Source organism: Nesoenas mayeri (genome assembly GCF_963082525.1).
Source record: "Nesoenas mayeri genome assembly, chromosome: 1".
NCBI classification, from domain to species: Eukaryota; Metazoa; Chordata; class Aves; order Columbiformes; family Columbidae; genus Nesoenas; species Nesoenas mayeri.
Genome location: NC_137541.1, coordinates 23,473,831 through 23,618,009, shown reverse-complemented (window position 1 = coordinate 23,618,009; position 144,179 = coordinate 23,473,831). Strand labels below are relative to the sequence as shown.

General features: G+C 39.4%; 1 protein-coding gene across 1 annotated transcript; it reads right to left on the bottom strand.

The window, feature by feature from the left end:
• Positions 1–55,469: 55,469 nt before the first annotated feature.
• Positions 55,470–119,160, bottom strand: POT1 (protection of telomeres 1; the record flags this gene model as incomplete). The annotated part of the gene is made up of 20 exons (XM_080358844.1): positions 119,092–119,160; positions 109,599–109,726; positions 105,926–105,998; positions 104,385–104,473; positions 101,950–102,060; positions 100,303–100,350; positions 99,039–99,153; positions 86,890–87,020; positions 80,536–80,826; positions 76,616–76,771; positions 70,240–70,397; positions 69,613–69,701; positions 68,521–68,565; positions 67,929–68,085; positions 64,969–65,174; positions 62,361–62,496; positions 59,697–59,791; positions 58,209–58,300; positions 56,556–56,661; positions 55,470–55,582 (listed from the first exon to the last, which is right to left on the bottom strand). Exons 2-20 carry the CDS (start codon positions 109,719–109,721, stop codon positions 55,470–55,472), a joined length of 2,334 nt encoding a protein of 777 aa, XP_080214970.1. The 5' UTR covers positions 109,722–109,726; positions 119,092–119,160.
• Between the last annotated feature and the right edge of the window lie 25,019 nt (positions 119,161–144,179).

The window sequence follows — 144,179 nt, the reverse complement described above, 5'->3', positions numbered from 1 at the left end:
GTGTATCTTTCATCTAGGATTTCTGCAGTTCTATCAAAAAAGCAATCACGTTTCCTTGGCACGACATGTTCTTTATGAACCCATGCTGCTTATTGCTTATCGTTCCATTATCCTTTGAAGGTTTAGAGGAGTGTTTTGGAGTTGGTTGTTCTTTTTTTTTCCCCTGTTTATTTTAATTTTCCCCTCAGCAATTGTTCTCTTCTTTCACATTACAGAATATGCTTGAAATTAGACTCCTTGCTTAATAAACCACTCTTCTTCCCTTTATTGATGTTTGAGGCTATACTTGCTATGCTATATGACTTTTCAGAAATAATTTTTGAGGGCTTAGTATTTTCAGTGTGTACTCAGGGATGCCTTTAACCTGGACTAATTGTCTGGAAACATCTGTTTTTCTTGCTTGTGTGATATCAATAGAAATTTTTAATGTTTTCTGTCAAACATTCTGCTTTCAGTAAGAATGAATAATAAATACATGTATCTGGGAACCATGAGTTTTGCCTGCCTCTATCCTATCAAAGTAGCCCCACTTCTAGACTATGTTTGCATTTATTTTATATCTTTTAACAATTCCCTTTGGTATCATTAACTTGTTCTTGGCTTTATCCTGAAAGCCATTGAGCATTGCAACCATGGTCTAATGAAACTGTACGAATATATTTACTTTTCATTGCTGAAGTCACAATACTGCTTTTTTTGGGGAATATTCATGCATTCAGGTTAAGCATAAATTTTTATGCTTTGCTTTTGCTTATACAAGTCACCTTCTATGGTTCTTCTTTTCCCTGAATACTAGCCTATTCTGTATATTTTGTTTCCTTTCTTCTTCATAAGTAAATACATCACCCTGGGGAGAACAGTTATTTAAAACTACATGATGTATTTCATACACATTCCTCTTTTCATATAATCTTTGTTCTCAGTTAAGCACAGAGTGTGTTCAAGTTGATGAGAATATTCCAATTCACGGCAATTAATTTGGATCACACCCTTAGTTGTCAAATCTCATATTTTGTTTTACTTTGGGATCCTCTTTTCTATTTTTTTTTGTTTTGTTTTGGTTTGGTTTGGTTTTTTTGTTGTTTTGCTTTTTTATTTTATTATTTTTCCTCTCTCCCATTTCTATATCCCATGGTAAACTGATAGCTTCTAAAGGTTAGCAATGAATAGGAAGATCTATTAGCTGCCTCTCATCAGCTGAAACATTATTTTTTGTGCATTTTCGTGTTATGTCCTCATAAGGGACATATCTGTTACCTCTTTTAGATGTAGCTTGTTTTTTCCATATTAGCATAATTTTCCATATTTGTTTAAAGATTGAAATTCTTGCCTTCTATAGCATTGTTCAAATTTGCCAGCATCTCTTAATGAGGACACAGTGTAAAGTCACTGGACATGTCAGCAGGCTGTTGAGCAGAAGAAGCAGTGAGGGATGCCAGCTCTTCTGTCGCTGGTCTTCTGATTACTGATGTCCTGGACCACATGAGGCTTCTGAGGGCGTTGGTAAAAGCTGCTTGTGGTCATGTTGTATTAGGCTGTGCTTTTTCTACCTAAATAGCATCAATACTCACATCTGTTTAGGTGGAAACCTCAGCTTGCTGCATGAGCTAGTACATTCTTCCCTTAAAATCATCGGTGAATGCCCTAATTAAGCAAGCACTGTTGTTACCAGAATGTCTCTGTCACATGAAATATCATCAGGAGGCACTTTTTAGCTGTGGCCATTAATAAATTCCAGGATGCTTTTTACAAGACTGAGGATATCTTGACATTGAAAGTGTGGTCATTTCCCATACCAGAAGTGTCTTCACTTGAGTGGTGTGTGAATGACTTAAACAGTGGGAAAAATTTTTGGCTGTGTCTGGTTTTTGCTAATCAGGTCAACAAAGATACAGGGGCAGAGTTACAAGTAAATTGCCTTTTAGCTACTTGGATTCTGAAGGTTCTAAAAACCGCTTTGGGGTTCAGGGATGCTCACAGAAATAGTGCTCTGGACAGTTATCTGCAGCTTTCTTTCCTCCTGAGGGGTGTCATGGAGCCAGCCTAGATGATGTTTGGCAATCAGCAATTTTCTTAAATCAGGAAAGTCTCACTTGCTTTGTTTTAGCTGCTTTTTAATATGCATACTTCATAACATAAAGAGACAAGAAAAAGGCCAAGGATTCAGTTTGGTTTCTGTAAAAGAACTTTAGAAATGCATTATTGACCTCTGAAAGAACTGAATTATGTAGGAGCCTGAAAAACAGAGAAAGCTACATGTTTTCCAGAGGGAAAATATATTCCTGGCTGGAAGAGATGTTTAATATTGTTTTAACAAATAATAATTAAAAATCCACCAAATAATCTATAATCTCTTTTTAAATAACTATTATTTGAAAGAAAGCTAATGACATTTATTTTTCTCTTTCTGTTTATACTTGCAGGCTGTAAATTAAGAATTATTATAGTCTAATTCCTAAAATTAATGTTATCTGTTTTGATATGCTTTTTTTTTTTTTCCTCTTAGCAGCCACTGTCAAACTCTATTTCATTTGGGTGCTGGTAAAATGTTAGCTTACTGTAGAGTGACACATATGCATTTTATGTGAAACACATAAGCCTGGCTGAATTGTATCTCACTGTGAGCTACCATTTCTGTCATATCCCTTCCAACATTACAACGGTAAGGGACAGCAGGAGTGATTTATGTGAAGAATTTAAGAAATATATTTAATTACTATTTTAAAACGAAAAGACTGTGATTTTATGTGTGTGAAGATGCCTTGTTCTGTTTTTGAGACTGAGCCTCTCTGAAAAGCACTCATAAGTTTAGCTCAGGTCACCCACTTGAGCATGGCTTAAAATGAGGGGCTGCTCTTTCTAATCACTTGCAGGAAAGGTGCTGGCTAGAGCCAGGAAGCAGAGCACAAGCCAAGCTGCCAGCTTGTTAGTGCAAGAATCCTGCCTTCATTGAAGCCTTTGAATTAATGACTTCAGACAGACAGATGTGAGACTCAGAGGCCATGTGTGGGGGAAGGAGTTTCTCATCAGAGGGCCCTGGAGTGTTCTTGGTGGTGAGAGTATCTTTATTCCCTGAAAAATACAGGGTGGTGACTGAGCAACTGTGAGGGAAGGCTGGCAAAATGGAAGGAAAAATACAAATATAGCAAGTATCTTTGCACTGGGAAGTAATGCACAGCAGCTTCTTTGAATCCATCCAAGAAAATGCCATGCTTTCTTTATGTTCACTGTATCAATCTTAAACTGAGTTCCCAACATCTGAATACAGTAATAATACCAATGCATCGTTGCTAATGGAAGTGATCTGAGTTTCCCATGAGCCATCACTGCAGCAGAACTGAATTCTTTGGGGTAGAAGATTTTATAAAACACTAGATCTGTCATAGTAAATCCATCAAGATTATCCCCTGCACACTAGCTTTTCTGCTATGCTATCAAAAATAAATAATATTAAATAAAATCTCAACATCTTCATCAAGCACTTATAAATTAGGGAATACTCTCTGAGGCACAAGTCACTGTATGTGCATTTTACAATAAAATATTTATATATTCTGTGATGTCTGTATAGTACAAGAGAGTATAATCTTGAACTGCATTTAGAATGCAATTGCGCACATAGAAGACCAAATAGAAACGTTACATGTTATTTCATAGAGTGCTTATAAAATTATTATGGGAATATAAAAATGTATAACTAATATCCTGTAATAGATTTTGTACAGATCACATAGTCCAATTTAATATTAATTACATTTTTATGATGCTGTATGTTGTAAATGCATATGTACAGTTCCACACAAACACAAGCACTGTCATACACTTACTAAAGTGTATGTGTCACACTTTCTATTTTGTGTTGTATGTTAATGTTAAAACCAAGAAGGTAGAGGCATATTTTCAGTCAAAATTCATAACACTGGGAATGGATAAACAGGAACAGATGTGTTGTAGAAGGGATTTTATTCTGGAGGGCTGTGAGAATTAAGCTATCCAGCTGACTTCATATTTAAAGGTAGAAACTTTCAACAGTGGGTGGTGTATGAGCACAGAGGCACACCATTTTAGAGCTCAGTGTGTATTCTTAAATATAGCCAAAGTAAAGCCCAGTGAAAGATTTAGAAATAATAGGCAGCAGCTGATGCAAAAAAATTCCTGGGTGGACATAATGTGTCGCAATAACCCATCACATTGAGATAATATACAGCTGGAATAATGCCCTATCAAAAGTCCTGTGATGGGGTCTTGGAATAATGCAACTGAAGAAAAATAATAAGACAGGCTCTGTTAGCACATGCAGTGTGGTGATAGGCTGGGGACTTTTGAGTACCCTCTTGAGGTGTTTGACCTCTGCCAAGAACACGGATCTTCTCAGGTTTGGGAATGAATAACTACTGATGCATTCAGTTAACAGTATCTTTCAAAATTTCCCATGGCACAAGCCCTGCAGCTACAGGACCAGAAAAATGTATCTTGCATCATCAGCATAATGGTAATATTCTGTCCTCTGTTTAGTATTGATCTCACCAAGAGGCTTCATATTTACAGCATGGGAAATGGGAAAGGAAGAGAGCCTTGAAGGGTGCCACATTTCAAATTCCCTTACCCTGACACATAATTACCCAGCAGAGCCAGTTATCTCCCATTTTTTAGACAGCTGGAAAAAGAAGGATGCTGTTATGAGTAAGACCTTGGGAGACAGAAGCTCAGTACTGGGATCTGAAGAGCTCTTTTAGTTAAATGCTTCAACTGGCCGCTATTTGGTACCACTAATTTACAAGAGGATCACTATTTCTCATCTTCTAATTGCCTTGATATTTCTAGGCCCGTGGGGACATGACTAGGTTGTAGCAAAACACCTATAAAGTGAAAAACACACAACATTCCAATGCTATTTGGACCTGTATGCACTTCCAAGCTGCAACTGATGAACAGCGAAAAATACTACTGAGGAACAGCTTCAGAAACACCAGACATTTCCTCTCATTGCTAGAATGAAACATTATGGATTAGAAAGATTATTTATTTAAAAATTGCAGGAAAATCTAAACAATACTAAACTTTTGAATGGACAGAACAGGTAATGACACCTATAATTAATGCTACCCTTTTATTTAATTCCAGAGTTTTTCCGTTTGCCTAGAAATTGGCAAGACAGAGTAGGATTATTTGCTTTGGGCTGAATTTTTAGGCTATTTTCTTGGAAAGTTTCTGGGTAGAGTATTAAAGAAACAACATATTGTTTTGATGACTATGAAATGCTGACACCTGTTTCCTTTGGAAGCTTCAAGCAGAAGCTTGAAATGTCTTGCAGAAGAACAGAGAAAAAGGAGGTTCCCTTTCCTTATTTCCCTGAAATGTTATTCCACTTCAGCTGTTTTTTCTCTCTGCAAGATGCCTGGTACACACCCTGTTTTCACTGCAGATGCTCCAGCGCTCTGACCAAGCCTACATATGCCAGTACCAGTGTCTGTGCACTGAACATTCACCATCCCAAGGGAATAGTACCAAATCTGACTTGGTAATTGCTCATCCCAATTGCTGGTGCTATGGACATGTATCTGACTGCAGACACAGTGAGCAAAAAGAAGGAAATTCCTTCTTCCAGCATTCACAGAATCACAGAATCACAGAATGCTAGGGATTGGAAGGGGACCTCAAAAGATCATCTAGTCCAATCCCCATGCTGGAGCAGGAACACTTAGATGAGGCTACACAGGAATGTGTCCAGGTAGGTTTTGAATGTCTCCAGAGTAGGAGACTCCACAACCCCCCTGGGCAGCCTGTTCCAGTGTTCTGTTACCCTTACTGAGAAGAAGTTTCTTCTCAAATTTAAGTGGAACATCTTGTGTTCCAGTTTGAACCCATTGCCCCTTGTCCTATCATTGGTTGTCACCAAGAAGAGCCTGGCTCCATCCTCATGACACTCACCCTTTATATATTTGTAAACATTAATGAAGTCACCTCTCAGTCTCCTCTTCTCCAAGCTAAAGAGACCCAGCTGCCTCAGCCTTTCCTCATAAGGGAGATGCTCCACTCCTTTAATCATCTTTGTTGGCCTGTGCTGGACTCTCTCCAGCAGTTCCCTGTCCTTCTTGAATTGAGGGGCCCAGAACTGGACACAATATTCCAGATGTGGTCTCAGCAGGGCAGAGTAGAGGGGAAGGAGAACCTCTCTGGACCTACTAACCACCACTCTTATAATACACCCCAGGATGCTACTGGCCTTCTTGGCCACAAGGGCACAGTGCTGGCTCATGGTCATCCTGCTGTCCACCAGGATGCCCAGGTCCCTTTCCCGTACGCTGCTCTCTAATATGTAATTTCCCAACCTATACTAGAACCTGGGGTTGTTCCTGCCCAGATACAAGACTCTACGCTTTCCCTTGTTACATTTCATTAAATTTTTCCTCGCCCAACTCTCCAGCCTGTCCAGGTTTCGCTGGATGGCAGCACAGCCTTCTGGCGTGTCAGCCACTCCTCCCAGCTTGGTGTCATCAGTAAACTTGCTGATAGTACACTCTATTCCCTCATCCAAATCATTTATGAATATATTGAATAATATAGGCCCCAGTACTGACCCTTGAGGCACTCCACTAGATACAGGCCTCCAGCTGGACTCCGCCCCATTGACCACAACTCCCTGGCTTCTTCCCTGCAGCCAGTTCACAGCTCACCTCACTACTCGGTCATCCAGACCACACTCAATCAGTTTAGATGTAAGGATGCTGTGGGAGACTGTGTCAAATGCCTTACTGAAGTCAAGGTAGACCGCATCCACCTTGTTATGTCCTCATAAAAGTCAATGAGGTTGGTCAAGCATGACTTCCCCTTGGTGAACCCATGTTGACTGCCCCTAATGATCCTCTTATCCCTGATACACCTTGAGATGGCACCAAGGATAAGTCATTCCATCAGTTTCCCAGGGATGGAGGTGAGGCTGACTGGTCTATAGTTACCCGGGTTCTCCTTCTTGCCCTTTTTTGAAGACTGGAGCGACATTTGCTTTTCTCCAGTCCTCAGGTACCTCTCCCATTTCCCAAGACTTGGCAAAGATGATGGAAAGCGGTCCAGCAATGACCTCAGCCAGCTCCCTCAGCACCCACGGGTGCATTCCATCCAGACTCATGGATTTATGGATGTCCAGATTGCCTAATTGCTCCCTAACCCAGTCCTCATTAACCAAGGCAAACTCCTCCATTGTCCTGCCTTCCTCTGGGGCCTCAGGGGTATGGGGCTACTCAGGACAGCCTCCAGCAGAGTAGACAAAGAAGGCATTCTGTAACTCTGCCTTCTCTGTATCTTCTGTCACCAGCACACCCACCTCATTCATCAGTGGGCCTACATTGCCTCTGGTGTTAGTTTTATCTGCCAAGTATTTGAAAAAGCTCTTTCTGTTGTCCTTGACCCCTCTCACCAGGTTTTATTCTAAGGAGGCCTTAGCATTCCTAGTTGCCTCCCTACACCCTCTGACAACAGCCTTATATTCTTCCCAAGTGGCCAGCCCCTCCTTCCATGATCTATAAACCGTCCTCTTCCACTTGAGCTTACCCAGCAGCTCCCTGTTTAACCACGCAGGTCTCCTGGCTCCCTTCCTTGACTTCCTACGTGTCGGGATGCTCTGATCTTGTGCCTAGTATAAGCAGTCCCTGAACACTAACTGTCTTGGGCCCTTTTACCTTCAAGCAGCCTGTCCCATGAGATTTCCCCTAGCAATTGCTTGAAAAGGCCAAAGTTTGCCTTGCTGAAGTCCAGGGTTGCAATTCTACTTGCTATCCTATTCCTGCCACAGGAGATCCTGAACTCCACCATTTCATGGTCGCTGCAACCAAGGCAGCCCTCAACCTTTACCACTTCAACCAGACCCTCCTTGTTAGTGAGGATGAGGTCCAGCAGTGCGCCTCTCCTAGTCAGCTCCTCCACCCTTTGCATCAGAAAGTTACCGTCAAGGCACTGGAGGAACCTCCTAGACTGTGGCTGGCTGAGTAGTCCTTCCAGCAAACATCAGGGAAGTTAAAATCCCCCATAACAACCAGGGCCTGTGACTGTGAGGCTGCTCTCAGCTGTCTGTAGAAGGCCTCATCAACTTTCTCACCCTGATCTGTGGCCTATAATAGACACCCACAATAGTATCAACCCCGCCAGCCTGCCCCCTAATTTTCACCCATAGACTCTCAACTCGCTACTCAGTCGCCCCTGGACAGTACTCAATACATTGTAGTTGCTCTCTCACATAAAGAGCAACTCCACCACCACGCCTGGCTGGCCTGTCTTTCCTGAAAAGGACATAGCCATCCATGAGCACATTCCAGTCATGTTTTCTGTCCCACCATGTCTCCGTAATTGCCACTAGGTCATAACCTCCTGCGGGAACACAGGTTTCTAACTCCTCCTGCTTATTCCCCATGCTGCACACATTGGTGTACAGGCATTTCAGAGATTGAACTGAGCACACCGATCTCACCCTAGGGGTATGGGAGGCCTCCCAGCCTTCAGGAACTCTAGAGTGCTGCCCCACTGATACAAGCCCAGCTACCACCCCATCCCCCTTCAAATCTAGTTTAAAGCTCTCCAAATGAGCCCTGCTAATTCCTGTCCCATCATCCTTTTGCCCCTGTGAGATAAACCTTTCCTACATAACACTCTTTGGACTGGTGTCTTGTAAAACCAGCTGTTATCAAAGAATCCAAAGCCCTGCCTGTAGCACCAGTCTTGTAGCCAATTTTTTACAGACTGAATTTTTCTATTCCATTCCATATCATCACCCAAAACTGGAAGTAGGGAAGAGAAAATCACTTGAGCCCCAGACTCTTTTACCATCCATCCCAAGGCCTTGAAATCTTTTTTCATTCACCTCAGACTGCGAGATGCAGCTTCCCCACCTGTTTGGAAGGTCAGCAGTGGGTAGTAATCCACTGGGTGCACCAGACTGGAGAGCGTCCAGGCGATGTCCCTGATCTGGGCTCCAGGTAGACTGCACACTTCCCTACGATGAGGGTCAACTCTGCAGACTGGGCCCTCCTTCCCTCTCAGAAAGGAATTGCCTACTACAGTTACCCTTCTTTCTTTCTTATCTGAGGTGGTCTTGAGACGCGGGGTCAACTGCCTATTACAGAGGGGCACCTGGGGAAGCAAATCAGGTAGGGAGAGGGGTAGCCCACTGCCCCAAACTGGAACTAGCTTCCAACCCTTGTCCTCTTTTCGGTCCCCTACCTCTGCCCGACAGCAACAAGGCAGAGGCTCCCTGAGGTCTTCTCCCTCTGCCTGACAGGGCAAGAGGTCCATCACCTTTTGGGGGATTTCTCCCTGGAGCCTCCCTAAGTAGAATGACAGGGAGTTACTCCACCACTCGATCTCCTTTTCACACTCCCTGATGGACCCTGATGTCTGCTTTAGTACAGTAGGAATAAGTCCTTCCTCCGCTAACTAGAATGGGATCTTATCAATTATTTCACATGCAAAGCTGCAATAGAGCTCTGTAAATTGGGAGGAGCTGAATACCCAGTTTGGTGTCTGGAGTTGGAGTGGGTGGCCTCAGCACCTCTGGCTGCTTCTCAAAACCTACTACTCTATCGTATGTCAATGGTGGCTAGTTGAGTCCTCAGCCTAGATCTCCAGGAGTCAGCTGGCATGTGCCACGGGAAAGAGCGATGTTTTGTTTGCAGAGCCTCGTGGAGCGGGCTATGGCTGTCCCTGTCCAAACGTGACTCAGGTGCCTTTGGAATATCCTGGGAGAAATGGAAGGGCTTGGGGAGATTCTTATGAAAAGCTCATGTGCTGTCAGCTGTTGTGTGTCACCAGACTGAGGAAAAACATCTATTTTTTGTAAGCAATCGCTCACGCTTCCATGCCAATGCCGTATTTAGGTCATACTTCAGGCGACCATGCTCTCTTGTGAAGCTGGAAGTCCTGCACACAAGCTTTCCTGTCCCTGGTGCAGAATGGTAAGAGAGCATGAGTGCTCGGGAGGGCTGAATGGGCTGTTGAGGAGGGACAGACAGGGCAGGTGAGGTTAGGGGAGTCGCAGGGAATGTAAGGGAGAGGTTTGACTTGGCAGCCCTTAGGGTTAGGGGTGATGTAGTTGAGAGCCTGTGAGTGAGGATTAGGGGCTGGAAAACAGAGGAAGTTCATTGTGGGTGACTACTATGAATCAGCCATCCAGGATGATAGCACTGGTGAGTTCTTGCCTAGGAAATGAGGAGAAATGTCTGGCAATGCAATGGGCATGGAACATCCTGGGACTCGTGCACACAGACTTGTGACCCAAAGCAGCTTGGCAAAGCTGCTGGCAAAGAGCGTGGCACAAAAGGTCCTGGGATCCCGGTGGACGGCAAGTTGAGCAGGAGCCAGCGAGGTGGCCTTGGCCCAAGGCGGCAGCCAGTGGTGCCCTGGGCTGCACGTGGCAAAGCCTTGCCAGCCGCTGGAGGGAGGGGACCCTTCCCCTCTGCTCGGTGCTGCTGTGCCCAGGGCCGGGCTCCCAGGGCGAGAGAGACATGGGCATAGTGGGGAGAGCCCCCAGTGCCCCTCCCCCACCACTGCGCTCAGAATGTTGGGCTGTGTTGACCTGGCGCTGTCCCGGCAACGCTTCTGTGCCAACTCGGAGTGCCAGGGGTAAGAGCCAAGCTCTTGCCCTGCACCACTGGGACGGCACTGGGGCGCTTTTGCTGGACTCTGTCCATCTCTTTGGCCAACACCTTGCGCCCCACAAGCGTGCCCTACTGTTGGTTTCGTCCCGATGGGCCAGGTGAATTGCTGCCGCGGCTCCAGGTAGGCTCCCCCCACACACGGCTCGGGGACACCCCAGAACAGCCGGACCTTGCAGCAGCCGATTTTCTCATGCCCGACGCCCTCTGCTCCGCAGGGACGAGCCTGAGCCCGAGCCCCAGCACCCACGCACGCCCAACGGTGGAAGTGGCCAGTTGGCTGGTGAGTTTGGAGAAGACTAGGGCAGGACGGCCCTTCCCTCCTCCTCTTGCGGACGGGCACTCAGGCTGCACTGGGGCTGCTGCTGCCCTTCCCGCAGGGCACGTCTGTCCCCGTCACTCTGCGGCAGGAGAGACCTGAGCCCTCGGGATCCCTCGTTGCCAAAGGACACTTCTCCCGTGCGCTCCAGGTCCCAGGAGTGCTGGCCAGACGCTTCTGCTCCACCTCTCTTTGCTCTCTTCTCCTCGGCAGATGGTGGCGCCCGCAGCAGGAGGAGGAGGTGGCTGCCCTGGCACTTTGTGCGGCCGGGCACCTCGGCGGCTGCAGAGGCACCGGGGCCGTCGGGCTCTGCCCGCACGGGGCTTCTCTTTGGCCGGCCCCTGGCGGATCTCTGCAGCCAGGACGGCATGCTGCCCCAGCCCATGCAGGTAAGCGAGCCTGGCCAGCTGGTCCCCATCCTGCTGGCTCCTCTGGAGAGGCGCTGTCCCCATGGCAGGCATCCCAGAGGAGTCCTGGGGACAAAGCGCGCTCCTCTCCACGTCACCCAACTCCAGCCAGCCCTCTGTTCAGCCCCATCCACACTCACTCCTGCCCCTGAGGAAGCCTGGCCTCTCCCAGGGCATGTCTCCAGCCCAGCAACATCCTCCTCTCTCCCCTGCAGGACCTGCTGGCTCTGCTGCAGGAACAGGGGCCATCCACGGAGGGGATCTTCCGGCTGGCGGCCAGCGAGCGTGCCTCCCGGGAGATCAGGGAGGCCCTGGACAGCGGGACCGAGGTCCACCTGGCAAGCCAGCCGGTGCACATCCTGGCCGTCATCTTGAAGGTGAGCCCTGCTGACCTGCAGTCCGGCAGCTCCCGGCTCTGGCGCTGCTGACGGGCACCTGCCCTGGCAGGAGCCCAAAGGCAGGAGCTGCTCGGCACCCAGCGTGCTGGGGATGCTGCCCGCGCTCCCGGCAGCAGCGCTCACAGCCTGACGTGCAGCCCTTGGCATTGCAGGACTTCCTGCGCAAGATCCCCTCCAAGCTCCTCGTGGCGGAGCTCTACCAGCAGTGGATGGCCGCCTTGCAGAAGAGCAGCAGCGAGGAGAGGCTGGTGGGGCTGAAAGAGTAAGTGTGGCCAGCAGCCTGGCTGCTGCGCAGGGACTGGCAGAGCCCGGCACTCGCCTACAAAGCCACAGCCTGCCTGAAAAAGATGCAGGCCTTGGGGCTGGCTCCTTGTGCAAAGGGACTGTGGCCAGAAGGGCAGGCAGGGAGGGAGGTGGCAGTATCCCAGGGAAGGCAGCGCTTCTGCTGTAGAGCCGGCTTGGCCAAGGAGCCTTCCCTGGGGTGGGCTTGGCTGACATCCGCATGGGACACCTGTCTTGACAACGCCTACTTCATCTCTGAACGTTGCGTTGCTGTTCCCGCAGGGTGGCCCGCAAGTTACCCGAGGCCAACCTCCTCCTCCTCAACACCTTGCTGCGGCTGCTGCAGAACATCAGCAGCAACGCCACCGTCAGCAAGATGTCAGCCAGCAACCTGGCCATCTGCGTGGGGCCCAACCTCCTCGGCCCGCCAGAGGAGGACACGCTCCCTCTGGACATGCTGGTGCAGGTGACCGCCAAGGTACGCTGCGTTTCCCAGCTCGCTGCAGCCTTCCAGGCCCACGCCAGCTTTGCTCTTCAGAGGTTCCTGGCTGCCTCCTATCTTCAGCCAGTGCTGGCAGGGGAGCTGCTGGGAAGAGCAGCCGCACAGCTGCAGCTTTCTGTGCGCAAGGCAGGACGAGGAGTGGGAAGGGCTGTTGGAGCCATTTGCAGCCAGCGCGTTGGAAACCAATGGTTTGCTGTGTGCAGGTCACCCAGCTGGTAGAGTTCCTCATCAACCACCGGGAGGAACTCTTTGAGGCCGAGGAGGAGCGGGAGAAGGAGGAAGAGGGGGCCGGGCTCGCCGCTGAAGGGGCCGAGGAGTCGCCGGCAGCAGGAGCAGAGGCGGAAAGTGCCGAGGTAGGTGAGGTCCACAAACAGCGTGAGAGAACGCCTCCCCCCTCAGACGGCGGGATTGCCGCTGCAGGGACCAGCAAGTTCATCCACCAACCTGCAGCTTTGCACAAGTGCAGAGTGAGGCTGACGCAGATTGGCCATCACACTTTGTGCAGTGGCCCCAGCAGAAGTGGCACAGCTGGGCTGAGCAAAGCCACCCAAGGGCTCTGCCTTTTAGAGCTGAGCTGGAAAACGGGCAGGGGGCAGGTGGCATCTTCTGCGTTTCCATTGCAGGTGCCTGACGTCGCTGCAGCAAGCGAAGGCAAGAGTAGCTCCTCTGGGCACAGCAGGTAACATGAGCTAGCTGCGATTTAGAGTAGAATTGATTCCTGTTTGTCATGGCTTTACCTGCCTAACAATCCTTCTGGATGGAAAGCTTGCCAGGCTCTTTGCGGGAGGGGGGAAACCCTTCCCCCCGGAAGAGAAAACTCCCACGCGAAGAGGAGAGCGATGCGCAGCCCAGCAAGCGCAGGAGGAGCCTGGAGCCAGAGAGCTCAGGAGCGGGCGACTGAGCCAAGCCAGGTGGGGCGAGAGGAACAAGGAGCCCTGGTGTGTGAAAGAGCCTGCTCTCCCTCTTTCCAATAGTCACGCTGCTCTGAGTCTAGGAAATATTTCTGTGGTGCCCAGAGACGGCCCCAGAGAGGAAGCATTCCCCTTCCCTTGGGAGAAGGGGGATGTCTGGAGGCAAAGAGCACTCCAGCATTGGCAGCTTTCATTTGGCACTTAGAATCCTAGAATCAAAGAAGAGTTTGGGTTGGAAGGGACCTTCCAAGGTCACCTAATCCAACCCCCCTGCAATCAGCAGGGACCTCTTCAATGAGATCAGGTTACTCAGAGCCCCGTCCAGCCTGGCCCTGAATGTTTCCAGGGATGGGGCATCTACCACCTCTCTGGGCAACCCATGCCAGTATTTCACCGCGCTCATTGTCAAACAGTTCTTCCTCTTGCCTTTGTCTTTGTGCTTGTCTTGGTCTTTGTCTTGGTTCCTCCTTCCTTTACTCTGGTTCGGTTTTACTCTCTGTTCTTACGGCAGCTGTACCCAGGCCTGGCCCTTGAAGCATAGATATGTACGGCAGTCGCGTCAAAAGCCCCTGTGTCCGCTCAAGCCTCCCCAAACTCGCACCATCTAAATCATTCATAGCAGACCATCAAAGCCTAATACCCAGCCCTAAGGAATCCTGCAGAGGAGAACTGTGGATGGGGATTGCCTATCCCGGCAAAGCACGAGTTGCTTGTTCTCCTCTCAGCCTTGTACTTAATGCCTGTCTTTCCCCCCCCTCTTTCTCAAGGCAGGTTGAAGAGGAAGTCGCCTTCGTGTTACCGCCCTCGTGTTGGCTCGGTCGGACAGTCCAGAGTTTGTTTTAGTTAGTTTGTTGGTTAGCAAGTTAGTTAGTTTGTTAGTTAGTTTGTTGGTTGGTTTGTTACTTAGCAGGTTAGTTAGTTTGTTGGTTGGTTTGTTACTTAGCAAGTTAGTTAGTTAGTTAGTTAGTTAGTTAGTTAGTTAGTTAGTTAGTTAGTTAGTTTCTAGTGTAGGTAGCTGTGTACTGAGTGCACTTTGTTTTCACATACTGGTTTGCAAGTTTCCAAAATTTTCCCATAGGTTTTTGAGCCAGTAGGGCAAGAGAGTTTGTTTGTTTGTTTGTTTGCGAGTTAGTTAGTAAGTTCAATATTTTGTTTGTCTGTTAGTTTCTAGTGTAGGTAGCTGTGTACTGAGTGCACTTCTGTTTCACATACGGGTTTGCAAGTTTCCAAAATTTTCCCACAGGCTTTTGAGCCGATAGGGCCAGAGAGTTGGTGAGTCAGGTCGGTAGGTAGGCAGGTACATTTGGCTGAACTGCACAAGCTCCCAACAAATGTATGGAGGACACCCCTGCTGACAACAACGTCTGCGGCTGCACAAGATGAGGGCCTGTCTGAAGGAGCTGCAAGAATCAACTGCCAAGCAAGAAAACCTGGCGACCCAGCGACTGAGGCAGGATCCAGCTGTGCGAGCCTCACTCCTGCTGAGCAGGGTGTCCGGCGCGGATGTGAGCCCTGGCTGCAGCTGCGAGGGGACCGTGGCCCCGCGAGGTGCCAAAGGAAGAAGACTTGCTGCTGCGTCAGGGCAGGACTTACCTGTTGTGGTTGTTCTCGCACTGCACAGTCCAATGCGACGTTCTGCTCACTCAGACAAAGCTCAGTTAAAACAAAGGAATGTATCACTTCAGCCAGTTGCGAGTTACCGATTTCCAGTTATTCCTCATTTCTACCTCCCCTTTTGTTTGATACATTCCAGAAAGTTTCTGTAACTAAAGATTTTGCAAGTTTCAGAGAGGTTTTAGAATGAACCACCTTGATTCTGCCACTTGAACTGTTACAGACTTAATGTTGAACTTGGAGATGTTCATCAATACCTTCCCTCCTTTCCACCTGAAGTTAATAACAGTAAAATAAACCTGAGAATGCCAAGAAGATGCTTCCTGTGTTGCTTTCTTTTGAAATTTAATCAACATCTTTATAAAAGAAAAAATTATCATGGAGTGTTCTATATATTGCTATGAATAACTAAACGTTGTGGTATTCTAATCAGCTATAGTGGTGGTCTTGTGGTTTTTGTGAATTTCTAAAACTGTGTCTATGAACATGTAATTCTGGCAGGAAAGCTGTGACTGTCTGTAACTGCAGAAAAGATGGAGTACGGGCAGCAAGAAAGGCCCAATGAAGCCTCTGTAAACAGGGAGGCAGTCACTAGCTGGTCTTAATGTAACGGTTTCCACGAGATGGCTTTGCAAGAGACCGTGTCTCTTTGTTACTGAATTACAAGACACTTGCTGCATATGCCCGCAGGGTAGTGCCGCTGTTTTTTCTGCTGTTATTAATAAATACCAGTTCTTGCTCTTGAATACCTGTTTGGCAGCCTTCTAGAGCAGCCCAGTCGATCCAGATGAGCTGCTCCAGCCTCAGGCTCTTATGTCCTGTCACAGCTCAGATGTTGCGACTGGAGAAATGTTTGTGACATTGTGAGAACATGAAGGGTCTTCCTTTGGAGAAAACCTAAAATTTAGCTCTTGGTTTTGAAATTCAAATTTGATAATGCAAAATCCAAGGTATTTAATACCTGTGGTTAGGTATGACATCCACTGAGGAATCCTGCTCTTGACTGAGGACTTCAAAAAAATCTGGCTAAAACCTTAAGAATTGCATGGCAAGGACGAGTTTCTATTCTTTCTGAGAAGACATGTTCTACTGTGGTTTGAGTGGAGAGCTGGGGCTTTGTTTCCTTTTCTCCCCCATTCTTTCTCTGTGGACTTCTGAGGGTCACTAGATATGTTTGTGCCACCTTTCCACACTCGTGAACTGAGACTAGTATTGTTTCCCTATTTTAAGGGTAAATATGTAGGACTGACATTACCTCAGATAGTAACTGGTTTAGCCCAAAGCCTGATGTGCGTTAGACACCAAGAGCAGAAACCTCATTCCAAAGGCTCCTGTCACTGCCCTTTGGCTTCTACCCAGTTGCACACGCTGCAAAAGGCACATGTTGAGCTGCAACGATTTCCTCTAAGGACACAGGTAATAAAATGGCCATTCTAAAGTGACTCTCACCCAGTTCTTCTTGGCACATTTCCTCCATGCAGTGAAAGGGTGACCCTTGCCATCAACCTTTGTGAAGTCGCACTCTTCTTTAAGTGGTTGAAACACAGCTCTGGGGCAAGCAGGGCCCTAAATCGCTCCTCTGTGACACTTCTTTCCCTGCCTCCCTGCCTCCCGGCCTCCCTGCCTCCCCTCCTCCCTTCTAGAAAATGGAACACAACAGCCTGGGTTTGGATTTTGGGCTTCTCCTGACTTTGCTCTGTAGATTTGGAGCCAAAGAGACAAGAAGACTGGCCCGAGGAGGCAGAAGGACAGCTTTCTTGTCTCTGCCAAGTGTCTAAGGCACCCCAGGAAGAGTGGGAAGTGGGTAGGATGTCACTGCAACCCCCTGGCTTGCACTCTTCTGATCTGTTCTGTTTCTTGGAGTTTCTCCTCGATGTTTTAGAGGCTGGGGTCTGAAAGACAGTACCAACCACCACCTTTTAGCCAGGTATTCTGTGAAGAACAAAGTCGGTGTGAAAAAGCTGGAGTTAGGGAAAAAAGACATAGGATGGAGTTCTACGGAAACTCCACCTCTGGACTCTGTCACCAGGGTGCATCCTCTTTCTCCCTGTCCCCTAACAAGAGAGAGCCTTTCCGCCTGCGCCACTGCTCGGGCTGGAGGAAACGTGCTCTCCTCATCCTCATGGCAGTGGCAACAGGAGACGTGCGGCAAGAGCGTGGGACCGACTGTAGATGGCACGGGTACGGGCGTGAAGCATCCCGGGAAACATCCGCACTTTGGGACTTGTGATCCAAAGCAGCTTGACCGGGCTTCTGGAAAGCAACGTGGCAGAATATGTCCTGGGGGTCCTGGTGCACACCAAGTTGACCAGGAACCAGCAAGGTGAGCTGACTTACATGCAACATACACCCTAGCAGCTAAAAAATGCCTTTGCCAAAAACCGGTATTATGTTCTTCCCCTAATATGCTCCACAAATCCAGCCCGGGCCCTTTAGTAGGTGACCAATGTCGAGAAGATGAAGCTGTGTATCCTGTGTACATCCTTTCAAAAGAAGGCATTTTAAATTCTGACCATCTTCGAATATGTCTTGCTCAGATGACGTGACAAATACTTCTACACAGTTGCACGTGCTGCAGAAGGCACGCGCTGAGCTGCAGGAGTTTCCGCTAAGGACACAGGTAACAATATGGCCATTTGAAGGCATTTCCTGCAGGCTGGAGGAAACGGGTAGCAAGCACTGAGGTGCTTTCCGTATTTAAATGTTTAAATTAGTGTTTCTTGAAGTTTGCCAAATGGAGACGGTTAGAACAAGACACAGTAAAAAGTAAACAACAACAACAAAGCGCGTTCCTTAGCCCCCATATTTGCTCTTCACTGCACAAGCTACCCAAAGCGTGCGGAGAATGCTCCCACTAGGTCTCAGCTACGGGGATACAGGACACCAACCTCCTTGGCGGAAGAGGTAATAAAATGGGCATTTGAAGGCATTTCCTGCACGGTGGAGAAAACAGGTAGCAAGCACTGAGATGAACTCCATCTCTCATGAAGACACACGGAAATGGGTGAGGCATTCGACCCTCCTGAAATGCTGCTGCTTTATGCCCTTCTTACTGCATTAGAAGGAACGTGCACGCGGAGCTGCATCACTCAAGCCAGCTGCGCGCTTTTCCCGGCTTGCTTGGTCAGGTAGTCTGGAACGGTGACAGACCTATTGCGTGTGAACTGTATCACAATCCCGTCACTTCTCAGCATGACAGTTCTCAGGAGCCACTTGCTTTGAGCCCTATAAAAGCCAAAACGAACCAAACCTGGAGAAGACATCAAAGCAGAAGTCCTGAAGAACCTCCAAAGTCAACTTAGAGAGGTTTTCGTGGAAGAAAAGAAACAGTGAGACGCAGGCGGTGAACAGTCTGTAATGCAGCTTACAGAAATATGATGGTTACCTAGAGAAACCTTGTATTCCATGGGCAGTTTTGTTGTATCAAAATGTATTTACTAGAGGGAGACATGCTTCATGATAGAATGAAAAGACGTAATCTGAAAGGTGACGTGACAAAGCGAGATTCTTCATCCTAAACTGTGCTGGTGCTCAACAGCACACAAAGAGCGGTCGCTGGCTTGGCGCTTTTGAAATTACTTCAGTGGGAAACTGGCAGGGCACGATGCATTAGCTGCGGTCAGGCGCTTTGCTGTGGGCTCAACCTGTTGCTTTCAGCATGTTGGTTGACCAGACGCTGCCTGTGAAACTCACTCAGGTATTCAACGGAAAGCAGGAGCGATGGGTGGACCTATGTATTTGCTGTTTCATGACTACTTTAAAAACGTCTCTTCACTTTGGCCGATGTCTTGTAGTATTTAGAGATGTTATATATTAATACATTTTCTTCAATAAAGGAGTGTTTCTTTGCAGGAAACAGACATGAGACACATCCTTTCTTCAAAGGTCAAAAGCTTGTTTCACTAAGTCCATTGTGTTTTTTGAAACTTGCCAAATGGAGATGGCTAGAACAAGACACAGTAAAAAAAATAAACAAGAACAACAACATCAAAGCGCGTTCCTTAGCCCCCAGTATTTGCTCTTAACTGCACGAGCTACCAAAAATGTGCGGAGAATGCTCCCACTGGGTCTCAGCTATGGGGATACAGGACACAAACCTCCTCGGCGGAAGAGGGAACGGCAGCCAGGGTGGGGTTCGGTTCACTGCGACTTGGCTGTCTGTGTTGGGATGTGGTTTCCACAAAGCCGTTAGAGTGAGTGGGCAGCAAGGGCTTCATGACAGAGCCTCTCCCTGGGCATGGTTTGGGAATGATCTGAGATTCTAGAGAGGATGTTCTCTGACCTCCAGCTGTCCCCTCAGAAGGGCCAGGCTATCCCTAGGTCCTGCATCACATCTGCTGATCCCCAGGTGCTGGTTTCGTTACAGCATCTGAAATGGCATTAAGTTGCCTGCGCGTAGGAAATCCAACTGAGGCCTTAGTTGATACACTCTCTTAAGTCTAAAGGTGTCCTAAAGACGTCTGCTTTAGGACAGTAGGAATAAGTCCTTCCTCCACTAACTAGAATGGGATCTTGGCATTATTTCACATGCAAAGCTGCAATAGAGCTCTGTAAATTGGGAGGAGCTGAATGCCCAATTTGGCGTCTGGTGTTGGAGTGGGTGGCCTCAGCACCTCTGGCTGCTTCTCAAAACCTACTACTCTATCGTATGTCAAAGGTGGCTAGTGGAGTTCCCAGCCTAGATCTCCAGGAGTCAGCTGGCATGTGCCACGGGAGAGAGCGATGTTTTGTTTGCAGAGCCTCATGGAGCGGGCTATGGCTGTCCCTGTCCAAACGTGACTCAGGTGCCTTTGGAATATCCGGGGAGAAATGGAAGGGCTTGGGGAGATTCTTATGAAAAGCTCATGTGCTGTCAGCTGTTGTGTGTCACCAGACTGAGGAAAAACATCTATTTTTTGTAAGCAACCGCTCACGCTTCCATGCCAATGCCATATTTACGTCACACTTCAGGCGACCATGCTCTCTTGTGAAGCTGGAACTCCTGCACACAAGCTTTCCTGTCCCTGGTGCAGAATGGAAAGAAAGAATGAGTGCTCGGGGGGGGCTGAACGGGCTGTTGAGGAGGGACAGACAGGGCAGGTGAGGTCGGGGGAGTCGCAGGGTATGTAAGGGAGAGGTTTGACTTGGCAGCCCTTAGGGTTAGGATGATGTAGTTGAGAGCCTGTGAGTGAGGATTAGGGGCTGGAAAACAAAGAAGGTTCATTGTGGGTGTCTATTAGCAATCAGCCAGCCAGGATGATAGCACTGGTGAGTTCTTGCCTAGAAATGAGGAGAAACGTCTGGCAATGCTACGAGCATGAAACATCCTGGGACACGTGCACCCAGACTTGTGACCCAAAGCAGCTTGGCAAAGCTGCTGGCAAAGAGCGTGGCACAAAAGGTCCTGGGCTCCCGGTGGACAGCAAGTTGAGCAGGAGCCAGCGAGGTGGCCTTGGCCCAAGGCGGCAGCCAGTGGTGCCGTGGGCTGCACGTGGCAAAGCCTTGCCAGCAGCTGGAGGGAGGGGACTCTTCCCCTCTGCTCGGCGCTGCTGAGGCCAGGCCTGAAGTGCTGTGCCCAGGGCCGGGCTCCCAGGGCGAGAGAGACATGGGCATAGTGGGGAGAGAGCCCCCAGTGCCCCTCCCCCACCACTGCGCTCAGAATGTTGGGCTGTGTTGACCTGGCGCTGTCCCGGCAACGCTTCTGTGCCAACTCGGAGTGCCAGGGGTAAGAGCCAAGCTCTTGCCCTGCACCACTGGGACGGCACTGGGGCGCTTTTGCTGGACTCTGTCCATCTCTTTGGCCAACACCTTGCGCCCCACAAGCGTGCCCTACTGTTGGTTTCGTCCCGATGGGCCAGGTGAATTGCTGCCGCGGCTCCAGGTAGGCTCCCCCCACGCACGGCTCCGGGACACCCCAGAACAGCCGGACCGTGCAGCAGCCGATTTTCTCATGCCCGACGCCCTCTGCTCCGCAGGGACGAGCCTGAGCCCGAGCCCCAGCACCCACGCACGCCCAACGGTGGAAGTGGCCAGTTGGCTGGTGAGTTTGGAGAAGACTAGGGCAGGACGGCCCTTCCCTCCTCCTCTTGCGGACGGGCACTCAGGCTGCACTGGGGCTGCTGCTGCCCTTCCCGCAGGGCACGTCTGTCCCCGTCACTCTGCGGCAGGAGAGACCTGAGCCCTCGGGATCCCTCGTTGCCAAAGGACACTTCTCCCGTGCGCTCCAGGGCCCAGGAGCGCTGGCCAGGCGCTTCTGCTCCACCTCTCTTTGCTCTCTTCTCCTCGGCAGATGGTGGCGCCCGCAGCAGGAGGAGGAGGTGGCTGCCCTGGCACTTTGTGCGGCCGGGCACCTCGGCGGCTGCAGAGGCACCGGGGCCGTCGGGCTCTGCCCGCACGGGGCTTCTCTTTGGCCGGCCCCTGGCGGATCTCTGCAGCCAGGATGGCATGCTGCCCCAGCCCATGCAGGTAAGCGAGCCTGGCCAGCTGGTCCCCATCCTGCTGGCTCCTCTGGAGAGGCGCTGTCCCCATGGCAGGCATCCCAGAGGAGTCCTGGGGACAAAGCGCGCTCCTCTCCACGTCACCCAACTCCAGCCAGCCCTCTGTTCAGCCCCATCCACACTCACTCCTGCCCCTGAGGAAGCCTGGCCTCTCCCAGGGCATGTCTCCAGCCCAGCAACGTCCTCCTCTCTCCCCTGCAGGACCTGCTGGCTCTGCTGCAGGAACAGGGGCCATCCACGGAGGGGATCTTCCGGCTGGCGGCCAGCGAGCGTGCCTCCCGGGAGATCAGGGAGGCCCTGGACAGCGGGACCGAGGTCCACCTGGCAAGCCAGCCGGTGCACATCCTGGCCGTCATCTTGAAGGTGAGCCCTGCTGACCTGCAGTCCGGCAGCTCCCGGCTCTGGCGCTGCTGACGGGCACCTGCCCTGGCAGGAGCCCAAAGGCAGGAGCTGCTCGGCACCCAGCGTGCTGGGGATGCTGCCCGCGCTCCCGGCAGCAGCGCTCGCAGCCTGACGCGCAGCCCTTGGCATTGCAGGACTTCCTGCGCAAGATCCCCTCCAAGCTCCTCGTGGCGGAGCTCTACCAGCAGTGGATGGCCGCCTTGCAGAAGAGCAGCAGCGAGGAGAGGCTGGTGGGGCTGAAAGAGTAAGTGTGGCCAGCAGCCTGGCTGCTGCGCAGGGACTGGCAGAGCCCGGCACTCGCCTACAAAGCCACAGCCTGCCTGAAAAAGATGCAGGCCTTGGGGCTGGCTCCTTGTGCAAAGGGACTGTGGCCAGAAGGGCAGGCAGGGAGGGAGGTGGCAGTATCCCAGGGAAGGCAGCGCTTCTGCTGTAGAGCCGGCTTGGCCAAGGAGCCTTCCCTGGGGTGGGCTTGGCTGACATCCGCATGGGACACCTGTCTTGACAACGCCTACTTCATCTCTGAACGTTGCGTTGCTGTTCCCGCAGGGTGGCCCGCAAGTTACCCGAGGCCAACCTCCTCCTCCTCAACACCTTGCTGCGGCTGCTGCAGAACATCAGCAGCAACGCCACCGTCAGCAAGATGTCAGCCAGCAACCTGGCCATCTGCGTGGGGCCCAACCTCCTCGGCCCGCCAGAGGAGGACACGCTCCCTCTGGACATGCTGGTGCAGGTGACCGCCAAGGTACGCTGCGTTTCCCAGCTCGCTGCAGCCTTCCAGGCCCACGCCAGCTTTGCTCTTCAGAGGTTCCTGGCTGCCTCCTATCTTCAGCCAGTGCTGGCAGGGGAGCTGCTGGGAAGAGCAGCCGCACAGCTGCAGCTTTCTGTGCGCAAGGCAGGACGAGGAGTGGGAAGGGCTGTTGGAGCCATTTGCAGCCAGCGCGTTGGAAACCAATGGTTTGCTGTGTGCAGGTCACCCAGCTGGTAGAGTTCCTCATCAACCACCGGGAGGAACTCTTTGAGGCCGAGGAGGAGCGGGAGAAGGAGGAAGAGGGGGCCGGGCTCGCCGCTGAAGGGGCCGAGGAGTCGCCGGCAGCAGGAGCAGAGGCGGAAAGTGCCGAGGTAGGTGAGGTCCACAAACAGCGTGAGAGAACGCCTCCCCCCTCAGACGGCGGGATTGCCGCTGCAGGGACCAGCAAGTTCATCCACCAACCTGCAGCTTTGCACAAGTGCAGAGTGAGGCTGACGCAGATTGGCCATCACACTTTGTGCAGTGGCCCCAGCAGAAGTGGCACAGCTGGGCTGAGCAAAGCCACCCAAGGGCTCTGCCTTTTAGAGCTGAGCTGGAAAACGGGCAGGGGGCAGGTGGCATCTTCTGCGTTTCCATTGCAGGTGCCTGACGTCGCTGCAGCAAGCGAAGGCAAGAGTAGCTCCTCTGGGCACAGCAGGTAACATGAGCTAGCTGCGATTTAGAGTAGAATTGATTCCTGTTTGTCATGGCTTTACCTGCCTAACAATCCTTCTGGATGGAAAGCTTGCCAGGCTCTTTGCGGGAGGGGGGAAACCCTTCCCCCCGGAAGAGAAAACTCCCACGCGAAGAGGAGAGCGATGCGCAGCCCAGCAAGCGCAGGAGGAGCCTGGAGCCAGAGAGCTCAGGAGCGGGCGACTGAGCCAAGCCAGGTGGGGCGAGAGGAACAAGGAGCCCTGGTGTGTGAAAGAGCCTGCTCTCCCTCTTTCCAATAGTCACGCTGCTCTGAGTCTAGGAAATATTTCTGTGGTGCCCAGAGACGGCCCCAGAGAGGAAGCATTCCCCTTCCCTTGGGAGAAGGGGGATGTCTGGAGGCAAAGAGCACTCCAGCATTGGCAGCTTTCATTTGGCACTTAGAATCCTAGAATCAAAGAAGAGTTTGGGTTGGAAGGGACCTTCCAAGGTCACCTAATCCAACCCCCCTGCAATCAGCAGGGACCTCTTCAATGAGATCAGGTTACTCAGAGCCCCGTCCAGCCTGGCCCTGAATGTTTCCAGGGATGGGGCATCTACCAGCTCTCTGGGCAACCCGTGCCAGTATTTCACCGCGCTCATTGTCAAACAGTTCTTCCTCTTGCCTTTGTGCTTATCTTTGTCTTGGTTCCTCCTTCCTTTACCCTGGTTCAGTTTTACTCTCTGTTCTTACGGCAGCTGTACCCAGGCCTGGCCCTTGAAGCATAGATTTGTACGGCAGTTGAGTCAAAAGCCCCTGTGTCCGCTCAAGCCTCCCCAAACTCGCACCGTCCAAATCATTGATAGCAAAACACCAAAGCCTAATACCCAGCCCTAAGGAATCCTGCAGAGGAGAACTGTGGATGGGGATTGCCTATCCCGGCAAAGCACGAGTTGCTTGTTCTCCTCTCAGCTTTGTACTTAATGCCTGTCTTTTCCCCGCTTCTTTCTTAAGGCAGGTTGAAGAACTGACTGAGGAAGTTGCCCTCCTACTGCCACCCTCATATTGGCTCGGCTGGACGGTCCAGAGCTTGTTTGTTTGTTAGTTAGTTAGTTAGCAAGTTAGTTGGTTTGTTTGTTAGTTTGCGTGTTAGTTGGTTACTTAGAAAGTTAGCTATTTTGTTAGTTAGTTTGTTAGTTTGTTACTTAGCAAGTTAGTTAGTTTGTTTGTTAGTTAGTTAGTTAGTTTCTAGTGTAGGTAGCTGTGTACTGAGTGCACTTCTGTTTCACATACCAGTTTGCAAGTTTCCAAAATTTTCCCATTATGTTTTTGAGCCAGTAGGGCAAGAGAGTTTGCTTGTTTGTTTGTGAGTTATCTAGCAAGTTTGTTATTTTGTTTGTTTGTTAGTTTCTAGTGTAGGTAGCTGTGTACTGAGTGCACTTTTTTTTTCACATACGGGTTTGCAAGTTTCCAAAATTTTCCCACAGGCTTTTGAGCCGATAGGGCCAGAGAGTTGGTGAGTCGGGTCGGTAGGTAGGCAGGTACATTTGGCTGAACTGCACAAGCTCCCAACAAATGTATGGAGAACACCCCTGCTGTCAACAACGTCTGCGGCTGCACAAGATGAGGGCCTGTCTGAAGGAGCTGCAAGAATCAACTGCCAAGCAAGAAAACCTGGCGACCCAGCGACTGAGGCAGGATCCAGCTGTGCGAGCCTCACTCCTGCTGAGCAGGGTGTCCGGCGCGGATGTGAGCCCTGGTGCAGCTGCGAGGGGACCGTGGCCCCGCGAGGTGCCAGAGGAAGAAGACTTGCTGCTGCGTCAGGGCAGGACTTACCTGTTGTGGTTGTTCTCGCACTGCACAGTCCAATGCGACGTTCTGCTCACTCAGACAAAGCCCAGTTAAAACAAAGGAATGTATCACTTCAGCCAGTTGCGAGTTACCGATTTCCAGTTATTCCTCATTTCTACCTCCTCTTTTGTTTGATACATTCCAGAAAGCTTCTGTAGCTTTGCTAGCCTCCCTCTGGCTTCTTTCCATTCTCATTTATTCTCTCCCTGTAGCTCGATTTTGATTTTCAGTTTAGGAGTCAGAAATTTAGGCTGCAATGCAGTTTAAAGATCGCAGCTTTCATCATAATAATAAACATGGAAACTCCAAGAACGAAAATATCACCTTAGTGATGAAAATGTATCATCATTTCCTGGTTGGAATCATAATCACATTATTGTAAAGCCAGCACTGTTTTAAGAGAGGCTTTGGAAAACATAGGACAGACTGTTGGCAGATCAGGCTTCAGACTGCTCCTAATACAATTGCTGTAAACGTAGGATAGCTCTAACTAAAGATTTTCAGTCAGGCAAGGGCAATATCTCTGATCAGGAAAAGACGAGACTGTAATTTTTCAGGCTTGCTTGAATCAAAATCTGTTCAATAGATTTTGCTTCAGTTTTCCAGACTTTCTCATGTAGACTGACCATGCAGATCTGAAACGCCAAGGGAGCTTGAGATAAAACTCTGACCAATGCAAGAAACAAGCCTGAACAAAAGCCACATGTCATAGTTAACAAGAAGAATTATTACAACACACACAGTATGATGTAGCACAAATGCAATGTGTAGTGGTGGAGCAAACACACCTTTGCTGAATGGGAATATGTTCAAAAGAGACATATGGACGTGTCATTCATCATTTGCCACTCACAGACAGGCAAACCATGAGAAGATTGCAAAGAAGTGGAGCTAAGGCACCACTTTCAGTTCACCAACATGGGAAAGGGAGCTGGGACAACAAGTGTAGAGAAGTACAAAAATAAAAGACAAATCTGCTGCAGTCTCATGCAAAACTTATACCAAACCACGGGAGACAAATTGGAGCTCCTAAGTCTAAACCCATTGTGTGCCTCTGTGGCAACTCTGCATCCTCACTCTCTGTTCAGGTCTCTGGATTGATCAAGAAAGGCACAACTATTTATTTTAAAAATATTCACAGAGAAAAAGCTCCACTTAGAAATTATTCCAGCTAAAAGTATCAGTTGCAGCCCTCCACAGATTCAGAAGTATTCCAGAGGCAAATTTCCTCTTGTTTCAGATTATTTACTGTCAGTGTGTCAGGGCAAGAGCCTGGTCTGGGCTTCTACTGCACAAGAGAGGAGCAGGAGCAGTTCTTGTGCCGTGAGCTCATGGGCCATGAATACCTACTGCATGCAGACAGTAACAGACCCCCAGAAGTGACTGGCAGCTGTCTCAGCGGATCTTGGCAGTGCTGGGGTCTGCACACACCCTGCAAAGGCAGCCTGGGCTCTTCTCTCTTGCTGGTTAAAGGGTGGGACCTTCAGGCACTGTAGGCTCAAGGCAGGGCTGCATTTGCAGTCCTTCCCTCTCTCTCTCTCTCACACACATGCACAGGGACATAATGCTGCCTTGGGTATCCTGCCCCTGACATACCCTGTCAGGAAATTGCTCTGTGTGTCTGCTGGTAATAATCGCAAAAAGAATCAGTCACCAAAGACAGGGGAGGAGGGGATGCAGGGAGTGCTGCAGCAGTGGTAGCAGGGGGCTGTTCTGTGTACCCAGCTGAAACCATGAAGGTTCAATTAGCAGCTTCCCCCAGAGGACTGGCAGCTCTTCTAACCCTGTGCCTGCTGCGTACAGTGAATGCATTTGCAAGTTGTGTGAAATACAAGATCTTGCCCCTTCTGAGCAAAATGCCTCTCCATCTTAGCCATATATGCTGCTAAAGATATTTTTCTTGAGTCTTTATGATTCATATTCACAGAATGAAAGAAAGGGGAATGGTCTTGACTGCCAGCATGAAGGAGAAGCAGCAAGACCTTGGCTGCATCAAGAGATATTCAGAAATCTGAATGCTAACACCTATAACACTTCCCTGAAACAATACACTGGATAAAATAATGGGATCCCTGCTGCTATTTTACGGACCAGCCTGTTAAATGAGTGACCAGCCTATCAATCTATTATTTTGTCTGAGTACCACTTTTTGACATATTTCTATCCACTTGTTCTAAACTACCTTTTACATCAGACTGACATGGACTAATAGCTTGGTAGACTGGCAGAGCAAGCAGACAACAATTGAGAAAATTATTCATGTTTATTAATATGAGAATACTAACTATTATGCTAATTGTGTATTCACAAAGGAGCTGAGGGCAAATATTCAGTACTTCCACATAACTGTTTCAGCTGATGTTCTAACTGATTAAATTTGAATTAATACTTTTCAGAACATTTGTGCCTTTTTATTTTTGTGCTTGACAGCAAATTTCTAAAAATATATTTGTGATGCATCCTGGTACCAACTGTATGGGGTCTGCAGTAATTTGTTATCCTAGAGAGTCATTGTCAACTCGGACAACCCAGCTCAGTGTGGCAGAACTTTTAGGAATGGGAATGTCATTTCATTAACATGTGCCCTGGTGCTTTGTTTTTTAAAGACACTGATGACCACAAATACATGCACACACTTACAAATGCTGGATTACCCCTGTAGAAATGTGTCTATCATATTTCTTCTAACTGTGACATTTTGTGCCACTCATGCCTCGTACATGCCTCTGTATAACTGAGACAACAAGTTCCTAATTTTTCTTGCTGGTTTCCCCCACCGCATATAATCACAAGAAGAGGAAGAGTAGCCATTTTTCTCTCCTGTTACCAGAATACTGCTATTTCTGACATCTTAGCATCTAGATATTGTAAGGAAGGACTAGACAATCAGCTGCCATGGTGGGATACCAGTACAGCATCTTCTTGTCTAGAGTCTGAATCAGCTGTGTCGTAACTGAACTCACAACCAGTATCTGAATCTGCGTTTTATAAAGTTGTTGGATTGCTGAATGATTTTGGATAAACCCTGTCTAGTCGATTCTCCACTAAACAATTCTGGTTAAAATATTGTCTGTTTTAAGCTTCTCACCTGCCCAAATTGATTTTTGGGGTTCCTCCATGACCCACATTCTTATTTTTCACTGGGATCACAGCAATTAATTCACAAGAACTTTTTAAATCCTACGGCAGCTTAGTCAGAATGAGAGTGAAAGTTTTTAGCCATTTCTGCTGCAATGTGCTCTATAAAGAGAAATTATGTTTCATGAGATACTTTGTCAGTTCTAAAAAAATACACTCACCTCATTGTAAGACTGATGAAGTTTGAGTACCATTAGCAATAAGCATCTCTGAAAATCCTCTAAGGATGCTACTGTTATTACCATTGAAAACTCAACAATCTTGCTGTAACAGCATAAAAAATTAAACTGATGAGCTGCAACTTAAGTATTTAACAATAAGATATCAAGCAAACTATTAAAATATGCTGCAACTTAGCAATTCATAGCTGTAACTAACAGAGAATGCAAGAACTATTAGAGACATTAGTGAGAAGCATGCAGTGTGAATGCTGGGGAGGACATAAAGAATGGCAGAAGAAATGAAGCAGCAAAGATAGATAATTACTGGAGGGACAAGAGTTTTAGTCTCTCTGAAGTTGACAGGTAGTAAAGCATTAAATGTCTGATCCAAACTGATTGAAGTTGATGACACTGTAGTAGTAGCAGCCAATTTTCCTTTTATATTCTAATGGTTAAGGTGCTTGGCCAGCAATATGACTGTTTTCAGACCAGTACAGATTTTCTCTTCCTTTATGTAGTAAGAAATGTAGGAATGACAGGAACAAAAAGGAAGGAAGAAAGAGTGGCCCCAGAAATGAGGGCTTAGACACTCATCTTTTGCATAACAGGTTAGTGACTAATACCATCCACAGGGAAATAGCAGCCTATGTTCAGTTCCCTCCTTTGAGTCTCCCAGACACCTATCTCCTGCCCAACTCATGTCCTAGGGCTAGGACTTTCCTGGGAAGCAGACAAACACGTTCCCCACCTCTGTTCCTCAGGGCATTTCTGCATATTATGTTATCCACTCCCTGAGAATCAATCCTGAGCATCCAGGGGAAAACCTGTGTGTAGAACTCTACTGGTAACAAAGCAGTATCAGAGCAGCTTGCTGACCATCCATCCACCAGCGGGAGGAAACGTTTCTTGAGCTCTACTGGCAACAGAAATCTTAACGTGGACAGAAAATGAATATTATTTGGGATGGAGTGTTTGAGATACTTTGTCAGCTGCACTCCCAAATGGGGAGCTGCAGCCCTGGCAGTCCAGAAACACTAGGCATAATGGAGCTCTGCTGAGCTCCTGGTGTTCTCCTGAGGACCTGAAGGCTCCATTCACAGATTCAGGTACTCATTTCTGGCTTGAGCTCAGGGCAGTACCTCTTCGCTCTAAAAGCCAGGAAAACACACAAAAACAAGAAAAGGATTTGACTGATTAGGCCCTTGATCTCACGCTTGTTTGTTGTTGAAATTATTCTTCATTGTTTCCAGGCTATTTTTCCTGGTTTTACTCAGGCTAATAACCATGAGCGAAATCAGAGCCAAGCTGTTCAAATTTAGCCAAAAGGTTGGGTTTTTGCAATCATATTTAGTTATTTGTCCAGCTTGTGGAACCCCAAAACTCATGTATGCGTATGATTATTTATCATATTGCTGTAATTGCTTTGACTGACAAAAGGGAATAAATAGAACTTCATACCAAGATCAAATAAAATGTGTCCAGACATATGCATCAGATGGCTTTGAAGCTCCTTTTTCTCAGCCAGTAAAAATTACAATACAAAAGTGAAATGCCGAGGAGTTTTGTTACAGTATATTTGTCATAAAACTGACGGAATTACAGCAATACTTGCACAAAAATACTGTACCAAGAATGGCACATAAATATAACTTTAAAAATGCAAATATTTATCATGAACCTGTCTTATAAAGCTATAACACTTTTTTTAAAAATCACTCAGTAAAGACCTTAAAATGTAAGGCTACTTAAAAATTATTTGTGTATAGGTAATAAATAGTATTAAGTGGTGAACAACATTAGGTTCCAAGACAGAAGCAAGGGATGGCTATTTCTCTAGCCTGAAGAACCTCTCTGTGTAATAATGGGCAAAAATTTTATGTTTTTCTTCAACATCAATCTGCTCAATATAGACTCAAACTGATCTTTAAAGAGGATTTTTGTAGGCAATTTATACTAGTGTTTGTAGCTGTTTTGCAGGAGAAGAATTTGCGCAGAAATAAAAACTCTATTAACATCTACAAGTACAATTGCCCAAGAGAGAAAATTATAGAGGACGCCATTCGAAATTATGACAATCACTGTAAAAATAGTTTTTTCTTTGTGTTCCATAACAACCATCAGTCAATATCAAAGTGATTCTGTTCTTTATGACAATACTTTTTCTCCAATTTGTGTCCCGTTGACTTGCTGAGATAAACTGGTGAACTTCTGGCACGTATGTTTTCCCTTTGGAAGCTAAAGACTTAAAAAATAAATAAATAAATTAATTAATTAAATTTATGTTAACATTACAGAGCAAAAGTGACAACAGAAGAAGTTACATTTCAGCCCTACCAATTTCATCATTATCTCCTAATTTGAAATTGCAGTAGTTTATGAACTTGAGCCACACTTGATTTTTTGCTTGACCTTTTGTACAAAGAAACAGATGTGAGGGAATATTCAGTCCCTTGTGAACATGTTTTACTAATGAATACAATCTTAGGAAGGGAAGGCTGGGTGCAGGGGATGCTATAAACCCTAGGAAGTTATTTTTCATTCCCTTGCCTCCCATCCAGAGGGTGTTCAGCACTTTTCAGAAAGTGTTTGGCCAATACAATCTATCCTATTGCGATTTTCAATTTACAGTGCAAGTGAATGAATGATTTTGCTAGTTAATATAGTGAATATGTTTCTGCATATTTTTCATCTGTATGGTTTAGGCTGTGTTAAAATCACATCAATTTGCAGTGTTAACTGTTATGCAGCATAAACATGGCCTGCATGGAAATTTGAATTGGGAACTAAATGAAAGGAGGCAGAGATAATTCCAGCTGTCACTATCAATATTTCTAAATGGTGGTGTGTGGGGGTTTTTTTTTTTTTTTTTCCTTTTAATGCACACTTCTCCCATTTTAAATAGTAGTTTGGGGCTACATATGAATAAGACAAGAAACCATTTTTGCCTCAGATTTTGCCCTCCCAGGTACCACACAGGTGGATGAACTGGTGTACACACACACACACACAGAGCACAATGAGCATTGCCCACATTCTGACTTGCACAGGAGCCACTTGTCCACCCTGCAAGAGCCACCTGTAATGTGCCCTAAGAGTTGTGTGCTACTGATACTACAGATGAGGACATTTTTGTGACTTTCCAACTCACAGTTTAAAGGCCTTTAATGCAGCATCCCTGTTGGGACTGACCACCTTGAGAGGACACAAAGCTGGGATGGAAATCTTTCACCAAATGCCAACAAATAGCCACAATTTGGTAGAAGAATTATATTTATTTTAACAATATATTTCATCTGTATTGAAAAAAAAAATGCAGTATTAACGCTATCAAACATGTGTAAACACATTTACCTATGAACAGACCAGAAGATTCAGCTAAATATTCCTTCCTCCCTAGATGAGATGCGGATATAGAGGCAAAGCAAGCGACTGGAACATGATGCTAGGCTGAAGATCTGTGAGAAAGAACATTTCTTCTGTTCTTAAAATCTCTATTTCGCTTTTTTAATCTTGGAGACATAACAAAACAATATCTGTTTCACAGACATTCCTAGTGTATCCTGCATAGCTGCATTTGCTATGTGTTTCTCTTTAGCACACTGAATGATTTTATATATCCACATCCTAAAATATGTAGGGAATAGCTCCCTCCCCTGCAAAACAGAAGGCATTGCTGCAAGCCATGCAGAGCCAATCTTGTACCTGTTCCTGAAGTGTTAAGGGGAAAATCAGCCTGTCTAATTGGATTCCAGTGGTAAACTGCACTTGCTGATCCATTTGTACAGTACTTCCTATGTGTAGACTATGCAATTTGTGAATTATAGTCAGACATCTAGGTTGTAAATTCATTTGCAAATATAATAAGAATCTTTAAGAAACACAATAGAAACAGCTCATTAAGGAAATTCTTCCCTAAGAATACTCAAACTTTGCATCTCTTAGACTTCTCTGGTTGGAGGGCTAATTTGTTCTTCCAATAAAAAGAAGATAAAAGAAGCATCTGTTTCATAGTCAGCATAACAGTGTAAGAATACAAACACTACAAGAACTGCAGATGCTGTGTCTGTCCATCTCTCATAATATGTTGTCTTCAGAAGTATTTGATGTCAAATGCTTTGAGAAAAAGTAAGACTGGCATATACAGAGACCAATCTGTTCCTTAAAAAAAAAAAAAGAAGAGCTCCCCCCAAAAGCACTTTATTGTAGGGTCAGGGTTTGGTGCTTTACAATTCAGTTTCATGAATCCTAACACATCATGTGTTTGCAAGAAAATGTATGAAGTAGTTTAACAGATTATGCACTTTCTGGAAGAGGTATAGCCTAAGAAGTAAATTAATGGGTTTACTAAAGAAGAAAAATATTTTAGATAATATTTTCTGCATGCCTTTGCTCAACTGATGTTTAGAAATATCCATACTAATCGAGATCCTTGGGTGTAACAGCAATACAAATAATAAATATAATGTGAGTGTTGATCGAAGTCCCCCTCTTCCCCTAGTGCTAAGATTAGGAGTATGAAATTACAAGAATCAATAGAATGAATTTAAAAAATATATAATATCTACAACAATAAACTTCTATATTGTTATCCATCAAATTTGTAGAGATATTTTAACGCTCAATAAAATGTGCCAAGGCAGATTCAGAGCTGCAGCTGAGAGGAGGTTGTTTTCAGAGGTTTACCGGTCAGAATCTGGCAATTCTTTTTCTATCTGTCCCTTAAGTCACAATATATATCCACATCTCTGTTTTTTCACGTGCATCTGATCTTGAACTGCTGCTGATGCTAGTAAACAGGCATTAAGAGTCCATTTCTATTCCCACATGCACTGATTACACTATAAGTAGCCCGCAGCTAAATTCAGGTCCCCAGCATGCGGTCTGGGCTAGCAAAGAGTTTGTAAGGTACTAACCACCTGCTTACCTAAACCTATTCTAGTTCAGTTGTATTTTTGATTCAGTCTTCGTCCCTCATATCAGAGACCTTCCCAGAATTAGGAAATTAAATGAGAAGACTATAATCTTGAGCATACTCCACTGATATCTAGGAAAGTTTTGCCATTACCTTCAGCTAATACCAGGATTAAGATCATAAACAGCCAGAGCCCTGGTGTAAATGGGCAGGTCTGGGTGCATGAACCTTTGCTCACTCCAGAATCGAAGTTGTCCCCTTCTGGTGTGGAGTGGGTGGAAAGAGCGAGGCACTTGGATTTTGAAACTGAATTAAGAAGTTTATATGTTGACCTTCATTAGAAATTAATGTAAGTTTGCCAGATCCTATGTATTTTTGCATGCCCACAGTGACAGAACCGACTATTAACCTCACTATATAACACCTACTAAAGAGTCCATTCTTTTTATTCCCACTAACCTGCTTCTTTTGATTCTGAAAGTATGGCTGTAAAGAAGCATCTCTTTACCTTAGAAATTTAAACTCTCACTCTCAAAACATCCCCCTCAGAGTTACACAAGTGGGAATTGAGCCTGTTTTAGTGAAAAGAGTTAATAAATGCCAATTTCAGACTCTTTTGCTTGATTTTCTGAAGAGAATCTTCCCAGTGTTTATACACATCATTCTCAACATATGCTTAATAACAAAAAATGAGCAACTCACTACTACTAAAAAAGTAGATCCAGACATATGTTATTTTAATAAGAAGCCATTAAAACTGTTTGTCAAATGTGAATGTCAATGATTTTCCAGCATCCGATCTGCAAAATACCATGGCATGTTTACAGCAAAAACAAATTGCTAAGCTTCTTGATTTTGACCACGATATATGGCACAAGAGTTCTTGTGAAACGCTCATTCTTGCATTTGATAAAACACACACATTTATGGAGAAGCTGGCAAAAGGAAGTTGGTTATTTTAAGAACAATAAAAAGATGGTGATCAGCTAAGAGGTTTCATCTCTATTCTCATTTCCATGAGAACAGGCCACTAGGCAGGGTTCAGGATATAAAGCACTTCAGGTCTCCACCTGTCACTGCTGACATGTAACATTCTCTGAATTTTCTTTGATTCCTGACAAATCTTCCCAGATGACCAAGATGCAATAGGAATTAAGATCTGATCACAGTCATTACAGAATTATTACTGACAGAACTAGTAACATGGAGTTCTTGATGTACTTTTCTTTGTTCCCTTTTCTTTTTTTTCTTTTTCATCCAGCAAATATTTTAAAGCCCACAATTACTTTCTGGAGTTGTTGGTGCTTTGGAGTTTGGTGGACTGCACATCTTATTTCTGGATTGTAATTTTTCAGACACAATAAATGGCATAACCTTACTGAGACTGATTGTGCTGTCCCAGTTTCTTTCAAATGACACACTGGCCACAGATGAGAATAGTATGTAAATACATAAATATACATATACCTTCCAGTGCAGCATATCTGATTTTTCAAAGATATCCCTTTAGCAAAGAAAAAATGGTGAGAATAGTTACTGATGCAAAAAGCCAAACCCACTTTATAATACAAAGGAAGGCTTTTTTAAGAAGATTGAATAGATAGCCATTTAGTTTATCATCGGTTGAATAAATACACTATAGTCCTGTAAAAAAAAAAAAAATAAAAGGCAGTTTTGTCTTGTTAAGAATAGTATCTTTTGCATTATCAGACTCACTGGTAAACTATAATGGAATATACTGAGACTTACAAGGAGCAGCTGAGGTTGCTTGGCTTACTCACCTTAGAGAAGACTGAGAGGTGACCTTATTGCAGTTACATCTTCTTCAACAGGCGCAACAGAGTGGGAGGTGCTGATCTCCTCTCTGGTGACAGAACCTGAGGCAATGGAATGGAGCTGCATCAGAGGAAGTTCAAACTGGACATTAGGAAAAGGTTCTTTACTGGGAGAGTGGTTGGTCACTGGAACAGGCTTATCAGGGAAGCAGTCACAGCACCAACCGTGACGTAGTTCAAGGAGCATCTGGATGATGCTTTAAGTCACATGGTTTAGTTTTAGGTAGCCCTGCGAGGAGCAGGGAGTTGGACTCAGTGATCCTTATAGATCCCTTCCAACTTGAGATATTATATGATTGTACATAATGTGAGCTAAAGGAACAGTTGGTACACTCATCACAAAGTTACAAGGGGAATTGTAAACTCTCAAACATTTTCCATTTTCCTCCAGGTGTAATTGCAAGACAATTTCAAGTCAGTTAACTGTAAAAATCTGATAAGATATAGCCCTGTCTCTCCAATCTGACAAGAGATGAGGAAGCGTATAAGAAAGAGCACTGAGAGCACTCTCATTTCATGCTAGAAAAGTGGCCTGACCAGTGGCTTTCTCAGTTCACAAGAGCAAACTGTTGAGAGTTTCAAATAATGCCCTAAAACCATGGCCGAATTCATCAAGTGTCTCCTGCATTGAGGTCCCATGATTGCAGTGGGGTAACATCAGCCTTGGCTGTGAAGAAATCCTCATTGCTTGTGGTCTTCAGAACTGAAAAAAGTTAAAACCAAAAGGAAGAGAATGAAGTTGAGAACAATGTCACCTTCAGTGCATTGCCTGAGAAATCATTCCTCGTGATACTGCATAGACTAAGGACCCAGTGATAGGAAAAAAAGGACTGGTGGGCTTGTGTCATGACTGCATTCATATAAAAGTTGTTGTCTTCTAGTTGTTTTGTTTATAGTAACATACAGAAAGTCCCTAAATGTTTAAATGAAAAGTTAAGTGTGTTATAGATTTTTCACAGTCTTTATACCAGGAAGGGTTATGTGCAACATTAAGCTTTAAATTGATTTTCAGTTTTTGAGCACTAGACTGGACAATGGGTCTAATTAGCATCTGCAGTTATTTAAATAACAGTATTGAATGCATGGCTTGCAATGGTTCCCATCTTGGTTTAGAATTACGCTTTTTTCTGGAAACTCTTCTTGTGCTTAAGTTTTAACATCAAACACAATTTGCTTTTGTTATTTAATCTGTGATAGTTCTGGTGAGTACTTAACTTAGAAATAAGCAAGGAAAACAAAAGCTGAGCCACAGAAAAACCTGGTTACCAAAACCAACATCTCATGAGAACCATAAATCTATATTTATAAAAGGCTTAAATTTGTCATGATCCTTTGTTAATAAACTTGGTCTTTGGATGTCTTTTCCAGTAGCCTTGTTCAAAGCAGGCAGAAAATTGGCCTGAGTGGTACCTAAGGATCATCAGGAAATGCAAATTTACTATAGTCTAAATCGCAACTCCTTTCTCCATCCTTTGTAAAGAAGATATTTGGGAAAAAAAAAAATCTGCTAAGATGGAGCCTGGGAGGGTTGTGGGTCTCTACTTTCTGTTCATCCAAGAAAACAGTCCCACAGGAACTGACACGTGTTAAATGAACCAGTCGAACAAGAGAAGAAAGACACCTGTCTCCCTCCGTGTTGTGCTCCTTCGCCACAAAAAAAAAAAAAAAAAAAGTGAAAAAAATTGTGCCTGGTTATTACATGCTTATTTCCTTTCAGAGTGAGAAAACAGGGCAGATTTATAACTAAATACATATGACAAATTTCTCACCTAACTTCTCAGCTTCTCAGTACCCTCAGTTCCCACTGAGGGCATGTGAAATACAGGGGTGATAGCACCTTGCAAACGCATATAAGAAAGATTATTCAGGGCTTGCAAGTCCAACAGAATCAGTGTCAGAGCTTCAGTACAGGGGTGGCAGCAGGGATGTTACACATTTTCCTTGTGCTGTGGTTACATTTACTTTCTGAAATCGCCATATTTAGATTTTTTTTTTTTTCTCCACAAATAATTATGGAATTATAATGGTAGAAAAGTGTAATTTCAGCTTCTATACTTTGAGTGATGTTCCTCTAATTTGCAATCACTTAATTAAGGTCTGCCATGGCTCAGCTAATCTTTACGCTTAGAGTGGTTGGCCATCTGGGCTTCGCTAATAAATAAGCACTTTAATGACTGAACCGCTTAATAAACTTTCAGTGAGAGAAGAGGGAAATTAAGTCAATTCTTTCATTATGAAAATATGCTGTGCCACCTAATTGTTCAAAAGCAGACGTCACTCAAATTCAATTAAGCTGTTTAATGACCTGCATGCTTATTACTAACTCAACTGAAGGTTTGACACAGTTAAGGTAAATACAAATAGCTAGTAAGATTTTAGCTTCTCACGTTTCCGTCTTTTGCTACTTCACCAAAATATCCAGTTCAATCTGTGTTTTTTTCTTATGATACATGACAAACTTGCACTGTCTGCTCTGAAATCAGGGTTTATGCAAGTTGATAATAAACATATTTTTCTTATTTTCACATTCAAATATGTAGTTTTGGTCTTATAAATAATGTGTCAAATGATTAAAATGTGGTACAATCATGAATGTTGTTGGTTAGATAGCAAAGCTCTCAAAACAAGATCTTTGTTTAGTGATTTAGCTTTTTGTTGTTGTTAGTGACAGATTGGGTGAGATCTTAAGGCTGCATTTTCTCTGTAAACAATTTCTCATAACATGCCAAGTTTTAGAACATGTTAATGAAATCTATATATAAGTTTCTCCTGAATTATTAAGAAAAAGACATGCAATATTCACTGATTATTCAAATGTTATTCAGCACTTCAGTTTTATAATGTGCTTCTCTCCTCCTTTTTTCCCTCACCCAACTGACTTTTTAATTTAGCTAGTTATTACTTAGTACTTATTACTTACAGAAAATTCAGAATGGATTATCGCCATTACAAGCTTAAATCCATGTTGCAGATTTTGTGGCCACATGTGCATTGTGAGGTGGCTCACTCGGTCTTTCCAGTCAGAAATATGAAGTGTTGTTGATTCAATGTAGGTCATCCTGGCTATGCAGTGAAATAGACTTAAGGAAATCCTACAAATGTTGTGCCTCACACAACAACATGTAGATTCTAATTCTTGCTGTGCTGCATCACTTAACCTCACAGTATTCCCTGTCCAGCTCCTTTTCTTGACTGTGTCATGGCCAGTAAGGTCAGTTACAGCAGGTCAAAGCAAACATCCATAGGAAAGGTCCAGGCATAGCTATCCTGTCTGAGGGTGGGAAAAAGACTAGATGGTCTGTTAAAATCTGATTTTCCACTGGAACCTATGCAAATATGTATTTATTATAAGCAATTTAATTTTTTTCAGATGTGCTAATAATTCCAAAACAGTGACTTAAAACCAAAAAGCAATACTGAAGTAAACCCTAATGCTGGTTCTGTGGATGGATGTCCTCCTGCTAAGGAGTGAGAAGACTGTCCTCCACACATTCGGCTCAGGTCAAGGCTCTATTCATTTCCAGACTCCATGATGGGAAGCAAATAACCTGGGAACTCTGGAGGCCTAGAGCCATTCACATGGTGACGCAGCCCTAAAGCAATAAACCCTGAAAAACAAGGCTCTTCAGCATCTGGTGCTGCCAGGCAGCTGGCAAGCCTCCAGCTGAGCATTGTCTATGTTTCAGCAGAAGGGTTTGAATGGGATGCATTTCTGTAACGTATTTGTGTTAAGACTTAGTTGGCATTTTCAGTTTTACTAAGCAATTTTTAGCCTACTTTTGCGATATCACATCTCATATTTGTGTTGGTTCAACAGCCCACAGCGGCACTTCTGTCCATTTCTCTGTCCTTGTGGGAATATGGAGCTACTTAGAAAGCAATGCTCCACCTTCTAATTCTCAAATGTGTCCATATGTTTCGGAAAATAGCCCAAGGTACTCTTCGGAAAATAGCCAAAGGTACTCTTTGCATAAAGGCTTTTCCACATGGACTTTGAGGCCACTGCAATTGTGTTTGTTTGTTTGTTTCTCTGAACTGGCTGTCAACTGTTTAGGCTGGAACTCTCCTCACTTGTGCATTTCCATGTTCACAAGTCATCCATCTCTGTTAGGAAGTGGGTACATTTATTTCCCTATCAATGTAGTAAAAGTAAACTTGTAGTTGTGAGGACTTTGCAGTTCAGACATGGGTAGAACTTGTGGTGTGGAAAATATTTTAAGTTGCTTTGGAGGAGAATACAGGTATTTTAATTCAGAAAGATGAAAACTCACTTGACAATCAAGTACTAAAGATTTGCTAGAAACCCTTCTGAACAGCTAAAAAATGCAACTAAAATCAAGAGCAACAAATCCAGTGTCTCCATCATTGTGTAACATTTTCCTTCACTTTTTCACCTCTATATCTACAGTCATTGGCTGCAATTCACAAGCTTTTTTTGGAACGTTTATTACAAGCACGTGAAATGTAATGTTGTCTTCCATCTCCTCTGTTTTCTCTTCAGTTTTCTCTCAGTTTATGCTTCAGTGAGCTTCTCTGAAGTTTAGCCAACAGGATCCTCCTGCATTATTCTAGGACACAGATGCTCTTTAAGAAAGTTGCTTTTCTTTCCTTGGTTATGTACTCCTTGTATGGATTCATCTGGGTGTAATCTCACTTTGCCTACTTCAGAGTTCAGTGCAATAAGGGTCTTCTCCTAGGGCAAGGGTACCCACATCTTAAAAAAGACAATGCTCTCTATACAAAGTGCTGTAATTATTCAGCAGAAGAATCAGTCTTTCACATGGGGTATTTCATAGGAAAAGGTAAACGTGTCCTGCCACTACTCTGAGCTGAATGAAATCCATGTTGGTGTGGTTAGCACAGTTTTGAGCTTGGTGTCATCATTCACTGTCCTAGCACATTCCTGTGGCTTTTGGCCAGCTCAGAGTGAGGGTGGTGTATAGCCTGCAAAGCAGCGCAAAACACTGTGTTGTTCAGTCTGAAGAGAAGGGTTGGTATTATCCAGGAATATTATTTTTGAAAACCACTCTGAAATTAACAGAGGCAATTTTGAAACTTGAAAAAAATCTCCAAATGTCCTCCAGTACAACAGATTTTAAGACTTAACAAGGAGTAAAACCAGATAGTACAGATACTTTGCGGTACACTACCCAAGGCTTGCCCTACCCATTTGGTCTTTCTAGCTTACATTTCACTTTACTCTCACAAGGAAATCCAGTTTAGGAAGTTAGCTCCACCATTTCTGTTACTTATTCCCACTGGCAAGCCAACTTTTTCTGTAACTGTTCCCACAGCTGCACTTGTGGAATAACGTAGATTAAAGTGGTCACTTTTTAACCCAAGCCATTTAAAAATTGTTTGAAGAGTTGCCATGCTCAAATCCAGAGGAGATTATAAACTTTTGGAGAGTGGATATAGGAGCTGTGTACAAATATAAATCCAGAAGTCGATTTGCTGTCACTGAAACAGAAGCTTGTGTGGAGAGAAAGCTGCTTCCCCCTAGCTGGTAATTCACTGTAATTTAAAAATTGAAACCTCTCAGTTAAGCTCTCTTTTTATTGGATTTTGATGGAGAAATTCTCAAAATTCACCAAGAATTTTCAGAACAGGACAGTAAGGAAGAGCCACCAGGCTCTTAATGGTCCATGGAGGTGAAAAATAATCCAGCAGGTTGTGCTGATGAATGAAACCAAGACTTATTAAAGATGAAACCTCTTTCTCTGCATATTGTCAGGACAACCCTACTAAGTAGAGAGTACCCAAGGAAAAAAAAAAGACACATTTTCTATTCATTGGTAAAGGAAAGTGCGCAGATCTTCAAGAAGCTATTTTGCCCTTCACTGAGCAGCAAAGGAGAGAAGACGACGAGGTAGAAAGAAGATTCAATATGAAGAAGCTAGAAATCAGAGGCTAATGATTAGGCTCAGTAAAGAACTTCAGCCCCATAAGATCAGCCCTGCATAAACAGTTGCATTCCTGCAATCTTAACTCAAAATGTCTCATGGGGAGTGCAGCACTTGGAGCCAGCCGATGAGAACGAGGTTATACGTGACCTCCTGCTCTTCTACTGCAGGACCAGGAGGGTCCTAATCTCTGCTATTTGGATTGATTCTGGTTTTTATGTAGCAGTTGTTAGATACATATGCATGCATAGTACTAAACTCCTTATTGAACCTAGCTGTAAAATATTTGTGTTCCTATCTGCAGATCAACATCTGAATACACCTTTTCTCTGAGATTCAGTATTGGGCTGTTGAGTCACTCTCTAACACAGCTTCACTTTTGGCCTACAAGAGGACTCTTTTTGTATTGACCATGTTGTCTCTTTATATCAGTGGTAATACTAGGAAAGCTGTTCTTAAGGTATATTGCATGTATCTTGTGACATTGTAGAAAGTAATTCAGCAATTTCAGTGCTGAATCTCTTGTGAATATCTGTCATATTTAGGAGAAACATCTTAGCTGATTATGATGTCATGAATAAGCAGCTGGGATGGTAGTAAAAGGTTTGCTGTAGGTTAAAACATACTTTGATTTTGAGAAGTGACTGTAAAACTGGAATCTTGAAGTCATGTTTGTACTGGGAGAGGACTTTAGGAGCTCAGATGGCTTTGTAGGTAGCTGCTAAAGCCATTGCAGGGCACAGAGTCACTCTGCAAAAACAAGGACATGCAAATAGTATTTTCCTGCCTATTATCCTCAAAAATGTACATTCTTCTTCCTACTCCCAAAATTAAGTAGATAGATAGATAGATAGATAATAAAGAAAATTAAATATCTAAACTCTGTAGTTGGGAACAGAAAGCAAGATGAATATAAAGCAGCACAGGAATTGCTCCCTCAGTCCACAGGGAGACAAGCTGAGATAAGTCCTGAAACATGTAAGCTGCTCTCATCTTGGCTATGACAAATAATGAGAGCAATTTATGGTCATATGCTTAATGACGTTACTGTTGATCAAATCACACTGAAAGGAGAAATCATATTGCAAAGATTTGCACAGTCCACTGTGAATAGAAAATCTTTCCAGCAGCAAGAGGAGGCAAATCTGAGCTTTTCCCAGGAGCTCTGGAGAGCCAACCACTAAGACTACTTCTTTCATAATGGCCCCTGACTGGACACAGTTTCTTAATTGCTTAAGTCCTAAGACAATAACTCTGCTGAAATGAATGGTTGCTCCCTGCATCTACATAGTTTCGACATTTTTCTCACCTTTTCTCTCTCTCTACAAAGATTAGATTTGGGCTACATCAGGGAGCTTATGAGCCAGATCATGCAACCTTACCACTACCAGCATGAAGGAGGGCTTGAGAACTTATGACCAGAGACAAACGCAGGACACATCTTTCTGGTGGTATAATGGATTTGCTGGGCCTTAAGTAATTTATGACGTTGCATCTTCAGAAGGAATTGTGTCTATGCAAAACTTGCTGACACACAGGGCCTTTCATGGAGATGTTAAGGGAGCAGTAATTGTTTTCAAGACCCAGTGGTGATATTTCAGGATATCAGTAGTGGTATGTGAGAGCAAAGCCACAAGCTGGATTCACAGAACCCAGATGTAATTCAGAGGACCTACCATCTAACATTAAGTCTCACTATCAGTGTGGGATCCTTGAACCAACACTGTCCTTCCCAGACTGGGAAGTGAGTGCTACACTTCAGAAACACAGTTCTCAGAGCAAGGCAGCATTTCGGAATGCAGCCAGGTGAATCAGACACAGAGGCAGCTCCACAGAGCTTGGTATCAAGCCAGGACAGGCTGACAGGGCCATCAGCTCCTCTCGCATGCAGGTGCAACAATTCCACCTGTGTTCTTTGTTACAGATGAAGCAATTTGACATGAATTTCTGCAGGAGCCTTGAACCTTTTAAATATATACACACAAGCTCCTTTTCTCAAAAATGCAGAACATAAGAGATAGCCTATCTGTTAAAGCGATAAATCTGTTAGAGGAATTATTTTCTGTGTACCAAACCAACACATAATGAACTAGAGGGTTTGAGATATAATAATTGCTTTCCATGTTGGAAAGAATTGAGCTTTAGCTTTTTGCCAAGGAAATGAGTTTCAAAGTTCTATTGCCTGTACTGGTACAATAACTATACTTACTTTCCCATGATGGTTTTGGTAACTGTGCCACTCTAACAAGATTAATGATCATAATAATGAAAGTTTTTCTGTGTGTTCACATAAAGTTTTGTTTTTAAGGCCAAATGTCTAATTAGCAATCAGCTGGAGCAGTCTGAAGCCAACAGTAAATCTTTGCTATAAAGTGCAATACATTTAGGTCTTCATTCCATTATCTAGAAATAGCCGTACATTGAGGAATTGGATTCACATGAGTGGTCCAACCTATCTGTAATGTAACTGCTTTGAAATTGCCATAATTACACAATGGATGAATAAGGCTCATTGAGCTTAAGGAAGCAACAAGAGGACTCATCTCCATATTTCCAAAGATAAAACGTTAAAGATAGTGATCACTCATCCACATTCTAAGAAGGGCTATGTCAATCTCAACTCAAATTCTAAGACTGCTGGCATAAAAATATGTTTAACCTTGCCTGAAAATGAAAGCCAGCACTGGATACATTGGGCAAACATTCAAAAATTGATTCCTGCCTCACTTGAATGTGCACAAAAATGACCATGAAGTTGTAAAGATCTAGTTCCTAGCTATTTTTCACACCCACACAGCATTATGCACAGTGTCAAGATTCTGGTGTATAATCCCAAACAGTAGGAGCTTTATCTACTCCTTTTAATCAGACTTGGTTTTCCCCATGTACATTAGTTTTTCTGCAATATTTTAAACACAGAGGAAAGGTCTGTTTCATACTTTGTGCATGATGCCCTGTTGCTTTGAGTCTGTTTCATCAGGAAAAGGAATAATTCACTAGTGTTTCAGAGCGCTGAATGAAAGCTTCTAACAAAATTATTGGGCTAAGTTCTTGCCAGCTTTTCAAAAGACAAGCTGAACTTCTCTCAAAAAAGTGCTTTTGAAAACTTAGTTACTTCCTCAGGTGGGAGATGAGCACTATTTGAAACCTTGACATGTAGCAAAGCCAAGAAAGAAAACTAAATTGCTTGTACTCAGTGCATTTGAGATGGAATGACTCCCCTCCCATTAAATCAGACATGATGGGCTGGCCTGTAGCTGCTATGCAAGTTTCTTATACTGTTATCCTGACAACCTTACTTTCACATGCCCTCTGTTCATCTGTTTCATTTATGTGTTGTATCTGATCATAAACATGCATAATCTACAAGGATTGTCTCCATATGCCTGTCTATGAGGGGCATAATACACATGACTCCCACCTCTGACCATGGTCCCTGGCTTGACTGGCTTCAAAATAACATGTATTAGTCAGATGTTTTATGTCCACGGAGATCAAATAGCAAATACTTCAGAAGCTCTTCTAACAAGATAACATGATTGCTCAGGCTGAGGTCTTAGTCTTTTAAGTAAATTACAATGAAATATGGCTGCTAGTGTGATTGTCTGAAGGTAATTTTTCTGACTAATCCCTCTTCTCTTTCAGCCCATTCTATCAGATTTTTTTTCTTATTTGTTTTCTGTGATTGAATCTCACTGGATGTGCTCAGCTAAGTTTGAAGTATGACTACAGTGAATCAAAATACTTCTTTATCACTATGCTGATTCTGGTAAAGCAAACAAACAAACAAACAAACAAGGCAAATGAAGATCTTATTTCCCAAGTAGCATTATATCTAATACATTTTTCAACCAGAGACGTTACTGTTTACTTCAGATATTAGCAATTTCTTTAGATAATGAGGAAGAGTTTCACCTGACTGCTTGATTTATTAACCTATCCTGAATGAATATCTGAATTTACTTGTGTACTTCGAAGTTTCTTTTTCAGCTTCACAAAGCTCTTATTATCTCAAGTGGCTGCAAAAGATAATAGCTGAATAAATGTACTGGACTGCCCAGATGATAGTCACTGCCTTAAGAAATACTGCACAGGTTTTGTCTTTGGATTTTAGCTAACACGGCTGGCCGAATGAGTAAGCCTATGGCAAAACTTTAAAATAAAAGGTCATGGTCTTGTTGGACAGGACTGCTGAAGGACTCACAAAAGGCTTACTGGAATTGTATCTAAGCTGCTTCCTTCTCTGGAGCCAACTTTCTGACATTATCCTCCATTTATGTATATTCAAAGTGGGTTTCCCTTTGAAAGCATCTTGATACAACCAGAAAAATAAGGGTAAACCACAAAAGCTTAAACATCCTCCAGATACATGCTGAAGAGATTCCCATTACAGAAAAAGGGAAAGAGGAAAAGGTTCACACTAGAGGGCTTGTCATGAAAATCTCATTTACTTGAAAAGCACTTATTGTACATTATCTGCAAATAATAATAAAATATAGATGGAGAGAAATCTGTTGAGAATTTCCCAGTTCCTTCTTTTACACATTTATAGATGAAACAACATTTTGTTTCAGTGAGTACATATACCTTTGGGGCTGCAGTACCTGCAGTACCATTAAAAGAAGAGATGTGATGATCACTTGGAGCTGTTTCCTTCCACTTCCATGTTGCTCAGTACTAAGTAAGTTAATGGATAATAGTACCACTGCCTGAAGTACAGCTGGGTAGAAGTGGCAACAGATTGTCTAATTTCTAAGGGGTTGATTTAGCCTTAAAAATATCACTCTGGTTCTGTACTTTACAAGACAGATGGGTTATTTGTACAATTAGGCCTTAAGTGTTAAATTCTTCTCTTGATTAAAACACTCAAGTACTCTATCGCCAACTATCATCGAAGTTGTGTACATCTAGAATAGGGAAGAATATACCCTGAAGTGTTTAATAATGTGGTTTTTAGATAGCTAGGGAAAGAAGGGTAGAACACTGCACATTTCTGTCCCACATTATTTCTGTTCTTAATTTGGGAAATTGGGCTATCTATGGATCATAACCAAACACATTTGTGTTTACCAAAACCTCACATCTTATCAAGAGCCTGGCTCTGTTCCATCAGTGAACAGGCTAGAATTTTTGGATTAACAACTTTCGACATAATTTATTATGCTGTCAATTTTCACGCTGTTCCCTTTATAACTATAAAACCAGGGAGGGCATCTCAAGCACCAATGGAGAGATGTCAGTGTCTCAGTGTGTGTGAGCCTGCTCCTGTGCCTGCAAAGCCAGACACTGTGTCAGGCTCCATGCCCAGGCACTGGCCGTGAGGGCTGTGGGGTCTCTGTGAGCAGAGGTCGGGGCTGCCCCGTGCAGGACACAGCCAGTTCCAGCTGCTCCAACCACCCACCACAGAGCACGGCTGAGCCTTTCAGACACCATGGAGGTGCCTCTGGGAAAATATACTTAAGTGTTAATGAAAGGGAAAATATGATTGTGGGGGGGAGATGAGGTGGAAAGTGGCAAATGATGACTTTGTGAAGGGAAAATCACTGCATGGCAGTGAGGAGCGAGGAAAAAAGGTGTGAGAAACAGCCCTGTGACACTGAGGTGAGAGAAGCTGGAGGGTAGGAGGTGTCCCAGGCACTGTAGCAGAGACTCCTCTGCAGCCTGTGGAGAGACCGTGGAGGAGCTGATCATTCATGCCACAGCCTGTGGTGGGGCCCACGCCACAACAGGTGGATGTTTCCTGAAGGAACTGTGGCCCATGGAGAGCCCACAGTGGAGCAGGCTCCTGGCTGCAACTGCAGCCCACGGGAAGGACCTGCACTGGAGCGGCTTTATCCCAGAGGATTGCAGTCACGCTGGAGCAGGTGAAGCGTGAGCAGGAGGGAGCAGCAGCAGAGGAGCTATTATGGACTGACCACAGCCCCATTCCCCACCCCCTCTGCCTCTCAGGAGGGAGGATGTTGAGGAGCCAGGCGTGAAGGAGTGAAGTTGAGCTTGAGAAGAAGAGGGTGGGGTGAAGGTGTTTTAGTTCTTATATTTGTTTCTTATCATCCAACTCTGTTTTTGACTGCCAATAAATTAAATTAATTTTCCTTAAGTCAAGTCTGTTTTGCCCACTATAAGTGATCTCCTTGTCTTCATTGTGTCCCATGAGCTTTTCCATCTTTTTTTCCTCCCCCACCCTGCTGAAGAGGGGGAGTGAGAGAGCGTCTGGGTGGGCATCCAGCAGCCAGCCCCAGCCAGCCCACTGCGGCGAGGCAGGGAACTGGGATCTTCCCTCCCACCCCACTGACATGTCAGCAGAGGTGTAAAGGTGAGTGAATTCCTACAGATGCAGATTTAGGTACTCTGTATGCAAAGGTGAATAAACCTCTCCCTAATTTGGTTTAGAAAGAAAAAAAAAAAAAGGCTTAGGTCTTCAGAGTAGGGAGACTGAGCCACCAGGAAGTCCTCTCATAAAATATCACTGTCTAAATCAAATAAGTCTGTCTCTCACTTTAATTTGTCTCTCCAGTCTCCACTGGGTACCACTCAGCAAGCTATACTGTGTTCAGGAGCCTTTGCATTTGCTGTCAGTACCACACCTATGTGCCTTATATACATCCACATCCACCACTGCAACTACAAAAAGTCTGGGAAAGTTTGGTAGTGTTTTTAAGTTTAGTTGTGGGGTTTTTTGTTTGTTTGTTTGTAGTGAGAATACTGCACATAGCCCATCTCTCTAAGCCATTATGCAATGAAATATGGTGGGATTCTGGGTAGTGTTACAGAAAATATATCTATTACCACGGATCCCATCTGCTATGGCTCTTAATTCTCTACAGTCTTCTAATAAAAATACGCTTATCAAGACTCAAACACTGCTAATTAGCAATTGTTTTCCTCTGCTCCCTGTGCAAAAACTGGAAATTTAATTTTTTAACCAGGGATAAATTTATTTTACAACAAAATAAACCCTGAAAGTAAGCACAAATCAAAAAGGAGGAATTAAGGGGCTGTATTACTACAGTACCACCTGGCATTACACACGCTCATCCATACGTGTTTTGCAACTGTGCAGACACAGCTATCGTAAACTGTGACTTAATCTGTTGCTGCTATTTTGAACCTGTCAGCATTTTCCCTTTGATCAAGATCAACAGTTGTATTTTTTAATATTCTACTTTGTGAATGAATTTGAGGAAAAAGAAGGGAGTACTGATATGTTCTATGAAAAAAAAAAAGGTGTTTTGCACTGAGGAGGTGCCAGTTCTTCTGTGTTGTCAGTAAGGAAGGCAATAACACTCAAAGCTGGTTAGATGATTTATTAAGAATGCAAATTATAGTAAAGGTGACAGCGATCTTTTGTCCGTCTCGAAGTCGGGAAGCGCAGCTGTTGCGGAATCAGCCGGGTCTCTCCTCCTGGGTCACAGCACACTACACGCTGTTCTGGTTGGTGGTGGGGCTCACAGCTCTGCGTGCACTGGCACTCTTAGATAAAGACTCATCAGTTACTGACAGCTGTCAAGGTTGGAATCTGGACTCAGCTTTGACGAGTCTCTTGGACAGTGTGCTCCTATATTCTTATCTCAATAAAGGTATGGTTTCCAAAGAGGTGCATATATGATTTGAAGTGCAGAAGATTAGGCACTCTACATATGATGAATACATCGAATACATGTAAATTGGTTACTTATGCATTTATATAGGTATACCTTGATTAATTATGCTACTGTATAAAGCAGTTGCATGGCATCCAAGGTACATAGACATAAACCTGAGTAATCCTGGATTACTCTGTTTGTAAGCACTCCCATGCTATTCAGTGTACTGTGCACGTGAGAAGGCAGCAAGCACACAGCGCTCCGACTGCTCTTACAGTAGTCTTCCAGCTGCCTCACTACAGACAGGAAAGACTTCATGGAGGTGTTGTTAACTAATATTAATGACATTTCTCATCACCTGATGTGTGCAGGATAGCCTCCTAGACCCTCAAGCAATGACAGTCTCCAAGAGATGGTGATTCTATACTGACATAGATGACTTGATTTCAGTTCCAGTAAAATAAAATAAAGGGTTGGTTGGAATGGATTTGAAAGCTAAATACTGACTGTGGGGAGAAAAGCCTAAAGAATGAAACACTCAAGGAATACAAACTGACCTTCAATAAGAAAAAAAGTACTTCTCAATACAGTGCCTCTTCTGAGGTCTCTGCTCTATTTGAGCAGGTAGTTTCATTATGTTTTTCATCAGATTAAGTTTTTATTTATTTGGTTTAAGTTTCGGTCCTGGTTCTGGCTGGGATAGAGTTAATTTTCTTCCTAGTAACTGGTATAGTGCTGTGTTTTGGATTTTGTATGCTGATAACACACTGATGTTTTGGTTGTTGCCAAGCAAGGTTTATACCAAGTCAAGAACTTTTCAGTGGGAAAGCTGGAGAGGCACAAGGAGTTGGGAGGGGGTGGTCAGGACAGCTGACCCCACCTGACTAATAAAGGGATATTTCACACCATGTGATATCATGCTCAGCATATAAACTAGGAAAAAAGTTAGCTGGGTGATTGCTGCTCAGGGGTGGGTTGGGCATTGATTAGTGGGTAGCAAGTAATTGTGCTCTGCATCACCCACTTTGTATATTCAGTTATCATTATTGTTGGTTTTTTCCTCTTTTTTTGCTGTACTATTGAACTATCTTTATCTCAATACATGAGTTTTGTTGTTGTTGTTTTGGTTTCGCTTTTTAGTTTTGTTGTGTATGTTTGTTTGTTTTTCTCCTCCCCATACCCATGGGGAGAAAGGGGTAATGAGCAAGCAACTGCACGGTGCTTAGTTGCTGGCTAGGGTTAAAACATGACAGTTTCAGACCAGAATGCTTTACCAAAGCGGAATTACCAAAAGCAGAATATTTTACTGCCACATTTTTCCTTGTGTCAGTTTCAATTGGAATTGATTTCCAATTTCGATTTGCTTTGCTGCATGTGCTCTTGACAGGAGTGTTTGGTACAGCTCTGTGCTTTCCTGACACATATTAGCCAATGACCTCAATATTTAAATGAGGCTTGAGTACTTTTGCCATAGTCACTAAGAAATGAGTTAAGAATTCCCTGCTCCATCACATCAGATCAGTCACCTCTTTACTCAGATTGAAAAGTAAGCCAAAGACATTCACATTTTTCTGGGCCTTACATAAAGGCTAAATGAGCTTTGAAAACTCCTGCTATTTTTATTATATAATGCCTTAGTAAGCTTGCTGTGAAAAGGTACAATTACAAGGATTCATTTTGTGATATAGTCCTTGCCAGAAAGAATTATCTGAGCAGGCCCAGGCACTTGGTGAAGTGCGAGAATCAGTCTAGCTAATTATGAATACTGTAATTTTGCCAAGGTTTGATTTTTCTTTTCACACATTCAGTTTTTAAAGGAATAACAAGCTGAATACTCTCAGTTCAGATAGCAATGATTTCCAGTAACTAGATCCAGAGGAATTTGCTTAGAACTTGTTTAGAAATATAATTGTGAATTAATAGTCTAGTTAATCAGTTACAGGTTGGAATAGTATTCAAAAGGTTATTCATTATTAAATCATACAGATCATGGCAGTCAACAAATTTGCATCACAATTTTCAAGTTAGAATATTTCATTTTTAGAAGCACACTTTTAGATATTTCAAGGGTACTCCTCGTTCCTAATTGTCCTTTCACGTCTAACTTCTGACCTTTCCCATCCCTTCAAACTAAGCTTTTCAGGCTTCCTTTTCCGGTTCTTTTTCCTGTGAGAAGGACCCAAGCAGCAGCACATCACTAGCAAATGCGTTAACTGACCTGTAGGAGAAAAGCCTGTCACTACAGGTACCAGGGTACCTACGCATGAGAGATGGAAGGGCAGCGCCTCTTTATACTGTAGGTTTATATCAAACACAATCACTGCAACTGCTTCACTTTTTTATGTGATTTTGCACCTTAGCCTGGTAAATGGTCATAGGAAAAGACCATCCTTCAAGATGGAGTATCATAAGAATTTATGCCAGAATAATTGTATTAAACCCTGCTGCAAGCTCGTCACCCACCCCCCCTGTTAAAAACAGTAAAAATCCCCTGGTAATAACCATCTTGCCTGTGACTGATCATATATGTCATTTGAAACTTTGCTTTAGAGGGGCTTTGCGTTGCTTAAAGGGTCATTTGTAGAGAGAAGAAGAAAGAAAGAAAGTCTGTACTTAGATCAGTCTTATCAGCAGATTTCAGTGTTCCATTTTGCCACCCTTTTAGCCACAAAATTCAAGCAGCATTTCTAAACCGCTGCCATTCAGAGGACTGCCCTCAGTGAAGTTACACTTCCATAATTCAGAGCTACCTGATAGCTAAACTTTTAAGTTACAGTTAAATACAGACTGAATCACAAAGGTGTAGCTTGTACTCCACCAAACTGCATTTTTTTTAACAGTGGTAGCCCACAGGCTGTACACACAGAGAAGGTATAGAACAAATTTATGCTTAAAGCTTTGAGTGTAATAAACAGTTAAGAGACAAAAAAAAAAAAAGAGAAATCTTTACCTGTCTGACACATATTTCCTCATTAACTATATTTCCTCCTAGATTACTTGTAAAAATTCAAAATTAATAAAAAGTATCTACTAAATTTAGATTTATTCCTACACTTTCAATGCGCTGGGTTTATCCAGACAGACTGTAACACTGCAGCACTTTTATGGAGGTACTTCCATATTCATGTATCTGAGTTGCAGCAGAAAACAAGAAGGAAAACACGTTGTAGCACTGTTCTGGGGTGAAGTCCAGCCACAGCTGAACTCATTAACTATAATTCTGCTCTACTTTTTCCAAGCACTGTGAATCTGGTAACCCTTCATCAGATGGATGTTTCCACAAACCACAGATCTTACTGAGAAATTAATGTATAAGAAATGCTGTGAATAGGAGCTGCAGCAAACTGTCTCAAAGAGACTCTCTCACCTCTTGCCTTTGCTACTGTCCTCTGAAACTGTTCTTTCTTTTCTAACTCCCATTGAATTTCCTTGTTTCCAATTTTTAATATTCACTGTTCAGTACACTTGGAATAATGCTTATTTGAAATAAATTCTTATTTGATTTTTTTTTTCCTCTCCTCCACTGAAAAAAAATTCTGCAGTGCTCCCATCCCATGTGAGGAACTTGAGCATACATATTTGCTTATTTTTTTTCCCAACTTCATTTCAATATTTGGCCTTGCCCTTTATTGCAGTGCACCAGTTCCTGCCAGTTTCACTTACTAAGGCAATGGCTTTGGACAAAATGTGACCTAACATGAATAAATTCTTGTGATGTAAAACACCACAGTATTGAAGAGCTGAGCACTCATCCCTGTTAACACAATAAACGCTCTTCCTTCTGTTGCACATGGGCCTGCGGGCTCTGCCGTCTTTTTTGCAATCCCACTTCTGCTGCTCAGCAGCCAAAGGACAAATATTCAGCAAAGCATTTCAAATTCTTGTCTGTAAATCTCCGGATCCCATAACAGCAAAAGCTGATGAGAAAGTTCCGTCACCACTGAACAGCAGGTAACCCATCAGGAATGTCTCATTTCTGCACTGTATGTTATTTATTTACATTCTGTCTTTCCAGCTGGAGTTTCAAGAGAGTGTGAGGCACCCAAGAGCTTAAATTCAACTGACTTGGGAAACACTTCTGATCTTCCGTTTGTAAACTCCTCTAAAACAAGGACTTCGAGGAGCCAAATCATACAGGCACTCCTGGAAATACTATTGCACATTTATTTTGTTTTCTTTTATATATATATATATATATATATATAAATATATATATAAAATATATATATAAAAATATATTTAAATATATATAAATATATATATAAATATATATTTTGTAATTATGATTTTACCACTTTTATGCACTTACCTGTGTAACTGGAGTGGGGAATGGGTTAATGTTCCTTTATTGTTATTTTACAGTTTTGCTTTCCCTCACAGCTCCTCCCTCCTTTACAATCAGATATTCTTTGACCTTGCCTCTGGTGAAGTTGCTGTGTGCTATGTACTTCACATTGTGTATCTGCCATTTTCCCATTTAGTCCACATTTCCAGTAAGAAGCTGATGTTCTGAAGCAGTTCCCCTATATGCTGAGATCTATGTGCATGGAGGAAGAAGAAGACACATGAGGAAGACATGCCTGAAGTTTTCATTGATCTGAGTGGACCGATGTTCACCTGAACTACTATTGGTTCAACTTTGGAGTGTCTTTAAATACATTATGATCTATTTCAGTAATTTATTTCAGCACTTTTTTAACTATTAAAATATAAATTTGCCCTTTTATTAATGTTTTAGAAACTTAAATCACATACTTGGTTAAGAAACTGGCCAAGGGAAACTATGGATTGTATTATATTTAGAAAGGGAGTTAAACATACACATTTCCATCCAACAATCTATACAAACATTCATTTGGAGCATTTTGTTGCATAAAGGCTACTGATGGCAAAGTTTTCACAGTCTTATGAACTTGGAACTAAAAGTCAAGAATAAGAAAACATCAATATTTGGAAAAATCTTTATTAGACATTTTTATTACAATATTCAAAAGTAAAAAAATCAAGTGATGCATACACAGCTTTCTGGCAGGGATCTCAGACAGGAGATATGGTGAAGTACATTCAGTTTACACTGAAGTTCAAAACATATTCTTATTTTACAAAGACTTATTTAGAACAAATGTACAATAGCAATGTCTGTCATAGTTGTTAACAAAAATATAAAAATAAAAACATTTCCTTCCAATGTTCTCACACACGATGTACAAGCAAAGGAAAAAGATTGCCTTCAAATTAACCCCTAGCTTCTGAAAGAATTTTGCTATGGCTAGTGTCAAAAGTTTCATAATATTCATTTAATAACTTGTTACAACTATTTTTTGTTTATGCATTTATTCACAGATTCAAGGAAGCTTTCATAAGCTAGTACAGCACTTTGGTAAACTGCTTGTTCAATTCCAAAATTGTTTGCTCTTTTCCCCACACTTTTTAGAGGAAATACCACTAACCACTTTTATTATTGATTCTCCCTATAAATCAATCAATAAAGATATATTTTTTAGAGTACCAGAAAATTATCAGAAGATATTTAGATGAAATTTTAAATGACAAATTGCATAATCTATTAAACAGCCTTGAAAAATGCAAAAATAAACTATAATCTACTATCAGAATGATGATCTTCTTACAAGTATTCCATCTTGCTTCTGAACTTCCCTAAGAAACAGCTGTTGCAAATACTAAGTAATTTTGCTCTGATAGAAAACATTTGATTTGACAAGGATTTCTACATTAATTATCCTTGGAGAAACATGTCCTGAATCTCTTACAGACTTCTGAACGCAAAGTAAAACCACCAAGTAAATTTTCTCGTCCAGCAGTATTTACAATCCATGGTATCACTGTTCTGTATCTCTAAATTTAGTCATACAATCTGATTATGTAAGGCAGCAAAGGAAGATCTGGGCAGTGTAATCTGACAGTAGATTTAGGCAGACATATGAGAGCCTTTAAAACTCAGACCCAGCTAATAAGCATGCTGACAACTGTGGTACCCAATACGGCCACCTTAGAAAGCATTACCATCTAGCAAATGTCAATATGCATTTTACAGTTTTACACTACTTACTTTTCATGGCTTGACTTAAATTTTAGTGATAATCATTACACGGTGACATTCATAGTTCTGTCGGAATCTACATTAACTAGTATGCATAGCAGTTATCCTAGTATGATTAACAGGAAGAGTTCTCTCTAAATGTACATATCAGTGCAAAACCAAAAAAAGTCTCTAAACACAGACAACCTCCCTGTCAAACTTGCTAACTGAGAACAGCAATATATGCTTGCACAAAGTAGTCTGAGAGAAAGTTTACTGCAGAGCTCCTTTGCCCTATCTCTGCTAACATTCTTTATTTTAATACAGAAAAGAACAAAGCAGCGTAATTCTGACTATATTTTCTGAATAAAACTCACCAGTTTAGAGTAACCTCATCACCACCCTTTGGCAGGACAGATGGGTACTAGATTGCTTCCATCAGCCTGAGCCAAGCAGCCTCCCGTGAAAAGCTTAGCACCTCCACTTGCACTCGGTCACAAGGCTGAACACCAGGAAAGTAGTAAATACATCAAAGCATAATTCCCATTCACATTAATATACAAACTAAAACGTCATACGGGTTGAAAGGCACGAAGGTTCTTGTATACAGTCTCTGATCCCAAAACCACCCAAAATTGAACTCTTCTGGATTACTTCCTACTAGCAACACATCACTATACAACATCTTCAGCAATTGTAGTGTCAAAAATTTGGTAACAAACTCGAGGTTTTGTTGCATCTCTGACATTATAGGATTTGATGAAGCATTCCAGCCATGGCAAGTCATCTACAAACAAAAGCCAAATTACTGTTTAGTACTCATTTCTAACTTTCATAGGAGAGAAATATAACTTGAACAGGATCTTAACTAGGATATCTAAATGTATACAACAGTTAATAGGAATAAACATGAATTACTAATTTTGAAATTCCAATTTGTATCTTAAAATATCCTGCACCATCTGAAATGGTGTTCAGTGACAACCTTCCAAGCCTCGCCCTCTCTGCCCCAGTGCCCCCCAAAAACACTTGGTACCAGTGTACCACAGTACAGCTCACAAAGACTTTCCAATAATAAAAACTCCTCTCCATGTGCCCCAATGATACAATTTCCTTGCTCTCAAAAGGAACATGCTTTACATGCTTTTTGTAAGTATGGCAAAGACTCCATCATGGTCGTGGTGGTCACTGACGGCCATGTACTGAGAGGGGTACGCTCCAGAGGTCGGAGCTGCGGCAGACACGCAGCAAGCTTGGACACAGGTAAGTTAAGCACAACAGAAATAGCGCACAAGAACTTCCATGACTGGATTTGGATTAAGTATTTGCTCAGTTTCCGTGGTTGTTTCCTGTAGCAAGGGATGCTCTAGCTCAGCATGTGCTTCAAGAGTTGAATCTCATGCAAAGCACGTGCCATGTGCTGAACACCCTTTCCATTTTCCCTACCATGCTGCGGCATTCAGTATAAGGGTGTTCTGGTTAACTGCCATCTGAACAGAAATGTTAGTGCCTGTATTCACACATCACTGCATGCTACATGAGAATTTATTGAACCATTAGTTTTCTTTCTCAAGAGGGAGTTCTGCTGTTAAATAAATGTATCAAAACGAATTAATTGGAACTCTCCTTACAGACTCCTGTATTTCACTGTTCTGAGTTTTGCTTGTGCCTAAGTTGAATTCTAAGACTTTGTATATGCAATAGCAGATTGAAAAACTCTTTCCTTTCCCATATCCCTGTTAAAATAATGTCAAACTGACCTAATTTTCTTCCTGGAGGGCAAAGCATATTCATTGTCATCTGCATCTTTTGCTGAAGAAAATTATTAGTTAAGATTTCAGAGGCAGGAATTTGGAAAAACTTTTCCTGGAAGAGAACACAAAAATATGAGGTGTTGGAAGAGGGGTAAGAAATCATTAGCCAGAACCCTGACTCTATTTTCTTTTATAATTTAAGGAACTTAAAATTATGCAGATAGGTTACACAACAGAATATTATTTCTATAACCGTGCAGATACAGAAAAAACCTCAAACTTTCTGAAAAAATTAATAGTCTGTATTTCAGTACACCTGACTATTCAGGGACTACAGTCACCCAGACAGCACACATTCCAGATATTCCTCATAAACCTCCATAATGTTATGGCCAGAGAGGACGGTCAGTCCTCTGCACTCCTTGACTGCAGAGAGCAGAACTCCCTTAGTTTAAGTTTCATGTTTTGACAGTTTTAGAAACTATGAAGAAAGGCTTATGGTGTGGGATACACTTCTGAATGGAGAAGAAAAATAAAGAATGAAACACTTAAATGTTAGACACCTTTTCTGTGTATTTTTAAGCCATATACAGTAAACATGACTGACAAAACTCCCATTTGATTCCTCCCAAGTTTGTTACCTGATTTTGTATCTCCAAAGACTCATCATCTTATACTTTCTCAAAGTGAGCTAAGGTTTTTGATGGCAATTTCTCCTTTTTGTTAAAAGATACAAATACAGAATAATCTGTCTTCCTAAAATCTTTGTATGACATGTTTAATGGAAGTGATCAGAAGTTAACAAATAATCCAGCAGAAAAATGGACCGATCACTTTTTCCTCTCATTTTCTACTTCTTCTTATGACTATAAAACTTTCCAATTTTTTCCTTCAATTACTTTTCCTATAAAGAGAAGAGGAAGAAAAGAACTGAGAGCATTCCTACAGAAGTGTGACTGGAAGCTAGCATAGAGTTGCACTTCAGAGTAGCCCAGTTCCTTAGGTGTGGAAGGTGTTGGCCTGTGTTTGAAATATCACCAGCAGGAATGCGAGTAGCTGGCACTTCAGAAGAAATTGAGGGCCTTTTTCCTGCAGGTAAACTGTAGGATTGAGTAGTACCCGATAACAACCTGAGTTACCCTGAAGTAGAGAGTTTTGGAATTCTGCAGAGGCCTCTCTGCCTCATGGTGATATGAAATAAAAATCAAGAATTACTGAATGGAGTTAAAAAAAAAAAAAAGTAGTAATGAGATTTTGAACTAATCCAGATGTCATCTGCATAAATCCTGAAACACTCCCATCATTCACACAGCATGAAGGCTGCCTAATTTAACATTGCCAATAAAAGGGAAACTCAGTGATGGAAATGTATAAAAGGCTAAGGAAAATACTAAATGATCTACCTACAAGCTTCAGTATTATCTTTTTGCTTTAATATTTTATACTCTGATATCTTATTAAGAAATTACTAACAATTCCATTCTCTCTATGTTAACTGATGGACACTATTAATAACATCGCAACACTTGTAACTGTCCCCACAAAAGACTGCAGGTAACATGGAATGAATATTTTTGTACATACATTTGCTATTTTAAAAACAAATAAAATCCAAACCCACAAAATCCCTATAGGCTACCTTTACCTAGATCTACTTACATAATCGAAAAGGTATGCATTTATTGCTCCTGTTCCATCAACCAGTGTAAACTTCATAATAAAAACATACTGGAGCAGCTCAATACCTAAAACTGAATAAAAACATATTAATCTGTTTCTTAAAGTGACTACGGGCGACAAAACATAACAACTCAAGCTGACAATATCCCTCTTTTAATAGTAACTGATGAATACTGTATAATTGAAAGTACAAACTGACAGGTCAAAAACTAGAGGCTCATGTTTTGAGAGTGCAATTTGCCTAGAAATAGATGTGTCTATAAACTGCAGAGATTTTTATACTCATCCAAGTAAAAAAAAAATGCTAATATTTGCTTATATCTTAGGTCCTACCTTGGTAGGATACTCCTGTTCTTTTACCCACAGTAGATTATAGGAGACTTGCTCTCAACTCAGTGATAGGTAAATGACTAGTCATTCTCTCACTGGAAGCAGTAACTGTTATGCTGCAAATATAAAATATCTTAAATATACAAAGTTACTGCAATTCTGCATCAGTCTTTTCTGGGTACATTTACTTATATTGGCTAGTCATTTTATTTTCAACTGATCCAATATACTTGCAGGTTATCATTTGGTCTGAAAATATAGATGATAAGACAATAACATACATAAAATAATTTAAAAGCCAGAAAGCATTTAATGAATATTCATTCTGAGAATTAAACGTCAATCACAGATGCTGTAACACTGCCAGTTGTATACTACTATATATCTATTTAATAGAATATGACAGTTTAAGAGAACTAACTGTATTGCTCAAATAGTTTCTTCTTCTCTAAAGTCTTTACCAAGCTTATATACTGCTAGGTATTTCAACTTAACATATTAGAAAATAAACACAAAAATATTGTTTTCCTTAATGTGTTGTAAAGTTTAAAGCTCCATTTTAACCCCTGGCATTTGAATGTGTTGGCTACTTAAAGTAACACAAGGAACACACAAAGCATGGAACACACATACATGTTATGGTATAATTACCTTCCTTTGAATATTATTTCTTGCAGATTCTCTGGAATATGCTTAGCATTGCTAAGGCTTAGAGAAGATAAAAATCTAACTTTAACTTCTCATTAAATACAACTCTCTTTAATTCAGGTCAGGAAAACTGTATCTTCAAAAGGAAAAGCAAGAATAACTTCTAGAACTGCAAGTACGTATACAGTTTAAAAATGACATCTGCAACCAAAAATTCATATCTGTACTACGATGTGTGTTAGTGACACCAACAGCAGAAGAAGCTACTCTACATATAAAGTCCCTTAATTCATAGTGTAACGATTTCAAAAGTAAATATGTTACTTCAGCTGGCAAAAGGTGAATACATTTTACAGCTTTATATTCAAGCATAACCATAAGTTACATGCTTTCTGGACAAAACTGCAACACAAGAAACAAAACTCTTTTATTTAAACACTTCATAGTCAAGACAGAAAAGTATTTCAGGAGAGTATCAGGTCAGCTCACCTTGTGCTATTTCAGCTGGTTCCCATGATGGTTGTTGTTCTGTCGCAAGGGAACTCAGACTCTTGATAGGCTTTGGAGTTGAACACTGCTTGCACCTAGCATTTGAAACAAGATACTGAGACTAACCAAACACTGATTTATTGATACTAGAAGCTTTCTGCAGAGAAAAAAAAAAAAACAAAAATTCCCATTTCTTTACCCAGTGGGAATACAGAAGTATTTCTATTGCTGTTTAAAGTAACTATTTTAGCAGACACACAAGCTTTAGACCACATCTAAACCCTTAATGTTGCTTTTGAATTATCCTGGACAAGAAAGAAATCATTTTGGTCTGGGAAAGACCACCTCAGTGAATAGAAGAGAAAAACTATACATCAAGGCTGAAAGAGTTGCAGTTGTTCAGCCTGGATAAAAGGAGGCTCTGGAAAGACCTTATTGCAGCCTTTCAGTATTTAAAGGGGGCTTGTAAGAAAGATGGAAACTCTTTACCAAGGCCCATACTGACAGGACAAGGGGCAATGGTTTTAAACGGAAAGAGGGGAGATTTATCCTAGATAAAAGGAAGAAATTCTTCCCCATGAGGATAGTGAGGCACCGGAACAGGCTGCCCAGAGAAGCTGTGGATGCCCCATCCCTGGCAGTGTTCAAGGTCAGGCTGGATGGGGTTTGAGCAACCTGGTCTAGTGGAAGGTGTCCCTGCCCATGGCAGGGGGGTTGGATCTAGATGATCTTTACAAGGTCCCTTCCAACCCAAATCATTCTATGATTCTAAGATCACCACATTGCTAAACATATATTCACATATCACTACTTTCAATACAAACAACATCACACTTTGTAAAAGCAGGAATTAATCTGAACTTGTAGCACAAATGGTTAGAACAACAGGGTTAGAGGTGAAATTTGGCTTTATCCATGTTAAAATATTAACTGTGAGTTATTAAAAAAATCTCTTACACATGACATAGTAAGCAAATGCAAGTGGATGACAATACAGAATAAGAGTTTTCAAAATTTTTCTCATTTGGCTGAAGAAATAAAGTTACAGAACTATTTTTTTCAAATCTAGTTTCTGTGCTAGTATATTACAATTAGAACTTAAAATAGTTATTACCTTTTAGAATTACATACAAAGTGTCAAAAAAATTAATACTAGTTCTGCTCAAGTGATATAAAGCCAAGTTTAAAGAAGTTATTTTTTCCTTTAAAAAACACTCAAACTCCAATAAAGTAACTTAGCTGTGAATTTTGTTTTTTGTATGCAAGTGTGTGTGTATTTTTATATATATATATATACACACACGCATGAATATACATGCATATGCACACATAAATATTTATATGGGTATTCAAGCTCATTCCTAGAGCAAAAATAAGTTTGCTTTTCATTCTGCTACACAGAATCTTTTTTAGACTTCGCTAAGTATATGCTACTGATAAAAAAGAAGAGGGAACAAAGCTCTCAAATGTCAACATACTTGTGAAGTTCCTTCAAAAATATCCTATAAACAATCTTATAGAGCATTGGCTTCTACAATACAGTAATTTAAACAGAGAACTATGTCTGAATGTGAGTTGTGCGTAGCTGGGGAAATATATGGATTATGAAAGTGCAAGGGGAAATACTCTGTACTCCCAGCAGGAATACCCACATATTGCCTTTATTTAAAAAAGCTGTGGACAGACATATCTGGAAAGGTCAAAACAATATATGACCAAGAGAAATAATTATCTGTATGCGTTGTATCAGTCCCTTATGGGAAGCTTTAGGGTTCACGTGAAACAGGCAATATTTCTGCACAAAAATTTTTTAACTGCCCACAGGACTGAAGTAGCGCAACACAGCGTTCTGCTTCAACTTGCTGGGGCTGCTGTGGGAGGACTCAACAGCTGCATGGCAGAGACGGGTATTTCTGAGCTGGGAGAACACACAGCTGCCAGCTCCCACTGAGCAGGAACTCGGTGTTGCAGGACACAGCAGCAATATCACACCCAGATGTGGGCACCATGGTCCACAGCTCTGTGACTGTGGAATCCAGAAACCTGCTGAAGTTGCCCTACAGCGACTGATGTCTACAAATAGTGTTTGCAGTGTTGTGGATCCAAATAAATGGCACTTAGTGAGGAAAGACTGTTCAAAATCCTGTATTTCTTCCAAAGTCCAAGCATTTGAAACACTAGCAATGAGAAAGAACGAGACATGGATTGATGGCCTGAAATTATTTCCCAGGTCTCTAAATATTATCTGTGTACAAAAAACCAATCAGCTTACACTTTTAAAGCAACATATCTTTTGACCTTAATCTAAATAGTAAGGCTAGAAAATAGAAGATCTTGACTAAAATAGTAAGATTTTGGCATTTTGCAGCCTGAAGAGACTCATCTGTGCATTTCTGTCTCTGTGGTACACTGCCCTAACCACACACCACAGGTAGGACAGAAGCCAGGGTGCTGTGTAATTAAGGGCTTAACATTTATAGCAGAAGATGAAGTGCAAGTGCAGTTGAGTCCTTTGATATATAGTAGCAGTATGGCATTTCATCCCTGAACTCAGTACTACTGATCATGTTATATATTTTGCATCAAAAAATTTAGGTAAGTTATCCCTTGATAATGTTCTCTATTACTGCAGCTACTGAAATAGCAACAAGTATTTTAACCTACCCATAATATTTTATGTTCCCTTGTAAAAGAAAAGGAGCTGAAAGATCTAGTAATTCAAGATCGTCTTCTGTAGATCTCACAGGAATAACACATTTGAATCTTTTTGTAAGCTTCCAGATTTCTTTTAGTGTACCACCTGTTCAAAACAGAAAAACATGGTTTTTTTAAACTGCAATCAAGAATAAATTGAACAACTTGCATTTCTTGGCTAATTAGATGTTGACTTCAGCACCTTCAATAAGAATTGAGACCCACTATAGAAAACTGAAAAAAAAAAAAAGGTCTGTAACATTCTCATTCTTTTTCAACAACAGACTCAATAATGAAACAAAGATGGACATTTATCAGAACAGGTGTCTTAATATCTTTCTCATAGTTATCACTGTAGCCATTAAGTTGTATTTAGTTAGCATCACTTTAATATAATTTTTGCTATGATTTTACTAGCAATTTTCTTGAGGGGGGGAGAATAAGTGACTTTTTGCGATTGCTCCTAAGTAACTGTCTTATTAGATTTTAAGGGAAAAATTCTATTAATTTTTAACGAGCAGTTTGTGAAAAAGTAGCTGTTCAACTGTGTCATAATTGACATGAGGTGGGAAATGCAGAACTACCCAACTTGATGCTAATTTGAATGCTACTTTAATTGGGGCCATGCTAGGAACACAGAAGAAATTTAATATATTACAGCTGGAACCCTGAGATTTTCCAATTCCGGTGACAGGAAAAAAGTTCTTTCAAATTTATTTTAAATCACATGAAAAGCTGTCTTCAGTGTCTGTAGTATGAATTGCAGAACTAATTATGGAATCTTTCTGACGTATCACCAATTCAGTGGAAATGTGGTAAATTTATTAAATTAACACACAGAGAACAGTTATGTGGAAACAGTTCAATAAAAAGGTTTTATTTAATCAGCTTCTAGTAAAAAAAAATCAACCTCTAGTAAAAAAAAAAAAAGGCACAGATATTTGAAATGGCTTCCCAAAAGGTTAGAAAACAAAGGTCCTCCAAGTACAGTGACATAGATAAAGTGTCTCATATGTTAACATACAAATTGAAGGTGATTTTAACTGACATTGCTCAAAGCTCTCCAGAATTTCAACTTTGCTGTAATACTAAGTTACAGTGAGTAAATGTATCCTGGCTTCTAAGAGACTGGCATAAAACACAGAGAACTACCAGTGGTCGGCAATGATGTGAATCACAATGATTTCATGTACAAATAATGAGGATATGCAAGGAGCATTAGTCTACTTGTTAGCTGTAACGTTTCACTCTTCAGTTCAACTGATCTGTAGCAATGGTTATGGATTCCCCTCACTTCAGGGTCACATAAAATTTGGGCCATTATCCAACTTTTTCCTCAATTCCAAACACTGAAAACGAAGTTCTTGGCTCAGCATAATGAATATGGGGATGAACAGAGTATTGTGTTGTAGGAGAGCAAATACTTGTGCTTAACAAGTAAGCAGAATCTAGACCGTGGCTGTCTAAGAAATGTCATAATGTGTTTGGCTTTTGATGGTGGTCTGTATCTGGAAAAGTGCTGGGAATATTTCTAGGGAGACTTCAAAATCTCCACCTGTAAAAACTTAAATATAAAAATCAGAATAGGATGTATCTTTGGCAAGGTTCATCAACAATGTTCTGCGAAGAAAAGTGCTAAAACACTCATTATGTCTTTTCCTTGTGCTTCAATGTGATACACAGATAACTACATATCTAGCTGCTGGCACTTTAGTGTCTGAAGAAGATTTACCAAGTTATACCATTCAGTTATTTTAGGAAACTCGAGTAGAAGTAGATTCTTTTATATTTTGTTTTCGCAAAGATAAGGTTAGATTGCCAAAAAAAAAAAAAAAAAAGTCAGTTTAGAACATGCTAGAAATAAAGCACATATCAGAACTAGTTGAATATAAAACAAAACAGAAGGGGTTTTGTCATTGACCCTTGTGCAAAGGACCACCTGGCTTACATTTGCTTATTCACATCTCCAGTTGAGCACAACTGAAAACTTTGTTTTGAACTTGGAATGTTAATATATGCAACTATTTATTACTTTTATTCTATTCAAAGCATTCTTTATTAGCATTCTTGCTAAATTACTTTGTTTAAAGTTCAGCAGCTAAAGTTCTTCTCTGAGAAAATCTGATAAAAACTAAACCAACCTCATGCTGCAAGAAGCTTTATTAATCTGAAACAACACTGACATCCAGAGGCTGATGAAATTCATCGTAGGCTTGTATTATAAGAAGCCTCTCAGCACTTCTCTGCATTAGGACTAAAAATAAGGGTTTTTTTAGAGGACTCAGCAAGTTTTCAAATCAGAACTGAAAAATCAGTAAGCACAGTTTTTCATGGTAATTTCAGCAGAATCAACAATAAACTTATTGGTATAGTTTTAAAATAGACAGAAGCACCTTGTGAGACCTTCACAGATGATTTTTTTTCCTGTTTGCACAACAGAAACTTTAAGTTCCAGCTGAGCTTTTCTTTCAAAATGCCTTTATGATTATCACTAGTTACACTGAATATAACTTCAATGTATCTTAACTTCGTAGATACTCTGAGTGGAAACTGTGCCATAAATGGCAATTTGTCTTACCTTCTATCATAAGCAAAGTATCTTCGGGCTGTTGAAGCATTTCATCAGGCTTTACAAAATGGATAACTATTTTCCTTTGTTTCTGGTCTCGTGTAGTCCACATTACAGAATCATACCAGGATGTATTGTGTAATTCCAGGTTTGGAGCAGTAACTGCAGAGCCTTGTAAAATTAAGTCAAAGTCACCTCCATCTGGAACTTCTTGCCTAAACCAATTCCAAAATGAGTAAGTAAATTCTAGCAGCTTCTCCTTAAGCAATCTAGCAACAAGGAAGATAGTACTCAAAATAAGTTTTAAAATACAGTCATCAGAGTGGAAGTATATACAGGAAAAATAACTTGGTTGTTATATCAGTTTAAACATTCAGAGCTGTATAGCAAATTATGACAAGATAATTAATTTTCATGTTAGTAAATATGTTACATAATCTAATCTTACCTAGGAGTGGAGATAGTCTAGTGGCTTCATCCACACACATATAAATCCAAAGAAAAGTATATCAGCTTGATGTGGTTTCACTTAGGCCTTAAAAGGGCCACACAACTGCACACCACTTCAGAAGAGTGAAATGACCATATAAGCTCATATAACTTCAAGTTTTATGTTCTAGCATATTTTGGGGGGCAGGAGAAAGAAAAAGGGCAGGAATAGAAGATCTTCCCACGTGCACTGTAAAGGGAAAAATCTGCAACTCTGCATGACACAGTTTCTTTCCTGTCCTGCTAGAGTGCACCACTCATGCATTTCCAGTTGTCACCCACAGAGAAGTAATGCAGGCCATTCAAATTTTACCAGTATTACCAGCAACAGGCAAAAAGCCAGTAGTTGGCACACAAAGAAAAAAAGCATTAGAACGATTTCTTGTAAGCAAGACAGACCTGCTGGCTTTAGGTGGAATATGAACTGAGACAAAAAGGACAATGTATTAAAAAAAAAAAATAGCCTCAACTCCTGCAGATTATTCTGACAATTTCATTTTTAAACTCAAGAGCAGCTGCTTCCAACACTGAATAGAAAAATTCTTGCCTATGAAACCAAAGGTTGATATTCTTCTGCTATGACTGCAGAACGGGCACGCAAGAGGTCCTCCTGAACTTTAATTCCATGAACACAGTGCTGCTCACATGAGCTCTTTCCACCTTTGTTCCTGGATTACTATTTTAAATGCAAAAGCAATGAACCTAACATAGCAGGTAATCTTTCCAGACATACTCATTAAACTCTTCCAACCTCTACAGCCTGCCAGCAGATTTCCCACAGAGGCAGGAATGGAATGAACTGGGTTTGAACTAAACATGAGGATTTAAAATTCTCTAATAATGTGGATACATGAATAATACTAGATCCACATATATCGATATTTTGCTACTTACAGAGAAGCTTTCAGTCAAAGTCTAAAAACCAAAAAGACATCTCTTATAAGGATTTTATATCCCAAGCATTATATACATCTTACTGCATGAAGGATCAAACAGGATCAAACTTGCACTGAGCATTGTTCAGCGAGGCTCTTCAGCATTTGCAAACAACTTCAGATGTAGCAGGGAATGATGCCCCTAAATCATGCTTCCTTCCTGGGCCACTTAGCTCACCCAAAAGAGAAGCTAAATTTCTGGAAAATCACTGCAATTTATCCCATCATTGCAGCAGGATCGTGGTAGTAGTAGTGGGAAATACACTAAATGAAGCCTCATAAATCTATCTGGTTAAAAGCTTGCCCTAATTTGGTGGCAAAGAGAAAATAGTGATATGCTCAAAGAGAAATGAAGACACTAACAAGTCAAGAATCTATAAAAAGGCTATAGTAATAATGGAAAATTGTGGGATAAGGATAAAGTTTATAAGGAACAAACAAAATTCTATCAGTTGTATCTGCTTATTACTATAGAGAGTTGGTAAATACATCAGAAAAGTGACAAAAGTGGCAGAGATAACTGGTAATTATCTCCTTTTTATACTTGGCAATAAAGACTATGTACTTGTCTGCTGTGAAGATGATGAAATGCTTCCTCTTTCATTAGCAACTAAGAGAATGTTTTAACATCATCTGGATAAGGACCAATATCGTTCAAGCTGCAAGCATGCTACCTTGCATCCAAAAGCTGTAAGACACGACAGTAGGGGCAATTTCATGTCTCAGTGATATTTGTATCTAATAAATCCTGATTGCACAAAAAATTTCAAAAGGCTAGGAGAATGTTAATGTGTCATCATTTAAAGAGGGCAACAGTTTACACCAGTAACAATGAAATTGTTTGCTTGGGACTGATGATAGGTTAAGTCAGGCAAATAAAAAGTGATACAGGATTCAGATGATCATGAATAGCACTGTAATGTATGTCACTGAGTATTTTAACTGTAAATAGGCCATTTCAAACAAACTTTCTTTCATTTTTAGATGAATATACAGCAGAAATGGCATATGATTATTTGACTGAACACTATTTGATATAATGACAAATGGCATTAAAGGGGAAATAATAAAGATAAAATGGCAGTGAATTGACTCAAATCAGATAAAAAAGACAAAAAAACCAAGATGAATGGTGTTTCCCTGAAAGTTTTGGATGAACAAAAGATTACTTCTTTGGACGATACACTTTAGCCAAAGATATTTTATTCCTTCACTTGGAGACTACCATACATTTTTGCATATACCTATTTTGAAACCTCAAAACAGAAACAGGTATTGAAACACAACTTCAGTATGGGAAAAAGTGCACTGCTAAATTTGAAAATAAAGAAAAAATACTGTTTTGAAACCACTCAAAAAAGTCTGTAACTAGAACTCATCTGATGATTTAAAATTTTCCTACCTGTTATCACTGAATTTCAAGTCTCTGCTCAAAATACGATATACACTTACATTCAGCTCATTTTACATAAAAATGAAAACACATGGAAAATCCCAAAGCATACAGAACAATTCCTAATTACCTCAGTTGTGTGAAACACTTACAAAGAGTTGCATTTGGAACAATGAAGTTTAATAGACTGATAGAGCTTCTGGGGTTTGTAAGTTCTCAGCTTTGCTCTAATGCGATACTGTTGAGGAGCTGTGCTGTTCAGAATGGTTTTCAGTTCTGTGTTATTCAAATCCTGATGATCTGTTAATACTGCAAAATAACAAGACAAAAAAAGAACCACGCATACCTTCTAAGCATCATATTTGGAATATGGGAAATGGCCACTGCAGGTATGTATCTTCCCTTAATTCCCACCTTCTCTCCCCAGCTCCAGCCTCAGTTTTATCAATACAACATTTTACCACAGTCTTTAAGATAAATCACAATAGGTTGTGTGAGCATGGTGTACTTCAGGGTTCAGAAATTCAACATGTAGAAAAAAACAAATGAAAGTACAATATACAAATATGTCGTATTATTTTAAAAGCAGAATAAAACCAATGTAACATTCACAAACTTGCACTCCTAAAATAGCTGTTACTATAATAAGTAAAAGATGATATTTCAACATTTGAGCTGATGTCTCAAAAATATTTGTGTTCTTAGCAAAAATAAAACTAACCTTGAGGTTAAAATGTTTCCTACCTGTAACAGATAACTGCTGACATCTCTGTAGGTGTGATTCAAGATCTAAAAATCAAGAAGAATTTCTTAATTATTTTCCTTCTTATCTTCTTTATCATGTGGACACACAAAAACAGATAGGTAGGCAGATATACAGAACAAAAAGCTGAACAAAGGAAAGTGGAAATCCTAATATTATATGCAAACAATGTAGCAAAAGGAAAAAGTAAACAGGAGACAAACACTGGATATCAAGAGTTAATATATGTGAGGAGGAAGTAATGCATATATTAAATTGAAATGCCCATCAAAATGAACACTTTTCAAATGTATACAATGAATGATCACGCTGACATAAACTGCATTCATACCTCTGTAATCTTTCTGGACCAGAGCATACAAAAATGATTCTAAAAAAACCTATGGACTGTCTGGTCCCCTCTCTGAACAACTCTGACTACACATATACCGTGCAGTAAACCTGAGCACTGTTTTGGTCTAGACATGAAGTATTTATTAATTCTTGACTTTTGCATCCTTTTACAAATATCCTGTCACAGTATGTTGCTAATGGCTAAGTAATAGAGGATTTTAAAAGCTAGAAGCAAAGATGCAGACTATGACCAACTAACTTCAGAGCTTAATTAACTTTTAGTTATTTTTATTCTGGACTAAAACAATAACAACAAACATCAATAAAATATTGGATCTGTGGAACTGTCTATATGAGACTACTTTTCTGTCCAATGGATTTAGAAGGGCTCTTCAGCAAAGAGCTGTTTAATAGTGTTTCCAGTGCCTGTCTCTGAGGAATCCCTGTTTAGAGGGAGAGAGTTACATCCCTCTGCTTTATGATTTAATATACTATGATGAAGAACACCATCTGTGTTTAATAATTTATTCACTACTGCCTATTAAAGTATTTTTCCTGTATATGAAAGGCCTCTGCTGTGAGACAGGATACATCATCTTCCAGTCTAATAATCCAAAAGAATTCTCTAAAGCTTTGCATGTGAAAGCAACATTACACACTTAGAAAAGCAATAACTGTGACCTTACCTTGACCATATACATGTTAAAAGAAAGGGCAGATGAGCTTTCAATTGCTCTTACCTGTAATATTGTTAAAAGTGCCATCTAATTCCAATGAAGACATGGTTTCCATATTCTGACTCTCTGCCAGATCCACCGATTCTAAGAATCTAAAAATAAATGGTTAAATATTTTATAACCTAGAATAGTCTTTCACACATATATATAACTATACATACATTTAACTCTTTACTAATAGACAGTTAAAACACTCAGACATGAATTCTCAAGCAGAAACACAAACTTCAATTGAGCCAGAAGCTAAAGGAGTGCATATTAATGATGCAGATGAGACACACTTTTCCAAACCTCTTCTGGAATTTTAAACACAATATAGTGCCAAAATAAATCCGTACACTACCGTAAACAGAATTCCCGATAAAGGAATGTAGACTTCGGTTACTTAGTCTTTCCTTATGTATATAACACATTTCAGTAAAGCATTTATATTATATGCTTCATTTTAACATATTTTAAGTCTCATAATTTCAAAGTAAAACATAGGTACATGCTTAAAACATGCTCAACTAATTTGCTTAACCATAGCATTTATATTTAAAAGATTACATTCCATCATGAAACTGATTAAGGATGTTAATGTGGCCAGGTCTTATTATTACAGCACTATAAAATAGAAATATAACTTACGCTTTCAGTTCCTTAACATCTGGGTTACTTTCTGGTAAGACTCCTATTCCTCGACCGTAACAGGTGCCACCATGAAGATGAAATTCTATACATGAGACATCACTGTCAGAATTTGCTTGTTTCGTATGAATACTGTAAATTCTCAGAAAACTTCCAATCTTAAAAAAAAGAAAAAAAAATATGGTAACACAAAGTTAGCTATTTACTTGGAAAATTCTAGGCCTCATAAAGCTCTTTTCTGTGTTTTCACTGAATCACAGAAAAGCTGAAGTTGTCAGGGCCAACTTCCGTGCCCAAAGCAGAGTCACCCAGAGCAGGTTTATCAGGGCTGTCTTTTGAATCACTTCAAAGGTGGACACACAAAATCCTCTCTGGGTAACCTGTTTGTTTTGCCTTATCAGACAACACTACTGGCAGAAAGGCTGATTCAGAACCAGAACATGCCTTCTTACTAAATCTGTTTCTCAAGCAGTCTTCAGAAGACAGATCAAACCAGTCAATATATTCCTTTCCTGAGGGCATAATTTGTCTTCTATATTCACAACACAGCCCTCCAGAGACTGACATGCTGTGATTTGTCCATGTATGATCGCACTCAGCAATTGACCTCATGTCCATCATCACGCATAGCATGTTCTCTGTTTACGTATACAGGCAAACACATCCTCTTACCCAGATTTCTTTATCATATCTTACAGATAACATTTTTTTCAGCACGATGACAAAAGGCAACATGTGCTAGAAATTTGAAGATTTTGGCACTGTTCCTAACTCTACTAGATTTTCTCCTCAGGTACACGGGGAATATAATTCTCTTTTTGCTTAGAATTATTTTATGTTCTCTGAAAGAACTTGATCAAGTTACGAACGTGGACTTAGGCTAACTTACACAAGTACCTATTAAAAAAAGAAGTTATGGAGTGCTCAACATTGAACATATCTTCATAACTTTGCTTTTATTTTGCTTTTATTTCAAAATACCAACCCCAATATCAGCCTCCCCCCTGCCCCCCCCCCTCAAAAAAAAGCATAAAAAACCCAACACAACAACAACCAAACAAAAACGCAAACCAAACCCAAAGTTCTAAGGGTAGATAACCTAGAGACTTAATTATACAGTTAACTTCCCTTTGATGTGTTTGAAAGGCCTTTGAATCAATTAACTAACAATAATTTTTTTTTAAATATAACCTAAGATCCAGCTGATGGTTGGCAAGCTACACACACTCAATAAGCTGGACTTATGTTCCCTCTAAATATCTTTTAAATAGCCCTACATAAATGATAAATTATTTTAAATTGTCTTTAATTAACATTAATATTACAGCAGCCAGTCTGTTAATTCTTATTTCAGCTTCAGCTCCTGCTTTAATCAGTAGAAACCTAAAAAGTATTCCTATTAGATGGGACTTGCCAGGCCTTAGTATGAAAATTACATATGTATGTATATATGGATAAAAGCAGACAGAGCAGCATCTAGATGCTGGAATCCTCCTCTGTGTCAAGGAACAGACTATGACCATATCATGTTAGTATCAAACTGCTCTTTTAAACAATAATCACACATGAAAAAGGCAGCACATTTTCAAAGTGAGGCACCAGGGACACAAAAAGCACACTTCAGTCTGCACCTACTTTGCTTCTGGTATGGAGCTCTTACCAGATTTTTAATTGATCTGCACCATTAGGGTGCTGCTCATTTTGTTCATTCAAAGCATATCAACAGGTCAGCTTGTGCATCTGGATAGCAGACAAGAGGCTTATCTGGAGGCTTCTTTTTTTCTTTCCACATGATAAATTTCACTTAATTATGTTTATTAGCCAAAAATACAAGAGGCAGTCATATTATAAAACTAATCTGATGACTATGACAAATGCTTTTTGAGAAAGTTTTTTAAGAATTCTTAGCTAAGTTTTGTTTATCAAATAACCTTATGTCAATACAATAGTGCCAAACTACTTAGTTTTTCTTCAAGAGTAATTTATATATAAGCAGCAAAAACTTGATTATAATTGAAGAATTTATTTCTTTAAAAAAACCCCACAACCTATGAAGAAAAAAAAAAATTACTGTAAGTACAAATATAAAATATTAAACATGGGAGAGGAGAGCCCAGAAAACAAAATGTTTCTTTTGCCCTCTAAACTCTGGTGCTGAAATTTACACAGAAGTCCAGCAAATTGCATGTTTCAGTGCAACAACCAACTTCCCAAGATTTATGATCACTATCAAAATGTATATTCCTATATATGCATTTCATTAGATCCCTTTTATCAAAATGTTATTATTTTGAATATTTGAATATCACTCAGAACTATACTAAAAAAATGTGTTATAATCAGCGTTGCCAAATATTGAAAGGTAATGAATTGAAAGGTGACAAATTGAAAGGTGACAAATTTCAGCACAAACCCCCAGATCTGACTGGGCAAGTTGAAGTGCACTTTCTGTGAATTCCTTTCAGAGGCAGCATTGCTTACTGTTTGTTAGCAGTGGCGAGCAAATGCTGGTGCTGCGGCTAAAAATGTTCCTGAATTGCTGTTTACAGAATGCTTGTAGTCCAAGCACACTTTATAATTTCTTTTCAGTCAAGTATATAATATACTTTAAAGTGAACAGAATGATTTACAGAGTCATCATTAAATCTAGTACAAAACCAACTCCTTACTTGAATTTACAGCAGTTCTGTTTATGAACTACCTATCTCATTTAGAGAAAGTTCATTTAAACTTAGAGCAACAAGAACACTTTTCTTGCAGTAATATAAAATATACTAATACCCTATTTGCAGTCTAATTAAAATATGGCAATTTAAAAAAGAATTAAAATGAAGAAGTGCCATATGCAGGTTTCTCTAAGTAGCCAACTAAAACAACTTTTTAGCATAGCAAATTCTCGTCATTATTTCAAAGCATATTGGGTTGTGTTCACATTTAAGGCACTGAGAATTCGGAACAGTCATTTATCACAGCTGTTTAATGTGCAGGTTTGGCCAGAAAGACACTCATGACAAGAGGCTGTCTTTATCTACAGGATAGCAAAATCATCTGTACTAATTTTTATGCCTGTTTTATGGCTGATGGTATTCAATGAGATTTCTTTGTCTTCATTTAATCATATCAAGTCTAATTTTACTGACTAAATAGTGCACAACTGTTTACAAATGAAAGGAAGAATACACACAGCATTTGTGTGTGGTCCTTTGCAATAAAAACTACCAACTTAATTCCATTAAAGGGTTTGGTGGACTTGGGGGTGGGATGAGTGGGTATTGTGGATTGTTTTTTTTCCCCTTTTAATGAGTACAAAGACAGAAGTGGTGAAAATAACACTGACGGGTCAAAGGAATGCTACCCGGGCCTGAAAAATATGAAGCTAGATAACAATGGCCATGTAACTCATTAAGTCACAGGCTGGAAATGTGACTCAGATACTAGAAAAGCAAGCAAGTCTTAGTCCAAACTACTATCAAAAAAGACATGCCATTGTACACAGGGGGAGGAACAGCTGAAAAGACTCAAATTCTGCTCATATATAGCATCAAACAACCTCTGTGAAACAATGGAGTAGGACTTGTAGGTATGCAAAAGGCTAATTGTTTGAACTGTACTATCCAGAAAACACATGGCAACACAAAAGTGATCGTATAAGCCATAAGAGTACCACAGTCCCATGTATTCAATGAATGACAGTCCATAAGGAAATCTCCAACGTGCTGTGGACAGCTGGACCGCTCCTGTGCACTGCCTGACCACTGACGCTCACTCACCTCGACGCTCAACCATCTATTAATAGCGAAATGCCCCAGATGCAGAAACCCATGTCACAGACCTATTTCCAAGTCCTGTGGCAAGGTCTGAGTGAATCCTGAGAACCTCTGGAAAAACTGGAATATGAAAGGCTACAGCCTACGAGGAGCAACTGTACTCCAGAGAGTCAGCGCTGCAGGCTGGGGTTCCTAGAATAACAAGAAAGCCTCATGCACCACAGGGGAACAGGGACATTCAGGAAAAAGTGGTAAACACCACTGTCTTTGCTTAGTTGTAGCTCATGCTTGTGTCTTTATGCCCCAGGAAATAATCTACTTCTGAGATGAGATTTCCGAAAATTCTGTTTATGCTCTGCTAAGGCAGTAAATGCTGAAAAGTCACAATCTTATCTATCAGGAAAGGAAGGGCAGCAAATATAGGGGACAAAAGGTCTACTCACAGTACCAAGTAGAGTACTTTCAACAATACTAAAGTTTTCTCAATCGAAAATTGTAAATATTATTTAACCAACTCAGAAAATGGGATGAAACGGTCATATCTTCTGTGTTTTCTGGACAGACAATCCAAACAAGTAGCTTTTAACAAATTCTTGTAGGAATATCCCTGACACTCTGCCCCAGGATTTGCTAAAAATTCACTGCACTACATTACCCACTTTATCTGGACTGTAGTGCTTACTCAGAGCTCCCTTGTTGGAACATGTGCCTACAGATATAATTTCAAAATGAGAACCTTTTTTTTCCCTCCTTCAATCTGCCCTTCTGGTATAACAAGGCTGCATAAAACAGATTGTTCCTACGTAAAATATCATTTCAGAGCTGCGACTGTCACTGCAAATGGTACACAGCAACAGGGGATAGTGTAACCTAACAATTCCATAACATTTTACATTAAAAAATGCAATTCTAAGCTACTGTGAAATGCGGAAGAGATGGCTGAAAAATAATGCACTCACATTGTTTCTGAAACCATAAACTGGCAAAAGATCTAGTAGAGTTTTTATCCATGCTGGATGGATAGTGTTCATTCTCAGGGAGTTGCACGTGCATACACTAAACGCTAACCAGTTTTATACTTCTACATAAACCATTACAAAAAATAATCTTTGCATAACAAGACTGTGAAGTAAATAAAATATAATACTTAATATTATACTTTCTTATAATATGAAACAATTTCCATTAGTATTTAAAAAAAAACAAACCAAAACAAAACAAAAAACCTTTTATTAAAATCTTCCACTTTAGGAAGAGTTCTCCAAAATTTTATCATCTCTAGACTATCCTGTGAAATGAAATTAGCTGTACGTATTGCAACCTGAACTTAATAAATCTTCCTGAAGTTTAATTGTTAGGATATCAGCACTTTTTCTTCAATAACTTGACTAAAACAATCCACTACAAAGCAGTGTTCAAAAATGGTCCAACTTAAACCTTCCACAAACTGTGTGAGTGAAACTACTGAATTTTGGACATCTCCAGAAAGAGACAAACAGCCTGTGTTGCTCAGTAAGTCAAACCAGGTTTCTTAACAGTTTCCTTTGACATTAGAGGTTCTGCTACACAGTGAAGTATTCAGGAAAGGCACGGATATTTCAGAGATATGAAAGAAAGGCCTCAAAGGAAGGAAAAAATTGAGAGAGCTGATGAAGACATCCCGCATATTCAGTAGGAATTCCTGAATATAAATGGGAGAGGGTAATACTGGGAGTATCATCAGCTACTCAAGAATATATATTTTATTACTATTAAAATATTTTTCCATTAATTTTCCAAACATATTGCTTCACTGCTATGTCAGCAGTTATTTGTATCAATAGATTACAGCAGTTAGCATGAGAAAAATTCTGAAATGCATTTGTAAGTTTTGTTATGAATTCTTACACAAAGGCAAGTTATTTTGCTATATGTCATTTACTTATGAATGGGCATTAATATATCAAATTGAATTGACGTCTGCTGATAGCCCCAGACTAACAAATGGCTATCACTTATCTTTATTTTGCAGTAAACACTTTATTGAAAACAATGTTTGGGTATAGGAGGCAAGGCATAAACTGAAAGACGTATTCTTTGCTAATTTACTGTATTCTGAAGCAAGATGGCAGTATTGCTGAAGATCAAATGTTTAATTACGTTGTTGTTTTCTCTAAGCATAATCAACATTACTGACCCACTAAATGAAGACTGCACTGCAAATTGCCAAAGTCTATAGAAAAGAAAATGTTTTATTGACATTAGAATTACGGGTCTTTAATAGGACTGCAAGTTAAACCCCACTTTATATAATTTAAAAAATAATTCTAAAGCATAAAAGACATATTCTGAGTGCATTATTTTCACACGATTATATATGGTATTACAATGTCTGGCAAGAACTGCTTAATTAGAAGAACTTTTTCATGGCAATTTTAGAGTAATGAGGCTGTTTTACACATGTTGAAGAAGTTTCGCATTCAAATAAACGGTATGGGAAATATAGTGAAAGATAAAGAGGAACATCTGAAACTAATTAACAGCAGAATTAAATTGATACATTTTCTGAAGTGAGTTCAAAGCAGGAAATAGGCCAAAAAACGAGTTAGAAATACCAAACTGTTCATTACCTTTAGTGATTTTGCCAGCTGTACGTGGTTATCATAGACTAGAATATCCACCGTTAGATTTCGCAGATGATGAAGAAGAACTGTTTCTCCTTCCAGGTCTCCTGTTTCCACAGGCACCTTCCATGTTGGGTAGGGACATTTTGTGCCATCCCACACCTGCAATGCAAAGGAACTACTTCAGTTTGCTCAGAATACTTTAGACTGAGATTTTAAATAGCGCTTTTTTTTTTAATTGTTGTTTGATTAAAAATTGATAATAATAATAATTGATTAATAAGAAATCTTTATTGGAGTCTCCAAGTCCTTAAATTAGATTTTATGCTGCTTGTTGTTGTTGCTTTTACTTTTATTATTCTTGAGTATAAAACATCCTCTATAGAGAATATAATGAAGTGTTAAGACCTGAGATTTATTTCTATTAAAGAAACCAAATCAAAACAAAATAGCACTAGCAAAACCTCAACTCTTCATCCAGCAGTTACAACTACTAGAATTCACTATATGCAGAACTGTTGATATTTAATATTTTAACCCTGCTACAGGTTTTTTAAACAGTCCAGCTACAGTATGTGAAGACTGAGTACACAGCGTATACTCCCTTAATTACTGATGATCACCTATATGAGTATACACTGCTAGTTACCCAGAATGTACTAGAAAAACATCAGTATTTAATACATAATAAAGAAGATTTTAGAAATTGTTTGCCTAAAGCTAAATTCTTAAGACACTTAAAAATTAAAATGTCAATAGAGCTATTTTTGAGCTATCAAAGTTACTGTGAAAGAGTAAGATTACCAGCAGACTTAGCACTTTGGAATCAAAATCTTACCACTTAAATCAAATATTAACATTTTAGTGATAGCTCCTTACAATCTATTCTGTAAACTATGGTTTTCTGAGTTCCTGAAGATATACTCTTTTCAAAGACAAAAATGAATGGTCTGAAATATTGGCAGAGAAAACCTGGAGGCATGAGGACTGTAAAACTGAAATGCTGCATTTCATCGGATTTCATGCATATAGGTTCAACAGAAGCTAATTTTCAGACAGTTTGTGATATCGAGGCATTTTGTCCCATGAGTGAGCTACTGTAGAGAGTGAGAAAAAAAGACACCACAGCTTAATTTTTAAAGCGTTTCTACCCCTTATACTTAACTGCTGTGGATCAAAGGACCCACAGGAAAAGATCTAAGAATCAGCAAAGCCATGTGTAAATACGCCAAGAATAACTCATGGTTGAAATACTCATCCTAAATCAAGAGATAAAAGGGTAAACTGTTCACAGTGAAAATGACCCATAACATCAAATTAACATTCCCAAATGGGAGTGTATTTGGAAGGACCCAGATAATGAAGTGGTAAACACTGCCACAGATTTAAAAAAAAAGCCTATTATCTTCTGATCCCGTAGCATGAAATACTTAAAACCATCTTTGAAAGAGAGGTTGCCCATTGCTTGAATTATCAAACCTTTTCCAGAAGTGAGCTTGAGAAACACAGATTTAGTGCATACATATTATGAATTTAGTCACTGTGACTAAATAAAAGAACCTCCAGTTTGTCACGCTTCCCCTTATTTTTCAACTGGCTTTCCTTGGGACACTTTGGTAGTTCTACAGTAGAGAGATGGATCCAGCAAATCTATTGAAATAACCTGAATACTCCCTGTCAGATACAAGGATGACTACTTAGCTTTAATATGTTCTTCACAAATATGAAAACATATCAAGCGCCCTACCTTGGGAGCTTGCCAGCTTCACTTTACTCAATGGGTGAAAATACAGAAGTTCTAATTTCAAAAACTAACACTGATCTAAAAAGCAACACTGATTAAATTAATTCTGGATAAGAAACAGCAAACAGTTCTATTACTAGTCACGAACAATCTGGAGCTAAGGAACAGTGAGTTACACCTTTGATCACCATGGCTGGCAAAACACTGAAATGGGAGAGACATAATGAAACCTGTTTCTCCTTTCAGCAGAGTATGGGACTTGTGTGACACACCTTAACTTTAACTGACAGAATGAAAGTAAAGAATAATAGTAAAACTCTTATGAAAGGCATAAATGACAGAATAATTTCTCGTGTGAGGTTTTTAGTCTGCAGCAGTTTGAATAACAGAATTCTCAGAAAAAGGTAAGCACTAACAAGTTAGCAATACTGTCTTTATGCCATGTCAGTCTCAGGTGCTGTGCATATCCCAATTAATTATCAAGTGTAATATTAAAAGTTATGCCCTGGCTGATGCACAAAATCACTGAATTTCATTTTAGTTGTCTTTGAAGCAATCCTCACTAGTTACATAAGCTCAATGCTTGAAATAATCATTATATTTTATAGCATTAATCGACTGTCAATATAACTGCTGTACTTTGGAAAGACATCATAAATTTAAATTATTATTATAAAATGTATAACCAAAATAATATAACACTAATAATATTTAATGATCACTCCACCTGAGCTAGCATGTTTTTTTTTTTTGTTTAGTGAATCAACAAAGTAATCAGGAGATCTGTCTACAATATTTTAAAAACGCTTTTCTTCTATCATGACCAACATTTGATACGTGAAAGGGATTTTGCCCTGCTTGAAAAATAGAGGAAATGAGCAACAGCATACCAATGTTAGTCTACCATTTTTAAGCTTGTCTCATGTATTTTAATACAGATTTAATTATTTAGTATTTTATACTACTAAAAATGTATACTGTCAAAGGAATTACCTATCAGAAAAAAATTATCTACTGTTATTTGATTTCAAACTTTTACCTTCCTAAGTCTATCTTACATTTTCCTCCCCGAGTCATTATCTTTGCTACACAAAACTGACAAAATCAACTTCAGATCTTTCAACACAGAAAAGAGTGTAAATAACTATTAATAATTTAAGAAAGCATTTTTCTCTGGCCTTGCAAGGTGTCCTTCAATGCTGAACATGTGCTTATTAATGAACAACTTAATTACAGTCCATAAAGTTCTGAAATTTTACTGAGTCTCATCTGACATCTATTTCAAAAGGAATAATGGAAATATTTGTAACAGCTGCAAAGCATATTATAGGATGACACTTGCAGTTTGTTTCTGCGTAATGCACGCATTGTGCTGCATAAGAAAAATCTTTGCTGCTTTAATGAAGGAATAATGCAGTGCACCATTTCTAAAAATGTTGTAACAATACAGCTTAATACAGCAGAACCAATAAGTAATTCTATTAAGACATCAAATGGAAAAATAACAGGCTGTTCATCTCTAACATTTTAACAACCAACTTATAAAAGAAACAAAAGGAAATACAAAGGAGTTCCAGAATAGCATCAGATTGATGTATCTGGAAAATTATGCAGATCTTCTTTTTAATTGAGCTGATGTTAAGGGTCACCTTTGGCAAGTGGCCTCCTGCTGTGTGGCACTTTGCATTTTGTACTTTCAGTGAGCACTGAGAGCCAAAGTACCTATGTATAAATAAAAGAAGTTACCTAAAATCTTTGGAGATAGGTAACATTTGTTTTCCAGATAGTGCTGCTTATTGCATTAATTATATCCAGTAGATTTACAAAAAAAAAGCAATAACTGCTAACTAAAAAATAAGGTTAAAATTTAAAACTAATTTTTTGACTTTAGGAAATCTTGAAATATTTATCTACAAATGTTTGTGAAACAATGATCCATACCAATCCCATCTTACAAAACCTCTCTAAATAAATGAATCAGATGAACAACTTTAATGAGAGCTGAGATTTCTGTCTTGTTTTCATAGAAATAAAATGGTCAAGGATCATAAATTTGCTTAACCTCAAAATATCTATCTACATAACATTACTTAAGTCAATGAATATGTCTGTTTCATTGAAAACTGAATAACAATGTCTTAATAAATAAATCTAACGAATTATTTTTAACAAATAAATTTACCTTCAGAAGAAAAGAAGATCCATCTACTTTTGCTTTTCCTACCAGCTGGCAAGTGAGATCAAAGAACATCACTGGCTGAACACCAGACAACTTTGTGGCTGGTCCAGGGATGGTAAGATTACTGGCTGCCCAAACACGTAATTCTTCTATTGTTTTCTGTTCTTCATTCATGAAAGTGTACACTTTGCTAGAGGTTCGAGGAAGTACTGGTGCTCCTACAGTTCCATCAAATGTCAAGGATGCAAACCCTGCACTGGTAATTCCCTGCATCTGTCCATTGTATTCCCTGACCTGTAATAAAATACGAAGAAAAAAAAAGGTTGCAGTGCACTGAAATACACGTATGTTTCTTTTTTATCATGTGGATGAAGAATGGATCACTGATGATTTTTGTTTGTGGTGCTATTAGGAGAAGAGAGTCAAAATAAAAACAAAACAAAAAAGGAAATTAACAACAAAACAAAATGAATAAGCAGAAAATATAATCTAACATCAAACATTTTTTTAAGAGGCAGACTAATACCTACTTGTAAATATACAGCATCAGTGCAGAGTATTTTATTCACAAATCTCAAAATGTCTGTATGTGGAACACGTCAAGTTTGCTTTCAGAGATGGGGAAACTGAGGCATGAGATAAATTAATTTTTAGGGGTCACACAACAGAGCAATAGCAGAACAAAGTTATTATGGATTCCTCTTTCCTGTCTCTAACAACAGCCTTGTTTCGTGATATTATGGAACTGAAAATGAAAGTATCAGTTCCAGGAGCTATTTTTTTATATGTAAAGCAAATAGTGATTGTCTCTCATCCCTTGAATAAAGAACACAGCTTTCACAACTACTCCTATGTCTACTGCCTGCACATGGCAGGTCCCCTGTATCCTGCTGATTTAGCTGTGTATCTGCTACCATATAAAACACAGTGTTCAAAGTCTGAAGCATTCCTTCGAGGATCTAGTCTAAACTTACTGTTCCCTGCACTTTTTATATATATCAAAGCACTGCATGACTCGTTATCCAGAAATCTCAAAGCGTTTGTTTTGATCCATCCCTTTTTAATTAAAATTTGCTTACCAAAAAAAGCAACAGGACTTCTGAGTATAGCATTTGTGAGGCAATCTAGTTTAGGATTCCCAGTGCTCCATTTACAAATGGTTGAAAATCCTACTGATTCAGAAGTACAGAATCAGAAAGATGTGACAGAAGGTCTAAACAGCAACATTTTTTACCAAACCATTGCCAGTGATTTAGGCCTATATTTCATCAACACACTGAAATGTAAAAAGCACACAAATCAAGTATTCCTTGGAAATTAATTAAAAAAGCAGCTCAATCTTGATGACAGGAACTCCTTTAATCCCTGCCACTTGGACGTAACACATAAATGCATTACAGATCATCTCCAGGATAAACTTTCATTTCCCTAAGCATTCTCCAGACCTGACCAATGGAGTACATCAGTTCATGATGTAGTTTTTCTTCACTATAACACTGAAAAGCTTTAGTCTTTTAACCTTTACATTTAAATATTGAAAATACAAGAAAATTCCATGGACAAATCAGGAAAATACAAAGGTACATAATCTATTTGTGCTCATTACACTTGATCTGGAAAAAAATGTTCCACTATAACACTAAGACCTTATCTAACGTAAATACATAGATTTACTTTAGTTGCTGCCACTGGCCTTGTATTTCACAGCTCCTCAAAATACGTAACATCCAGAGGGGAGGAAAACTCTGTTTCATCACTTTTCCGCACTCACCCTCTACCAAAAGAGGTATTTTTAAGCATCTTGTCTGACGTGTCAAATATTTCTCAAAGTGTTTTAATTTGCAATTTACCTACTTATTTATTACTTCACTAATTTTTTTAAATCATTATCAAAATACCTTCTTACTACAAATTCTGTCCTAGACCTTAGACTAATTATGAGGGCTCTAAACCTTCCAGAAAACCAGTTCAACAAACTACTTTGTCCCTCTGGGCTTCCACTAATATTTCACAATAGTCTATTTTCCCCATTTCCCCAATCCTTTATGTCACGTTCTGAGCATTGATGAGGCTGTGCTTGGACATACTGAACTTCTGACATCTCCTAGTACCCTCATTTAGTGGATTTGAAATCAGCCTTAATGTAGGAAAAGGCAGTAATAAAACAATAAAAGAAATAAAATATGTAAGAAGGTAAACCTGAAGTGTCATGATGAGCAAATTACCAATGATCTTGAAGCAAAATCAAATGTCCTTAGGCATCAGTGTGTGAAGAAGCCACTGAGTCATCTCAAAGGTAAACAGCGCTCAACATTATTATTTAGTGAACAACTCCATCTCAAACAGGAAAAGTAAATGTAGAATGGGCTACAGAACAATATATTTCATAGCTGGAAAATTACTTATGTCAGACAGACAGAACAGATGATGGTCAACAGAAATTCTCTGGTCTTATCCTTTAAAAACAAATCATTGCTAAAGTGACGAGAAATCACTGGAGTGTAAAACAAATTAAATCCATGGGCAAATGTTGTTTCATTATGGCACTCTAAGTAGATCTCAAATCATTTTAAGCTGTGATACTGTAAACTAGTTATGTCTTCCACACACAAACAATTTTGAAATTAACCTTAGGGAAAAGAGCTAAGCTGGGACTTTTGTATATGATGATAATTCTCTCTCACTAGGCTTTCATCATTTCTAGAGGTCATGAGGTTTTGGTTTTTTTTTTACAAAATTGTGTTGTGAGGGAAGAACAGGGAAAGAGGTCAGATGCCTGAGTTTAAAAATTCCCTGAGAATTTTAGATAAATTCAATAAATAATGGTTGCTAAGCAAAAATATCTTCTGGGACAAAAACCGAGCAGATACAATGTATTGGCTTGTTCTAAGCAGGCAAATAAATTCCAATACATATTGCAAGAGTCTTTGGCATACTTTATATGAATTAAAGAACAAAAGGTGAAATGTCACCTAAACAGACTGCGTGGACAATGAAATCTAGTGATTTCTACAGAGTACAACTCTATCCAGAATCTGCCTACAGAAAATAAGCTAATCTTGAAACATTTATAAATAAGATTTATAGCAACCTAAACCACCTGATTTTTTTTTTAACTGAAGCTGGTGTTATTCACCTCACTCAATAGAAAAGTGTGATAGTGAGTAGTGTATAAAGCTGGAATAATAGCATCTTCAAGATAGTTTTCCATCAAAACTGATTGTTAAATTGCAGAAGCAAAGGACTATTACAAAACCACTGCAGTCACAGATCATCTCAGAATATCAATAAAATGCCTTGTAAAACAACATATACTAAGCTATTGTACATGTTCTTACACTAAGTAGGAAGATTTTCTAAAATAAATTTAACTATTGATACGTGGAAGGATCAGGAATTCAAGAGAATATTTTGAAATGTAAGTACATTAAGCTTAAAACTTGATTATTGTTTATACATATAAAATTATTTCAAGACATCAAGTTGTGTGTTGTTGTTTTCTGTTTTTTTTTTTTTTTCAATTTGAATTATTGTACCTTCTGTTCCAATTCGAGTATATATTCAGCTGAAGACCTAAATGTAAGGTATCTTTTACCTAATCAGATGTCAAAAACATGTGACCCCTGTGATTCACGGCTGACAACAAAATAAGAGAAGATCCATGTTCATGTGCTGCTACCCAGTCTTCCCTTAACTGCAGAAAAGTAGTATATGTGGGATGCTAGTGAAAAGGAAAGAGTGCAAAATTGTTTATAGGCAATGTATCTGCAAGAATTACAGCAATGTATTCCCCTCAGTTAAACACATGGCCTGGATTTATGATGATTTGCCCATCTTGGAGACTGTACCTACTGAATACATTACACTGTATGTTCAGCATCACCTACAAGGATATTAATAACTATTCTCCTTAGTCTGTCCCTGTTCCACTGCTGCTGAAACACTTGAGCTTTATTAGGAACTGCCCAGGGCTAAGAGGCTAAAAGTAAGAGTAAGACCTTTGGAGATGTTTCTCACCAGCCCTTTCTCCAGACCTGGCAACATGAGAACAACTTCAGTCCTACATTTCTAAAACTAATCTGGAAACAGTAAACGCTCGCTTTCCATTCTGAGCATCATGCAGTGCACGAGGGTGTGTGGGATGGGATGGAAGGCTAAAAATAAAACCCATCACAAACATTGAAGACAAAATTCCAAGCTAAAATAAAGTTTCAGATCAAGAATGTGAATGATATGCACATTCCATAACAGAACATGCAAACAGACTCCAATAACCCCCAAAATCACTATGATCTGTCAAAATTGTTACTAATTTAACAACTTATTGCTAAAAAATATGCTCCACAACTGAACCTGAGCATTAACACCATACCAGATCCAGAGATTAATTTCTTTGTAGCAGTTTGATTATTGTCACTGATGCTGTTTATATGAAAAAGTTTTCTGTCAAAAAAACCACCGGAACGCATTTGGTATATTTCCTTATATTTTGTAAATGTTTTCTCACATAAAGTGAATCACAGTCTAAACAAGTTTGGATAATATGGTATGTTGATCATATTTTCTTCTATTTTCATAATGTAATCCTTGTGTACATGTACCTCCAGCTCCATGAACAGAGATGAAATAGGGAAGCAATTTGAAGTAACCTAGTAAATAATTTCTGTCCTTATATAAATTAAAACATTTTGAACATGTTTGAATATAACGGCAAGAAGACCGAACTACAAGAACTACCTACAGACACCTTCCAAATGAAAGTTAACATGGCTAGTCATATGGAAATAAAATGAATTTTTACAAAGACATGAAAAATACATCTAGATATTAGGGCTATAAATTATAGCTTGTCGTCTACTATTCCTGAGAATTGCTGTCTGCAAAATAAGCTTATCAGAAACGTCTGCAGCAATAGAAACCCAAATTAAAGAAGAAAATGAACAATACATTTTACATTTCATTTATAAGTTGACCTGAATATATTGTAACTATTTTGTCAGAAAAAGCTGTATGCAAAAAGTATATACACTTAAATCAGCTGAAATAATTTGTTTCGATAATAACTTAACAAAACAGCAGGCACTGCTTTAGAAATATTCCTCAGAGAAAGTGGCACAATATATTTGAGAAAATTGTGGTAAAAGAAAAAATTACTATTTTGGAATATTCCCTACATATTTAAGACGTGATCAGGTAACTTGACCAAAAGTATTCAGATGAAAATTTAAGCAAACATGTGCAAAATTCTAAAATTTCAAATTCTGGAGAAATTCTATCACTCCACAGGGTTGCAGTCTTGCAGACAACATGTTCTTTGAGATCCCTTTTAGCAAAAAGTCTCAAACCTAACCTTGGCCAAGTTTATATATTTAGACCACATTTACTCAGAGGACACCAAGCATCTGGCAGTTAAATTCTGCCAAAGTGTAACATTCACCCAATATGTTCTACATCTAAGCTCCAGACTTTCCCCTCTCATCTTTATCAACCTGACAGCTACAGCCAGAGCTGCCTAGAAATAAGTGAGTGGATACTTCTCCTGTGTGTCTGTCTCAATGCCTTCTATATTGCATCAAGGAGAAAGAAAGAGAAGGAACCAACTTGCACGGAACAAACTGGATTAAACTAAAGGAGGGAGTACACACAGACAAGGTGAATCATGTCTTTGGTGCTATTCTGCACTTCTTTAAGCCTGTGTGATCCAGCATTACAAGACTCTCATTCAGTCTCTGTATTGTGGCTCCTCTTCTCTATGGAGTTGCAGAAGGCATATGAAAAACACACAGCAGAAACAGTACCAAAGCTATAAGCCCTATTTCCTTCATGGCCTTTGATACAGACAAATATGGTGTAAGGCAGGAAAAACGTCAAAGAAGCCATCAGAGCATATTGCACACTAACTAGACATAGATTACATTTACTTGAGTAACTCTCCAGATGATCTAAAGTGATCCAAAAAGAAGCTCTAAAGCAATCCCTCAAGTCTATCAGTTTGAAGAGGGATAACGTGCACATTTATGTCAGTTAAATTCTGTTCATCTAGAAGTATTATCACGTGATTTTTGTCAACTAGTTTAACAAGTACTAAGAAAAAAAAATGCTGTTCTTGAGTTGTCATAACCACATGTATCACTGTTTTTAAATGGAGATATCAGTTTAGTGCTCTGTTGTTGTTTAATAAAATTGAGTTTATTTCCAGTTGTGGTCCATATAATAAGCATAGCTGTTTTATCAATCAGTTGTTTTATCCGATGTCTGCATGTGTTAATTTCAGCACGCAATGAATTAAATTACTGTTAGGGTCCTCTCACTGCAAAAAAAGAAAGCACATAAACCCCCCAACATCCTAGTACATACCTTTATCCTATGAAATCGAACAATATCTCCGACTTTGTAAATTTTTGGTAGGGAATCTAGATTTCCACTAAAAAGAGTGCATGTTAACTTCACATTCGATGGATCCACGAGTGTTACAACTGAGCAATAATCTGTAAAATATGAAATTGTTTCAATGAATAACAGGCATTACAGAGTTATTAATATACAGATATTAGACATGGGATGAACAACCATATGGCAATTTTTTTCTGCTGTGATCTGTGTAACTCATCCACAGTCAATTTAGTTAGAGTAGCATAACAATTGAAGTGTGGCCTCTCTCACCAATAATTAGCCCAAATAACTGAAAATTAAATGGGTGATTCAGTACAGGTCTGTGAGCCAGGAACACACAAAACTTTTTATTCCATCTGCAACAGGCACACTATTTTTTCATGTTTCAATTACTTCCTCTATAAAATGGGGAGTACATGTACAATCTTATACAATCCTTTCCTAAGATTTATTTTTGCACTGTCTTCTGAAGAGGTTATGAGTTCTGCAAGTTCTAAAAGCAAATTAAAGCATAAATTGCTTATCTTTCACTTCAACAAAACATGCAAGATATATACTGCAAGGATACAGTCACACAGTGTAGTCAGAAAGCATAATAAGAATCTGAAATATGTCCTTTTGAAGTTAAACTTCATTAATAGAATTTCACTTTATTAAGGACCTAAAAAGCAAACTCAAAACAAGATACAAATAGGACAGGAAAACAGCTCAGAATAGAACAGTATTTGCAGATGACATAAATGACAATTGTATTTCCCATTTCAGCTTACAGAAGCATGTGTGCTCAGATATCTCACAAATGTAAAATGGAGAGTACACTTGCTGTTTCACAGCATGGTAGCTGGTTAACTTGTCTGAGAACGTTTCAAATACCAAATATCAACATGGCTGTATGTTCAGAACCTCAAACATCTGCATTTCTTGTCCTACTTGCTTTTAATCAAGATGACCAAGTGCTTTTGTTTTGGATGCTTATTTTGCTAGCATCTAGTGAAACTTACAGTTTGGGGCTGCATTGCAACTTCTTCAGCACATCAGCAGAGCTATGACATCACAACATTTTTACCTTGATACATTTATGCACACAAAATTTTGGCTTTTAGAAAGAATTAGCAAGATCTTCAAGCAAAACACATAATTTTTAGGTGTTAAATTAACAGTACTTAATGATTTACAATTTAACATCTCTAAAGTTTGAATGCTTGCAGTGGTGAATTTGAGCATACCTTTCTTAAATCTCAGAATGAGAAAGCAAAAAAATGGTATTAGTAAGAGTGACAAAAACTTCTGAAAAAATAATTTTGTAATTTTCCACATTGGTATAACACTGATTTACTATTTATCTTAGCATTTTTCTGTACTCTGAAGAGAGTGGATATGCCTAAACTGTTTGCAGTGCACATAGTGCTTTCAGACTGGAATAATGAATGAAATGATTTTGCTATCATTCATTCTGACTGGAAAAAAAAAATCTAAATCTCTAGATCTGAATTAACCCAAATGCCTAGGCAACTCGCCAATTTTCTAATGCCATCTACTTTAACTCACATTTTTGCTTTCACAATCCTATTTTAAGAACGTACGTTTTCCTTGTAAAAGTTACTTATACATACTGCTGACCTGCATATAAAATGCAGATATACCGTCTAGAAGCAGGAACAGTTTCCCTACATACAGAACCCATTTACTTCTGCTATAATCCTACTATTGGGGACCCCCATTCAAACTAAAAGTTCTTTGCCAATTTTTATGTTGCATTTTGATAACATTCAACAACAGAATCTCAACACTGTAAAAAAAAAAAACAAAAAACAAAAGTAGTTGTAACTCTTAGAAACCGATTTGCAAGATGAGTTGCACACATTCACCTGAGGTACCAAGAATGGGAACACTGTTCAAGATATAAAACTCTCTAAACAAAGTAACACAGAGACATGATCATAATTCAGTAGGCATCAAGTCAATAGTAAAGAAGCAAAATTAACAAACAACAAATAAACCTCTTTATTAATTCTATTGCTGATATTTAAACAAACTATAGAACTATATTTGAAACAACTGATCAGAAGCTTCCTGTTTCTCAGCTTCTATAAGGGTGAAATTAAACACCAGAAGACTATGAATGAAGTTCAAGGTTGAAGTGGCCATGACTTGTGGGTACGTCCATGCCAGAGCAGATATACCCACAAAAAGACTGAGGCCCATGGAGGAACCCCCGTTGAAGCAGAGGACACTACTAAGTAGGTACAGCAGGGAGGGGAGAGGAAAAAAAAGATAAAAAATGGAAGGAACAAGTAGCAGCAGAAAGAAACTGCCACATACCAATCCCAGTCTGTGCCACCCTTCGCTCTCCTAAGAAACACCATGTGTCCATGAGACAGGAGGGGGAACGAGAGGTGTATGCAGTGATGCTGAGCCTGGAAAGGTGGAGGAAAGGTGTTTTCCCCAAGCATTTAAATACTTCTCTTCTTTGTTTCTCAATAGCTGAATCAGGTAGTACATGTCTATTTTGACTAGCAATGAATTAAATTCCCTAAGTCAAATCAGTTTTTCCCATGACAGACATGTTTTTGACTCCCCAAAATAAAACACCAAACAAAATCCAAACAAATAAAAAAACCCAGCTCTAATTATACAAGGGAGCTATTGATAATGACACTAAAACAGACTTTACGTATCTGGGAACGGTACAAAGCTGTCATAGCACTAACAAAAAAGTCAAAATCTCCATCATGCCTTTTATGAAGATATGGACACATAAATCGCTGCTAGAAAGCTCTGAAAGAGAACATTTTCTGTCTACTAAAACTGACACATTTGCCTTATATAAAAACTACAGGAAGGCAGTCAAAAGATGACAATTGTCATATGTAAACTCTGTGAACAGATTCCCCAAACTTGAAGACAGATGTGTTAGACTGGATTAAAATAACATGCTTGTATGTTCACTGTCAATGTCTTCAAAATAAATACTCCACCATCTCCAGCAAATGCATTCTTACATTTTATTATCATTTAACTTTAAAAGTCTAAATTTTCTAATGACTTGAGGGACTGAAGTGTTGAAGGAAGAAATCTAGTGAAGGCTTACCAATAAAGCTACTTTTTCCTACAGATATATTCTATTCTTCCTCCCCAAGATTTTACACAGACTCAATAATCATCGGTTCTCATCTACTGCATTCAGAATTTGCTAAGTGTCATTCTTTTGCACACTTCCACCAAAGGCACACGATGAAGTGTCACATAGCACCTATTCTGGCGTTCTGCGCTAGGATAAGCAGACATGAATATAGTCCAGTCAGTGGCTGACAAAACTCCAAATGTTTACTACTGTAACCCAACAAGTGATTGTTGTGTTTCTCCAAGTATGAATTCTAGAGGTTAACTTAACAGGTCAGCTGCAAAGCAATATGAGCAAAATGAGCCATTAAGAAAAAAAAAAAACAAACAAACATAGTTCACAGATTTACAATCCTTTGAGGATACAAGATAACATGCTACAGTGCACTGATACAATCAAACACAGAAATAAAAAGTGAAATAACAAAAACATTCCACCTTAGAACTGTGGTTACTCTCTGATGCTGTGATTGTACAACCTGATCAGCTTCATACATCTGCAGCTGCCTATTTAAGAGGGGAAGAGTTAACACACTCCCTCCATTTTCTGTGCAATTAGCATACTCAAATGACTAATAACCATCCTACTCAAAGTAGTATAAATTATTATACTTGCTGTATATAGCCTGAGGAAAACCTTCTATATAATATAGGTTCTCTGTGATTTCTGACTTCTATTCTTAACTATCACCTCAAAATGTGACTTCTACAATAAATCTAACTAAAATAGAGCTCTTCAAGAACAAAGCAAAAAGACTGACTTTCTTGTAAATAAATCCTCATCCAGCAAGTCCTTTTGGAAGGTTAAAAATAAAAAGCCACCTGTATTTCCTTCTCCAGCTAGAATGTGAAAATTGCTTTTGGCTTTCCATAGCAGCGTTATAGTTCAGCAACTGAATTCACTTTACTGTCAAACTCTAAATAGAATTACTGAATTTAAATAGTGCCCCAGTGTTATAGGAAATTATATACTAAATGTTACTGCTCATACTTTTGATTTTCACAATACACTTTCCAATGAAGCAAAATGCCTCCATTACCAAGCTAAAACAAATAAACAAAAACCAAACAGCAACAACAACAAACCTTAATGCCTAAACGAAAGTTTACACATTGGAGTCAATTCTCCTTCACTAGATAAACTTACTCTTTTTAAAGAAGGCAAATTTTACCACTGGCAAGATTTATTTGTAATGATCTGCCTTAAAATATGACACAATGGATGCACAGTTCAGTAGATTTATATACTATAAATATATACTATAAAATAAGTTTTTAATTTGTACTAGATTGATTCAGTAAAAACATTGATTTTAGGCTGATACTATACAGAACTACAAACAGCAACTGGTTTTTTAAATACACTTAATTATTATGAAAGGGTATAACCACTCAGGTTTAACATCATGTGAGGGACCACCAGCAATGCACGGCTATCTGTAAGGATGCTTCTAAAACCTCAGAACTGGTGTTTATGAAAGCAACAAGGAGAGCGATGTTTGGTTTAAACAGAAGTACAGTGATGCATCTGTCTGATATGCTTCTTACATCCTTCCTATTCTTAAAAAAATACAATTAATTTAACTTGTTCCTTATTTTTTTATTTCATTTCATAAAATCCCACCAGTATGCGGTGAAGCAGCTATACAGAAAATACATTTATGCAACAAAAGGAACTCATTATTATTGCAAGTACTATTCTGAAATCAATATAATTCCAAGTCAAGATCACTAGAAGGTTACATTAACTACATGGAGAGTGCTCATCTCCAAGCCCCTACGTCTTGACTTCACATAGTTTGAAATATGAATATTTTGTAGCCCTGTAAAGGTAAGTTTTCCTCCACTGTGATGACGGTTTATGTTCATTCTTCAAGCCATAGCTTTCTTTTTATAAATGCCATTGTTTTTGCACTCTTCTATAGACTGTTATATCAGTAATCAGCATGCTCAGAAAGTCAGCATCTCTGCACACCGTACAGATATATGAAAAAATCCAACCAAAACCCCCAAACCCACAGCTTCAATTACAAATTTGTTTTTCAGTCATCTGCAGGAAACCAGAATTGCTACAAAAGCTTTCCAGATTAGTGGTTCCTGATGTTGTAGGAAGGCATTTAGTACTTACTAATTAAACATTTATTTTACTTTTACTGAGGACTTCAGCAGTTCCTAACAAATACGCTTGCATAAATTTTTCAATCTAATTACAAATCCCCTTTTGGACAATCACATATGTATTCCTGACTAACACTTAAGTGGAAAAGCCACTATCCTGAATCAGTAACCTCCCCCTGCAAAGAGATAAAAAGATATTGGGCTATGTTGTTGGCAATGAGGGACTCTAATTAGAGATTGCCTTCTGTTTCTTGCATTTCAGTACATACGAAAGGAGAGTCATTATTGTAGCAAATTACTCTCTCTTCAGAACTACACCAAACAATAATACTGTTTTGAAGAATTACGGATGTCATTCAGTACACAAGTGTCTTTGTACTTAAACCAAGCAGTTGAACTAGCCAACTTACCATGTTCAACAAAACGCAGAAAAATAGTATGAATGTACACACACTACGTGTGTGTGTATACATAGGTACATACACACATATTGCAGAAACTCCAAACAAAATGTCTAAAAAAAAAAAAAAAATCAAATTGAAGATGTTTTACTACAGCTTGTTATTTCTAACGTGGCGACATACTTACGAGATACATTCAGTAACTACCAGAAGCATCTGGCTAAACAGATGCTTTAATGCCATCATTTGTAAATTGTAGATCAAAGTAACTGTCCTGAGGTTTCTTTCTATTAACTATTTATTCAACTGTTTAATTGTTTATTTCCTTTTTAAAACTTTTTCAACTTCATCTTCAATACTAGATGATAGGAAACCCTGACCATTTAGAAAAGAAACACACACAAACCACTGTGAAGAGAAAAGAACATTACTCTCATCTTTAGGCACCCAAAATGAAAACACAAGCTTTACCTCTGCAACAGTTTTTATTCTGTTCTGCAGAGTTTAAAAAACATCCTCGACGTTTTGATTTGGAAAAACCCAAACTGGAACACAATACTTGAAAGAACAAAACCACTGCAGATTTAACTCTGACTCTGCTTCCTCACAAATAGACCATCAGGTACCACAACTTTCTGCGATTGATTTGTTTTGTACTCTAATGTTGGTTTGCTATAACTTACTAAAAAAATTACTATTTTGATTGAAGTTGCCCACATGCTATAGTTTAAAATAATATTTTTTCATCTACATAGTTTTAAACCAATTCTGGACTAAGAACATTGATGAACTTGGCTCAAGATCAGATAAAAATTGAAAATAAAGATAAAACTTATGGCTCCAAAATACCTTTAAGAATCTGATCTACATTCCTTAAGTTGTATTTTGAGCATGTAGAACTGCTGACGTGGAACTGTTCAAGGTTTTTAGAAGTATAATTTCTGAAAATGCTATTCTTTATTAATTTAGATTTTAAGAAACATTTGTAAAAAATAAAATAGTTACCATCCACATGCCTATCTAGGTAGGCTATATTGAGGTTTTAATTCAACAAGACATATTAATATACTGCATATATCTAAGAAAAGAAGCAGAATGGAGGCTTCCCCAAGAAAACAGGACATTACTCTTGTGATGTCGTTAAACAGCAGCAAGGATTCTTCTTGCCATAATACTTCCCTGCATTATGAAAAACACTGGCTAATATCTGCAGGAAAAAAACCAGAAAGAGCTGTGGAAGTAGTGGTGTCACACTGTAATGTCACAAAAGTTTCATGGTCAAGCACATAATCTCTGTAATTGGACAGTACAAAGACAGAGGCTCTTTTTCTTTTATATTTACTGGTTTTACTCATGCTAAATACTTGAGGTATGCTTGGGCTTAAGGTAGGAAAGAGAACAGAGAATCACCTTTGTTAAAAAGTTTAAGATATCTAAGACTCTTAAACTATTCAGGAAGGAAGGCTAGAATATAATTCTGAACACTTCCAACAGACCTTCCAGCAGACTGTCTGTTGCACCAAGCAGGACCTCACTGGATGGTTTTCAGAACACATAAAATTCTCCCATATAGACATTTCAAACTGAAGCATGCTCAGTTACAACAGCTTTCTCTGGAATAAATAATTATTTATTATGATATTTCACTCAGTGTTTTGACATTAATCTAATGAAATAATGGTAATCAAAGAGATGAACATTTAATGACAGATTACATAAACTGACAAAGTTAATTTAGGTACCACTTGCTTTCAGTGGGAACACAGTGCAAAGCTTCAGCCTTAAGCTTTAAAATACGTAAGATGGAGCAATATCTCATATCTAGGGCATATCTACACACTGAATAAAGACTCGTACGGATTAAGAACAGTGGCTTGACTGCCCATGCTTCCAGTAGGTACCAGCTGAAAGCTGCACGATTATATTAACAGAGTGTCAGAAAGAGAACATATTAGCGCAGGATTGTGCCAGATACAGCGCGACTACAGAATTTTCTGACAAGAACCATTTCATGCACTGGCAATTCAGAGCAACCATTACGCATCTTGCACCCTCTCAAACAGACATAGCTCTGGATAGTGTAAAAAAACAAACAAAAAAAAACCCAAAACAACAAAAAGAGCCAACCAAACAAACCAACACTGAAATATTTAACTGAGTAGTGAATATTTTTATATTAAAACCCAAATAAATTAAAATTGTTGTAGAGATTTTAATGATAAAGTAGCAAGTGAACAATAACTATTATCATAAATAAGAAACTTCAGATTGTGTACATGATCTCCACTGATGTTATATTTTTTTAATGTTACCAGCTGAAAATATATAGGGAAGATATATTATGAAGTTATTAATGACATCTAGACAAGGACTAGTTCTTAAGTAAATCATCATTTTCCCTATTAAATTTCTACTACTTATGAAACTGAAGTGATTAAGTTGTCAAATAACTATTAATAGTACAGATTTTTGCAACTGAGTTGTTTCAGAGACATATTACCTTGAAACCCAGTCCATTTAACTGTATTGTTTTTGCATATCTGGAAAGAATGGCCGTCTTAATTTCCAGTACTTGTCTAAGTAAGACATTCAAAGTCCTCGAGTCTCTAAAGTCCTGTTAAAGCAGCTGGACAAATGACAAATCTACACTATGTGATCCTTCGAGAACTGCCCTTCATGATTTAGTCAAAGACTAAAAGTAGTAGTTTCTACATTTTAATTATTTTCTTCTTACCCGTTTTGTTGTCAGCAATGTGAACCAAGGAAACAAAACCTTTTAAAAGATTTGTGAGGGTTGTCTTGTTTGTTTCTTTGCTTTTACGCCTGAGTTTTAAACCCACAATATTTTTCAAGAGGAAAGCACATCCCATTTACCACTGGCAATATCCTGAATTATTACAGATAAAGATAATATTTCTGGTTCCTTATAAACACAGCTAAGAAATTTATTACAATTGCAGGCTGACAACATCAGTGAGAGTCCAACTTTTCAAATATAAATATATATATATTCGTATTCTATATATCTGGATAGATATTCTAAGAATAATAGCATTTTAAAAAGTCTATAGCATAAGCAAGCAATCACCAGATATCACCACAAAATGAAGATTTTGAGAAGCTCGCTACAGTGACAAACATGTTGTTTGCCAGCCTGTGCAGAAAAGATCAAATAGAGTAAATGAATACTGAAATCATTGATCAGTTTTACATTAAAAACAAAATACGTTCTATGCCCTATACAGGTCTAGATTATTTTTACCTTTACAATGAAGTCTTTTACAGTCAAGCAGGAAACAGTACCAGTGATGATATCTCCTACACAAAGAAGGTATTTTGTAAACTTTTAAATTGGGTCCTTGCATTTGAGAAAGCATAAAAACTATGTGTTGTTATTGTTCTCCTTTTTACACAAAAGAGATTTTTCTTTACCCTGAGATTCTTATTTTTAAAGGAAACTTCTTTCTCAAGATCCCTTCTCCAGGGTTGTCCTCATTTTATTATAAGCCAAAGAACAAGAAAGTCTGCAAAACCTGGAGAGTCCCAGCATGTGTGCTGGGTTGACCTTGTCTGGCTGCCAGGCACCCACCCAGCCACTCCCTCACTTTCCCTTCTCAACAGGACAGGGGAGAAAATAAGGCAGAAATAAGCTCATGAACTGAGATAAAGACAGAGACATCACTTACCAGATACCATCATGAGCAAAACAGACTCAACTTGGGGAAGCTGAATTTATTGCCAATAAAACAGGGCCAGATGGTGAGAAATAAAGATTAAAACACCTCCGCCCCACTCCTTTTTTCCAGGCCTAACTTCACTGCTTCATTCCCAACATCTCTACCATCTCTCTTCTTCTCTCCAGAGGCAACAGGGAAATGGGGGGTTGTGGTCAGTCCAGAACAGCTCCTCTTCTCTCCTGCTCCTTTCTTCTCACACTTTTTTCCTGCTCCAAAACAGGTCCTCTCATGGGCTGCAGTCCTTTGGGATAACACTGCTCAAGTCCTCCAACCTTTGGAGAACTCCCTCTAGAGTCCTTCTTTGAATTAATACTTTTGAAATATTATTATTTAAGTATTAACTGTAGCTAAATCACAAGACAGTTCTGTAAGTATTCAGCTCTAGGGGCAGAATATTTTTTATTACTATTACTTCTAAGTCAGCAGTATAACTTGGTTTGCTATACACACAATAAACATGCACACACTTAATTTAGTATAATATTTTATGAATGTTTGCATTTCTAATTAGATGCCAGAACACTTGTTTTTTTTCCAGTCTAAATGCATTGAGTTCCTGCAGATACTTTCACTTAACCATTATTCCTCATTTACATCTAGAAGTATCTCTTGTGTTGTAACATTCATGACATAGAACAATTGACATTTGCACTTCTCCAATTTTACTGGTCTACAATATTATGAAAACCCAATTATTTTCTGAAAAAACAGTGACACTCAACTTTTCTACAGCTTTCTCTAACAACTATTATTTTCTTTTTCCTAGATAAAACAAAATAATATTTCATCTTAAAGATTTGCAATTTATTGTTTAGCAAAATAACTTTAGTTTATCAATGACTACGGAGAATATGATAATATTCATTTTAATTTAGTCTCAAGATGAAAAAAAACAAACATGCACTATATTTGCTATAAAAACAGATGGACCATTATTGGCTTAGTTCCCAACTTAATGACTACATTTATTTTAAAATGTGAACATTTAAATTAGACTATCCCATATTCTTCAGCTTTTTTTTTTGTTTATGTTTCAGAGCTATTTTGGGGAACACTACTGTCTTCTCATCATCTTCAACAGCTAACTGTATGGGAAGCACAGAGCTGCTCTCCTGCAGACACCAGGGCACTGAGCCCTAGTGCTGCAGGTACAGGGTTTCCTCTGTTGACACCGTCAACAGTATATAAAAATGCTGTTGAATTTCCAGAAGCTATCAGATTGTGGACCCAGCTAATCTAATATGTTCTTGAAAAACTCTCTGCTGCACTACACAACATAGCTCTGCCTTTTAATATAGCTGACACTCGGTGTATGAGAGCTCACAGAACAGCATCCTCATGTTCTGTCTTCTCTGTGGCACGTGATAGACCACACTTTAGCGACGAGTGAAGCCACACTTCAGCCTTAAGTGAGGGAAAATATTTCCTTCAATAGGGTCTTTCATACATACCAGTATATCTGTTTATCTAGAATACTACATGCACCAGATTGAAGCAATTAAGCATATCCACACCCAGATTATATCAGTACAGTTCAGTTGAACACACCAAAGCCAGCACACACATTTCTGTACAGACCTCCCAGACGTTCCACTCACTCATTCACTCTAAACTGATTCAAACAAAGGCTGAAGATTGCTTTGTCTTCAGAAAGTGAAGCCATTAGTTGAACCTTAGTTGGACTTGGCACTTTTTTGGGTATGTCACCATGTTTGCACAGCTTTCAGCTATTGTGCTTATGTTTCAAGTTACCTAACTGTAAGCAAACCTCATTTTTGGAAGCCATGGTACCACAGGTGTAGCGCTGTGCTCTTACAAAGATATTCACTGACTTATGCTGAGTGTATCACCTTCAGACTGCTGCTGAGAGTTTTTGAGCAAGCAAGATCACACAAATCTGTTTGCAAAAGGTTTTGTAGACAAGCCACTAACTCTTGGTTGTGATTTAATGCTCACTTAAATTCCTGTTTTTAGAAGCCAAATTCATGGCTCTTGACATTATTCAAGAAACGTGCATGCATAATTAAGGCCATAAAAATCAATCGCCATCATAGTATCTCCTTTTTCATTCCATTAGAAATATATTTAGAAGGGAAAAAAACCCACAACTTTAAAATGCACAGTAAATTTATATTAGTAAGAAAATACTTTAATTCTGAATCAAATAAGAAATTCTTTTGCTTAATCACATTCGGCAGGGCTATCACGTAGATGTGTATTTGCTGAGCACCTGGTAAAATGACACAGACTTCTGGCAAAACCAGCACAATCCGCAGGTGTTCACCTCACAGAGACAAAAAATGATTCAGTTGTTGCACAGCTTTTAAAAGCAAGAAATATGCAGGCAGCTCATTTATAGCATACCATAACACTTATTGTCAAAATCTCACAGAAGAATTATACATAGTTACACAACAATCTTCTCCCACAAGGACAGGTGCAGGGCTTTTGTACTTTTTTTTTGGTACTTTTTTTTTTGCTACAGGTCCTTTTCCCTGTCTTGTATGGGTAGTATTAACTTGATAAATACTTTCTTCAGTTGCTCTCTCCACTAGTCTGTCTAAGCCAAGTCTGATATCCCTTACCTATATAGTGTTTTGTTTTCTTGATGTTAGCTGAGAACCATGGTTAAAAGATCACCTGAATTTGTTGTTCTGGTGTTTTTTTAACAAACATGGTAGAAACAGTTCTCCTTGGAGGAGGAGATTTTAAATCTCTTGAATATAGTACATACCAGTTCCTTTGCTTACATATGGAGGCTTGAAGAACTTCACAACGCCATACAAGTTCACTACAGTTCCGTGTTTAAGGTGATTCAGAGGAGTATACACATATTTTGGTGCAGCAGACTGGAAAGGCATGATAAAATTGGGAAACAAAAGAAAAAATTATTCAAATATTCACCCAGAATGTCTTTTTAACACCATCCAACCGCAGATATGCTTTATTTCGTCTTAAATATATAGATTATCTATTTCTTTTTATCCTAGTCACTTTAGACTCTATAAAGTTAAATATATATACATATATTCACAGGCAATAAAGCACATGACTTATTTCCATTCTTTTTGTGAAGACATCTTCCTTACAATGAACTAACTAGTCAGTTCAAGGAAGTTTCAGTACAAGAAACGGGTGAATAAAAATCATTATAATAAAGAACGATGGAATGTAATTTTTTACTAGTTGATTTTAACACGTCCATCCAAAGGGCTTTTTAAAGCACATCCATAAATAATTTTGTAATTCTTATTGGCAGTGTCACTGCACAGAATCAGTGCCTTGGGCGGGGGTTTACTTCTCACAGCCATTGTGAAAGTCCTCCTATTAAAGTAGCACACTTGTTGGTGGATTAAATAAATGAAAGACTATCTTCTATGTTAGGACTATTCTCCTCTCATCTTAAGGTTACATTATATGCTGATTAGTCTCTTTTAAAGAATACAAAAAATGAAAATCGTCATAAAATTAACACAAAGTTAAGCTGTATCATCTTCAATACTAAATCTTTAACCTTATGATAAACAATAAATTTTCATACACCAATATGAAAATAAATTTCCATACACCAATATGCCTTTAATATAGTATTTCCTGTAGAATTTTAATTTAGGCATATATAATCAAACAAATGATAAGACTAGTACATGAAGTCTGATTTTAAATCAAAGGAGGATTTGTATTTCCATTTTTGTTAAAGCAGAAGCCTATTATCTTTAGAATGGAAATTACCTTTACAGTTCATATTCCCCAAGCCACCATGCAGCTTATTTTGAGATCAAGATGGGAACTGTACTGCAAGTATAGAAAAAGTACTGCATTGTCATTTTTTATTCTGTTTTCTAGGCATATTATTTGAAAAAGAAAAAGCTAAACAAATGGCTGCTAGGATGAGAGTACGGAACTAATATAAGCAGGAAAGAAAAAGAACTCCACACATTCTTATTTCTATGCAGTTAGTCTCACATGGTTTAAAAACATTCCAAATATAAACTCACCGCTGATGCAGTTTCTGAAGCAGCATGTTTTTTTGGTGTAGTATAAATCTGAAGAGGAAAAACAAAAAAAACCCACCACAACACAAAAACAACCAAACAAAAAACCCAAAGAAAGACAAACAAACAAAAACCAAAGGAAACTGATTAAAAAATTGAAGGCATTGCAAATATAACAAGATTCGATAACACTGAAGCAAATATAACATTGTAAGCAAATACAAAACAGCATTATCGGCACTTTCGCTATGTGAATTACCTCTGAAACTAGTAAACTTTTATTCCACAGAAAAAAGAAAATAATATATTAACTCTAATTATACTCAGACAAAAGCTACTTTAAATAACACATGCATTTTGTAAAGTAGAAATACACTTGGCTGGATGAGTCAGGTCACATTAGTAGCATCAGCATTTGAAAGTTGTAGGCCATAAATTTAAAACTGTATTTTCTAATAGCGACTTGTTGAACAGAGAACTTAAATGGACTTAGGTTTTGTATATGACCTGCTTAGAGCAGGTCTACCCTCAGTGACTCGTTATTCTCCCTGGGGAAAAAAAAAAAGTCCAGGAAAATTCACCAGAATGGGATAATTTCAGTTTAAAGGCAGTTCCTATGCTTCGAGAGCCATGCTTATACGCCAGACTTCTCTTCAGTGTAAGGTCTTTTGTAGAACTAATTGTGGTGACTTGACATAGCACCAGCACATACCCACCCTATCAAGAGAAACATGGGGCTCAGCTGCTATCCTGATGTGACAGCTCAGCCTGTCTGACAGACACACAGTCCCATGTCACAGCTGTGCATCGCCTGCAGACTCCTGTGAGGGGTCTTGTTTTGCTCTCTACCCTCAACTGCATTCCTAAAGCTAGTTTTACTTAAATTTATTTATTTATTTTAAATAGTCAGGGGAACAGTATAAATGAGGAATTCAAGCACACAAAAAATTCAGATCATTTATATTAGTTTTAAGCATTCAATGAGTGTGTCGGGAAATTAAGTGCCACAAGCTCCATTCTGTGGTCAATGATGGGACAGACATCTCCTCAGTACAACCTACATGTTCAGTGAGCTGCATATCTTCCTTGGGATTTGAGTACATATCACGAGGTCCTGTCAAAACTCAACAGCGTGCCTCATGCAGTGCCTAAAATTTCGGTACATTTAGTTTAGACACATTCACTCAGATTGAGGGCATAGTTTTGCTATCTATTGTCTTCGATGAAACATGCTTTTTCTACCTATATTTCATTGTTATCAACAGATGAAGTCATGAAATAGTCTGTATTATAATTTTAATTCAGATTGTTTTTCATTGCTCTGAATGCCAAGCTATAATTATCTACAGAAGTCAATTCTGGAAGAAAATAGCTTTCTGAAATAAAAAGGCATGTTTTCTTAAATTTAAAATTATTGCCAGACAACAATTATATGGAACATTTGGGTCTTGCATGAATGAGGGTATTATAGAATTGTATGCACACACACACAAATGTGTTCTGATTGTTTCCTGATAGACAGGCCAACTAACATAACTTGTAGTACCTCAGATTCTAATGGATTTTATTGTGTTTTCTACTGTAAAAAAAAGGTGTTAATGTTGGTGTTTGGGGAAAAAAAAATTAAAAGAAAATTAAGTACCCACGCACATAAATGGCTGATCCAGCTTCTTCAGACACCTCCAGGTGGCAACTATGTCTACCATCTTCTTTTGCTGTAGGCGATTTTGCCAACTTAAATCCTGCAACTACAAAGGTGTCCTGTGGGGACAGGGTGATAAACACATGATTACACAGGACTGAATCACGTACTCTATTTTAAGAGTATCTGACATGACCTTTTACCCTAAAGTGTCAAGACGTTCAAGAAACAGAAATTCAGAACAAATTCTGAACACTGTGTTTCTCTATTAAGCTCTTCTACCTGCAGAATTCATATTTCTAACCAATGCCAGCAAGAATATTTTTTCAAATTTTCAAATTCTGATAACATTTTCCCTCTTGAAGCTACCATAACAAAAGCTAGGTTTCTGGTAGTAAGAGACATTACAAACTTCTCTGGTGTCATCCCTGAGATTATGGCACAGGAAACAATTGTATTTGCAGCTGCACTTTCACTTTGGAACAAAGTTCCTCAGACACTACGAAGTGAAGAAAAGGATGATTTAGGGGGTAAATTATTCATGTCCCCCTGCAGTAGCTCTTCTTTTTAGTAGCAACTTTACCAAAAAAAACCAAACCAAAACAAAACCAAACCACCAGGAGAAGATAGAAAATAAATTTAGGATATAGAGATAATGATGGGAACTATGATACAATGTAAAGCTCCTTTACAGTCAGCTCCTTTGACACCAGGACTGTATAGCAGGGCTGTACCTCTGTGATCCATTCTAATAGACATGTTAGACTTGGAACCCTATTTCTATTTGACCTTCTACCAAAAGCACTTCCATAAGCTTTTACCGAATGACTTTTGTTCATGTGTTTATTTGATTATAACAAATAAAAGAGTTTTCTGATTGAAGTTGACAGTTTAAGCCAAACATTGCACTATGATAGCTCCTTTTTGCTATTTCAGCAATCAGACAATAGTATTCTAAATTATTTCTGATCCAAAACCTTAGTGGCTTGTGCAAGAAAGGCTGCTAGCTTAAGTGACAGAGAGATATTTAGTTATTAAAAGTTTTGCCAGAAAAAAAAACTACTGCAGAAAACATGAGTTTGATCAGACAGTTCAATAACAATGAAACTACTTAGGGCACAGTGATTTTCAGGTAGCATCACAAATGGGAATACAATGCATATTTTGAATAAAAGATAATAGGTAAGTCACTTAAATGTAAGCCATACTCTAAGTAAGTAAGTTAAAATGGGTCAAAACAATTGGACAACTCAATATTCCTTGTACTTGGAACATACCACCCTGCTAACATACATTAAAGTTATTTCATTCTTTCCAGATACAAACACACACAAATACAAGCTTCAGAAAACTCAGCTACTCTGCAGAAACTAGGTGTTAGCATGAGTCTTCTCTTTTGCTGTTGCCGATGCTCATTCACAGTGTTCCTTCAACGGTGAAAACAATCTAAAAAGCTATGCCCTGCTATACTTTATTCCCTTTTCAGCATTTTATTATATTGCAGGCTACACAAGATTCTGGAACTTGGTTGCTGAGTCAGGACTGGAGCTCTGTACAGCTGACTTGACTTGTCTCGTCCTCCAGTGTCAGAACGAACTTTAGAATTAGACAGACTCAAACCTTTACACAGGTCGACAATAAATGGAAACTTTTTTTGTGAATAATATTAAATGACTGGTTATTACTCATGTAATATGCAATGCTTAATGTGACCTCCAAAAAACACCTAAGAAAGGACTGCAATCTAATAAAATGCTTTGAAAAGTCCCTTCCAACCCAAACCACTCTATGATTTAGTGTGAATTTAAATCACAAATGAAAAAGCCCTAAAATGACTTCATAATGTATTATACGCTAATTTTAATTTGATATCTGTTTTATATTGCAATGTTAGCAAAGTGATGGGCAAACCAATAAACAGTATTAAGTTGAGATAATTGTTTTCAGCTTTTTTTCCTTCTTTAGTTGCAACACTGTCTCACAAACACACAGGCTGACTCGCCAATGTCTTTTATCCCAGAGCTAATCAAAACAAAGAAAGATGCCAGCACTCAACTAATAAAGGAAAGTGTGCGTTGTTTGAATTTTTTTTTAAAGCTTTTAGTGTAACTGTCTTTTAAATCAATTTAATTCTAAAATCTATCTTATCAAATGACAATAGAAATTCAAATTAAGAAGTCATCCATTTATGTTCTTATCATCCATATTCATGATCCTTTACTTGCTAGGTAAACAGCATTGACAACAAGAATTGCTTTATTTCAATATTGCTGTTAAAAGGAAATACTTTCCTTTTCTAGTTTTTTTCTAGTTCATATTTATAGAATTGGACAGAATAGGCTATTTCTAATTTTGGTGATGTTAGTTATACAAAGATAGTATATGAAGTCAACATACACCTGTGGAATAAAATAAGAAATATATATATATATATATATCTTACCCCATTGTGTATAACTTTTGCACAGTCCTCTGCCATTTTCCCATATATTAAAATATTGATGCTGTTGATCCGTGACAAGTTGTGCAAATCTAGATAAAAAAGCAGAAGCAATTCTATTTACCATATCTTCCCCAACACAAAACAGCAATGAGATTTCCAAAATAAATTAACCTACAGAGTATAATACTTTTCATTCTAATTAATCTACAAACAGAAAATCCTTTCAAATACTTATTCAACTGCTTTTTGTGTGGTGGCTATACATATATCAAGAATACTCTTCAAAAATGGACCATTTACAATGTGCACACATTGTATATCAGTGTACATTAAACAGGAATGACAAGAAATTCCACTTGGACAATCCAGTGTATAGTATTAAAGAGGAAATATTATCCAATCACATTTGATTTTTTACACTAGCGCAGATCATTTGGTAGAACTATATAAACTGGAGTTACTCCAGGATGTAGACATATCCATAAACAGCCTTCAAGGAGGACTGAAGCAGAAATTATGTTGTTATTTTAAAATATTTTTCTACCTGTTACTGTTTCAGAAACAATGGTAATGACTTAGATGCACATAGTTGTTTTTTGAGGCTGTGGATAATGTGCAGAAACTCTCAATCCTCCTGAACAGCCATATGAAATTAGAAAGACTCAAGGAAGCTTTGCGCCCCTCTTTGGGAACCCTGAAGCCAGCAGGGACATTGATTCAGGTCCCATCTGCTGGGACCATCACAAGCGCTATGACCAGGTAGGACCTGCACCCCCCAACCTGCTCTTTGGTCACAGTTACAGAATTTGTAGGCTCAGAGGGAGCAAGTGATTCTCCAGCCAGTGTAAGGAAGGAGCTGAGAAGGAAATGGAAAGAAATGGAAAGTTTCTTGAATCCAACATAAACCCCTGACTAAGGACATCTCCTCCTTCCTGGCTGGGGTTGGTGATGAGCTTTGGACTTAAAAAGGACGTATTATTTTTTAGTGTCATTTATTTATTACATGATGAACAACTTAAGTCTTTCAATATGCTAATGGGTCTACTAATACTTGAATACCTGAGTAATCAGCAGAAATCCCGTTTGACTGGTTAGATTACAACAGAATGAAATACAAATATTTTTCTGCCAATCAACCTACTGAGCTCTATTAAATGTGCAATTACATAGTACATACTATCTGTATTATATGGTAACTATTAAGTGTGTATTTTTCTATAGTACTTATTTATGATAAGCAGGTTAAAAACACACTATTAATAGCTGTGCATATAGCTAATGCCCTTCCAGGACAGTCTTTTATGGATTCTGCAACAAGAAGTCTACTGAAATATAAAGACTGTATTGTTTCCATTAACTTACCTGGTATAGGCTTAAAACAATCTATTTCTGTAGAGAACACTTTAAAGAGTATTTTAAATATAACATTTCACTGAACACTGAAAAAAAAAGTAGGTACTAGTGATGTAAAAACAGGAAGTTAAAAAAAGTGTCAAGAAGTTCAAGAAAATAAATTTAATATGTATACTTAAATGTAATACCTTGAAGAACAACCTTGAAAAAGTCTGTCCCATCTCCAAGTTTCGTTAGTGGGTAGGAAAGAATAACTATTCCCTAAAAAGTAAAAAAAAAAAAGTGAACTAAGACTGTACACCTCTAAGTTTGTGTAACACTGAAAACAGCTGAAACATCTATAAGCTACAAAAGGTAGAATTTAAGTGATAAGTGCAAATTACCATCTGAATTTTTAAAAAAACAAAACTAAAAACAAACTGCAAAAGACAGCAGTGAAGAGCAATGTTCTTAGCAAGTAACAAAGGAAATATTACAGGTCAATACTACTTAGATGCTACTGCCTAGATGATAGGCTTAGTCTAAACAATTTAGTTACTACAAAATAGTAGCTATGGAAGCACCTTTTACTAGTAACAATAACAGCTAGAGTTTTAGCACAAAACCTAAAAGGCAGCTAAAAAGGTAGAGTGATACAGTGGGAAGCTTGACTTAAATGTTAGTATAGCGCCTCTTAAACCAAATTAGGATAAAATACATAGCAGTGAATTCTTACTGTAGAGACTTTACAGAGTAAAATTAGACCTATAACATGTTAACTGAGGAGGAATCCAAATCAAATTCAACAATTTGTTTTACTATCTGTTTTATAAAGAAATACTAAGGCTTCACAAATCATCCTCTTCCAATCCAAAGTATATTTTAATTTTATTACACTAAAAACCCATCCATGTTGAATTCGATTTAATATGTACCATGTTGCTTTATTGCTTTTGAGACAATGAAGGTCAAAAATCTATGATGAAATGTTTTTAACAGGTAAGTTCCTACTTTTCACAGGGAAGACTAATGAGTTTTATAAGGAGACTTAACTATCAAATACTTATTTTAACAATCACCATCTGCAGAATAATGTTCTGAGATTTGCCTATGAATACTTACAGAAAGGTCTGTCACTTGTTTTCAAAATTACAACTTTGTTTAAAATTCCAAATATTATATATAATTGTTCTTGCTGAGATTTTTTGTCTTGAACAGTACTCACAGAGAAATAAACTACACAATTTTTCTTGTAAGAAAGTTTTTGCAATGAAACAGAGTAACCTCTGGAATAGTCTGGATTTACGTATTTTTTTTTCTTACTAAAGAAATCTCAATCTGCACCAGTATGCTCTTTAAAAGCAGAATACAGTTATGAGATAAACTGCTTTCTGACCAGTTTTACTTTTTATTTTTCCTTTTAAACCCTGGTATTTTCCAATGCATTTTCAAATTCTGGGATCACATTCTTTGCTACATTAGTCTGCCCCCACCACTTCCCTTTGTATCCCAAATACCTATAGCGTAGCTCTCTTCCTCAGCAGAAATAGTGGCACTTCCTCAGCATGCCTGAAACTTGGGCTCCAAACCTACCCTACCAAAACTTGCTCAAATCCACTCTTCTCCCACAAATCTGCACTGTTTATTAAGCCACAGACCAACTTCTTCCAAAGTCTTTCCCATTCCATATGCCACTAGACTCACTATCAAACTACATGCAATTGCTCGAGTGAATGCATCTCCTTCCTTGCTGCAGCCTCATTCCTCAATCTGGTCCAGCAGCTGATTTGGCAGCTGATTTTCATTTTTGGTTCTGCTTTGTCACAGTAAAATCCAGAGGATGATGAATTAATGGGAGAAGGCAGCAGGTTCAGTTAGAGGACATCACAACTGAAGATTTATGAATATTCCTTGTGCTATGTTCCCACAAATTTAAAGTAACACTTGTATTATTCAAAAGTATGCCATAAAGTAAAAAAGTTTCAGAAGAATGAAAAGACTGAGGCACACAAGCTAGACAGAAGCATCCTGAATGTTGTTTTTTTTGTTTTGTTTCTTCCCAGAACACACTTCATAAAAATCATCCTTTTCCCTTCCTCTTTCTTCAAAGCAGGACCTGGTCCCTATTTTGGCAGGTCTAGAGTGACAGTGTGCTGTGCCACCACTAAGATAACCTAACATCAGTGCATTCTAAGGTTCACTTCAAGCTCAGCCTGCAGAACTGCATTTTCCTACTTATTTAATGGTGCATTAGCATCAGCTTTATCAGCTCTTCAGTTGCACTGTTTTCATGCCAAGCTGTTTTAGTCACCTACTGATCCCTGTCAGTAGCAGCATTAAGTTTTCTTAACATAAGGCAGAAGCCTGAGAAGGGGATTCTACGCACTTTCAGCAACCAGCTATCACACTGAATGTATGCTTTAAACGATAGCCTGGTAATAATTGTTCTGCTTTCCTAATGGAAACATTTATTTTGGCAAAAACCATTTTCTAATTGATAATCAGTCTTTGACTGTTTCAATACTTCCTTTGTGAACTAGAATTGCTATCCTTCAGTGTCAGAGGGGCTTGCAGACAAGGTTTTTAAAAGCAGGAATGCCTGTATGCCCTGCAGGTGTATGGGGACAGAAAACTACACCCTGAGGAATAAAAACCCTGCTTACCAGCAGCATTGGTTATTGATGTTTCCATTTGTCCCTTTACGAGACCTAAGGGACACTGGATCATTCTCAATCAAATCACCTCCTATTTCACTCTACTGCGGACTGCTTCCAAAAAGGGCAGTTTTGCTCCTTTGGTTTATCTAATTGAGCTACTTCTGGTATCTCTCTGATACCATTATGAACCAATCCAGAGAGCAAGAGCAGCAGAAAACTACCCCCTGTCCATCAATATGCACAGTATTCTGCCAGTCTATTTCTCATGAATGGACTCATCACAGGGTCAGATAAGCATTAGATCTCGTACTAGGAACATACAACTGGAGAAGCAAACATGCTTTTTGGATACAGAAAATTATTAGACCAGTTCAGCTCATATTTTTAAAATATTTGTGCAATTTTTTAAGGATTCAAGCCACCTAAGGTTTTCTACAGAATTAGTTGCTTTTTTTTTCCTGCCCTCCCCATTATTTTTTTTTTTTGTAATAGGGTGAAGGTAAGCCTAGGATGATGTTGATTTCCTACCACTTAAGCATCAGGATGATTAAAAGGACTTACTGTTTACACACAACCTTCAAGAATTGGCATTGCATTTTACAGAGTATACTTGTTCTAGGGATGAAAAAACACTTCTGCATTTCACTAGTACACTAGCATTCAGACTTCCAGTTTGAAATATATTTGAAACTATTGTAAAATATAAATGCACACTTGATAATGATAAAAAAAACTAATTGTATCCTGATGCTGGTAGTTGCTACAGAGTCCTCTTTTAATAAAACTGAATATTACATTGCTTCCTACAAAAAAAACCTCATTTAGAAGTCATTACTCTGAAAACTGATCTTAATCGGGATGGTGATGTTTATTACCATTTTTAAAATACCACTAAACCTCCCCAATCCCTCTATTTTCAGCATAACCTTCTGCATATTAACATGTTCCTACTAGGCCCAGAGTTTAAGAAAATGAAGCCTCTTACAAAACTTAAGTCTGACAACGTAAGAGAAAGGGGCAGAATTGTCAATCAATGCAGTCAATAGCAACAATGTCACAAAGCTCAACAGGGTCATAATTTTGCCTCACTTGAAGATATGCAACAGATATACTCAGAGACCCACAGCTGCAGCAAGTCATCAACTGAGCCGGAATATGGAGGTCCCATACAAATATATCAGAAGGTATTTCAAAGTAAGCCAAAATTATTTTATTAGTAAGTTACCTGAACATATTTGTTGGTATGATCAAGACCTTCTTGCAAATCTTTCAAATCCTCCTCCTGCAAATGGCTTGGCAGTGGAGTCTCAGATTTTCCTTTAATGATCTTCAGCAATTGAACAGGCATGGCTGCTTTATATAAAAAAAAAACAAACAAAAAAACCAAACAAACAAAAAAAGATAAGCAGACTCCTGAAGCAACTAATCTTGTTCAAATTAAAAGTTACTAGAATTTGCAGTTTACTCAGATGGGAAATAATGGAAATATTAATGTATCTATTTAATAGTACGAACATGTAATTACGGAAGACTAAAAGTTTTCAGAGGGATTTGCCTCATCAGTCATTTTAACTGAAAATGAACAAAAAATGCTTATATATAGATTAAAAAAAGTGATCTATGTATGAAGTATAGAAAAAATAATAAAGAAAATGAGATGGTCATCTAAAAATGCTAAAAACTGAATGCACTGGAAAAAAAACCTAAGTAATGTATGTCTGCATTGCCTATTGTTTGTTCTCACTGTGCTAAAGTCAATGAAATAAATTCTTGGTGATATCATTGTTATAACAATGAGAATGGGGAGAGGAAGAGTAGTCTATTATGGTGAAGTTACACACATGAGAAATACAAGAAAGTGATCCAGTCATAAGTAGTTATTGCTGTATTTTCTCATTACATGGTAACGTCATTCTTCTTGGGGAATCCATTTTTTTTTCTGTACAATTTTCACTTGAAGTGGGTATCTACAGAAAATTCACAGAATTATCAATCTTCTGTTTTCAGTATGTTTTAATAAACTATGGAAAGAATGCTTTCTATTTTCTAAAACCCCAGCTGGCAGTACTATAGACACAGTTCTAATCTCAGAGTTTTAGCAATCCTTATATGACAGTGAAGTACAAAAATACATTTTTTTTCCTATACTTTAGGATGCACACAAAGACTTGGTATTCTAATAAATAAAACTTAAAATATGCTTTCATTTCACTTCAGAAGTGCTTTTCTAGTGCTAGACAGACTGAATTCTAATAAAATATTCACTTACAATTAAATGGAAATGGAAAGCCATTGCCAAATGGAAAGACCACTGGATCATAAGTTACAAAGGTAAGTCAATGCATATAAGTGCAGACACTCAGCAATATTACAGACATTCTTTAAAAAAAAAATACCAGGTTATTCAGATAAATCAAAATCCCACCTTACTGTCACTCCAGTATCCAAAAATATCAGACTTCACTTACTGCTCATGACTATTTCTCTAGTTCTGAATGATTCCATCCTTTCTCCTTCCCCATTTTCCAGGAAACTCCCCACCTCTGTTATTCTTGACTAACAGATAACATCAAGTATTCACATTCGCTAATGAGATTCTATAGAATAAAATACTTCCGTTCAAGAGCATCTCAGCTAGGATGACTATAAGCAAAATGAGTATATTTTTCTCTTAGCTTCCAATTTGCATACTTCTCTCTCGTTGCTTGTCCCAGACTGCAGCTCTTACTTTGTCATATAGAGAAGCAATTGAAATGTTGGCCATAATATACATTAATTTTAAACCTGCAGTTCTTAGAAGAATTATCCTTTCACTGGCAAAATCAGGTTTTTTCCCTAACATCTAAGAGTTGAAAAAGCAGTAATAGCAAAAGAACCTCTGGTTTCTCAAGTACTGTATCTAGACAATAAAGTATGCATTTAAAAGCAAAATACATTCTAGTGAGTCTGATAAATACCATATCTCAAACCAAAAAAACATGTGTGCTTAACTTGAGCATCTTATTTTAAATTGTAGCTTAGACTTTGAAAACCAGTCCTCATCTACTCCAAAATATTAAGCAGTGCCAAGCTCTCAGGAGTCGGTAAGAGGAGAGTAGCAAGGCTCCACTGCCATATATCTGCCCTGCTTAAAATATATATTCCCCTACTTTACAACACAAGTCAACAAGCAACCTGTTTCTCTGTAAGTTCCTCCCCAGTGTGCATGAAATAAGGTGGCCTTAAAATCTTCAGAAGACACAGAAGCTCCAGGAGGCACCGTTACTCAAAACGCACACATTTTGAACAATAGACATAGCTTATAAAATACTGATAAATAATTTTAAGAACTTGACTACTACAAAGAGACTCCTCGAAAAGCTTATTACCTGGGATACAAGCAGAAATAATTTATATAGGGAAAGGTAATGGACAAGAATTAGTTACAGTCACAAATTATCACTCTTCACCTCAGTAATTATTTGTGTACAGTGTTAACCTGTCCAAACTGCAAAGCAGGACGTTAGCTTACACCCCAAACAAGCAAGCAACAAATTTAAGCCTAATTACTTAAGCTTTTGAGTCTTTTGCCTCATAGTGAATTTTACTGCTCTGAAAGGAACCCGGAAGACACAAACAATGATCAGCTACCTGGAATGGACAGCAAGGTGGGGAGCTTCAGCACATAATAAAATGGCAACAAAATCTCACTCTTTTACTGGGGTAAAACTGAAGTATTACCAAATGACAGTTACTTGACATGAAACACTAGATACTAAATTCTTACTAGGGTTCACAGATCTCTAATTGGAATCTCAACACACTTTTCCTTCATAATACCCAATGGGCAAAGAGCTAGACAGACACATCCACAAACCTCACCACTAATGGTGTTGACCCATTTTGGTTTCTGTGCTGGTGCTTTTTTTTTTTTTTTAGGCAGGGTGTGGAGGGTAGGGGAAGATGGGGAAAGAGAGGAACATGCCACAACAACATTAATCAAGGGTCAACATGCATGACACTTTTTTCAGTCCTGCTGAGCTGTAGGAAGCACTGGACACGAGATCTACCTTCTGATTGTGCTATTGTGGCAGATTGCCTAGCCCACAGGCACCCACAGAGCCGCTAACTCATCTCCCTGCAGTGGGTCAGGGGAGACAATAGGAATACTAAGGGTGAAAAAACTCATGGGTCAAGGTAAGGACAGTTTAGTAAGTGAAAAAGAAGGAAAAAAAACCCACACCCCTGAGAAAACACTAAACAAGTGATGCAATGGCAACCACTCAACACCTCCAACAAGCAGACCTGTGCCCTGACAGCCTCTGACCAACGGCTGCCCTGGAATACAAAAGAAAAAACTAATCTTTTATTATTCTGCATGACTCTATATGGTATAGAAAGTCCTTTTGGCCAATTAATGTCAGCTGTCCCAGCTGTGTCACCTCCAAACTCCTTGTCCAACTTCAGCCTATTCACTGGGGGAAGCAGAGCGAGATAAATCCTTGGTGCTGTGCAAGCACTGGTCAGCCACAGCTGAAATACGGTGTGTTATCAACACTGGTTTAGTCACAAACCTAAAAGACTACTGCATGCTACTATGAAGACAGTTAACTCCATCCCAGACAGATCCAGCACATATCTCTAAAACATATTCAATAGGATACAGTGACACACTGTGGAAGGGACCCATGCTGGAGCAGTTCATGAAGAACTGCAGCCTCTGGGAAGGACCCACTTCAGAGAAGTTTACGAAGGACCATCTCTCATGAGTGAGGCCCCATACTGGAGCGCGAGATGAGCAGGAAGAAGTGGCAGAGATGAAGTGTGATGAAATGACCAGAACCTCCACTCTCTGTTCTCCTGTGCTGCTTAGGGGAAAAGGTAGAGAAGCTGGGAGTGAAGATGAGCTCAGAAGATGGGAGTGGTGGGGGGAAAGTGCTTTTAGATTTGTTCTTATTTCTCATTATTCTAGTCTGTTTTGAACACCCATAAATTAAATTAATTTCCCCAAGTCTGAGTGTCTTTTGCCCATGATGGTAACTGATAAGTGATCTCCCTGCTCTTATCTCAACTCATGAGCTTTTCATTTTATTTTCCCTCCCTGTCCCACTAAGGAGGAGGAATGAGGAGCTTAGTGGGGTATCTGGGGGTCAGCCAAGATCAACCCACCACAGCACGGAGCTGGGAGGTACAACAACAGACAAGTTTGAATTTTTACACTGCTTTAACTAGTGAACTATTAGGAGTTACAATTTCTGTAAAATACCACTAAATGGTGCTAAAAATTATGCCTTTATCTGCATGTTTTCAAACATGAACCAGGATAGCATTGTCATTAGCTTACTGTGATTTCAAGCCTCTGGTGAAAAGAGCAACCAGAAGTCTTATGAAGCTCGCAGTTGAAAGTATCTACTTCACACTGTATTCCAGTAGTCTGAGAAGCTGATCTATTCCACCCTGAAACACTTAGCTTCAAATTTAATCAGCAATATTGATCTCCATCCAGCAATGCTATAATGACCTAGGGAGATGTACAACAAAATGGATTAACACTTTTTTTTTTCCTAAATATATTTCATCCTGCTATGGTACTTGAGCAATTAAATAGATTTTCCTGGTTCCACCTCCACTTCCCCCGCAAAGATATCTAACAAGACACATTTTGTTACAATTCAAATATCAATGTTAAAGCAAAACAAAGAACGGTACTGAGGTTTAATAACTCATCCTATATTGGATATTACAAAAAATTTCTTCATGGAAAGGGTTGTCAGGCATTGGAACACACAGCCCAGGGAAGTGCTTGAGTCACTATGCCTGGAGGTATTTAAGACATGAAGACATGCAAATGAAGTTCTTAAGGAACATGGCTCAGAGGTGGTCTTGGCAGTGTTATAGGGTAGCGGTTGGACTCAACAATCTTAAAGGTTTTTTCCAACCAAAATGACTCTATAATTCTATCTCTCTCTGATGACTACCCTCAAATCCGCAGTTCCCTTGCTTTGATTTAAAAAGAGCCCTTGCCATTTATTTCAATGGGACAAATATTCTACATGTGCCTTCAAGGCTACAAAGGAAAATTTCTAAAAAGCAGCCATACATAAGCTCATACAGTGGGACCTGCCCATATCATTTATTAAGTGCAAAGTCCGGCATGTGGGTCAGGGCAATCCCTAGCAGGAATACACGCTGGGTGGAAAAGAGACTGAGAGCAGTGCTGAGGAGAAGGACTGGGGGGTGTTGGTTAATGAGAAGCTCAACTTGAACTGGTAATGTGTGCGTGCAGCCCAGAAAGGCAATCATATCCTGGGCTGCATCAAAAGCATGACTAGCAGGTCGAGGGAGGTGATTGTCCCCCTCTGCTCCACTCTCACAAGACCTCACCTGGAGTACTGCATCCAGCTCTGGGGCCCTCAACATAAGAAGGACATGGACTTGCCTGAGCAAGTCCAGAGAAGGGACACAAAGATGATCAGAGGGCTGGAGCACCTCTCCTGTGAAGACAGCCTGAGACAGGTGGGGTTGTTCAGCCTGGAGAAGAGAAGGCTCCAGGAAGACCTCACAGCAGCCGTCCAGTACCTAAAGGGGACCTGCAAGAAAGCTGGAGAGGGACTTTTTACACAGGCATGTAGTGACAGAACAAAGGGTAATGGCTGTAAACTGAAAGAGGGAAGATTTAGATTAGGTATAAGGAAGAAATTCTTCCCCATGAGGGTGGTGAGGCACTGGAACAGGCTGCCCAGAGAAGCTGTGGATCTCCCCATCCCTGGAAGTGTTCAAGGCCAGGCTGGATGGGGCTTTGAGCAGCCTAGTCTAGTAGGAGGTGTGCCTGACCATGGCAGGGGAGTTGGATCCAGATAATCTTTCAGGTCTCTTCCAACACAAGCCACTCTATGATTCTATTTACTTACTGTATACTCCTACAATTTAGGACATTTATATAAATAGCTTTCAAACAGAAAACTTTTTTTTTTTTTTCACATCTTAAATTTCTGTACATATAAAACTAAGGTCCTGTATTTTAAATGCTAAGCACTGAAGATCCCAGACTCTTGTTCTCTGCAACTAAAATTGTATCTAGCTCTAAGAGCTATGAAAGTAAATTTTCAAAACCAAACTGCTAAAGCACTAGCTTCACAAATCTACATGAGGATGTCTTTAGTGCCTGGTGCTCACAGCTCTCCTGAATAGCAACTAAGTGAAAGTAAGTCTGTCAAGTACCTCTGTTATTCTCAAAGGGCTGACTGCATAACAATAACAAGAATCATTCCAACTTGAGTCTGCTGCTCAAGAAATCTGTAAGTGGGGTAAATAGAGTTATTCATAAGGATGGGTGATTAAAAAAAACAAACAAACAAAAACAAAGAGGCTGCAAGAAATGCAGAGAGCATCATGAGACACTCTTGCAACAGGAGGGATGCACAACACACACACGGTAGAGTAAAGAAAGCAGTGAACTACAAACTATCATTTGTTTTCCAATAGCTGAAAATGACAAAAATATGGAAAGGGAGTGACCAAATTAATTTCGACAAGCAAAGAATTATAATAAAGGATAAGCACTGCATAAGAACCCAAAAGTAATACCCTGGAAGAGACATATATCACTTGCTTAAGGAAGTGAAACATAACACCGAGGATGACTGTGGGCTGAACTTTCACGTGCTGCTCTACCCTATCCTTGATTTTCTACACTTTAAGTTTCTGACAGTGAAACAATCTACTACAATCCACTAGTTCTGCCTTAATTGCGTACAGAATATTAACGTGTATTCCAAAAGCATAAAAGCCATCTTAAGCCACAGTACACCAGAAAACAATTGCCTAGTAGAAATGGCCTAGAGCAAGGGTTAACCTTCAACAGAAATAAGCAGTCATTTTACAGTTTTTTTTCTTCTGGAATGAGGACATATTCCGTAAAAATACTGCAGTCACAGAATTCCTCTAAGTCCAGAAGCAAGAGAAAAATTCCTATAACATATCTGAAGGACTTCACCTCCTCCTTCTCCCTTGCAGCTTGACAGTTCAAATATCCACAGACCTGAAGGAGGCAGCTAGGTATGGTCTGGAGTGCATGCACAAGAAACAAGAGCAGCTTTCAGGCTCACAGTCTTCAGTTCACACAGAAAGCAAAATAATTAGCATTTCCTTTTAGGTGTAGCACATCCCAGGTACAAGCTCTGAGAGCCTGGTAACTTCAGTGTTTAAGACAACATATATATCTAAATGCTTATGAAGAGAGAGAATCAGACAGTGGCTCTACAAGCGATTTAAAGACTGTAATTTTTGAGCTTTGCACTCCAAAATAGGGTGGTAGTAAAAAATCTGACTATTTAAGCATTTTTGTGAAAGCCTCATGTCTTTTTTCTCTAGGCTTTTTAAACTTTCATTATATATATTTTTTTTTAACTCTTAAATTATGTTTGCAAAAACACCAGAATTTAAACTCTCAGATTAGTTATACCACCTCTCAGTGCACACTGAAAATCATTAAGAAACCACAAGCTGCAGTTGCAAATGAAGTTAACACCACACAGCCACAAACAATACAGAACTACTGACATGAACATCAGCACAACACAACTGAAAGACAAGAACAAAAGAAAAATAAGCCACATAGGAAAGGCAAATTTGTTCTTATCAAGACAATTCATCACTGTTTCTCCCTTTCCTCCATGCTTCTCTAAGGAACATGAAACAGCCAAATTTTGTACAGCAATTAACATAGTAAGGCAGTAAACAGTTTCTAAAAGATTTAAGTACAAAAAGCAGTAGGTAGCAAGCTTTGTATACAAAAGGGTTCTCAAACACTTCAAATGTAAAACTAAAGGTACCAATATGTCTTATAATTGTCCAAAGCCCCAGATAACATCCTAGTATATTAATATTCTCCATCTTGACTCCAGAATTAACTTCATGGAGGAGCAACTGAAGTTGGATCTGTTCTTCTGTTACGGTTTATCACCATAGTACACCAATCCAGTGCACAAAGTAGCAAATAATTACACTTCTTTGCCTGAATTACTCAGATCCACCCAACATTTGAGCCTTTGCTTAAGCCAAAGATACTGGGTCCTGACTCTAGCTGTCACTACAACAAATGGACTTTTCCTCTACAGCCTCTTTTCTTCAAGAACTAATGAGATATCAGCTTTGGAGCAGAAAATAAGCAAAAACAAAACAAACAAACAGAAAAAGCCCACCACCAACAAACAGCCACAAGATGCAAGAAGTAATTTGGAAAGATTACTCCCTTCTCTACAACCAAGAAATACTTTGGTGATTCATGAAAATGACTTAAAGAGGATTAATGTCATTTTGGCAAAAGGAAGCTGAAACAGAGGTATGAGGATATTCCTTATCTATCAAAGCAGATGCTACTCACAGAGAGACACAAACTCATTCTCCAGATTAGAGAATAAAATACATGACAGTGTGGGCCTCTGGAGGAAACCCCAACAAAGTTTCATGAAGAATGAAGGAAGAGTCAAGAGTATCACCATCTTATTGATGCGGTCAGTCAAAATGGAAGATTTCTGAAGCCCTTGTAAACACAAATACTAGTCAGCACAATATTTGGGCTAATTGTGAAAAGCCAAAATAATTATTAAATAGGTAATACCTCACTTTAAATGTGCAGACATACGCAGACATAGCCATACACTTGTTATATTGTTTCTCATAAAAATGAACACGAACGCCATGGAACACAACATATTGTACAGAACTACTATTAACTCACCCTGCAATCAGTCACAAGAGAAATCTTTCATCATACACCAGTTTTAATGAAATCAAGACCGTTCATGAAGAACAGCATCTGTTGTCTGGAATTTTTGTAACAATCTAATCTTGTAACTTGCAGTTTCCTTGAGAATTCTCAGGAGAAAACACCATGTCAGCTAACTAAAACAGAAAGCCATGTGACACGTCTTATTCCCTTAGTTGCAAGACTTCAGCTTGCTGCTGTTACAGATCTTCAGGCACTTTATGCTCTGGAAATATGTCCTAGACCATTCTTACTCTTAACACAGCTGGTACTTATATTCACAATAATACAACTGAAATTCTTAACAAAACCCCACCTCCTTTATTAATTTCAGATTAAAATGTACTAATCTGATATTGTGCAAAAGAGGCCACAATGAAATGCTACCCGAGGAAAATGAATTCTTACACTGTCAATTATCCCAACTGTAGTACCTCAGCTGCAGAAACCCACTGCACAACAAAGAGATCTGAGGAAGACAGGGCTAGAAAGCAGATTCTTTCAGGATGTGAACTGTAATCACTTCAGAGTCAATTCAGCAACTGCAAGAAGGTGGGATCTTTAAAACCAAGAGCTTAGATGTATGAGCACAGGCATACTAACAACAAAATCTGATTTTCAGTACACTTAGTGCCTATGAAGAAAAAAAAACAGAACTAATCCGCAAAGCGCTGTGTTTGTCAGAGCAGGGACTCAGGCGGTTGGCTCAGGAAGGGAAGGCCGGCGCAGGGTAACTGCAGGTCTGGCAGAGCAAAGCCAGGCCTGGCAAAGCGCCAGAGCCCCACAACCGAGGGCAGGGGCTCTGCCCGCCCGCAGCGCCGGCGGCCCTGAAGCCAAGAGACCCCTCTTCCACAGCCGAGACAGCCGCCCAGCTACCTGCAGCCCTACGGAGGGGACAGCGCCCCCCGCCACGCCCCCTGCGGCACCACACCCCGCCGGCGGGGCGGGTGCGGCCCGCGGGCCCCTGTACCTGTGTCCGAGCGCGGGGCGGGGAGCGCGCGCTGAGGAAACCGCCAGCCCCGCTTCCGCCCGCACCACGCGCCTGCCACCCACCGAGCACGCCCGGGCGGGCCGCGCATGCGCGCCAGCCGCACCGCCCGCCCTTCCGGCCGGTGGGGGCGGTACCCAGTGCCCGCACCGGCTGCGCGGGCAGGGGCGGGGAGAGGCGGGGCAGCTGGTGGCGCAGCGGGAAAAGTGGGGGATGCAAAGTGTCCCGCGGCCGCCACCCGCGGCCATGGCGGTGCAGGCCCGCCCCATGGGGCTGGCCCGGCCCCGAGGGCCGCCTCCTCCCGACCTGTCCTCAGCGCTGCTCGGGCTGCCGGCGGGTCGGGGGAGGCCCGAGGCAGCGCCGGCTCCCAGCCCTCATAGACGGGGCTGTCCAGTACACGCAGGGACCGGACCGAAATTTGGTGGCCGGTAAAACGTGGATGTCGTTACCCGGTTCAAACGCACTTAAAAGCTGTCATCTTCAGAGGGTTAAATAACGGGTAAAAAGCCCGCGGCTTGCTGCTGGTGGTGTTTAAATGGCAGGAGGCATCAGGCCAAGCTTTGAAAAGCTGAATTCGTCATTGTCAGAGACACAGGGTCCCTCGGGCTTGCTGATGTTTGCTGCAAGTTGACACATGCCAAGGTCTCATTTGCATTGCTTAACAATACAAAACTACGGCATACATGGCTCAACATTGCAACAGCAAGGCTTTTTCCTTTAGAGACTTGAGCTCGCTTTCTCCAGTCCCTCCGAGATCTGTCTTCTGCCAGCCTGTGTGCTTGCTCTCTCTTATCTCTGCAGTCCTGGATATCTGGGACAGCTTTCCTTTTCTTGTTTCTCATCACTTAGTGACTTGAAAAAAGTCCCACTGGAAATCATTTTCTCCTGCCTTTTTTTTTTTTTTTTACCTTTAAATCTTTTCCCTCACAACTGCCCCCCTATTTTGTAACTGTTTTAGTTAAATCTCTGAAGTGTTCTAGCTCCAGTGTGAATCCAAATTCGATTCAAAAGTTGGAACTCAAACCCATCCGTGTTCAGGAAGCCTCTGGGAGGGGTTCACTGACATGTTTTGTACTCATTTTCATTGTTGACAGCCTTTTCTGGAAAAGGTTTCTTTTCGTTGACTGTTTTCAATACATTTTAAACCTATACCTTCTATTGAACATTAATGTAGCATGCTCGGTTATATTATTTGGCTATATTATGAAGACCTTGCCATACAACCTTGATAAAAATAACTGACAGAGCTAAGGTGGAACTGGGAATTTAAGCATGCCTGATTACCTGGAAGACTAATCTGACCATCTGAAGAGCCAACTACAACAGAGCGAATAGGCTGAGAAGATCAGTGTCACTTCACCACATTCCTTGTTTCCATCAAAAGTTCTGGAGAAATCAACCTTATTTTTAGACTATTAAGTTCTGTCAAGTGAGCATTTCTGGTGGAATATTGTCTGTCCTCTCTTATGACCTCATGTTTTTAAATCCACATTTTGAAAACAACAGTTTTAATCACAAAAATTTATCAGCAAAAATAGTTGATAAAGCAGTGAAAGACACAATCAGGAATTAAATATTTTCAAAGTCCCTTATCATTGAGTCAAAAAAACTCTGGAAAATTCAGAAGAGTTAAAAGTGAGAGAATTCTGCTTTAACCTGCTGATGTGCTTCTATTTTCTGTTCTGTGTCTCTTTTTCATGTCTGTATAAGATCTGCTTAGCAATTTTAATTATGGTGAAGTGAAATCATGGAAAACTTACACATTGTAGATGAATGTAATTAAAATCATTTAGAAACAGCAAGTTGCACTCCTGAGTACTTGAAATGGTTACTTGATCTTCTCATCGTACTTCTCTCATAGTCTGCTGCTTCTGTTCCCAGCTACCTTTTCTCAATTTACTATAGAATTATTTTATAAAGTCACCTCAAACCTAGAGGACTTTGAGTTTTGTATGTGCTGTTCTGTATACAATCAAAGGGAAAAAATGAAGGAGAAGCTGTATATAAGCAGAATTTTTATAAAAAAGATAGATCCCAGCTTTATGTGTCAGCAGAACAGCTGTTAGGTCTATCATAAATTTAGACTGAAATCTGGTTTTCTTGAATTTCTAATACTGTTTTTTAAATTATAGTCATCTTCATCTTCACTTATTCATTTTTCTTCAAGAAATTATCCAGTTTCTGCCAGCAGAATATTACAGTCAATAGGAGAACTTAGATGAACAATATATTGAATTACATTACATCAGAAGGTGATTTTTAATGTTTCATTAAGTATGTGCTGTATGTCCTCTGCAGAGGAAAAACAACAACAACAAACGAACAAAAAACACAACCCCAGCAACATGGTGGCCTTTTTTCTTGAACATGTGTTTTGAAATGGGGAAGTTGCAAAGAGAGTCCACAGGTAACTGATGCCCGTGCACCTGAATGGTTTAGGATTTATTGAAATCCCCAAATACAACTGAAATTTTCACCCCACTGAGACAAATGAAAACTTTCCAATCACTTCAGCAAGACCAAAAGTTCCCCGCTGTGTGTTGAAAATATCTGTAACATAAGACATTGCATCAAAGCTTTCAGAAATAAAAGCCTTATGCATTAAATCAACACCTGCTCTCAGAAGCTCCTGAAGACTGCCTCTTCGTGAGGCAGGACGCTAATAAGGGTTTGGGAAACTAGCATCAAGCTCTTTTTTTTCTTTCTTTCTTTTTTTTTTCCCAAGTTTTTTTGAGCTATTTGAAAATACTGGGCAAGATTTTCAAATATACTTTGAAAAGCACACATACCAATGACAGTCAAGTCCATTAGCAACATTGAAAAGTCTAGATGTTGGATCTCGCTTTCCTTGGATATCTTAGTAAACAAGAGCAAGAGAATTGGCCTGTAGGAATACGGGCCATCTCCATTAGCAGCTGTCCTGGTATAATGTTTTCCAAGTTCAGCATGAGGTACTTCATGGGCTGCTTCTACAATATGAAATCTGAAGGATAGATATGCTCAGATTCTAAATAGTGCAGCTCTCAAAAAGGATCAGCTTTCATCTCATTTGAGAGCTATTGTAAAACTATTTCCAAATACCTTCACAGCTAGAAGGCAGCCCCTTTCTGTTCCTTCAACTTTGCTTTTGTGACAGCACTTTATTTTTTGGTAGACTTTTACACATACAGGCCAAATTCAGTCAGTTATGAGACAGAGAACCTTTGCAGTACATCTGAAATGATGTGTTGCTTGTAAATAGAAGCTAATAGAAGGTAAAAGTCCAGATTTATTAAAATTACTGACATGATGACAGTATAAATGTTTAATAATTTCTAGATGGTTTCCAAGAATGCATACTGACTACTTGCATCTTTATAAATGTAGTTATTGTGCAATGAATCAATAAGAAAATATATGATTATAGCGTGCTGCTTACTACAAAGTGCTGTGCTTAGATGATTTTTTTTTCTGTGAAGGACTGTCAGATCCATGAATTTTTGATATCTCTATCTTTTGAAATAAGTATATATGGAGTAGTAAAATGAGTAATTCTTCATTATTTGTACTATATTAGTGTTCTGTGTAATTGAAGCTCACATATATATACAGCTTATGTGAATGTAGATTAAATAGAACACACATTGAATGGGTTTTTAGTGGGTACATTATGGTAATTTAGAAGCAAGATTTGCAGAGGAGGATAAACCCTTTATTAGACCAAATTGTATAGGTTATAGGCTGTACCATAGGTATAGGTTATAGATGTAGCAGAACACTTCCACAGGCTATTGCTGGCATTTCAGTAGCTCACTCACAGAGCAGATGCATGACTGGCTCCCTGATCAGAGGAAGCCAACTCTGAAGAACTCACTGATGGAGTGGTGAGTGAAGACAGGATCATTCTGGGCAGGAGACAATTTTCTCCTATATTTAGGAGATAAGCAAAAGAAATGGGAGAGGATCTAGAGAAAGCAAGAGACTGAATGTAGGCAATGGTGTGAAAAAAGTCTCAACTGTTGTGATTCTGGAGGCATCTCTGCTCTTGCCAATTCAGTGATTCAGCAACTCAGAAATATGTCTGAATACCTCCAAGTATTCTTGTAAAATAAGTCAGTAAATTATACATGGAGACTCTCACAAAGGAATAGTTCTTGTGCTTAATGGCTACTTGAAAACTTACTGTGGTTCTGAGCATTAGTAAGATGGATGTTAATAGAATATAAAGAGTTATTACAGTTGGCTTAAATTTTGGAACCTGAGCCAAAGCTGTTTGAAGTCAATGTTAGTAATTTCATTGGTTTCAAGGATTTCTTATTCATCAAATCATTACAGATACTGCAGATTACATTTTTGTTTGCCAGTGTTAAGTCTGCTTCTTTTTTTTAAATGACACATTTTTCTTTTCTAAATTTAATACACTCACTAAGTATGTGTGCTCTGTGGTTGTGTTCTTAGCTAATTTGCTTAGCAATAGGATTTTGTTTTCTAATGAGGCAACTATCCAAAAGCTTTCTATAGAAATGAACAATAATGGATGTTTATTATGTCTTTGCATTGTATTTGTCCTATATTTTAAATGAAATATTCCCCACCTCTAGGAATGTTGAAATATTGTTCTTTATTCTAAAACCTCAGATGTCTGACTAGATATAGCAGTTTGTGCTTCCTTCAGTGATGCTTATAAGTTTATACTGGCTAAGAAGGTTACTGCAAAAATAAACATAATTTGTATAATTTCCCAAAGAGTTTGATGTGTTAGTGTGACACGTATCCTGGGAGTCAAATAATGAAAAGAAACCCTAGCACTTCAGAAGCACTGTATCTTTTGTTGCAAATAGAGGAATGAAACCAGAGATATCTTAAGACATTTCTGCGAGAAAAGTACAACATTCATAGGTACAAGGTAATTAAAAATAAAATTGTATCCCTGAGATGATGAATCTTTTAAGTGCTTGTACTAACTGTTGGAACATTTGTTTGTATGTCCATTCAATGCATGTGAATTTTGGGAAGTGTGCTTCTGTTGTAGACAACAGTGGACAGGAACCTAGGCATATATTTTCAAGAAAGTCATTAAAAGAGCTTATTAAAGGATGCTGTTGTGTGAGCACAGACAAATAGAACTATTTCTATAAGAGCTATTTCAGTATTATTTGTAAAACAGTAAAGTATTTCTTGCTCTGTTGTTTTCATTAAGTGGAGCAATTGCTTTTCTATGATATATACTAAAGCATGAGGGTTTGATTGTTTTGGTTTTTTTCCCATTTTTTAAAAATAGAATTCTTTATGAACCAGTTTACTTGGAAAATTCAATTTCTTCAGTTTCAGGAATGAAAGTCTAACTATGTTTATTATCACAGGCATCATTGTCCTCCCTGTGGAAATCTGTAGATGCCATCATGAACTGGAATCCTTTTGTGTTTAACAATGCAATGGCAGACAAAAAAAACCAGTCTGCACCCTGTAAAAAACCAGTTTTACAGTCAAAATACACTGAGACAATTAGAACTGCAGTTAATTGATACATACTTTGAGACAAAAAATTATATCAGGAAGCAACAGGAGACTTGGGCAGAGGTGTTACTGGGAAGCCTATTCCTATTCAGTTCCTGAGCTTTCACTAGTATGATAACGGTGCCAGTTTTCTAGACATAGTTCCATTCTCCAGCCTGGAGAAAACTTCAATACATGAAATTAATTGGAATTATTGGAATTTAAGAAAATACATGTTTTAGTATATACCAGATACCTAAAAAAGCATTTTATTTTCTTGAAAAATCTTTAGCTCTTAGGGCTTAATTCTGATAATTCTATCTTCATGGACTGTAGTGGGGTTATTCTTTGTATATCTATCTATCTATCTATATCCCCATTTGGTTTGTTTGGTTTGTATGTGTGTTGGGTTTTTTTTTCCTTGCTTTTTTATGTTTAATTCTCACTTTGGCTTTGCATCAGTGTATTTTTTTAGTTATATATTTCTTTTGACTTTCAGTAAGATAAAAGTAAAATAGAAAATAAAATGAAAATCAAAACTAAGTAAATAAAGGAGGGAAAAGACCTGAGGCTTAAATAGAATTTTATCGCTAGTCATGTTTACCTCCTGTTCTGAGATATGCTGAATATTTTCAAATATGTCCTTAATTCAGGTTTTCACTCAAAGGGCCTTAAGTGGTTTTGGGTACCCTGAAGCTAAAGCATCAGGCATCCAGTGCTCTTAACCTCTTTAGCTTCAGTGTTCTGTGAAAAAACTGAAAAGAAGTTGTCCTACCATGAATGACAGACAACCTTATTTTAAAACTTTTATAACTTTGAAGATGTTTGTCTTTAAAATGTTTTCATCTGCTTATTTTCTTAGGCTAGATGATTGGTTTTTGAAGCTTCTGTGTTACAGGAAAACAGAAACAGCTTTTTCCAGAACATGGTAAGCATAAACATCTTCATATGAAAATGAAAATATTCAAACGGAGCCAAAATACGCCATTTGTTTCTTGACCATAACTGAAATGAAAAAGTATGTCTCAGCAACTGAATAAGGGGGAAGGAAAAGAAAAGCTTCTGACCTGTGCAATAGCATCTAATGTAACAGTTTAGCGATGATTTTGCACTCATCATTACTTCTAGAGTTTGCTTAACTCAAAAGTGCTTGTGATTTCATCCGTTAGTGACCATTTTTTTCTGAGTGCACCTGTGTGGGACCTGATGTCTTATGTTCTTGTGGACTTCAATAGGGCTTAAAGCCGTGTGGAATTTTGCAGAAATAAGGATTTTTCAGTTGTGATAAGACCTTATTTAACAGACTACTGAGCTCTTGAGAGGTACTGCTTGAGCTCAATTTCCATAAAAGTGTCAGAACAGATATTCAGGACCTTCAGAATTATGTGCTCTTACAGCCTTGGCAATGGAGTTGTTGCTATGGTCTGTAAAATACAGCACACCTGGGAAGCATGGTGTCTGAAGACTCTTAAATAGTATCATATACTGAGGATGTTGATTCTTTGTTGTACTACAAAAGCATTTTGTCAAATTGAAAAAAAAAAAAAAAGATGCAGTCAACAGGGAGAAGCAAAGGATACTGCACTTAAGCAAAATTGGTCAACTGCATAAATACATGAGGGTAAACAATGGGCTAAGTGGCAGTTCTTAGGAAAAAAAGACATGAATCACAAGCTGATTGCGAGTCGGCCATGTCATTCTGTTCTGAAAAAGAACGAATTACATAAATAACATGTAAGATACATTTGCATAAGATGACCTTTCTGCTCAAGAGCTCTGATAAACTGAAGTAATGTGTTTAGTTAACTTTAAAAAATCTTAAAAAACATAGGTCAGTTGGAGAGGTTCTGAAGGACATCAGCAAGAATGATGAAAGGCTTAGGAAATATGATCTGCAAAACCAGCTGGAAAGACCTGGGGTTATTTAGCCTGAAGTAAAGAGTATGTTTTTCTCATGTGGAGTCATGTGGTGTATAAAAAACAAAAACAAAGAAGAAATAATTGCTTCTGTGTATCCATGGTACATAAATGAATTAATAAGCTTAAATTCCAAAATGAATTATTCATATTAGACAACAGGACAGACTTTCTGAGAAAAAAAATTAATGTAGAGGCATGGAATAATTTTCCTGAAATCTGTATTGCTGAATCGATATTTTTGGACCAGGTTAATAAAGTATAAAAGTTTAAATAGCTGATCTGTCTCAGAGTAGATGGATGGATAAGATACCTTTTAAAGGTCATTTCAACTCTATTTTTCTGTGGTTCTACAAGATTTGGTTTGAAACTTTTACTTACTTTAACTTTATTCACTTCTTAAAGCTATATTTTTCTCAGACAGCAGTATTCTAACCTGTTTACATGAACCCAAAGCAATTGCTAGCCAAGGATGGAAGTCTGTTCATATGCAGACTGTGAAATAAATATTTACGATTTGTTGCTTTTTTGTGGCTTAGTGTATGTTCATTGCATTTGATTGGATGTAGTTAATACGTGCTTAAAAGCTGTCATTTAGGTCTATTCTACACAATCTTGCATGATTGTTCATTGCCACATTTTCATGCTGCATTAGTTCTTTGTTCTTTTTTGTATGTTGACAGTGTCATTCAGTTTTCATTCATGTTATTGGTTTGATTGTCATCTTTTAAATAACTCATAAAAATCTAAGAAGTGCTAAGTGGTTTCAAAACCAAATTTTAAAGTTTAATTGATAATTTGATTACTGGCAAAAACGAGTAAACATTGTAAACAGTGTTTTCCGATATATCATAATTACACATGCATTCAGCTGAATTGGCTAAAACTAGATGCTCAACCAAGCATCTAATTATTTTGAAAAATTGCAGTTGAATGCTACATTTACACTGAATGTGGACAAGGGCTCCTCATACTGATTTCTACATCTTTAACAAAGCAGTCAAGTGTGAAGGAGCATAATAGCACACCAAGTTTCCAGCTTGCAACCCTTGCTAATACAAATAGAGAAGATCAATTTATTTGCATATGATTATTAATGTTGATATAATTCATACCTCTAGAGAGGATTTCCAAGAAGATATTTTCCAAGAAAACAGGACATTTCTTCAACAAGACATATTAGGAATAGTCATGTAGATCATGTTTGTCTCAGTCTCAGTGAACAGGAGTATTCTTTGGTAGTTTCATGTAAATCTTTTGTGTGATTCAGTTCACAGGACAACACTGCAATTGATTAAACACTCTATGTCTGAATATGTCTTCTCAGACGTGAAGCTATCTCAGGTACTTAGAGCAGTGAGGACTGCAGGAGTTTTAGCTTCTCTGTGGTTTAGACAGGTGGATTCTTCTACACCAGGTTAATTTATTTTTAAGAGTACAGACGACTGAAGGCATCAGCAACATTACCAAATAGATAATTACCAGAAAGTCTGTGGTGGGTTGGCCCTGTCTGGCAGCCAAATCCCCACCCAGCTGCTCACTCACCTTCCCCACCCTCAGCATGATGGGGAGAAAATAGACCACGAGCAAGACATCTTGTGGATTGAGATAAAGACACTTACCAATTACTGTGGCAGGCAGAACAGACTTGACTTGGGGACATTAATTTATTGCAAATTAATAGAAATATTTAGTTGCTTTTTTGGGTATTAAGAAACAAAAACCAGAACAAGAAAGAGCATTAAAACATTTAGCAAAAACACACTCGTTTTTACCAGGCTCACTTCATCAGACACCCCTCATACCCCATTGGTATGTCTGCAGGTTACGCTTGGTGCCTTCAGTGGGACAAAGTGGGCAATGGTGGAGGGTTGCTGGTGTTTGCATTCAGGACACAGTGGTTGCTGTTTGTTGCTGCTTCTTTGCTCTTTTCCTCCACAGGTATTCCATGGGTTCTGTCCTGTCAGGATTATCCACTCTGCCATGGTGCACCTCCTGCCCCTCTGACCTCACTCTTCTCTTGCTGTTTCCCTTTGATTCTCTACTTCTCTCTCTGTTCCCTCCTTCTCTCCATGTTCCCCCTCCTTTCTCTGGCATATTCTGTTCTTTCTTAAATATGTTTTTAGAGAGGCAACACCCACCTCAAAACTCAGCTTTGGCTTGCAGTGGGTCCAGAGCTATCTGGAACTGGCCTTGTCCAGCATAGGACAGGCCAGGCCCTGACCATCTTCCCCACAGTTCCCCACTACAATTCCCCACTACCAAAACCTTGCCACACCAACACAGAAACTTTTATCCACATTGCCTTTTCAGACAGAAAATCCATATCCCATCATCACTCTTTAAGAACTGAATAGAATCATAAGAAATTTGAAGTTCTGCATGCTCTCATCAGCTTTCATCATTCCTGTCTTCTCAGCCTGCCTCATGGTTTTTAATTTCAATAAATAATATATAAGCTGTGTATTTTACAGCTGTTAGTATGACTTATGTTACATTCAATGGAAATTGCTGTGCTTTGACAAAGATAATTTATCATTTGTATTGACATCCAGCTATAATTTTTTCTTAAGGTGAGAAAATTTTATTCTTTTTCATTAGGCTTATTACTGTAGCAAGGAGCAGCTGTATCAGGAACTAACACCAAATCGTCCTGAAGAGAGCAACAGCTGCTGACAGTAAGTGCTTTCAACCACTAGAAGGCAAGAGAAGGCCAGTGAGGTAATAAGGTCAGCCTGAGAGATGTAGTTTTAGCACAGCAGCAAATTAACTGTTGCCAAGGTCACAGTCCAATTCTTAGTGAGTCATCTGTCCATTTTCCTGTTGGTCTGGCAGAAGCCATTCTCCACATGGAAGAAAAAGTCAGGAGGGAAAGAAAGCCAGAAGGCATGAGCTGTGGTAGACAAGATTAAAAAGAAAAGCATAATAATGAACAGTGTAGGTCATTACCTTCATTGGAGAAACATCCAATAACCACTCCAGAGGATTAAAATATCCCACGGCTAATGTATTTGGCTAAATTATAGTAAAAATCACAAAGATAATTAAAAAAAAAAAAAAAAAAAGAGGCAAAAACCCAGACAGCAGTAGTGATTAAAGGTAATTAGCTTGTACATCTCTTAAATTCTGAAAATGCCATCACTATCTGTTAACTCCTTTTTTCTCACCTCTCCTTCTTTATAGCCCTTTTATGAAACTCTTGGGATCAGAAGAAGAAAACAAGGAGATAACAGTTTCTGTGTTCTGTGGGCCAGTGCCTCTGACCTCTCTATAGAGGGGGCTTTCTACAGAGTTTTCTTAGGATGGTGGTGCTGCCTTTTGGCACATCTCACAAGTGGGAATATGCAGAGATGACAATCATGAAGTTCATAGGCAAGATGGTAATAATACAACATTGACTGATTGGTAGTATGTTTACTAGCATAATCTTACTCTAAACTTAATAATCACTGAAATACAGAGTGATTTTCCATATGATGTGCTTGCAAAACAAAGTATCATAGAATCGTATAATAGAATAACAGATTGGAAGGAATCACAAGGATCATGTGGTCCAACCATTCTTGGCAAAGCACAGCATAGACAAGATAGCCCAGTGTCCACACTGTTCAGAATATTAAAAGTCTTCTTATATACATGTCAGGAATCAGATTGTTCTGGAAATGTTTATCAGGTGGTACTGGTAAAACGAAAATTTTATCAGTACTGCCTCAAATGATAATGTATCACAAAGCGTAGCTTCCATGGATATCAATAGGTGTTGCATGTAACCCTATCAGAATTGATATGGACTCCCTATAGAATGACATTCCAGAAATTAAGGACTATTTATGGAATGTCATGAACAATCCTAATATGAGTTATTTAACTGTCATAGGTTATCTACATAGAAAACCAGAGAAAGGTGATATGAAGAAATGAAGTGGAAAACAAGATAGAAAAGGAACAGGACAAGAAAAAAGAAGGCTATTAAAAAGATAAAATATAAATTTAACATTTTACTATTTGTCTGAACATCTATGACTTACTGTAAATCTATGCCATCTCCTTCAGGGCATAAACCAGGATGATTAAGAACTCTGAGAAAGAGGAGACTAACAATTAGTTCTTAGGTTTATTGATAACTAAGGAGAAGTAACCCTACAGTAGACTTCAAAATTTTATAAGGCCTTTACAAAAACCAAAGGATGTAAGCGATTGATAGGTCTTGTGAAACATCAGAGCTCATCAGGTGGGGATATGAGTCTGATGTAATGCTTTTCCTTTAAATCAATGCAGTTATAATTATATTCTTTTTAAATACTGCTGAAAATTGTTCACAATTTTCCACAAAAAAGGGAAAATATCCTCAGAAAGTAAGGATCAGTAACTGCGGTTGGCTTGTTCTAACTGTAAGGACAGGAAAACAGTCCGGAAAAATAAAAAATGGCCTGAGAGAACAGGAAACATGATCATCTGTTCACTGCTCTAGGTGAAAAAAAAAATTGCACTGCTGCTCTAAGTGGTGGTGACCTGTTGTCGTCTTAGGTCTCTATGATATAAGAATGAGTTGATGTTTACACAAAGTGGAGCCCCTCTCTGAGAACTTCCCATGCTGCACATACTTTTGCGTTTCTAAACCAGCTGAATTTTCTGCACAAACTCTCTACAAGATCTCTCACTGGGGATGCCTGACTGACTCCAGGTTCCATGACATGGATCAACTTTGCAGTGAGACTGTCATTCTGTTGGTCCCGCTCTAGGCCCACACTCCTCAGTTGGTTCAGTTTGTCCTCCCACCTCTGGGATGGCTGTTTCCCTTTCTGAGGTGGTTTGGTTGATATGGGTATTATATATCCATATAAGTATTTTTTCATAAATCTATGAACATGAATGTTACATTGCTGATAAGTTTGCTTCACTAATGATGTTTTTAACAACCTGTAATAGTATATACCTCCTTGGCTGTTGCTGTTATTGCTTCTTGCTATTATATTGTTTGTCGCTATTCTGCTGATTGTTGCTATACAGTTAATTGTTGTGATACAATTAATTGTTGCTATACTGTTGATTACTGCTATTATTGATTGCTGCTGTTACTGATGGTGCTATACCATTAATTGATACTGTATTACTGATTTGTGCTAATAATTTGTAATAGCTCAATATCTGTATGTATTTTTTTCTTTATTAAGCACAGTTATACTAGCTACTGGTGATTTTTGTAGTACTTGTGGTAATCTGCAATAAAGTAGGGAAGTTTGGAGGATAAAGCCTCCATGTCCTTGTCTATTATGGAATTCTGAGAAGCCATGGTCATGATCCCTACACGCCTGCAGACTGGGTAACCCTTTAGGCAACAAAGATGATTAAGGGAGTGGAGCATCTCCCTTATGAGGAAAGGGAGCTGGGGCTCTTGAGCTTGGAGGAGACTGAGGGGTGACCTTATTAATGTTTACAAATATATAAAGGGTGAGTGTCACGAAGATGGAGACAGGCTTTTCTTGGTGTCAACCAATGATAGGATAAGGAGTAATGGGTTCAAACTGGAACACAAGAGGTTCCACTTAAATTTGAGAAGAAACTTCTTCTCAGTGAGGGTAACAGAACACTGGAACAGGCTGCCCAGGGGGGTTGTGGAGTCTCCTACTCTGGAGACATTCAAAACCCGCCTGGACGCTTTCCTGTGTAACCTCACCTAGGCGTTCCTGCTCCAGCAGGGGGATTGGACTAGATGATCTTTTGAGGTCCCTTCCAATCCCTAACATTCTGTGATTCTGTGATTTTGTGTTTGTGACAGATGACTGGCTGGCTGTTGAGAGGAGAGCAGTTTATCTCAACTTTAGTAAGGCTATCAACTCTATTTCTTAGCTTGTCTCTGAGGATAAGCTGATTAAGTACAGGACAAGTGGTTAAGTGGGTAGTGGAGTAGACTAAAGGCTGCCTGAAGACCTGGGCTCAAAGGGTTTCAATCATCAGAACAAAGTCCTTCTGGAAGACAGGTGCTAGTGGTGTGCCCCAGGAGCTGGTAGTAGGGCCAGTACATCATTGATAGCCTGGACAAGAGGACAGAGTACACCCTCATTGGGTTTGAATATAATGCAATACTGGAAGGAGCAGCCAACAGTTGTGCTACCTACCCTCAGAGAGACCTCAACAGGCTAGAGAAGTGGGCTGACAAGAATCTAGGAGACAAGCAATTTTTGAGTGATTTCATGGAAGGAGCCTCATCTGTGATCTCTGAAGGGCTCTGTGGAATAGCCTGTCTCTCACCACTGGCTGAGAAAGGAGAAACCTGCATAGTTTAGACACTTGTGCCTGAAGTTACACTTTGTGAATGTGCACGTCTTAAGCAACCGGCTTGTAGAGTCCTAGCACGTAGAAACAATGTGACAGGAAGGATATTTTCCATCATATGACAACTGATTCTTGAGAAGTGGAATACAAAGCTGAAATGACATTAGTTTCCTCACCATTGTCACTGTCTCACTCTTGAATAGCACTACCTGGTGCTTGTCCAACCAGTGTTCTGACAGGTTGTCAAAAGGCTCCTTGGAAATAGCTTTCATATTATTTACTGCATCAAACCACCTGTCTTTACATTCCATTTCAGGCTTGACAAATTTGTCAGTTTCTCCAATCTTTTCACAGTTCATAAAGTCAACATTTCTGTGAAGCAACCTGTTCTGAGAGACCTGCAAGGAAACCCCTGGCGATTGCTTCAAGTGTGACTAATTTAGAAAAAAGTGTAAGATATTTTTAAACCTCAACAAAAGAAAAGAACTCAGAAGGTAGCAGGCTGGCCTCATTAAAAATTATCTAACAACATCTGAGAGTTTGCCGTGCAGCAAAGGTTTATTTCAGAAAAATCTCAATGGTCTAGGAAAACTCAGTGCTTCCCTTGAGGAAATATTTGGCTCATATCTATAAACTCTCATTGTATGTTATAAAAATGATGAGGATACAACATGTAAGCACTTAGATGAGCAAAAATCCCCTCATTTTGCTGGCTGGATAAGTAACTTGAGGCCTTTATTCCTTTCATATTTTTATCCATTTGAAGTTTTATGCTTACTAGTTTTTGCTATTTTTATTTCCCTATTGCAGAGAAGAGCAGAGTATGAAGTTGTTACAATACATATGGCAGGAAAGAAAAAAAAAGTAGGTTAGATCTTAACAGTTCTCTTCTGTTTCCTTTTCACACACGTGACTTATGTTACTTTAGTGAAATTGATTTTTACCATGTTTTAGCAGATCTCGCAAGTTAAAAGAAGCAAAACTATCTAAATTACTAGGGAGAAACAGAGTTAAGAGGAAAAATAAAAATGCAAACTTATGAAACAATTCTGGCTCTATGGAGTTCTAAACTGGAATTAAGTTTCCTTCATATCATTGCCCCTCACCAAACAATATAGTCTATTCACAGTAGCATTGCATGATGCGAAATACAAATTTTGAGGGATTCAATTATTTTACTATTTTGTGTACTGATTTAATCTCTTGCATGAAGTGGAGAGAGTAGTTCAGCTCTTTGAAAACTGCAGTAGCTTTTTCTGAATAACAATAGCAGGTTCTGAACAAAGACAAAGCAGATTTGTTGCTTATCAGAACAACATATATGGCATTGCTTCAGAGGATAGGAAGTGGTCTTTTGGTGCTGGCCAAAGCAGCAGGACTCTTTCAACTGTTGGCAGAGGTATGAGCTCGAGATTACTTGACTGCATGGGCAGAGATGTGTAATTGATATTCATAAAATCACAAAAGTCCTTGGAGGATTTATGTCACAAGCAGGACTAGAAATGTGACTTTCAATGTTTTATACAATTGCTCCTGTTTCACAGTCTCAGCACTAACCAGCATGCTTGGCTCTGCTGTGGCAGTTACGTGTCAGAGAGCCCAGGGTAAGAACAAAACCTTTTTTATTCTCACTACATGCATGCAAACATTACTTGAGGTAGTTTGATTTGTGCTGCCACACCTGACATTTTCTCTGCCAGCAGAGAGAACTACCAAATTTGACAAATAGAACCACTCTTGCTCAAAACACTTTTCTGGAAATCAATTTGACTGTTTCACCTGGCAAGTCTGTAAATTCCCAAAAGCTGATGTTCTGTCCTCGAGATGAAAAATGCTTCACAATATGAGGATGTTTTTTGACTTTCTTTGGGTCCATGGCATTTGTCCTAGCCTGCAATTTGTGAAGCAGTTTATTCACAAAGCCTTCAAAAATTTCTTGTGCTTTGAGACAGTGTTCACTCAAAAATTAAATCATCTGAAAAAAATCCGTGGGAGATCAGGAGATGATCATGGCTGGTTTTGGCCAACAAGAGCCATAGTATTCTTCTCTTTATTTTCTGTTACCAATAAGAAGTGTTTGGTAGTGTCCTGCAATAAGGTTCCTCAGCTTGAGGTCATGATCTGTGCACTCAAAATACCTTCCAGAGGCTGGCCATAATAGAACAGGTCTGCATGGTTATAACTGCATGGGAACAATTTTGTCTAGTCCAGCTGTGCTCCTTGCATACTCTTTTTTTGCTGTCTTTACACCAACAGAGTGTCCCTAGACAGGAATAATTCCCTGATGCTGTATGTTATCACAGCTTAGTTACTGTGGAGCCTGTTAATAGGGTTGTCATCTCCATATACTCCAGCTTTGCCCATGTAAGGTGCTGTTTTACTGAATGGTGGAAGGGTCAGCTGAACCAATTCGAGAGTGCTCTGTGATCATGGCATAGTGAGTCAGAGGATTTTCTTGAAGAATGGCAGAGCTATAAGCAATGTCAGAAAATATGTGACAAAAGGAATGGTTGCACTTCAGACATTTTGTGTCTCACTTCTGTGCTGTGTTCTGTAGGTTTTTGCAGTGAAAATGCAGCAGATTCCCTTGCTAGGGCATTGTCAGCTGTAACTTGAGGCAGAAGAGCAATGTGTGAGATCAATAATGAATATGTAAATATAGCATTAGATTAATCAAATGTAAGGACGTGACGTAAAATTGAATCAATATGAACCTCTCTCTAGAGAGTAGACACAGTGTTTGAGACTGTAATATACATAGGAATCCACAGGAGCTGTTGTCACATTATATGGCTATCATAGCATGTATTTTTATATGTTTATTTTATGAATATCTAAAATTATATATATATATATATTTCATGCAATCCTAATGCTCGGCACAAACTACTAGCTCTTTATGCAATGTGTAGTGCTGTTTCTGAGTGTTGGAACACAACTGCCTACACTAGCAAGCTTTTAGCTTTTTAGCTAGTGTCTCGGGCATGATTTTTTCATGTGCCATGAGTAACTCACTCGGAATACTTGGGCATAATGCTAGAGTTGGAAAGTTCCAGTCAGGGCTGCCAATAGATAGTTTGCCTGCAACCACCCCATTTCCCATGATAACAGTGATTACTAGTGTAGAAACAGGCTTTTCTGTGCCAGCTGGTTTCAAGACCCAGGAACACTCTCAATAAATTTAATTTACTAGCATAATTCTCAGGTGTCTTGTCTTTCTTTTCCTTATTTTTTACTTGATTTCCATAAAACTCCCTCTGATCTCCTACAACCCAGATTTACTGAGACTGCATTCAGAAAAAGTAAGTTCGGTCTTTCATGCTTAGGAATCTGATTGAAAGGCCCATTAAGAAAGTAAGTTAAGGTTTCTTTATTGCTTCAAGTTGCCATAAGTGTTATATCTCAGATGTTTAAACTCTTCTCTGCAACTACCTAGGTCTAGGAATTTAATATTTTTGCTCTTCATGAATCACCAGAAGCCATACACTGAAGCTTTGGAAGTAAAATTGTCAATGGACTTTCCTGTAAATGCAATATGCAACAAAACATCATAAAATGCAAGAAGTGCATAAAATTAACTGCAGAAGTGCTTAAAGGCATACAGTAATTAATATACTACATTATTTTAAACTCTGCTGTCATAGATGCATAGATTTAATATTGCTGTCATAACCAATCATTGTGAAATCAGTAGGAAATCTCATAATGGCTGGTATTAAGGACAAACATTGGTAATTGCAACAGCATCAACTATTTTTTGGGAAAAAATCCATAGTCAGATGGAGCAGACTTAGTAAAAAAATCAGAAATTTTAATGACTGTAAAATAAAAAATAGGGTCAGATCTCTTAAAAAAAAGTAGTGACTTTGGCTTCTCTTTTCCAGTAAAAGAAAAAACTATACCCTCAGAATGTTACCCCAGGTTATTAAAATGTAATTTGTGGATTCTCATGCTGTAAAATTCTGATTTGCCTCAAGGGAAAACATCAGGATTTTGTTAAAGAGCAGAGGTAAGTTATTATAAGCTTTTCTGGCTGGACTAGTGTTTTTGTTTTGGTTTGGGTTTTGCTATACCAGATTTCCTGATGGAAAAGTAATTTGCATGTGTTCAGAGAGATGTGGATCCAGCTCACAACATCCCAAATTAAAGCTAGCAGTTGAAATAGAAGAACCTATTATTTATCTGTTTACTTTTTAGAAATTCTGTATAGCTGCATTAAATAATACTCAGAGACTAAACTAAGACTAATGAGTAACTATTTGGGCCCAAACAGCTTCCCTTGAGTTCTGGTGAACTGTGCTCAAAACCAGATTTCTGTTTCTATGATGCTAGTAAGCCAGGAGCCAGGTAAACTTTTCTAATGAGTAAGAGTAACTTGAGGTTATCCAAATTTACACAGCAAATCTGCTACTCTAGCACTCAAACTGTTTTGCAAGTACTAAGGCTGCTCTAGTAATATTCTTTCACCTTTGGTGGTACTCTTGTAGCCACAGTAGCATAAAGATAAATGAAATATAAGATAAACAGAGAGTAGCAATAGTCAGATAGTTGAAAAAAACTGACAAAGCTGGAGAAAAGAATGTTCTTCCACATGTTATTCCATTATTGAGCAAGTATTGACATGTCTCTGCCACCGACTGGATAAAAGTTGGGAGAGGGAGTAGAGAATGAAGGAAACCTGATAAACAGAAAAATCTTGCTATATAGCTTGACCTATTTTGAATATTTGTCAGATGTAGATTTCCTCTACCACAACTATTTGCAACATTTCAGTGCTATATGGATGTCAAGTGAATCTGTTAATACTGATTGGGCCACTAGTTTGATAAACACCTTTGAGAAAGTCTCAGTAATATATCTGAGAAAACTGTGATGGGCTGATGATCCTTCCCTGTACTTATCAATTACCTAACAGTCTTTCCATTTCCATTCATGGATTCAGTGAAGAATAATAATAAGGGTGGTTTTTTTTGATAAAATAAATAACTTGATTCAGCCAGTTGAAAAATTTGCCATTTTTTCTTTTAAATCTGTCAGGAACATTTGATTGTAAGACTTACTAGTGTTGACAATTGCACATCCTGACTACAGGGTATACAAAGAAATAACTTGGAGTAGCTTTGAAATAAAGCAGTGACAGCAAAACCACTAGTTACTTCAAACATAAAGCTTAGTTATTTATTTATTGCATTATAGAACAGAAAGCAAGGGACTACAATCAGAAGGCAAGATTAAAAGATTATCTGTACTTTTAGGGTTTAATTAATTTTGAATTTAACTAATACTGATCATGGATGAAACAGGCATAATGTGTAATGCTGTTGCATCAAGAGGGATATGTGAAATATGTGGTTTGTGTACTTTCTACCTATCCGTGAACCAGTTGGCATCGTAATCCAAGCACTATTTTTTATGATATCAGGATCAATACTGAAAAAGGGAGAAGTAATAAGCAGGTTTAATTCTTCCAATAAAGTCAGAACACCATCTACCGAATAATAAATAGGCTCAACCATTGCTCTGTTTTCTGGAATGCTACTTATCCACAAGGACCTATTTAATTATTTCTTTAGTTTTATGGGTCTGTCTACAGTCATTTACTTTTCCTTCACACTCGGTTACCCAAGGTAATTCTAACTCTAATGAGACTGGGATGTTTTGCTACAGAAGTAGGAAGACAGCTTAGTGGCCCTGCTGAGAACATTTTTCTCTTGCTGTCGATGAAAACCACTTCTGCTGAGGCTACTGAGTCCCTTTGTGAAACAGCCTTAATGCCCTGATGAGCCTCACCTGGGGCACTCACCCACTCACCCTTTCCATGGATCCCCATTTTACCTCAAGCCTGGGTACCTTGTCTTTGCCTTACCCATCTCTCTCCAGCCCTGTTCACTGCTGTCCCCAAGCTGTTGGTTAGATTTCCTGGACTGACATTAGACATAGCTTGTTATCTCAGCTTTGCCGGGTCTGTTCACTGTGGGTGGAACCTGTTGTGATGGATATCCCTGCTCTGCTCACCCTGCTGAGATGCTGTGGGTCTGTGCCCTGCTGGTGAGGACACTGATGCTGTGGTTAACCTCAGCTGTGGTTTGCCCACCCTGTGGAACAGCCTGCCTCTTGCTGCTCCCCAGCAATAGTTTCAGCAAGGAATAGGATTTAGTCTTGGGGAACTTTGTTAATTCAGTGGCTATTCCAGGCTTGTGAAGCTAATTCAACAGGTTACATGGCAGACCTGCTCATGCCCCCAGACAGCTGGGTTGCCAGTAAACTGTTCAGCCACATCACGAGAGCTGAGGGATCTGGACTGGAACACCTCCCAAATCCTGCTTCTGACATTTCATTTCAAGATGAAAACTGCTGAATTCTGTTCCAATGGCTTATTATTTCCGATATTTATCATTACAAAATTCTTTGTCTTAACTACCAAATGCTTAAAAAAAAAAGGCATCTATATCAAGTCAGCACCCACTAATCTCAGTGATAAATATCTGTTGTTTCAATGGGAACATAAACTAAAGTTTTGTGTGCTTTTGAAGACTTCATCTGTACTAGCAGTCACATAAGCTGGTAGTTTAAATGATCAGCCAGATGGTGGTGATAGCACAGACTGGGCTGAAACAAGAGTTTTCTGAATAATCTGCCTCGGATCTGGAGATCCTTAATTTGGATAGGATAAATGCAAGGGTGAATGTGTATCCCATAACTACAGTGTCTATGTGCAATAATTTCTGTAGCATGACAAAAGAAAAAAATTGCTCATCATAAAAACTAAGCATTGAGTCATCCTTCAACAGACTTATTTTTGAAGAATAAACAGACTAAGGTAATGGAAGCAGCAAGCAGATTTTAAGACAGGTGCTATATTGCATTTCTTTGTTGAAGAGTGAGAACAAATATGTAAATTTTGCACACTATCCTTTTGCTTTGATTATATTTTTGCATTGCAGCCCTTTCAGTTTAAGTATCTCGACATCACTTGATCTCAGCATCACCCCCGTTTGCTATTACCTTAAATAACCTCCTTTGAGACAATGAACTGAAAAGTTCTAAAGTGAATCAATGATCCTAGCCAGGCTGTATGGGAGCGTGATTAATCATAACTAATAATTATATTTTAAGAGAAGTAGCTCTCCTCAGACTATGGGCTGGAAGTGTTGCATGGTACTAATGTTCTATTGTTGCTTTGTTTCTTAATTACCTCTGAAAAAATAGGCAAATCTTTCTTGTCAGGAAGCTCTCTCATCATAAGTGTATTGCGCATAGGGGCCCACTTCACACAAAACATGAGAATACAAAATTAGCATTTTAGACTACATTCTTTAAGCATTTTATTATAGTATCTGCCTATTAAACCTTAAAATATTGCAGCTTCCATTTGGAGAAGTAGTAGTAGCACATAGGAAGAAAATATGTAAAATCTTCTATCATCTGGCTTGTGAGGGCTAGCTAAAGCTTTAAATGTTATTTAAACGTATCTTTTTATGACCTTATTGGATTTTCACTGTTATATTTCAGTACATTACCAATAATGCTGTTGGCCATTTTTATATGAGCAAATGACGTTTTTTTCTTTTGCCTTCTTCCTTATTCTTTTCTATGAGTTTCAGTAGTCAGCCTAAAATTCTCAGTCCAGATTTTCAAAGGCATCCTGTTAAAAGAAGGCTGCATTAGATTATTGTTTTTTGTTGTTGTTGTTGTTATTGAAAGAAAAAGAAACACTGACTCTGAACCCTATAGGATTGACTGAAAGCATCTTGAAAAATCAAATCACTGCAGTCCATTCCTTTCTTCTTTGGCTGTTGGAAAGAATAAACAAAATGGATGCACAAGTATTTCACAGTCTGAAGAGGCAGAAAGGGTGTTTGAACAAGGAGAATGATTCAGCCTTACCCTAATCCAATTCACAAGTTTCAATTTCCTAAAACTGTAGTTTCCATTTCCTGTTTCTGTTGTTCCTTAAATATCCTTCCCAATCAATCTCATCCCAGCACTACCGGGATGAGGATGGCTAGCCAGAAAGATTAGATTGTTTAAATTTTTATTGTTGCATGTCAGTGTGGAATAATTACTGAGAGGATTCAAATGATTGAAACTAAATCCCAACGATACTTTTACTGAGAATAAAGCTACATCCACATCTTCAGCATATAAGGCAGCTCTGCAGAGTGGAAGAAATCCGCTCTGTATGACTTCACCCCCCACACACACCTGGCCTGCATTCTAAATTGGTAGTGCCTGAGGAAGCTCAGTGCAGTATCAATTAAAAGATGGGGGATGGAGTGATATGAGGGTATCATGGCTGGGCCCTGTTGTAATAGAGGACAGATACAATAACCAGATGGTATAGCTCCTGTCAGTTTTGAAGACAAGATATAGCTGCTGTCATTTAAAAAGGATAAATGGTCATTTCCATCCAAAATGCTGATTACTCAGCCAGAAATTCGTCTGATGGATCAACTTTGCTCATTATCATCTCATTATAATACCAAAACACACCTCCATCTCAAAGGATACCTGTCTCCAGCCTACCTTCAAGCATGTGTAGTGAGGTTTTTACCTTAAAAATCAAAATGAGGATTTCTAAACCAATCAATAACAAAGGTATATATGACTAGAGTCACTCAAGTTCCACCTAAACAAAGAAAATAGTATAAAATATTCTAACAATACAGGAAGGGGGGTGTGGGAGAGAAAGATACCATCACTGAGAAGTCAAGGGAACAGCATACTAGGACTTCTGGGACTAGTCGACAGGCTGAGCCTATCTTCCCCAACCTCAGGAAGATGCTCTTGGGTAAGATTTGTGCATTTAGTTGTACCAAGTTTTACACTTAGACTTAATGTTTGTATTTGTAATCATATTAATAGTGCTGTATAGTCATCTCAGAATTTTTATATATATGGTACCAATACTTCTTGCAACTAACATCTTATTTCAACTAAAGTGTGGTTTTGCAAACAGTGTATTTATCAAAAGCATCTAAAAGAGCTTGCACTTGTTGCTTTAATAAACCTCATTATTTGAGGATCTAGGCGTGAGAATTTCTCATTGAATGTGCCCAGACCTATAGTGCTATTTGTGCATCTGTGCAGTGTGCATATTATGCTATTTGAGCATCTGTGCAGTGTGAAGATTCAATGATCATGACTGGCCTACACTATTTGTGAATCTAATTGTGCGAATTCAATGTTAACACACCTGGACCGATATTACATATTATGCTGTTCTTACATCTGTGCTCCAGAATGGCGTTGAACATATTAGACTCATAGTCCTGACTTGAGGTTATTTGCATCACTCAGAAGTTCAACCTAGCCACCTTGCATGGGGCTTAACTTCTGCTAAATTAATTATCTTAATGCAACAGGCAGCATAGCTTTTCCTTTAGTAATGTTAGAAGTTATTTTATTCAAAATAATTACTCAGAAGAGGAGAAAATGTTGTTAGGGAGAACTTAAACTGAAAATACAGAAATCCATGCAGCCTCATGGATTGCAGCCATAAGTCCTGAGTCACTAGAAGCATGAGAAGATAAAGTATAAGATGGTGATCAGGAGTAATCAAAGGGAAATCAACCAACCTGATAGCATTATACAATGAGGTGACTAGGTTGGTGAATAAGGAGAGAGTAGTGGGTTTTGTTTGTGTTGACTTTGGTAAGGCTTTTGATACTGTCTTTCATAACTTCCTCATAGATTAGCAGAGAAAATATGGATTACATAAGTGGACACTGAATTGTAGTAAAAACTACCCAAACAGCCAGGGCCATAGGGTTGTGAACAGTGGCAGCAAGTCCATTTGGAGGAAAGTCACTGGTGGTATACCTCAGGGGCTGATACTGAGGCCAATATTGTTAAACTTCTTCATTAATGACTTGGATGATGGGACAGAGTAAGCAAGTATGAATAAAGGCTAAAGTTCTGAATCTGAGGTGTATATGCTTGCAAATAAGCCCAGTTTCTATTTCTTGGTGAAATGGTGTTGTTTGTTGCCCTGTCTGTCCACATTAAAGTGACTAGAAAGTATGGATTAAATATACATTATCTGGAATATTGTGTCCAGTTCTGGGCCCCTCAGTTCAAGAAGGACAGGGAACTGTTGGAGCGGGTCCAGCGTAGGGCAATGAAGATGATTAAGGGAGTGGAGCATCTCCCTTATGAAGAAAGACTGAGGGAGCTGGGGCTCTTTAGTTTAGAGGAGACTGGGGGGTGACCTTACTAATGTTTATAAATATCTAAAGGGTGAGTGCCACGAGGACAGAGCCAGGCTCTTCTCGGTGGCAAACAATGATAGGACAAGAGATAATGGGGTCAAGCTGGAACACAAGAGGTTCCACTTATATTTGAGAAAACACTTCTTCTCAGTAAGTGTGACAGAGCACTGGAACAGGCTGCCCAGGGAGGTTGTGGAGTCTCCTTCTCTGGAGACATTCAAGACCCACCTGGACATGTTCCTATGTGACCTCACCTAGGCGTTCCTGCTCCAGCAGGGGGATTGGACTAGATGATCTTTTGAGGTCCCTTCCAATCCCAAACATACTGTGATACTGTGATGACATGAAACTGGGAGGAATGACTGATATAACAGATGATTGTGCTGCTGTTCAGAGGAACCTGAACTTGCTGGAGCGTTCAGTTGAGAGATATCTCATAAAATTCAACAACAGGAAGACCTGCATCCCTTGCAGACAGGAGACACAGTTCCACAAAACCCTAATGAGGAGAGGCGAGCAGGTCCGGTGATGGTAACCAGGTTCATCGAGTGATCACCAGAGAAGTTTGTAGTGACAAAAAATGTTTGAGGTCAATCTAGAAAGTCAAGCAAATAAGGCCAAGATCAAGAAGATACAAGGCCATGCACAGCATGCATACATTATAGCTCAAGCAATGGTGAAAAACAGGGCCTGAGGTTAAATGCAGCTTGTAAGCCAATGCACCTGGAGTACCTGGTTAGAAAATCTAGATGAGGCTTCTCACCGCTCTTTTTCACAACTTAGTTGTCTTCACAGAGGTCTGAACCAGGGTTTCACAGCTGTGCTATATCATAACTGACTTTGACATGGGCAAAGATCCTTGGGCAAAGAGGTTACACGGAATGACAGTTACAGAGTGGTCAGGGTAATAGATTATGTATTTTTTATAAAGTACATTCACAGTCTGTCCTTGTTGATGATGTGGTTGCTGGAAGATCAGAAGGTGAAAAACAACGTGCCATTTATGAGTGGTAGATTATCCTCAATTCTGGGAAGCTGAATCTGGGGTCTCACAGATAAACCTCATAGACAATATACATGAAAAGACCGAGGCCGTGTAATCCATTTCCTGCTATCTTCAACACAAATTCAATTAGATCTAAAGCATTTCTGACAGTGGCTTGATGGACCACCTTAAAACCTCCAGTCACA